Source organism: Musa acuminata, chromosome BXJ2-11 (genome assembly GCF_036884655.1).
Source record: "Musa acuminata AAA Group cultivar baxijiao chromosome BXJ2-11, Cavendish_Baxijiao_AAA, whole genome shotgun sequence".
Lineage (NCBI taxonomy): Eukaryota > Viridiplantae > Streptophyta > Magnoliopsida > Zingiberales > Musaceae > Musa > Musa acuminata.
This window is the reverse complement of record NC_088348.1, coordinates 25,154,128-25,294,200: the sequence shown is the minus strand read 5'-3', so window position 1 is coordinate 25,294,200 and position 140,073 is coordinate 25,154,128. Positions and strand designations below refer to the sequence as shown.

At 38.4% G+C, this 140,073-nt stretch overlaps 14 protein-coding genes across 37 annotated transcripts; 8 read left to right on the top strand and 6 right to left on the bottom strand.

Annotated features, from left to right (window-relative positions):
• Positions 1 to 5,739: 5,739 nt before the first annotated feature.
• LOC103971525 (probable glucan endo-1,3-beta-glucosidase A6) lies at positions 5,740 to 12,163 on the top strand. Of its 5 annotated transcripts, none has more exons than XM_065131731.1 (8): positions 5,740 to 6,494; positions 6,630 to 6,861; positions 6,973 to 7,191; positions 7,720 to 7,838; positions 7,986 to 8,877; positions 9,017 to 9,169; positions 9,343 to 10,668; positions 11,832 to 12,163. In XM_065131731.1, the coding sequence occupies exons 6-8, from the start codon at positions 9,103 to 9,105 to the stop codon at positions 11,867 to 11,869; spliced, it is 1,431 nt and encodes a 476-aa protein (XP_064987803.1). In that variant the 5' UTR covers positions 5,740 to 6,494; positions 6,630 to 6,861; positions 6,973 to 7,191; positions 7,720 to 7,838; positions 7,986 to 8,877; positions 9,017 to 9,102; the 3' UTR covers positions 11,870 to 12,163. The 5 variants fall into 5 exon arrangements, with proteins under 5 accessions (XP_064987803.1, XP_064987801.1, XP_064987802.1 ...); XM_065131729.1 differs by having other exon boundaries at positions 6,956 to 7,191; XM_065131730.1 differs by having other exon boundaries at positions 6,942 to 7,191.
• A 724-nt stretch (positions 12,164 to 12,887) lies between these two features.
• On the top strand, positions 12,888 to 25,577 carry LOC135626442 (AP-4 complex subunit epsilon-like). The gene is made up of 11 exons (XM_065131726.1): positions 12,888 to 14,120; positions 15,120 to 15,305; positions 15,384 to 15,599; positions 15,674 to 15,784; positions 17,293 to 17,490; positions 17,600 to 17,731; positions 19,233 to 19,289; positions 19,387 to 19,503; positions 22,558 to 22,635; positions 23,479 to 23,622; positions 24,168 to 25,577. Exons 1-11 carry the CDS (start codon positions 13,518 to 13,520, stop codon positions 25,233 to 25,235), a joined length of 2,910 nt encoding a protein of 969 aa, XP_064987798.1. The 5' UTR covers positions 12,888 to 13,517; the 3' UTR covers positions 25,236 to 25,577.
• Positions 25,578 to 26,180: 603 nt separating this feature from the next.
• LOC135626443 (pentatricopeptide repeat-containing protein At5g18390, mitochondrial-like) lies at positions 26,181 to 28,185 on the top strand. Its single transcript, XM_065131727.1, has one exon. It carries the CDS (start codon positions 26,293 to 26,295, stop codon positions 27,697 to 27,699), a length of 1,407 nt encoding a protein of 468 aa, XP_064987799.1. The 5' UTR covers positions 26,181 to 26,292; the 3' UTR covers positions 27,700 to 28,185.
• Positions 28,186 to 29,373: 1,188 nt separating this feature from the next.
• On the top strand, positions 29,374 to 34,231 carry LOC135626440 (RGG repeats nuclear RNA binding protein A-like). 4 transcript variants are annotated; one of them, XM_065131721.1, is made up of 8 exons: positions 29,375 to 29,784; positions 29,907 to 30,525; positions 31,578 to 31,692; positions 32,028 to 32,180; positions 32,287 to 32,349; positions 33,341 to 33,556; positions 33,732 to 33,855; positions 33,953 to 34,231. In XM_065131721.1, exons 1-7 carry the CDS (start codon positions 29,592 to 29,594, stop codon positions 33,843 to 33,845), a joined length of 1,473 nt encoding a protein of 490 aa, XP_064987793.1. In that variant the 5' UTR covers positions 29,375 to 29,591; the 3' UTR covers positions 33,846 to 33,855; positions 33,953 to 34,231. The 4 variants fall into 4 exon arrangements, with proteins under 4 accessions (XP_064987794.1, XP_064987793.1, XP_064987792.1 ...); XM_065131720.1 differs by having other exon boundaries at positions 33,732 to 34,231; XM_065131722.1 differs by lacking the exon at positions 32,287 to 32,349 and having other exon boundaries at positions 29,374 to 29,784; positions 33,732 to 34,231.
• A 1,081-nt stretch (positions 34,232 to 35,312) lies between these two features.
• On the bottom strand, positions 35,313 to 64,470 carry LOC135626439 (signal peptide peptidase-like 2). Of its 5 annotated transcripts, none has more exons than XM_065131715.1 (14): positions 63,990 to 64,458; positions 62,160 to 62,318; positions 55,256 to 55,367; positions 55,025 to 55,144; positions 54,337 to 54,494; positions 51,007 to 51,186; positions 50,849 to 50,883; positions 50,575 to 50,731; positions 45,614 to 45,667; positions 45,448 to 45,540; positions 42,122 to 42,264; positions 39,113 to 39,183; positions 35,917 to 36,000; positions 35,313 to 35,799 (listed from the first exon to the last, which is right to left on the bottom strand). In XM_065131715.1, the coding sequence occupies exons 1-14, from the start codon at positions 64,155 to 64,157 to the stop codon at positions 35,702 to 35,704; spliced, it is 1,632 nt and encodes a 543-aa protein (XP_064987787.1). In that variant the 5' UTR covers positions 64,158 to 64,458; the 3' UTR covers positions 35,313 to 35,701. The 5 variants fall into 5 exon arrangements, 4 of the variants coding, with proteins under 4 accessions (XP_064987787.1, XP_064987790.1, XP_064987788.1 ...); XM_065131717.1 differs by lacking the exon at positions 35,313 to 35,799 and adding an exon at positions 38,205 to 38,286 and having other exon boundaries at positions 63,990 to 64,470; XR_010492343.1 differs by lacking the exon at positions 35,313 to 35,799 and adding an exon at positions 41,461 to 41,596 and having other exon boundaries at positions 35,946 to 36,000; positions 63,990 to 64,467.
• A 432-nt stretch (positions 64,471 to 64,902) lies between these two features.
• LOC135626441 (small ribosomal subunit protein uS7-like) lies at positions 64,903 to 68,768 on the bottom strand. 2 transcript variants are annotated; one of them, XM_065131724.1, is made up of 4 exons: positions 68,610 to 68,768; positions 65,957 to 66,228; positions 65,302 to 65,505; positions 64,903 to 65,200 (listed from the first exon to the last, which is right to left on the bottom strand). In XM_065131724.1, exons 1-4 carry the CDS (start codon positions 68,664 to 68,666, stop codon positions 65,146 to 65,148), a joined length of 588 nt encoding a protein of 195 aa, XP_064987796.1. In that variant the 5' UTR covers positions 68,667 to 68,768; the 3' UTR covers positions 64,903 to 65,145. The 2 variants fall into 2 exon arrangements, with proteins under 2 accessions (XP_064987796.1, XP_064987797.1); XM_065131725.1 differs by having other exon boundaries at positions 66,101 to 66,228.
• A 1,706-nt stretch (positions 68,769 to 70,474) lies between these two features.
• On the bottom strand, positions 70,475 to 72,726 carry LOC135627278 (ras-related protein RABA5c-like). Its single transcript, XM_065133311.1, has 2 exons — positions 72,277 to 72,726; positions 70,475 to 71,025 (listed from the first exon to the last, which is right to left on the bottom strand). Exons 1-2 carry the CDS (start codon positions 72,593 to 72,595, stop codon positions 70,709 to 70,711), a joined length of 636 nt encoding a protein of 211 aa, XP_064989383.1. The 5' UTR covers positions 72,596 to 72,726; the 3' UTR covers positions 70,475 to 70,708.
• A 2,404-nt stretch (positions 72,727 to 75,130) lies between these two features.
• LOC135627128 (thioredoxin F, chloroplastic-like) lies at positions 75,131 to 78,414 on the top strand. The gene is made up of 3 exons (XM_065133102.1): positions 75,131 to 75,494; positions 77,922 to 78,021; positions 78,100 to 78,414. Exons 1-3 carry the CDS (start codon positions 75,208 to 75,210, stop codon positions 78,232 to 78,234), a joined length of 522 nt encoding a protein of 173 aa, XP_064989174.1. The 5' UTR covers positions 75,131 to 75,207; the 3' UTR covers positions 78,235 to 78,414.
• Positions 78,415 to 81,437: 3,023 nt separating this feature from the next.
• LOC135626437 (molybdopterin biosynthesis protein CNX1-like) lies at positions 81,438 to 102,440 on the top strand. Of its 2 annotated transcripts, XM_065131713.1 has the most exons (13): positions 81,438 to 81,704; positions 81,811 to 81,937; positions 83,483 to 83,613; positions 95,858 to 95,959; positions 96,037 to 96,120; positions 96,254 to 96,481; positions 97,108 to 97,298; positions 98,968 to 99,072; positions 99,163 to 99,480; positions 101,319 to 101,476; positions 101,558 to 101,664; positions 101,839 to 101,895; positions 102,051 to 102,440. In XM_065131713.1, exons 1-13 carry the CDS (start codon positions 81,552 to 81,554, stop codon positions 102,258 to 102,260), a joined length of 1,971 nt encoding a protein of 656 aa, XP_064987785.1. In that variant the 5' UTR covers positions 81,438 to 81,551; the 3' UTR covers positions 102,261 to 102,440. The 2 variants fall into 2 exon arrangements, with proteins under 2 accessions (XP_064987785.1, XP_064987786.1); XM_065131714.1 differs by lacking the exons at positions 81,438 to 81,704; positions 83,483 to 83,613 and having other exon boundaries at positions 81,807 to 81,937.
• On the bottom strand, positions 101,515 to 108,876 carry LOC135626436 (cyclin-dependent kinase G-2-like). Of its 10 annotated transcripts, none has more exons than XR_010492341.1 (14): positions 108,731 to 108,875; positions 106,938 to 108,636; positions 106,726 to 106,854; positions 106,393 to 106,528; positions 106,209 to 106,297; positions 105,873 to 105,984; positions 105,666 to 105,772; positions 105,440 to 105,574; positions 104,959 to 105,031; positions 103,911 to 103,974; positions 103,609 to 103,735; positions 102,607 to 102,886; positions 101,764 to 102,332; positions 101,515 to 101,679 (listed from the first exon to the last, which is right to left on the bottom strand). XR_010492341.1 is itself a non-coding variant. In XM_065131709.1 (9 exons), exons 2-8 carry the CDS (start codon positions 108,428 to 108,430, stop codon positions 105,475 to 105,477), a joined length of 2,166 nt encoding a protein of 721 aa, XP_064987781.1. In that variant the 5' UTR covers positions 108,431 to 108,636; positions 108,731 to 108,875; the 3' UTR covers positions 105,235 to 105,366; positions 105,440 to 105,474. The 10 variants fall into 10 exon arrangements, 5 of the variants coding, with proteins under 5 accessions (XP_064987780.1, XP_064987781.1, XP_064987782.1 ...); XR_010492340.1 differs by having other exon boundaries at positions 104,959 to 105,027; XR_010492339.1 differs by lacking the exon at positions 103,911 to 103,974.
• A 3,601-nt stretch (positions 108,877 to 112,477) lies between these two features.
• Positions 112,478 to 114,587, bottom strand: LOC135626225 (small ribosomal subunit protein bS21c-like). The gene is made up of 2 exons (XM_065131387.1): positions 114,087 to 114,587; positions 112,478 to 112,854 (listed from the first exon to the last, which is right to left on the bottom strand). The coding sequence occupies exons 1-2, from the start codon at positions 114,515 to 114,517 to the stop codon at positions 112,740 to 112,742; spliced, it is 546 nt and encodes a 181-aa protein (XP_064987459.1). The 5' UTR covers positions 114,518 to 114,587; the 3' UTR covers positions 112,478 to 112,739.
• A 1,524-nt stretch (positions 114,588 to 116,111) lies between these two features.
• LOC135627226 (pentatricopeptide repeat-containing protein At1g77360, mitochondrial-like) lies at positions 116,112 to 119,636 on the bottom strand. Of its 2 annotated transcripts, none has more exons than XM_065133239.1 (2): positions 117,540 to 119,636; positions 116,112 to 116,440 (listed from the first exon to the last, which is right to left on the bottom strand). In XM_065133239.1, the coding sequence occupies exon 1, from the start codon at positions 119,589 to 119,591 to the stop codon at positions 118,116 to 118,118; it is 1,476 nt and encodes a 491-aa protein (XP_064989311.1). In that variant the 5' UTR covers positions 119,592 to 119,636; the 3' UTR covers positions 116,112 to 116,440; positions 117,540 to 118,115. The 2 variants fall into 2 exon arrangements, with proteins under 2 accessions (XP_064989311.1, XP_064989312.1); XM_065133240.1 differs by having other exon boundaries at positions 116,112 to 116,368.
• Positions 119,637 to 128,594: 8,958 nt separating this feature from the next.
• On the top strand, positions 128,595 to 130,765 carry LOC135626434 (BTB/POZ and TAZ domain-containing protein 1-like). Its single transcript, XM_065131706.1, has 5 exons — positions 128,595 to 128,784; positions 128,863 to 128,996; positions 129,494 to 129,824; positions 129,906 to 130,252; positions 130,335 to 130,765. The coding sequence occupies exons 1-5, from the start codon at positions 128,686 to 128,688 to the stop codon at positions 130,513 to 130,515; spliced, it is 1,092 nt and encodes a 363-aa protein (XP_064987778.1). The 5' UTR covers positions 128,595 to 128,685; the 3' UTR covers positions 130,516 to 130,765.
• A 378-nt stretch (positions 130,766 to 131,143) lies between these two features.
• Positions 131,144 to 135,499, top strand: LOC135626435 (28 kDa ribonucleoprotein, chloroplastic-like). Its single transcript, XM_065131707.1, has 4 exons — positions 131,144 to 131,618; positions 131,757 to 131,858; positions 134,543 to 134,824; positions 135,262 to 135,499. Exons 1-4 carry the CDS (start codon positions 131,181 to 131,183, stop codon positions 135,325 to 135,327), a joined length of 888 nt encoding a protein of 295 aa, XP_064987779.1. The 5' UTR covers positions 131,144 to 131,180; the 3' UTR covers positions 135,328 to 135,499.
• The last annotated feature ends 4,574 nt before the right edge of the window (positions 135,500 to 140,073 follow it).

The window sequence follows — 140,073 nt, the reverse complement described above, 5'->3', positions numbered from 1 at the left end:
CTATCTTTTTGGATAGACTTTTGTGTTTTTCTGCTTTGGTTATTTTTAAAGATGAACTTTCAGCTATAAACTTGACTTCTTTATGTTAACCTCAGCTTGTTTAGCTGCTTGCTAAAATTTGGTGCTCTGTTCTGCTAAGCTGAAATGTTTTGTTTCACCTGCCTTGCTTTAACTCTTGCCAAAAAAAGGGTTTTCATGCCCTTCTACACAAATGCAAAAGAAGAAAGAGGAAAAATTGAATTGCACTAATGATAAACGAAAGCTTTGAGAGCCAAAAGTAATAATAATTATTATCTTAGTCAATAATAAGTATCATCTTAGGCAATGAGTATCAAATATGTATCATCTTAGGCAATAATAAATATGATTTCTAGAAAGTTCTAGGTAAAACTTTCATGGGTCATGTCAAGGCTCCAAGATCAAATTCCGAAATCAAATTACATTATCATCATTTATCCTTAAAAATATATATAATTTTTAATTAAATAAAAAATCATTACAAAAGTAACACCACTTGTAGAATATAATAAAAAATTATTTTTATAAACATAAGTTGTGATAAATTTATTTATTTATTTTTGTGATCCCAAGTCTCTCTAATAAATACCATAAAAACAAATCATAACTACGAACATGGATAATATTAAATGCATTTTCTATTTAGGTAAAGAAAATTTGTCACAACAGTAACACCACATGTCGCGTACATATATTACTTGGGCAACAAAAAATCTAATTTAATAATCAAAAGAACACCACAAGAGTAATTCCACTTGTAAATAATAATTATTATAAATTTATGAAAAAAATATATAATTTTAAATTTTTTTCAGATAACCCTCCAACCTTAAGAAATTCTTACATAGCATCTTTTTAAAATGACTATTTTACCCTTATCGACCATCATACTCTGTCTAGCCCCTAGTCACCCCTCGATCCCGATGGTTGCCTCCCTTTGCTTCTCCCTAAATAACCTCTTGTCACTATGGCACTGGCATAACTATGTATGAAAGTGACTAGCAACAAAGGTCTCACCCTTATCAAACCTTAATAGTTATCGTCCATTCTCACTACTTCATAAGATTTGTCACTCACAACTCTCATACGAGGAAGAATGTGATAATTACTCTGATACCTTTTCTTCTCTCGTATAAGGATTGTAGACGAAGGACCCTACAAAATAGACGAGGACTTAAAGACAATGATAAAAGTAATGCAAGATGATAATATAGGGAGGATGAGATGACGATGAGTTTGACAAGCATGGGTAAAACGATTTTTCACATGACTATGAGCCAAAATTTCTCGGGTGCTCGATACAAAATTATCAAAATTAAAGAATATATATATATACATACATATATATATATATATATACATACATACATATATATATATATATATATACATACATACATATATATATATGTATATGTGTATATATATACATATACATATATATATATATATATATATATACATACATATATGTATGTATATTATATACATACGTTCCATAGCCATTTGACAGCCATCTTTGTTTTCCCATGGTGGTTATGTAGAGGGGAACTGCAAGGGAAGGCAGATTGGAACAGAACCGCCAACAACATCAAACAAGGAGCAAAGATTACAGCGATCGAACAAAGCTCCAGTCTTTTCTTCTTCTATGATTCCCTTCCCTCGAGCATCTAAAAAGGGTCCCCTGAGAGCTGAGAATTATCTCGAATATCTAGAGAGGTAACCCTTCTCCCGCTTTTGCTCGCGCCAGCCGCCTCATGGCTCTGGTTTTTGTATCGAGACGGCGGAGGGTTTCGGCGCTGGGGTCGGGATAATGGTCTGTTGAGGGTTCTGGGAGTGATCGGGAGACTGGATGATGGCGCCTGCTTCTCGGGCTGGTTCCGGCTACTGGATTTTCTTGCGGGGGTTTCCTCCGTTGTTGAGGAAAGGAGGCGGCTTGTTCATCCCCGATTGTGGTTTTGGAGGCCCGAGATTGATCATGGTTTAGAAAATGGAAGAGGGCTGCACTTGGAAACCCTTCTGGAACTTGCTTTTAGTCACGTGTAGTCGCTTCAGATGTGCAACCCTAATGGATCTTGGTTCTTTCCGCTGATCACTGGCCTGTTTGCGTTCTTGAGGTGCCATAGAAATGTGAGTTTATACAAAGGAAAAAGGGGAACAAGATTTATCTGACAAGTTGAATTTGGGTACCTTGGGTTACATTTTTGTTCTATTGGAAGTTTATTTTCCTGGGATTTCATTATGATGCACCAAAAAGTGTAAATATAGTCATTCTGGAGCTTGAAATTAGCGTGTGGACAAGGCTTATGAGCAGGAGCACCGGCGGTGGTTCATTCCCTAACCGGAACTACTGAATTGGATATTGGGACTTTTTGGTCAGCAATTGGCAAGTGTGCAGTAATGTCACGCTGCTTCCCGTATCCACCACCAGGACCAGGATACGAAAAGAAGGCGAAGAATGTTGCAAGGAGTGACTACGTATACTTACTGGCAAAGGTTATTCCATAAGCTTATGGAAGCATGCTTGCTTTTATTAGCTTTGAATGGCTTTATTTAGTTGTTTTGCCAAGCACATAGAGCTTTGCCTTGGCATTTGATAGTGTAAGTCAGGCAATTGATGAATTGCTTTGAGAATGTTATTTTTGTATCAACTGATCATAGCATTTTTTGGAAGTAGATAACATGTCAACTGCATTGTGGGCCCTACGGTAGGATGAGCAACTTTGGTTAAATTTCATCATACAATGTATCTAACATTTAAATTATCCAAAATAAAATCATAGCCGATGTTTTAGGTGGAAACAGAGTTTGTTAATAAATTGTTTGAGTAGCTTTCGCTCACCAGATAGTTGTATAGATTCCTTTCCCAAGGGAGCTAAACAGAAAATGTTGCTTCAATTTAAAGTTGGTTAAATTAAATGAGCATTCTTATATACGTGTTCATATTTCGGTTCCCATCATGCCATTTTGATATTTGTATGTTTTTCAACTTGCCATTCTTGTTCAATTGCCTCTATTCGGTCAACTTTAGAGGCTTCAAGTTAAGAAACAACTGATTGTTTCAACTGATAAGGCTTCAACTTTGGCACAGAGAGATTGAGCACTCACCTGGAAGGGAGAGAGTTTTGCTGAATACTGCCAGGCCTGTGCAATAGCATGCATGGGCAGCAACTGCATATTGCATTAAGGACTCTTTGGTTTATGGTTCTCACAGCTGCATGTGTTCTTGCAATTTTGGCTGTGAAGTTCTTGTGGATATACAACATTAGCAATATTTCATCTGTTGCTTAATAATTTATTTCCCTTGATAATTGACTATTGAAAATGCCGGTGGCATTATGGACTGAAATTTCTTATACTGTGGAATGAAATAAGGGGGAAATTTTTACTAGTCTTGGAAAAGTCTGATTTTTTATCAATAACCTAGGCAGTGTGCTTTTTCTGGAGAAACAGCTATCTGCAAAATGGTTTGTGATTAATTTTGTCAACTCGTACATTTGATTAGTCATTTCACATGGGCTCTTGGATATCATTGTTTGATTTTCTTTATAATTGGGTGAAAGTTTGCCAACTAGATCATCAAAGACAATAAATGCGTAAAATGTAAAATGTTCTAAAATTTAATTCTTCCTGTTTAAGGGTTAGTGCTAACATCTCTTCTCTTGATGAAGGTTTCTTTCATAGAATACCTTTTCTTCCATCATTTCTTTCTTCTTAGTCAATCTGAAACTATTGTTGTTATGAATGGGCATCAAAGGCATTCATCTTAGTCATCATTTTTTCCCACCATTCTGAATCCCATTGCTTTGATATAAATTTTAGATGACATTTATAATTCCTGAAAATAGTTTTCATGAGTAAAATGCCTAGTTAAAAAAGGTTTATTAAAACAGTAGATTAGTTGAAGAAAACTATGAGGTGACTAGTTTAGTTTGGTATCCTTTTTTCTTTCATTTTCAGTCTGCTCGATGCATTTATCAGCTTAATCAGAATCCATTATACATTTAATTGATATTAACATGTGATTGACTTTCTTTTGTGTCTAACCACACTCTCGAGTGTTCTATTCTCATAATGGGGAAGCATATTGTGGATTACTTCTGGAAGTTCTCTTTATGATAATTTCATTATTCAGTTGTCTAGATGAAATAAGTATGATTTTTCTATGTGAGACTCGTCATTTCAGATATATTCGAGGGATATTTGCAAGGATTTCAATGGAAGATAAACTGAATTTCATTTCTAAAATTAAAAAAAAAACTTTTTCTGTATATGTTCCAATATATTTGTGTTGAGTATCAATGGGGAGCTGCTGAGTATATTAGATATAAGAAGGCATCCTGTATTGATGGAGAATATTAGAAGAACATACTGTAGAGTCATGGTCTGCAGTACCGAACTGTACCGCCTGGTACGGGCGGTATGTACCGGTCCGATAGGTTGCCGGTATGCGGACTGCTTGTTACCGGTCCGAGTGCACTGTATCACTGTAGCAGAGCTACAGTACTCGGCACACCTGAGTATACCGCTCGGTACACCCAGGTGTACCGAGCGGTATACCGTACCGTACCGGTACCGAGCCCAGATCGAAACACCGGTACGGTACGATATTGCGAACCTTGCTGTAGACTATTTCTTAATGTTATTTTATCATGGTGATTGGTTTTATCTGAGTAAAGTAAAATCTGTCCTATATGAAACTCACTGGTTACAAACAATGTGTGGCATCTGAAATGTTCTTTATTGTGATGAGACATAACTTGATATTTGAAATGTTCTTCTGTTGTACTTTATGGATATTTGTTAGCTTCCATACTCTTCTAGGTGGTATTGTGATTTCTCATTCAGGAAGAGGACAAGAGAGATTTCTAGCTTGTTATTTAGTTCTGTAGGTAAATGGTCTATGTTACATGTTCTTTTCATGCTTTGATCTTTGCTGTAGGTAAAGATTGTTTTGATCTTTGCTGCCTTGCTTTCTAAATGTTTTGTTAACCATGCGTGCAACAATTGAAAGTTGTCCATGAGAATATCAAGTTACTGACTGTAACTCCTGCAGTAAATAAACTATTAGATGTTTGTCTCTCAGAATTTGCAAAGGCACATGTTGACTGTAATTTTTATGTGACCTTTGTTTTTGTAGTGCTGTTTTCAGTTTTCAATTAATCATGTTGGCAGTTTTTCATCCTTCATTAATAGTTGGTGCAATAACTTAGAAGTGTGATTTACTTATTCTGACAACTTTATTGTAACCAAGAATTGGACTATTGTTTTCAGGCGAAGCACAATGAGAAAAAGCATAAAAAGGAGAACAGGGATACAGAAAAAAGGGAAGGTAAAAAAGGAAGGGACAAAGACCAAAGAAAAGACAAACACAAAGAACAGAAAAATCGAAGAGAAAGGCACAAGGGTGGACGTGGGACATATAATGATAGGATCGAGAAACCGATTCAATGTCACCATAAAGACAGGCTGGAGGGCAGCTGGAAAACTGAAGATATTAAGCATTACAAATTAACTGAGTTGTACTATCAGATCAAACTTGAAGAGAAGGTTGAAGCAAATGGAATGGTCGGTAACTCCACTAGTTTCATCCAAAGAAGCTTTGATGGATCCGGTGCTAAAGCTGCAAAGCTTATGGAAAGAGTTGCAAGTATTATTGTCATTTCTGCTTCTATGTATTCTTTGCCTTGGAGAAACAATGGGATGGACAGCAGATAAATTGCCTAGTTTGATTCAAAGTCATACCGAGGCTTCTGGATCTGCAAATGCTGTTAAAAAAGAATGAAATACAGCTAATTTGGTTCCAGACTTCATTTATCTGGGGCAAAGAGGAAATGGTGGTAATGAACAAAGAGGAAGTGGACTCAAGGGTTTCTCTTCAACAAAGATCTGATGGTCCATACATCACAACTGCAGTGGAAAAGGAGAACTGCAAATGAAACAAAATTGTTGTTCCTATTAGCATGGTACAAAGATCTTCTAATGGTTTGTGCCAATCAGCAGAAAGCTCTACGATTCTGGCTCATAGAAAAGTTGATGCCATTGGCCTTGCAAAGAAAACAGAGGACAGCAGAGAAATCAAGAAACTGGTTCCAAACATCTTTATAGAGCAGAGAGAACAGGGGGAATTGGCCAACCAATTGAGAAGGTTGAAGCAAAAGTATTGAGGGGAAAGAGAATAAAATGGTAGGGGACGCTTGTGGTAGAAATGACCCAAGATGCATGAGCAGTGGTCAGGATAAGAAGAACAAGGACAAGGACAAACTCAAGGAGAAAGGAAAAGAGAAGACAAAATCGAGACATGAATATGAGCAATAAAATAAAGAATATGATGAGATAAGGGATGCAGGAAAAAAAGGATTGGATAGGTATTTCAAATCTAGAACTGCTAGCTTCTCAGAGAGACAAGAAAAGGAGTAGCAATACTGATGAAAATAAGAAGAGAAAGGAACTTGAGATGAATGGCCTTCTGCATGGTGCGTAATTCTTTTTGGCTGCTCTATTTAGCTGCTTTCCTTTGATTCTGCAGGCATCATTTAGTTTTATGGTATTGTAGATGTCATTGCCTTTGGTTATAATTATGTTTCACCTTGTGTGCTTTGTCATTACAGAGAATGATATGCTGCCTGATAAATTCCAAAGGACAACTACCCACACAGAAAATGGGATGCTAGTGGACTCGTCCCATGTTTCTTGTTCTTCCATGAAGCCTGAGGCCATAAATAACATTAAGGCAGAAAAACTTTCTGTAAGTAATGAGGAACACATTCTAAATGGTGTAGAAATGCCTCCACCATCCTCAGATGAATCGAGGTATCCAGCTGTTATAGACAATTCAAAAGGGTGAGTTTCTTTGAAGCCTCACTGTGATTTCAAGTATCTCAGTGAAATATACTCCATGTGCAAAATGGATGATTTGCCAGAGTATGATGACCAGGAATGGCTATACTGCAGCTTTCGACTTCAATCAAAACCAAAGACAGAGCTTGAGGCTAATGAGACACCTCAAGTGTGGGCTGAGGCAATAAGAATTGGGTCCGAGAGTGTTCTCGCTTTGCCCTATGCCGTTCCATTTTTATATCAAACTTCCTTTATACCTGATTCATATTGAAGATATGGTAGCAGGACCGAGATACACAACCTATTTATTCTTGCTGCCTTTCATCCCTTCAGGTATGAGTTCTGATTTGCTGCAACAGTATTACATGTTACCAGTGGCACACAGGACCATTTTAAGCAAGATCTTTGCTGACTCATATAACGCTAGTGGTGAGATGTATCTGATCTTGCAAGACCTGGGTACATTAACTTGTGTAAGTTGGAGGATATGAAATGTATCAGGTGGAAATGAACTTGTAGACTGCACTGTTTTTAAGTGCATAGGTGGATTACTGGGGAGGAGAAACTGCATAAATCGACTCATAATGACTATTCTTATGATGGATGGGGTGTTCCTGCTACACTGATACACAATTTCGGTTTATGTAAATCTTTTTCAGAAGAGGAAATGTACAATAGAAGGGAAAGAGAACCAACTTAAAGAGGCATTTGTCATTCATTGATATCTGACTTACATATAGGCCTACTTTGTTTTGACATGGGGAAAGGATATTTTGTTTTGCTTTGGTAGAGGATTCATTCTTTGAGTTCTTGTTGTGCAATATATTTTGGTAGCTGATGCATGTATTTATTTGGTTGCAGAAGCTGAAATGTAGATGTCAGTCACTTGGCATCCTAAATATATCTCACATCGTGGATGCTCAAATGACTTCTTGAAGCCACAATAATGAAAATGCAGCGATGGCATACTTCTGGACAAGGTACTGAGTTGATGATTTCATTGGGCATATTCAAGTAATGCAATTGTTTCTTGTGATTAATCTTGCATCTTTTTTCCGAGCATCAAAGTGTTGCTACTCTAACGTTGTTCTTTTTCCTGTTTAACACTTGTGACTTTTCCCTCACAGAAGAAGTGAAATGACTGTACAAATAGGAGCCTCAACCCTGTCTCGAGGCAGGCATTCACTGGACAAGATCCGAGTACGTGGCTTCCACCCGCGCACTGCTGGGTAGCGCCTAGGAGAAGCGCCGTTCCCTCGCTGTCTCTTGCCGCACGTCAAACAGCGGCTGCAGATCCCGTCACAGTCAACGTTCTGCCCCGGTGGGATAGGCGCCGGCGAGGAGGCAGGAGCCTGGACCCTGGTTTGTGGCGGGTACTCACTGGAGTACGTGGCCTCCGCATGCGCACCTCGTGGGAGAAGGCTCGGTCCCCTCGCTTTCTCCTCCTGCACAGCAAACAGAGGCCGGTTGTCCCCATCACCGTCAACGGTCGACCGCAGAGGGACCGGCCCAGGGCCAAAGGAGGAGCCTGAACCCTGTCTTACGGCGCGTACTCACTCGACAATATCCGAGTACGTGCCATCCGCTCGCGGACCACTGGGCTGCGGGTGTGACTCATCCGAACCAGAAAACAGCATCTGAAGGTCCCCAGCATCATCAGCGATAGACGGCTACGGGATGGGGGCCAGTGCAACGGTAGAAACCTGAACCCTGTCTCGCGGCGCACACTCTCACTGGCCAGAGTTGTCCATGGGAGAGGCTATGTCCCCGCGCTGTCTCCTCCGGCATGGCAAACGGGTCCCCATCATCGTCAACGTTCGAACGGCTCTTTCCTCTGTTTTCTTTATTCCCGGCGCTTTCTTTCTCCAAAACTAAGAAGTAAAAGCGGCAGAGCGCACGCATCCAAAGGAAGCCGAAGCCAGGGCGAAACAAAGCGCAGTTCTTTCGCTCTGCTACCAAGAACAGACTTGAAAACACCACCACGACAATCTCACCCTCGCTCTCTCTCTCCATTGATTGGTACTGTTTAACCCTTGTCGTCTTACTTCCGGTACCTGAAGTGGTTCAACTCGCCATGAATGCCTTTTTCATTTACCCCTTGGAATTTCCTATAAAGGTCGCAACTTTCCTGACTCCCCGAGTTTATTGTGAGTTGCAGCGCTGCTAATTTCCCGTGTTGGAAGCTCGAGAAACGGAAGAGCCGAGGAATCCAGAGAAGAGAAGCAGCTTTCTTCGCGCCTGACCATGCTGCGGCACAGAGAAATGGCCCTCCTCCCTCTTCTCATTCTGCTCTGCTTCTTCTCTTCGCTGGGTAAAGCAATCGCTCGTTTGTTTCTCTGCTTTTGTTTTCTTCGCTCGATGTTCTTCGTCATATGTGCTTCGTCTTTGGCTGCGCAAATTTGGATATTTTTGGCCCTTTTTAGGTCCAAAGGTCTGGTTTTTATCTGCTTGTAGTGCTTTGTGACGCTCTGTTCTCGTCTGTAGCAGCGAAAGGTGGGAGATTTGCGAGGCTGGGCATCAACTATGGCACCCTCGGAGACGACCTCCCCTCCGCCGCCCGCTCCGTGGCCCTCCTCCGGTCCCTCGGCGCCGGCGCCGTGAAGATCTACGACGCCAACCCGGCCATCCTCCGCGCCCTCGCCGGAACCCGCCTCCGCGTCTCCATTATGGTGCCCAACGAGATAATCCCCTCCCTGGGCACCAACGCCTCCCTCGCAGACGCCTGGGTCGCCGCCTACCTCACCCCCTTCTACCCCGCCGTCCGTGTCCGCTACCTCCTCGTCGGCAACGAGATCCTTTCCTACACCTCCCTCGCTAGCTCCACCTGGCCTTTTCTCGTCCCTGCCATGGTCAACATCCACCGCTCTCTCATCGCCCGCTCCATCCGCGATGTCAAGGTCAGCACGACCTTCGCCATGGACGCCCTCGGGATCTCCTTTCCGCCCTCCGCCGGCGCCTTCCGCTCGGACATTGCCGAACCGGTGATCCGACCTCTCCTCCGGTTCCTTCACAAGACCCGCTCCTACTACTTCGTCGACGCCTACCCTTACCTTGCCTGGGCCTCGAATCCCTCCTCCATCCGCCTCGACTACGCCCTCTTCACCGCCAATTCGAGCTTCAACTACTTCGACCCCGGAAGCAAGCTGACCTACACCAACCTGTTGGACCAGATGCTCGATGCGGTGGCGGCCGCGATGGGCCGTCTAGGGTTCGGCGACGTCCGGATGGCCGTGGCCGAGACTGGTTGGCCGAACGCCGGTGACCTGGACCAGATTGGAGCGAATGTCCACAACGCGGCCACTTACAACCGGAACCTCGTGCAGCGGATGGCGGCGCGGCCTGCGGCGGGGACGCCGGCCAGACCAGGGGCGCTGATGCCGGTGTTCATCTTCTCGCTTTACAACGAGAACCAGAAGCCGGGGCCGGGGACGGAGCGCCACTGGGGCTTGCTCTACCCCCACGGGAAGATGGCCTACGATGTGGACCTGAGCGGGCGGCGGCCGTTGGCGTCATACCCGTCGCTGCCGCCCCCGGAGAACAACGAGCCGTACAAGGGGCAGATATGGTGCGTGTTCGGCGGTGGTCGGAGGGCGGCGTCGAACGCGACGGCAGTGGGGGCGGCGCTGGCGTATGCTTGCGGGCAGGGGAACGGCACATGCGACGAGATCCGGCCCGGCGGGCCTTGCCACAAGCCCAACACGATCGTGTCGCACGCCTCTTACGCCTTCAATTCGTACTGGCAGCTGTTTCGGCGGGCCGGTGCGACGTGCTTCTTTGACGGGCTCGCCTTGCAGACCAAAACAGATCCAAGTAAACGCCACATCCTTCTTCCTGTAAAATTTTATGTCAGCATTATTGTCCATAACCTGTTCGCTGAAAGGTCACACTGATGCAACTAATGCAGGTTTGAATGAATGAGCTAGGATTAGATGACAGCAACTTTTACGGCTAACAAAGCAATTACGTCGAGAGCAACTTTCTAGATTAGTAAAGATAATGTGACATGCACCTTATTATAATTAATGGCAACAGATTGGAATTTAATTAAGAAGGGTGTAAATGGTTTCGATTGAATTGTGATAAAACAACAAACACCTAGCTTCGGTTTTAAAAAATTTAACGGCTTAAGATTATGTTTTTGTTGTTATATATATATCATCTGTTCTCGACAATTACTTGCCTGAGTTTGGCAGCTACTGAGAGTGCAATCTATCTATCTTTCTGGTATTCTTGTAGTAAAATTTTGGTATATCTACATCCATATGATTGGCGTAAGTCTTTGTTTTCATGGAGTTCTTTGTCTAAAGTATTATAACAAACAGATCATAGAGATGACCTTAAATACTGATGGTAGTTACACTTGCTATTTTATGATATGATCGACTTTATTATGAATCTCTAATAGTTGATACTGAATAGCATATTGGAGCCTAATGTGTACAGAAGAATATTGAAGAAAGTAACATTATTCTACTTTTCAATGAGTAGTATTTATTTGACAGGTTAGACAAGAACAAAGTAATATTCTATCTTCACAAAATGATTTGGAAGATTAGATGCACAAGCATTCAACTTAAACATGATGTTGCCATTCAACTTGATGCTAAGAAACAATTTCATGTCTTAGTATCTAATGCTTTGAGGTTTAGAATTGCTAAAAGTTATTAAGGGCTTTGCAAAAGCTGGTTTTCTTCATGATAAATATTGTGGTCATGATATTTTCGAGGAAACTAATTCACTCTATGCTTTCTGCGATACTGTCTTATCACTGATACCATTCATATTGCTTCATTAGTATAACAGTTTACGAAATTGTAGATATTATTTTCATGGATGGACAAATGTTATATACCATCACACTATGGTTTTACAATCATGTGGTGAAATCGTAAACTGATGCTTGTATGATTTATTGCTGTATTTGCTGTCTTGATCGACATTGGACGGTTAGATTGACCTGATGATTTCTGCAGGTTATGGATCGTGCAAATACCGAAGTTTGGCAAACTAAGCAGATACTAAAATGTATTGAGGACACCATATTCAAGACTCTGTGAGTGAGATTAGTTTGCAGTGGTGTCTCAGTTTTGAGGATGGATATATCTACATAAATTCGATGATGTTTCACTTCGCCGTCCATATATTCTCTACATGTATCTCTTTTAAACTCCCTTTTTTTGGCATTTTTATCCATTATTGCACTTCATGTAGTGTGTTGATATCAAATGATCGATGTGGTAAACATGGTAGTATTTATCTGGGAATGTGATTTCTAATAGAAAAACTTTGTTGTTTTGGTAGCAAAGTGAGTCTAGACAATGCCACAAGGAAGGTTGGAGTGAGAAAGAAAAGATTAGTTTTAGCCAAAATTCTATTCTTTAGGAATGTGTGTTGAGTTTTTGACATATTTGGTATTAGAGTTGTGATGGATTATCATTTTTAGATAAAAATACTGTTATAAAATTTAAGCATTTTAATAATATTATCGATGATCCGAAGTCTCGAAATAAAATTTTACAATCATAATTCAAAACGAACTACAAACTCAACTTTTAAAATGAATATAACAGTGACAAATTCTTTTTGCAATCCTCAACAAAATTGCTCCTCTAACTTGTAAGTATTCAATGATCTCTAATAAATGAGCATATAGTTCTTCATTCCATGTAAGTATCTTAGATTACTTTATTTCGTTGCTTGCAAGGTGACACAAATTACTACCATTAGCAGTAGTAGAGACGTTGAAGAAAGACTATTGAGAAAGAGCGAGCATTTAATGAAGATCTTTTTGGGATTTCGTAGAGGCTTTTTTTCTTCCTTGGAAAAATAAGGGAAATTGGTAACTATTTATTAGGTGTAGCGTTTTGGGTTCTTCCGATGGGTTGGAGAGTGGTGTGTTAATGACCCAAACATGGGTTCGTTGAGCTACATCGAGCTCGGTCCTTATTTGTTCTCGAACCTGAACCTATAGTCCCCACGCCACATTGGGTCCTCCTCCTCCACGATGATCATTGAAGGAACCCTAATGCTGTATCCTAATATAATATAATTAATCCTCCTTTCCATCCCTCTCGAAGTTTCCGAAAACACTTGGCTTGGAAGTCGGGCGAGTCCCAACGGAAGGCATCACGACGGGTGTGGAAGAAGCCTGATTCGACGAAGGAGACGAACCACTCGACGTCGACGGGAAAGGACGATCCATCGTCTCGGTCGAGGGGATGAGAGGAGGACTTGTCCAGGGATCTCCCAGCGGATTCGGGAGGATCGAGCAAGAGACGGAGGCGATCGGAGACATCCATCGTGTTCGTATCGACCCACGAAGCACGTGACTGGCGATGCGCCTTCGCCCGCAGATCTTACCTTCCGCTTCGAGCGAAGTCCACCCACCAAATTAAACCGAAATAATTCGATGCTTTTTATTAACAAAATCGAATAAAAATCATTCGTTTTCTTCTTCCCCCATCTCTCTTTCTCTCTCTCTGGTTTTAGATCTCGATCTCGATCTGAATAGTGCTGCGCCAAGAAGACCGATCGCAGTTCGTGGGTGGGATTTATTTACTCTGGATCTTGGGCGGAGAAGACCATAGGGTTTCGGATTCGCGGTGGTTCCGGATTGGGATCGGGGGGAATCCTCCCCCTCGTAGCAACGCAAAGCGACCATGGAGCAGTTGAAGACGATCGGACGGGAGTTGGCGATTGGGTCCCATGGCGGATGGGGCCAGTCCAAGGAGTTCCTGGACCTGGTGAAGTCTATCGGGGAGGCGCGCTCCAAGGCGGAGGAGGACCGCATCATCCTCCGGGAGGTGGAGTCGCTCCGCCGCCGCATCGCCGAGCCCGACGTCCCCCGCCGCAAGATGAAGGAGTACATCATTCGCCTCGTCTACGCCGAGATGCTCGGCCATGACGCTTCCTTCGGCTACATCCACGCCGTCAAGATGACCCACGATGACGCGCTCCCCCTCAAGCGCACCGGCTACCTCGCCGTCACCCTCTTCCTCAGCGAGGACCACGACCTCATCATCCTCATCGTTAACACTATCCAGAAGGACCTCCGTTCTGACAACTACCTCGTCGTCTGCGCGGCCCTCGCTGCCGTCTGCAAGCTCATCAACGAGGAGACCATCCCGGCCGTCCTCCCCCAGGTCGTCGACCTCCTCGCGCACCCCAAGGAGGCCGTCCGCAAGAAGGCCGTCATGGCGCTCCACCGATTCTACCAGCGATCCCCGGCCTCAGTGTCCCACCTTGTCTCCAATTTCAGAAAGGTATGTTTTCTTTTTTACGCCCTTGCATTTGTTGTATTCGATTGCAATTTTTTTCCAAAGTTCTTGACATTCAATTTTCTGCACTTAGAAGGATTTCTGGTCGCTAAAAAGGTGCTTCCTTCGGCTTGTTGGTGATTTCTGGTTGTTATTTCTTTTTTGTTCCCCAGGATCTTATCCCTCCAACCAGCCTGCTTTGTTTCAGGAAAATTGTCTTGTTTGAGCCAATAAAAATACTAAACGGCTGTAACATTTCTGGCCTCGAATTGTTTATTAGCACTTGAAAAATACCTGAACAAGTGACTCTTGAAATTAGAATTTAGATGACAAACCAACTGAAGTGGATTCAATTTTTAGAAAAGGAACCTTCCCTTTAGATTTGAGAAGCAATTAAACAGATTGAATGAGACAGACCACCATTATATGAAAAAGGGGTAGAGTTGATGTAAACAGCACTAACATGTATGCAGGAATTTCTCTGTGCTTGGTTTTGCGGAAACTTACCCAGAGCTTCTTAATTTGATATTGACCTTACATACTAGCCCAAGCATTCTGCACCAGGCACAAAAGACAGAAAATTATTTGTTTGCCTTGATAGTATAGCTCGATTGTAAAGGGAAATAATTGAATATCAGTCAGAGTAGAATGGAAGTGAAGAGGGAATGAATTGGGCCAGACTCCAGGGGTTAATCTAGGCATGTTACAACCTGATGATTATATCTTGCTAAATCAAGTGAATTTCAGAACCTGGGTAAATTAAGCTTAGCTTGTTTTCTTAGATCATCACGTATGAAAGGGTTTCGATTATCTATCTGACTGTAACATTTCTCTGATCATTAGATTTTATAATACCAGGCTTTTCCTTGACAAGCTACTTTACATACTATATCAATCTTCTTACAAATTTTTTTTTTGTAAACTTTGTTGATTATTTCTTCTACTCATGTCTGGCATGGCTTTCTGTGAGCTAATATTTTTATTTATTGATTGATTATGTTGCAGAGGCTATGTGATAATGATCCTGGAGTTATGGGTGCAACACTTTGTCCTCTGTTTGATCTCATTTGTGCAGATGTAAACTCATACAAGGATTTGGTTATCAGTTTTGTTGGCATTCTTAAGCAAGTAGCCGAAAGAAGGCTTCCAAAGACTTACGACTATCATCAAATGGCTGCTCCATTTATTCAGGTATTATGGCAGCTATGATACTTGAATCTCAGTACTCGTCACAGTTCTACATTGTTAGCTTGCTATTTTTCTTTACAGATAAAACTACTAAAGATTCTTGCACTGCTCGGGAGTGGTGATAAGCAAGCAAGTGGACACATGTATAATGTCCTTGGTGACATTTTTAGGAAGTGTGAACAATCAAGCAACATTGGTAATGCTGTGCTATATGAAAGCATATGTTGTGTTTCATCGATCCATCCAAATGCTAAGTTACTGGAGGCTGCAGCAGAAGCTACTTCAAAGTTTTTGAAGGCATGTCTACCTTTTTGTTTTTGGTTGATAATGACATGCTTTGAGTTTCTTATTTCTGTCATTTTCGTGGGCAGAGTGATAGTCATAACCTCAAATACATGGGTGTCGATGCTCTTGGCAGACTGATCAGAATAAATCCAGATATTGCCGAAGAACACCAACTGGCTGTCATTGATTGCTTAGAGGTAATACTTCTCAAAAGAAACATGCTTTTTGGAGTTACACTACAACCTATGGTCACTAATCATAAGTTTGATAGAACTCATTGTATGCTCAATCCCCATGAAGAATTTAAACCCTAAACATTAAATTTGGGAAGAAAAACGTATGTTACTTTTATTTAAATTAAAAATTCATTGATCTTGCTAATCAACGTTGTTTGTCTACCTAAGCGCTAAACCCACATGTAATCCTTTGTCCTAAGTTCTCAGTTCAGTAATATGGACCAGAAAGAAAGGGCCCATTTGCTTTACTTTGTTATGGGCCAGAAATCCATAGTTCTACATGTGATCAAGCATTCTTCATTTCCCAAAGGCAAGGATTCTGATGCTGCATTTCATGCACATGCTAGCCTTGGATTGGAAGTATCTTTTGCTGCATCAATCAATTGCACATTTAATAACTACTTCACAAAACAGAGATTATTTTATGTTTTCTTGATACACAATAAATGAAATAAATGCTTTGATTATTTCTATTATATCTAGATGTGTATAAAAATATATGTTCTTACAATTTAACTTTACATGATTATGTTTCGTTTTTTGTATGATTTTATAAACACATGCCAAATCCTATATGCTATTTAACAAAATCATCTGGTAATTTGCCAATATTTTATGTTTCCAATATAACCTACTTAGGAAAACATTTTACTTGAAAAATATTTGACATATAATATAGAAGTTCACAATTTTATATCAGAGCATTACAAAATAAAACATTTAAATTAAGATTTGTGGAACAGAAAAGAAAATCAAGGATACAAGAAAAGTGTGAGACATGGAACTAAATAGTGACAGTCTTACTATCTGTTTCGTGGGGATAACTAGTCAGTTTTTTCATGCAGTGGAAAGAGATAAAAACAAGTATCTGTTTGCTACAACAGCAACAATATCGAAACAAGATATAAGGTGTCTATTTGTATAATTGATTAATTTATTACAAGATTGTCTTTTAAAACTATTGTGTACAGAAATTGCATAGTATATAACAGTGATTTGCTTTGCAAAAGGTGTAACCAAGGTATACAGTTTCGAATAATACCGCTCGTATCGGGCGGTACGTATCGGTCCGTCAGTTGACCGGTACACAGATCGCCCGTTACCAGACAGTATATATATAAAATACCGAACGATATACCGCTCGGTATACAGTATCGTACTGTACCGAACGAATGTCGAAATGTCGGTACGATACGATATTTCAAACCTTGGGTGTAACAACAGTCAAAATGGAATAATAGGTGAATTTCTAGAGCAATCAGATGACTAAACAAGTCGTCTTTGTAGTTAATTGTTATCCAGTATAGTTATTTACTCATGATCAAGCTTTCTTTGTTGTAGATCTATAGTATTTTGCTTTGAGCATGCCTATTGATGTTCTAGGTTTGCTAGTATGTGCTTGTGCACATGACTTTGTCACATATTTAAGAAATGATTGGACCAACTTGGTTTTAAATTCATTCCTACAGGATCCTGATGATACCCTAAAGCGCAAGACCTTTGAATTACTGTATAAAATGACGAAGTCTACTAATGTTGAAGTAATAGTTGGCCGTATGATTGAATACATGATAAACATCAGTGATAATCACTACAAAACAGAGATTGCCTCACGTTGTGTTGAGCTTGCTGAACAATTCGCACCAACCAATGAATGGTTTATTCAGGTAACTACTTCTAAACCCATATTGTTTAACTCTTACTGATTTACATATATTGTCTCATATTTCTGTAGCTCTCCAAATATTACCTCTGACAAGTTTATTTATTTCCCAGACCATGAATAAGGTCTTTGAGCATGCAGGTGATCTTGTAAATGTTAGAGTGGCACATAATTTAATGCGATTAATTGCTGAAGGATTTGGAGAGGATGATGAAGGTGCTGAAAGTAAGCTGAGGTCTTCAGCAGTAAGTATTTTCGTATTGTCATTATCTCTTTGTCAATGATGAAATATACTACCTCTGATATCGTGTCAGTGTTTGCTTCACTATTTGATAGGCTCTGGAAGAATATGTTCAACAAACTTTTCTAGAGTGTGATGTGTTTACCTAGTAACTGTGTTGTAGACTGCTTATACGTTGATTTCGGTGAAGTCCAACAATTCAAGCTTCAGGAATGGAGAGTATTTTCATTGATCGCAAGCAGGGTACTTGATGTTGGAAAAAGTTCTCACAAGGTTTTGAAGGTCTTAATGAATTGCGAGTAATTAGATGCAATAATGCTGAACCTATTAAACCGACATTGGATGAGAGTAGCAGAAGTCACACAACTCAATTCCCTGTTGTTATCTTGACCTTTCCCTTCCATATTTGATATGTGGTGTCGTGTGATATCATGGTTTAGTCCCATATCAGAAATGAGCTTGGCTTATAAAGGCTTGATGGTACAAGATTGTTAACTTTTTTTCAAGCAATTTGGACCAGCAGTTTTGGATCAATAAGTTAACAAGTCAGTTATTCTATTAGGTTGCATCATGACAAATGGTATCGGAGTCAACCTAGGATTCATTTAGTGAGGGCTTGAGTAGAATATGGTTACTCGTGGACAACGCTAGAGGGCACATCACAACAGGGAGTCATCATTGAGCTAGACCTCACATGCTGCATACTAGGGTTCGATTTAGTCTATATTGGTACTTAACGAGGATGTCAAATCCTTATATGAGGGAAATTGTAATACTTTGATTTAGTTCCACATTGAAAATGGACTATTTACTGGAGCCTAAGCATCTTGGGTCAGTGTTTCAGTTATTCCATCAGGCCAAGTCGTGGTAGTTTGGTTATGAAGTTCTCTTGATTGGTGTTCCAAGCTTCCAATAGCTGTTAGGCAACCCTCCAATCGCTAGTAGCATGTTGATTCATTAGCAAGCTATGTTATAGTCAGATAACTTGGAAAAGATACTTGGCATTCCAATTCGCCTTCTTTTTTTTTTTTGCCCAATTTGCAATTCTACTCTGTTTTTTCTTCTTTCACAATTTTTCTCTTCATATTTTTCATTTTGTCTCCGTCTTCCCATTTCTATCACGCATCACCTAGTTGGTTTAAATTATTACTAAAGGATATTGTATCCATTTTGAACCTTTTAAAGTTTATCTTTGAAAATTCAACATCATGCTTTGGGTATATATTCATAATAGTCTAGTCTATGGCATTAATTTGTGATGAATGAATGGGATTCAACATATGATATAACTTTCTCTAATTTTATCACTATGCTGGCTTTTTAAAAATTATGATTTCCCTTTTCACCATAAGTTCTTCAATTGAATTCAGATTACCAGTTTCACATGCTGTTCAGGTCAGTTTGGGTCAACAATGCCTGGGAATTAGTTACTAGTCTGACTAGGTTTCACCACAACCATTGGGGGCCCAACTATCAAACTTTGGTCCTAACTTCTTTCTATGCAGGTGGACTCATACTTGCGTATTCTTGGGGAACCGAAGCTTCCATCTCTGTTTTTACAAGTATTAATCTGTTTCTATTAATTTTATTTTTTATTATTTGTTTTAGCTCAGGAAATTCTCTTTCTTATAAATGTACTCATATTGTGCTTAACTATAGGTCATATGCTGGGTTCTGGGGGAATATGGGACTGCAGATGGGAAATATCCTGCTGCTTATATAATTGGAAAGTTATGTGATGTGACAGAGGCCCTTCTATGTGATGATACTGTCAAGGTATAACTTTTTATTATGTTGTTGCTTAAGTTGAACATTTTGCTTGTGTCATTACAATATTCTAGCTGGTTTGTTCTCTTCTACTGTTCTGGAACATATTAGATATAAAGAAGAAACTGAGAATAACTAATCTACAGGATTGACTCCTGATTATATCTTGTTTTGAGGTCCACATGGATTAAGTTTTCATGCTCAAAGATTTCGTTATAACAGTCCAATGATTATGCTCACATTAGATTTTCGTGATGGACAGACAAGGGTTTGTTCAGCATTATCTAATAGAAATAGGAAACACTTGATTCGTGATGATTATTTAAACAATTAAGCTAGATCACCTATTAAATGGGAAGTTTTGAACTTGAGACTAAATGGAAGCAAATTCTTCTATGAAAAATTAGTGTAGTTGAGATGAGAGTGTTGAGGTGCATTTATAAGAGTGGGATTACTAGGAAAGATAGAACAAGGAATATTTTCGTCCTGAATTATTAAGTGGTCCCAATAGAGGATAAAACAATGGATAAACATTTAAAACAATATGAACATTGTAAAAGGAGATCTATAAATGCTATGATTAGAGAAGGTAAGTTGATTAGGATTAATGGTCCAGTGAAAGGCACACTGTAGTAGAAACAACAAAAAGAGATTTGAATGCTCTTGACCTAATTAGGGATATTATGGTACATAAAGTTAAATGGTGGAATGAAAATCTAGGTAGCTAACCCATATAATTAGCAAATTACGACTTCCTGTTGTCATAGTTAAGAAACAGGTCCTTTATCTCAATTGTGAAAGACAAATCCATAATTCAACTGCACATCCTTCATACTTGAGAAGATGAAGGTGATATCAATGAACAATCATCTGATAGCTGGTTAAATGTTGACCTTAGCATTTTATTGTAAATATTTTGCTTATTTTGAATGTCTGATGTTTGAATATTTGACAGACTTGTACTGTGTACTAGCAAGGTCATGATCCTAGGAGTCTTTATGCCTAGAGTCCTATTATATGACTTAGGCAGTTTAAAAGTAGGGGTGTGATGACAATTCAATGAAATTTGTGAAACGATGACCTAAAAATACACAAGATAACTCTATTATGTACACTCATTCCGTAGTAGGGAATGTGATGATAATGCAATGGACTTTGTGAAATAATTAACTAAAATATGCAAGTCAATAACTAAATGTACCTTGTGAAACATAGCTGAACTCTTCATGTGGCTTACCTTAAACAAATGAATTTGTTCTGGCTATAGTCAAGAAGAAATTAAGGAATAAATTTACTTACAGTTTCTGCAGTCATCCTGACAAAACCATAGATAATATCATATTCATTAGGTTTTTTTCTAAGAAAATTTGTTTTATCATTAAGAGTCATTTCCAACCAAAATTTCATTGGGCTGGATTACCTGTAGAAAAAAAAAGGCTCAAAGCCTCAAAGTATCTTTTCCTATGATGTTCATTTCCCGGTTCCTCACTGGAAACTTGTATATGTTAAGAAATCAAGTACAGGATCTTATCTCTTGAGCATCACTTCTTTCTCCTTTCCTTTCGTCCTGGTTTAAGCTCTTTTGCCCCATTGTCGAAATTTGTTAAATAAAATCAAGCTGCTTGAAAATTTCTCATCTCAAGCCTTGGGATTAGACTTGAGAATGGTCATCAAAATAAGGAGTCAAACAGTCATTTGCTTTATATCAATCATGAACTTTGAAGCTTGAAGTTAATTTCTGGATCAGCTTGTTTGAATCAGCATTTGCCAGATTGGCAAGTTTAATTTATGATTGGACATAGACAACCATCTCCTTGTCAGTTTTTTTGGATAAAAAACATTGAAAACCTGCCAGAGTTCAGCTGGTGCAACCATCTTAAGCCAGTTTGGTTTGCCACTATGTAGTTTGTCAAAGGAAAAATAGTAAGAATTCTTAGAGGGAGAAAGAGGAAAATAGGAGGAGAAAGGGAAGAGGACTGAAGAAAATGGAAGCAGTGTAGAGACACGTACACACACAGAGTGCAACAAACCTTGATCCTTGGTCATGAAGAGTGCAAAGGCAGCATTTTCCATACATCTTTTGCTTGGTTTCACTTTCAGTTATGGATGGGATGCAGAAATTTTGTTAGACGTTGCAATTGCTAGGGTCTGGTTTAATAATTGATCCATTCCGATCATGGTGCACATATAACAGCGTAATTCTGTAGTAGAGCTTTGGGTTTCAAAATGTGTATGTTCTGGTGATAGAATAAATTAGATGGAGTGACTTGCAGATTTTACCATGATATGAAAAAGAAAAGAAATGCACAAATTTTTTTAGAGAAATATGCAGCATATATATAGCAAAAGTTGTAATGAACCTTGTTTAAAGGAAAACATTTTTAAGCTCCCACAGGGAGTGCCTAGTGTTGTTACTTTGTTTGGCGTTAGAGGCGTGTCTACCTGCTTACTGATTTTAGACCTATTGCTAATTATCTGATCCTCTATTTACATATTTGACAAATTCCTGCGTTGGAGAGATTGATGTGGCATCAGTGACAATTGGCGTGTTATATTTGTGTGATACCAAAGCTTGATGAAGGCTTATGTCCTATTGCCTTTTGTTTTTTTATCAACATTTTATCATCTGGAAAAGAAAAATAGTGCCATGTAAACAGCTCCATTATGCTCATAATACATTGTTGTTTGTGCAACATATTGTCTTGTTAATATTATGACCTTTCTTTTTATATTTTTTGTTGCTTATGAATGTGCTAGTTGCTTGAAGTGTGTTCATTTGCATTTTGTCGATATCTATTTCCAACAGTTAGGTAGGCTTGTGCAATATCAGCTATTGTAAAATTTTGTGCATTGAAGTTGCAGCAGGAAGGAAAGTCAATAAACTTGCTCCATTATGCTCATAGGGCATTATAGTTTGTGCAACATAGTGTCTTATTAATATTATGACCTTATTCATTTATCTTCTCGTCCCCACTTTCATTAATTTATTACTTAAGAATATGCTTAGTTGATTGAAGTGCCTGGATTTGCAATTTTGTGATGCTTTTTACAACTGTTTGATAGGCTTATGCAATATCAGCCATCCTGAAAATTTGCGCATTTGAAATTGCTGAAGGAAGGAAAGTTGAAATGTTGCCTGAGGTAACTGATCTTGTATCACTCATTTTTTATCGGTCTTTATGACCTTGTTCTATGTCTAGTCATTGAAGCTGAATTTGGTTGTTCATTGTTTCGTCAGACTGTGGGCTTATTTCCTACTTAGATCATTAAATTTTCTCTTAATATTGGAGAATGAATATTTTCTAGAATGCATGCATGTTCTCGAATACGTATATATCTATAGTTTCAAGTATCCAAGATAACTTTTTCTATGGATTCTAATGACCACATGCTTTTTTTTTTGCTGTGATCTATATGTGATTTAGGTATTATGGATGCACATCAAAAGCCTACCTTGGACAGGGATGTTAAAGTTACTATATTGAAATCTTGCTAAGATAATGATAGGATATTTATTATTTTATAGTAAAATTCTTGTGCACCACAAGCTTTATTTTTTGGACAGTTATTCATGTTTTTTTGTGCACCTCTAGATTTGCAAATTATTGCCGATGGAAGAACAACTTTTTATTTTACACCTAAATATTTGCATATTTACACTGGAAAACTTGAAAACTTGCAAAGGTTCCACTATAAAGCGTGTAAAGTTCCTCATCAGCTGGGTTGTCTCAGAGAGGCTTTTGAATGCGTACTAAATTAGTTCCTCAAACTTAGATGCGACCATTTTTTTCGTACTTCATAAGATTTTAAATATAGCTCGGCTTTGCTTTAAGGAACTCAAGAAATAAGATAGCAGAATATAAATGATCTGTTTTGATATTATCTGATATATGAAAATGTTGTTATTTGATTAAATTCTACATGGATTTCTATTTCACATATCTTTTTTTTCTAGCTTGTTTTAACTACTCATGGCCTTTGCAGTGTCAATCCCTAATTGATGAACTATCCACATCACATTCGACAGACTTACAGCAACGTGCATATGAGCTACAAGCATTGCTATGCTTAGAGAGTCAAGCTGTTGAAAGTGTCATGCCACTTGATGCTAGTTGTGAGGATATTGAGGTAATTTTATAGCAGTTTCCACATTGCCAGCCATATTTTGTTAGCGGGCATGACAGTATGGGTAATACCATTGTAAAGAATTTGTCTTATATTTTTTGGTTACTAGTGATCATGTGCTGTTCATGTTTTCAATATCTTGCATGCAATTCTTTAAGATGCCTAACAATAGGATGTAGAGGATATATGTACGGTTTGCTGAAAGAATTGCATTCTTGTTGCCCCCACTTGCTAGTGTGTTACTTCCACCTACGGCCATTGGCTAAAATATGCTGAATGCTTAGACATATTTGGCTATTTTTTACATGTCCTGTCAAATCTTTTTGCAAAAAGCTTAAGTTGCCCTGAAAGTTATATGGCCCTCTAACTTTTAGCAAACTGCTGTCTGCCATTGGACCACAAATGTTGACATAATTAATTCTAGCTTTTTGTTATATTTATTAATCATCAGATACATAGTATTTGTGTATTCTTAGGACTTCCATATCATTGTGTCTCATTGTTTCTCAGGCCATTCCAATATGCTGATAAAAATGTGGTTATTGCAGATTGACAAGAATCTCACTTTCTTGAAAGATTTTGTTCAACAATCCATTGAAAATGGTGCGACGCCTTACATTCCAGAGAGTGAACGGTCAGGCATGTCTAATGTTAGCAATTTCAAGAGCCAGTACCAGCATGAAGCTTCTAGCCATATGCTTAGGTTTGAGGCATATGAGCTTCCAAGGCCCTCACCTGCACATGTGATCCCTCACGTCTCAGTTCCAACACCAATTGCCGATCTTTTTCCAGTGCCTGAGACCACCTGCAATAGCGAAACAAGCCAGGCTTCTAAGCTACCATCAGTGGCTGGTGCATCTTCTGCAGCTCATGGAATTAAGCTTCACCTTGATGGTGTTCAGAGGAGGTGGGGTAGGCCTACGTATTCATCTTCTTCTGGACCATCTAGTACAACCTCGACAGAGAAGACAACAAATGGGGTCACTCATATTGATGGGGTTGGCTCGCAATCACGTGATAAGTTGAATGAGTCAAGGAGACAACAGCCGGAAGTTTCAGCTGAAAAGCAAAAGTTAGCAGCTTCACTCTTTGGTGGTTCAGCTGGTAAAACTGAGAAGAAAGCAACATCGACCCAAAGGGCACCTAAGGGAAACACACGGAATGCTGAGAGACCAGGTGCAGCTAGATCCGGTAGTCCTGAAACATCCAAGGAAAAGGCTGCCCCTTCTGTCCCTGATCTACTTGATCTGGGTGAACCAAACCCTACCAGCACCACGATTGTCGATCCCTTTAAGCAGTTGGAAGGGCTTGTAGGGCCAGCACCCATGCCATCACCGCTTGATAATTCTGTCAAAACTAGTGGTTTCGAAACGCCTGATCTGATGGCGGCAGCGTACACAGACCTACTTCCGAGTGGATCAAGCAGTGGTTCCCTAAGTTCCACTACTACAGACATGTATTCGGTTGATAAAACCTCAAATACAGCAACAAGTGTGCCATCAATTAAGAAGGGCCCATTTCCACAAGATTCCCTTCGAAAGGATGCAAGAGCAAGGCAGTTGGGTGTGACTCCAACAGGAAATAACCCTAACCTGTTCAAGGACTTGCTGGGCTGAAAAGATACTATTCTTGCTTTGTGGTACACATTGCATGGATCTTGATGATCGGCATTAAGGAGTTTGGTGGATTCTTTCAATCACATATATGCGGGAGCGCAATTCATCGGATCTGCTCCCTCCCAATGGTTTGGCCTAAGTGGAAGCATGTATGCTTGATGCACCTTCCTGGTGTAGAGCCGAAACTTAAATGCACATGAAAAGTGTCCCAAACATGGATGTAACGTTTGGTTTTGGGTTTATTTGACAGTTGAGCTTTTTTTTTTTCTTCTTTTGTTCTTCCCCTTTGCACCTCTTGGTTCAACCCTAGTCAAAATCAATCCTAAATCATTCATTTCCTTACTGCTTCTGCAATTGTGCCTGTTTGCATCTGGTGATCATATTGTGCTGTCTCGACTTCCAATGAGCTGTGTATGGGACAATCTCCCTTGTTATGTACAGGCATTCCAAATGATATGTTGTACATTGTCTTTTTCTTTTTGTCTTGGACAGAAACAAGATTCAAGATCTGTTCCTATTTAGCAGGAAATTTAAAGTCATCATTCACATCTTGGACAAGATCACTCTGTTAAAAAACACGTTCTGGAATCACCATTTTGTTTATGGATGACCAAGTTATTGCATGTTCCATCAGAAAATTAGGAATGGGGATCATTTTTTTATTTTATTTAATTATAATAATCTTGAATGTAATTTACCTCTTTTTGATTTATTTCAAGGGGGCCTTCTTAATCTCTCTCTAGTAGTTTTCTTCATCATTTTCTTCCTTATATTCTCTTCGTCCTCGGTTACTATTCATTTCATTGAGCCATTGCTGTAAAGTCTTTATATATATATATATATATTTATTTATTTATTTATTCTCTTACCTTCTTAGATTTTAGACATATTTCTTCGAATCAACATGTCAACATATGGATCGGCTTTCAGAAGCCATGGACCGAGTCACGGCTCGAGTACAAGAACGCGATTTGCGTCCGAGTTTGATGTCGGACCGAGTTATATTGGTCGACCTTTGGCCGCGCTCTCCGCTTCTGCCTCCTCACGCCCCCACCCGATGCTCCGGTTCGTCCCCGTCCCGCTTATATGCCGCCGATCCTCGCCGCCGCCTTTTATTCGCCATCATCTTCCTCTCCTTCTGTCCCCTCTCCGCCACCTCGACACCCTCGCTCCTCCGGCGTTGCCTCTGCCCCGCTATCCCTCGGCGAAAGACGCTTACTTCGCTGTAGTCCACCACATCGCTGGCATCGTCCGCCGCGACTTCTACCTCGAGCGCACTCTCGGCCGCCTCCGCCTCCCCCCTCCCACCCCGGACCTCGTCCTCCGCGTCCTCCGCGCGGCCGCTCCCTCCGCCCCCCTCCCCGCCCTCCGCTTCTTCGCCTGGGCCCGCAGCACCTCCCCCTCCTACCGCCCCTCCGCCGCCGAGTTCGATGCCCTCATCCTCCCCCTCGCCCGCCACCGCCACTGGTCCCAGATGTGGTCCGTCGCCGCCGACATGCGCTCCCTGTCCCTCCCTCTCCTGCCCTCCACCTTCGCCTCCGTCATCGACGCCTACGGCGAAGCCGCTCTCCCCGATCTCGCCGTCGACGTCTTCAATCGCCTCCCCAAGTTCGACTGTCCCCAGACCACCGCCATCTACAATGCCCTCCTTTCCGCCCTCTGCCGCGTCGGCAACTTCCACGGCGCGTACGCCCTCATTCGCCGCATGGCCCGCAAGCAGGTCCCCCCCGACCGTCAGACCTTCTCTACCCTCGTCGATGCCTGGTGTGCCGCCGGTAAGCTCCGAGAAGCCCAGGACTTCCTCGAGGAGATGAACCGCCGCGGCTTCAAGCCCCCCGTCCGCGGCCGCGACCTGCTCATCGACGGCCTTGTCAACGCAGGGTACCTCGAGGCAGCCAAGGAGATGGTGCGGCGGATGACCAAAGAAGGCGTCTTGCCGGACGTCACCACCTTCAATTCGCTTCTGGAGGCGGTCTGCAAATCCGGCGAGATCGATTTCTGCGTGGGATTGCTCCAGGACGCGAGCGAGTTGGGGCTCTGCCCGGATATCTCGACCTACAAGATCTTGATCCCGGCAGTGTCGAAGGTGGGGAAGATCGAGGAGGCCTTTAGGTTGTTCTACTGCGCCGTGGATGACGGAAACAAGCCGTTTCCGAGCTTGTACGCGGCAATCATCAAGGCATTGTGCCGAGCAGGGAGATTCAGTGATGCGTTCGGTCTCTTCAAAGATATGAAGGTGAAGGGGCACCCGCCTAACCGGCCTGTATACACGATGCTTGTGAAAATGTGTGTTCGAGGTGGGAGGTTCGTGGAGGCAGCAAACTATTTGGTGGAGATGACGGAGATGGGGTTGGTGCCGATGCCACAGAGCTTCGACTCGGTGGTGGATGGACTGAAGCATTGTGGGAAGCACGAGCTTGCAAAGAGGCTGGAGCAGTTGGAGGTCTCGATCAGGGGCTACTGATCAACCAATTATAGGAGGGAACACATGGAGACAGAGCGTTCGATGAAATGCTCAGCCTGTCATCATGCATATGCTCCAGTCTTGTGTGTTATTATGCATAGGGCCACCGACCGATTTTACGGGGGAAGATCGAAAGAAAGATTTCTTCCTTGTAATATGATCCAGTCTGCTGTTCGATGAAATGCTCGGTTTGTCATCAAGAATAGGCCACCGACCAATTTACGAGGGAAGATTGAATTTTTCGCAAGACCTTCTTCCTCCTTGTATGGGTCACTCTGCTGTTCGATGAAATGCTCACGGCAGAGGCTCAGGCACCAACTGTTCGCTTGAAGGAAACCCAGGTGAACGCATGTCGGGATCTGATCGGTGCTGCACGTTCTTCCCTCGTCGAGGTGAACACATCTCGGGTGAGGCGTGAACTGTCTGTCCTTGGCTGTAAGGAAATCAAGGTGAAGAATAATACATGTTAGCATCTGACCGGATCAAGATGGGTACGTATACAATTTTTGTTTTTTTCTCTTTAAAATGCATGCTAATGGTCGGTATAGAAAACAAAAGAAGAATGAATTTGATACCAAAAATCTTGCTTTTTAACTAAATATTTGGCATATATATTATAAATGTTTTTAATTTAGTAGGGATATAGTGTTAAATGCAAATTTTAATATATATCTATTTTTTAGCTCGATATATATATATATATATATATATATATATATATATATTACAACCAGTAAGTGATACTAAAATCTTTTAACTGTCAAGCTAACTGCCATTTCCTGCAAGTCCCACATTGACATTAAGATACTAAAAGTTAAATTTAAATATACGTGTAAATTTAAATGGCTAAAGTAAACTTAATGTCTAGATAGTATATGGATTGTGCTAAAACCCCATAATGTCTCCTTAACATCATTATTATAACTATCCAGGATTTATTTATTATTAATTTTGCTATCAGAATAATCATCAGAGGATATTTGTATCATTGGGCAAAATTTTACAATAATGTATAAACAAAACTTAGATTCAAAGATGTAAATATGAAAATCCTAGATAGTTGCTTACAATTTTACAATAATTATCCTTGGTGACTGCATCAACGTCGACATAGATACAAAGCGACGAAAGAGTCGCTCGGCATCGACATCAATAATGACAATGATATGAGAAAGAGCGACATCGCTATGCATTTATGTCAGCATCGATGTAGTTGTTGAGTGGCACCGATCTAGATGAAGAGCATCAACATCTCATATCTCATTATCGTTTTTTCTTTCTCATCCACAACACCGATCTAGATGAAGAGCATCAACATATGTGTTATCATCTCATATCTCATTATCGTTTTTTCTTTCTCATCCACAACAATCACTCTTGACCCGTCGTAATTTATCATCATAAAATAATGTAATTAAAATATTAAGATTATTATTTTTATACTTTCGTTGATAAAATATATGATATTAGGATAATTGAAGTTAGATATTTTATTTTTTTTTAAGTATAAAAATTTTAATATAAAATTTTAATTTTAAGAATCGAAATTTTAAGATGTCTAAGTATTGAAATAATACGTAATTAGCCCCACGATAGTCTACGCGCTACGAGCCTAAACATCGAGGTACGTATGTGTCCGTGCGTCGCTCGTGTTCAAGTCCTACAAAGTTCACACGAGCGAGGCTGTTCGGTGCTTTGGCTCCGAGAGAGAGAGAGAGAGAGAGATCATTCGGCGACGACCATGGAGGTTGAACTTGGGGCTAGGGTTACGTTCTGAAAGGAGGGAGAAAGGGAGAGAAAGAGAGGATTCCGGCGGTGGCGCCCGTGGAGCTTCCTCTTATGGCTACCGTTAGGGTTTGAAAGGAATAGGAGGGGGAAACTTCGAGGTTATCATGGCTCGACAGGACAATCCGTTCTCCCTCCTGGGTGACGACGACGATGGCGGCGATGTCGCAGCCCTCCTTCTGAAAGTCGAGGCCAAGATCTCTGCGGCGGCGGCGGCGGCGGCGGCGGGTGTAGTGGTGGAAGAGAAACCGAAGAGCAGGACCGGCACCGATGGGTTCCTTTCTAAACCTCTTCCCCCTGGTGAATTCATTCTCCACTTATCTTTCTCTTCGTTCAAATCTTCGACTTTGCTGCAAAATCATTGTTTCTTTTTAGGTTGTTAATTCCTTTTTTTCCCGAATCCCTCATTCTTTTTATTCCAGAGCGGATGGAGAGGGGTAGGGGGAGAGGCGGTCGTGGCCGTGGACTTGGGAGAACTGGATTTCGATCTGGTAGCACCGGTGGTGCTGATGATGATGCCGCCGTAAAGTTTGTGAGTGAGTACTTGAGGGGTTTCGGAAGTGATTCTGGTGGGCGTGGCCGGGGATATGCTGGTGGCAGAGGTGGAAGGGGGCGTGGAAGGGGAAGGGGCTTCCATGAGGGCCAGGGATTTGATAATGCTGACATGGAGATCCAGGGCAAGGGCGGAGATGGGCTGGATGAGAGGGCCGACGCCCTCAGCAGATACGAACTTGTGGAGAACCGTGAGCCCAGATATGAGAGTAGGAAGTTTGGCGACGAGCAGAAGAGTTCAGGATGGGAGGAAAAGAATTTTGACAGTGACAACCGTCGCTTCAGAGGTGCTGAGGGCCGTGAAAGGAGGGGGTTTGGTGGAGGCAAACATGGTTACAGAGGTGGTGTTAGCCAGAGGTATGTGGAGAGGGAGCCTGTCCTGGATGGGAAAAGTGATGGATGGAATGAGTCTCAAATTAAAGAGGATGCTCCCAAGGGGAAGGATCAAACTGAGAATAATGCGCTCACTGGTGATGATGCATCTGGATGGTATGCTTGTGCTTGTTGTATTTAACTGCTATATCATTGCAAGTGGAAGACATCCTTTCTTCTTAGCAAAGAATTATTTTACCTTCTCAAAGGATTTTCTAGCGCTAAAATGACGAAACACTGTCTGCTAATTACCAGAATGATTAATTTTTTTTGTTAATATCATCCTGGAGGCAAATAATTTGCATAATAATCTTAGGTTAGAATAATCTTAATCAAGAGGTTCAAGTATGCAGGAATTTTTTATGAAACACAAGCTAACATGAGCTGGAACATCCTGAGTGATCAACACAATTGTCACTTTTTCTTCACCTGGACTGTTTGCTTATGTTAAAATATTAATTTCCTTATTGGATATTTTAAGATTTATTTTTTCGAAAGTATTTTTTATTTTTAGGCATATTAGTCCTTTTGCTCAAATAGATTTAGTAAAGCACCATGAGGAAATGTTCTATAGATCCACTTGTCATTACTGATTTTTGCACTTTCAGGTGATTGATTATTTGTGTGTTATTGGTTACTTTAAGATTTGTTTGTTTTTTTTTACTTATTTGTTGTAGATGCTTTCATTTTTAGGCATGTAAGTGTTTATGCTTAAATAGATGTAGTAAAGCAACATGAGGAAACGATCTATAGATCCACTTGCTCGTGCATTATTGTTTTTTGCACTTTTGGGTGATAGATTCCTTGTGTGTTATCTTTCTATCACTATATGCTGATTTGTTGTTGATTGAGCTTTTAGCAATGGTGGTTTTATCACTGCAAAAGGGCTGAAAAGAAGCATGGATGCATTTAGCTCTTGCTTGAAGATAATATTTTTCAAGCAATTTTTTTTTTATTCTGTATACTTGTTTGTATTACCTCTTCTATTGTGATATTAATGATTACTATATTACAGCATGGCAGAATATCACATCAAAGGTTCTTTTGGTGCCATTACTGTCTTTTGTTTTCTGTTGATCTTAGATAACAACAAAATGGCTACTTGTGTTTTTCTCTTAACTCTCAGTGTTATATTCATATTCAAATACATTGACTAAATTCTGGATCAGGAACCTGCCTGCAACTACCAATATCCCGAAGGGGGCAGAGGCAGACAATGCAGATCAGAAGCAATTGGTTGCTCAAGAGGCTCTTGTGGAGACTAATACCAAGGAAGAGGATAATGTATAGTGATTATTCATAACAAAACTGAGTTTTAGTTGCACTTTAAAATTAAGTAGAAGATATTTCTGTCAAAATGATAAGGATGTAATGTTGCGTTTTAGGTGCAAGGGTTGATTAATGGAATAAGTCTTGTTGCGGTTAGGGGTGAGGCTGTGAATATCTAACTGGCAGGGGCCTTGTGCTCTACGCCATCTGTTTATTTTCTCTTATTCTAAGCTCATTATGTCTAATAACATGGTTACCATGTTGTTGCAGTTGTAGGATCTAAGTTGAGTTTTGTCACGGTTTGGGAGAATAATTACTATATTTCTAAAGGCTGCTTTCTTTATTTCCAGGAAATGACCCTCCATGAATATGCAAAGGTTCTTCAAGAGAAAAGAAAGGCTTTAGTTTCTCTGAAAATTGAAGAGAGAAAGGTGGTCGTTGACAAGGATTTTGAGAGTATGCAGCTCGTTGAGAGAAAGAAAGAAGATGATTTTATTAAACTGGTTAGCTCATATATATCATGATTCTATTAAACTCGTTGCGATAGCAGTTCATTGACGTCTAGTGATTCTAGTTAACTTAAAAAGCACATACTCTGCTGGGTGGCAGAAAATTGAGAAGGAAAAGCTGAAGAAGAAGGATAATACTGAAAAAGAAGAAAAAGTTCGTAAGGTATAACTAGACCTGGTTATAGCCTTAGTTTCTTCTTTTTTCCCCTTTTTTGTTTTTTTATTCAATCTGTAGTTTTCCTTCTTTGAATCTTCACAGTTTTGGATATCATAGTACAATCAGGTGATTTTTTAGCTGTATAGATTTTTTTTGTTTTTTTTTTGTTTGAAGATTTCTTATGCAATTACTTACTGTTTATTATGGTTATATAAAATTACTGAACAAGATTAAAGGTGTATTTAAATATACACGACTATATTATAATCAAATAAAAAAGTAACAAAAACCAAGTGTCCCACATTGGAGATGTAACAATATATAACTGAGTTTGTGTGCATCTCCAATTAGGAATATGAGTTTACTTTTAATACTTTTAAGCATTTGCATTTTGATTGTGTTTAGCCTATAAATGATACCATAAATGCTGTTTGATCTTTCTATATAATGTTATGCAACTTCTTACTCTGGCTGGTTTTGATTATTTCGATCTTTTCAAATTGATCTTCTGGTTTCTTCATCCAAAGTTGCTGCATGCTATTACTTGTTTTTCTTTTTGCATGGACACTCTTTTATCTGATGTCCATCTTAGACATCCAATAAAAGATGATGTTATATAGGGGAACTGACCTAAGTAATCACTGATAACTCATCGGGTGTACTGGTAATTTCTCCTTTGTTTAAAAACTCTTTTTTTACTTTTTCTTAAATGTTCTAGGTCACAGCAAAGAAACTGTTCTACAATGTATAAATCCAATTAGGTTATCTGCGATCGATTTTATAGACTTATCTGTGTGCTAATATCTATTGGTTTATATCCATCTCCTCCAATAGTATTAGTATATGTTTTTAGCAGACTTGTTTTTAGTACTGTGTACCTGCATATTATTAATATTACCTTATTTGCATCTAATTAGAAATGACAATGATCATGTCTGAATCATTCTTACCCATACTTAAAGTTTGGTGGTTGTGATGAATTTTCTCTTTGTTGCAGTCGGTGAGCATAAACGAATTTCTAAAACCTGCGGAGGGAGAGAGGTACATTGGGCCATCATCTGGTCGTGGACGTGGTTCTGGTGGGAGAGGTCGTGGTCGTGGAGATCGTGGTGGATATAGAGGTGGGTATTCAGGGCGGGGAGGCCATGATGCTGCCACCGCACTCCATTTTGAGGATCCTACCCAGTTTCCCCTTTTAGGGGCTGCAGCCAAGGCATGATCTCATCGCATCGCTGAATCTTTATACTTGTCATGAACTCGAGGATCAAGCACGGTTTCCTCTGAGGAAGTCTTTTATCTTTTGTCTGTCAATATTTTTTTTTTTGGCTTTTTTAATTTTTTTTTTTATTTTCGTTATTATCTCCTGAGCTTTGTGCTCATGCACTCAGAAAGTGGGGATGGAATCTGTGATCTGTTTTCTTGGCCAAATGTTGAAACCGTTGCTCAGCTGTGGGACCGAGGGCCAAAGGCATTATCCGTCTTCCTATTTGTTCTTCGGGTAGCCGTTTTGAGGTACACTTCAAATCCTTTCATTCCTTGTTATTTCTATCATATGGTTTCCAAAGCCCCGAAGTAATTTGCGTCTGCTGTCTTGCACCCATGCCCGAAGCCGCCTTTATCGCAACACCACCTGTTTCTTATCGCTGCCGCCTGCTGCCGTTCTTTCTTTTCCTGGTTTCCTCTTCCTCTTATTCTCTTCTTTTTTGCCATTCTGAACGGTGTGTATGTCGGCATAGATATGTCAATCCATTTATAGGTGTATCGAGAACAATGTCAATGCTCCTTGTTATTCTCCTGAGTAAGGTCGGGGTAAAAGAAGTCCGTAAGTCAGATCCATTATTAGGTATCAGTTCCATATCAATAAAAATGTCAATGCTCTTTGTTTGTTTGTTTGTTCTCCTGATGCTTATAAGCTTAATCGGTGAGCCTCCAAAAGTCTTGACATCTCCATACGCTCGTCTTGGTCTCATCTTTCCGGTCCAGTTTTGACACGCTCCAACTTTATCCTAATATTCATTTGAACCCCCTGATATAATTAATTACATTTGACGTCTCGACATAATTTTTGTTATACGCATTATATTTCATCCCTTGTCATTGCTATGCATGACAGTGGACATTTTGAGCTAAAATCTATTCCTCCAATGATTTCAAGTGAGGAAGGAGATGTGTGAATGTTATAAGAAGGGGAAAATGAGGAGAATGAAAAACATCTCTTTGAAGAAGAAGGAAAAGAAAAAGAAAAAAGAAGAGGATACTTTTTGATATTATAAAAAAATAATGATATTTTTCATCATAACACCTCTAATAAATAAACATATTCAAACAATCAAAAGGAAGCACAAAATGTGAAATGCACATGTCATTATTATTATTATTATTTAATGAAAAATAAAAAGGCATCCATCTCACCTTATGATTATAAGTGAGGAAGGAGAAAAATTAAGAAATAAGATGTTGAAAACAAGGGGAAAGATGAGGGGACTATAAAACATAAATCTCTGTGTAAAGGAGAGGATACATTTCTGATATTATGAAAAAACATCACGATATCTCTCTAACAAAACGGTCAAAAGGAAACATAGAATGAAATGTAATTGTTTAGAAAAAGTGATATATGATCAATGGAGGAGGCAGTAAAACATAATTTTGCAAGAACATAAAGAACAAAATAGAATTCTCTTGCAATATCCCATTTATTTCCAACACAAAATAAAGTGGTATCGCATGTCAAACTCTAGACCCTTAATCATCAAGGCTGACATATAGCAGCAGTTCATGATGGTTGGTGTCTTGTTTTATCTTGCGATAGAAAAACTCGTGAAAGAGTTCTAAAAGAGTTCAATCCCTAACCTATGTTCAAAACTTTTCAAAAAGAAGACAGAACTATCCTTGAGCCAAATATAGGTAAAAAGTTCACGCAGATCAGCGAGAAAATACAGAATGCAATTATCAGTGCTCATGGAAGCGGCAGAACAAAATGACAGATTTTACGGCAAAATATTGATGAATTAACTTTACAACATTACACTAAAGAAAAAGTAGAGATGATGTTGTAGAATACAGAAGATGTCAAAAGAGAATGTGGGGGGATTACATTACTTCTCAGGAGCAAAACATGTTATATTTCATTAGAGTAAATATCAAGAATAGACGAGCTTGTCGACATTGTTACCTCATATTCCATATCGGTGCTACATATTCCTGGCAAGTAGAGTAGCTGTTGGTGGTTCTCATCTCAAACCGCACCTGACAGGTTAAATCAGGCAGTGCCGTGCCTATGATTTTCCATGAGAATATGATGCAAGTTTGCCAAAGCTTTATCATCATCTTGAATGAGAGTTCATTTAAACAATTGTTAAACTTGTCCAGCAGGACTAACTTCGGATTGTTTTTCTCCGAAATTCCACAGGTTGCTAAGTTCTCCTCTAATTCCACCCAATACAACAGTAAGACCTGGAAACTCAACCTCACAGAAGGTCAGCAATTTTGACCAACATAATTTCTATACATTAGCAAAAATGATAAATAACCAATGGCTTTGTTAAAATGCTAAGAGATCCAGTTAATCACCTAAGGTACATGGAACCAAGTAGAGCAGAGCAGGTTGTCCATGTCCATTCATCAGGAAAAAGACAAGATATGTGAGAGACAAACCTGTTAAAGAGTCATTCTCTTAGCGCTGACAAGAATATCAAAGATCAGCATTGTGCATAAACTCAACCCTTGAAAATAAACAATAAGAGAAAAAGGACCAAGGCCCTAGTATCAGTATGGGGGTTTTCCCTTTAAACCTCAAGGTTTCATCCAAACACCCTCAAATTAGTTCCTTGGAAATCCCAGGATAAACACAAAACATGCATGAAATTCCCAAGCCAAGCACAAATTTCGAATTTGGAAAACTGAAGTTGGGATTTTGAAGCTAAAAATAAGAGTGGGATTTCTGTCAGAAATTGAATCCCTTCTCAAAATTTACACAGAAATCCTAGGATTTCTACACCACATACCAGCCAGGCCTTAGGTTCATATTAGGATAAAGATGATTCAGACTAGAAGAAAGGAATCAGTACTGACCATTCAGTTTATCAAAAAAGCTAGATGTAAAAAGATCTTGATAGGAAGGGGCTACCTTTATCTTAACTGTGTGGTACAATCAATCACATTTCTCGTGAGCCAAGTGTGGATATTGCTGTGACACGGAAAACTCATTTACCTTTACAATATTCATTTATGGACTGTGATGGATCTTTTAATACTACTGGCCAGTTTGCAGGCACTGGTTTTGTTTTCAGGAATCAGGAAGAGGTTTTGATAGCTGCTGGATGCACAGTTTGCTGAGGTACAGGAACATTTTGGATCAGGACTGACTCACTACTCACAGATTCTGGGTGATCAACACTTTCTTGCTCAAACTGTTAATGTTCTCAATTGGAGTTAAATCCCTAGAGAAGTAAATCTGATCGATCACAGATTCGCTAATTCTGCTAGAGTGCCAGGCATTAACAGCTTTTGGGGAGATCCTATGCTACTGGATTATAGTGATCTCAACATCATTTGATGTAATGTGCAAGATTAATGAATAATTGATTGTTTCTTTTGCCAAGAAAGAGATCTAAACAATACGAAAAAAAAATTTTCAAAATGCCAACTGTCAAGCTTGCACATTCCTCTCTATTACACTTCTATGCAGCACCACGGAAAATGGAATACTTATATATCCAGTAACAGACCTCATACAAGTGGAAAAAAGTGGACTGTTCCACTAGTGGATAGATTTCATCTGATAGCTAAATGCTTTTTCTTTCCGAAAACAGGCTTAAGACAAACAAGACTGTGCACAGGCTTCACCGGAGGATCTTAAAACAGACAACCTTTGAAACCCATCTAACTTTTCTCCAGAACCTTGTCCTCTATTGATTTTGAAGGTCCCGACATAAGCTGCTACTTCTGTTGGTCTCTTTCATTTTTAACATTGGAGTACCTTGAATACCCCACTACCATCATATAGAATTCCTTTGAAAAGTCAAAATCACCTAAACTATTATTCTTATCCCCATTGATGCAAGCTCCAACCTGACAATTAGTAGTTATACATCTGAGGATTGTCACCATCCTAACAAAAGCTACATTCATTTTCATGATGTCTTTTCCAAATGAAAAACAGTCTCATTCTATGTTTTCCCTTAAAAACAGAGCTATTAAAGAATATATCAGAAGCTCTTCTTTCTTTGACCATCATATCATGAGAAAAGATGCAAATTGCCTTAGTTAAAGCAACATCCATATCTTATTCTCTCTCTCTGCTCTTCTTTTTTCCTTCATCCTCACACATTGTCTTCATTTTTCTGCTTGGATTACTATCAACAACTGGGGAATGCATGAACCATAGCTTTCAATGCCAGCATGTATCATGCTGGTTGACATTCCTGGAAGTAGAGGCATATGTTGATCTATGTTAAATGGCATAATGCCATCACACGTGGAACACCACAATGGCATACCAACAAGGTAATTAAATGCAAGCAATAAAGAAGCATTGATATTGTGAACAATAAGTTACGTGGATCTACAACTGTGACTGCAATTTGAACAAAACCAAACAATTTAAATTTATGAAACATATCTTCATACTAGAAAATCAGTTGATAACCTCATGACTCTGCTGCTGCCAAATCAGCTTACCTAAGTGCATTTAGAGTTCTGTAGGTTTGTATTACTTTAAGGTACACAAGCTAAGACATGTAGTAAGAACAGTAAACAAGTCATGAATCTAAGGAAAATTCAGTCTGCAAACAGCAAATAAAGAAAGAAAAAAACATCAATAATAATTTAAGTTTCACAAAGGAATTGACAAAATATACATTGACAAAAAAAGTCTTCCCGATGGTCAGATCCCGGACAGCCCTCTAGTGGGAAGTCCACTTGTGAAACAGAACTTGACACCTGGAAATCCCAAACAAGATTTACCTTCAAAGAGGCATACTAATTTCTAGAAGTAACCAAGATCCATTTAACTTATAACTAGTAACTACTCTAGTGTTATCATTAAAATTTAATTGCAAGTTTTATACAAGGTTTGACAAACCAGCTGGACCGGTGAATGTATCACTCGATATATACTAGTCTGCTAGAGAACTAGGACCCAAACTGCCCTCTCTCAGGAGGTCTACTTGTGAAACAGGACTAACCACCCAGTAAGCCCTGTAAATTGCAGTTACTAGTGAGTTGACAAAAAGAGACTGATCTTTTTTAAGTATATATAGGGGCTGGAAAGCCCTGTTCAGCCCTCTTTCCCAATTCATTTCTCCCTCTCACCCTCATTCCTTCCCCTCACCCAACTCTCAGTCAAATTCTTCCAAATTGAAGCAAAAATATTGAAGGAGAGGCCCAATTTCTCAAGGAGAATATTGAAATCAAATATCTGACCAGATTCTTCTTCAATATTAGGTAATCCAAAGGCACATCACACATGGTACATCTTTGTTTTGTTAGCAAAATAAAAAAATATTATATTTTGTAAGCCCCTATAATCTATATCTTCTTTCACAGATATAGAGACTATGGAATATTAGGCAATTCAACATATGAGAACCTGGCTGATAACCCAACTCATTAAAAGAACATCCATTACCCTAGTAAATTCTTTATTATAATTTGAAACATAGAACAATACTAATCATTTAATAGCAAAAATATTTTTTCCTATACAATCAACATTGACATAAACAAATAACAGAAAAAAGACTAGATTTGAGGAACATGGACCTACCAAAAGCATAGCCAATTATTAGCCAAACAAAATAGCCATTTAAGATTCCTTTTTTAGTTGATTTATCAAACCTACACAATAAAAGAAAAGGTCAATGACAATATGACCCTTAATTCAAGCTAAATACAAAAAATATGAAACAATCACTCACTTTTAATCTACATTACATATATAAGAATATTGATGTCTGACTATGGCAGTCATATTCTGGTTCAATTTCCATCATCAAATAAATCATTTGCTTTTTGTGTAATTAACTGAAAGAAAATGAAAATTATTCATCGTAAACAATTAAGATGGAGCAAACCAAGTAGTGTTCATCAAGTCATTGAAACAATTGACAGGGAAAATGCCTCGAAAACTTGTGCCTACTTTATACAGTAATAAAAAAGATGGCCCAATGCATGAGGTTCTTATTAACATGGATTTGGAGAGGATCAATGTAGGAATACTATATCCACTCAAGATGAATTCACGCTAGTTGCATTCGGGTTCATATCACTTACCCCTTCAAGTAGAGATATTGTGTTCATGTCTTCATGACATAAACCTAGCCACCCAGGTAGGAAAAGAGCAATCTTACTGTGGTGCCAAGGCTTACTCTTAAATTGAATAATTACTGTATTAAACAAAATAATATGTAATACCTATCATCTTAAACAACTAACCATTGTTTACCTATTGAATCAAAGCAAAATTTGCATTTATCCACTATAATTTTAATAAAGAAGAATGCAAAACATACTTTGGATTATGGGTGCATATAGATCTAAGGGTTCTTAAGCAAAACGAGTAAGTACAGATTTGTGCCTTGTTATCAAATTGCATGTAACATTTTCATCAAGGATTGCCGTTTCGGGTACTGGACCCATTTCAGTGATATGTTCGGACAGGTATATACCAATCAATACCGGTGTACATGTGTTGGTACACAGATACAAACTGATGTTTTAGAGAGGAAGAAAAAGAAGGAGAAGAGGAAGGCAAGGTGGAGGAAGAGGAGAAGGAAGAAGGCAGGTGGTGGAGTGAGAGGAGGAAGAAGAATGAAGAAGAGGAAGCAGTGGAGGTGGAGGAAGAAGGAAGAAGAAAGAAGAGGAAGTAATGGAAGAAAAAGAAAAAAAGAAGGAAGAAGGAAGAAGAGGCGAAGAAGAAGAAGACGTGGGAGTGTACCGAGAAGATACATTGTGGTGAACGACAGCAGCGGCAGCATCGAACAGCAGTGGTGACGGCAGCAGTATCGCAAGAAGAGATTTTTCATTTTAGGTTTTTCTATAAATACTAAGTTGGATCAGGCCCATTTTAGGTTCTTTTCGTTTTTTCCTCTCGGTTGGATCAGACCACCGGAAACGAGGGTGATCTGCGTACGGTCCACGTTTGGACCACCCGTTTCATGTCGTTTCGGTCGGTACAACAGTCATTGATTTTAATCACTGCTGACAGTACTGGGGAATAAAAATTTATAAGGCACAATATCTTATGGTTTGTTTATCTTTTATGTTTATTGATACATTCATTATGCTATCTCTCTGTGGTTCGATTATAAATAAGATAAAACAGGATAAATTGAATCATTGTTACCTTTTTTATATTTGGATTATTTCTTCCTCTTATACTAGTTCTCAAGCACTGGTGAGCCTTAGATGGGGACTGACAACTTTCCATACTTCTGATAAAAAGATGGAAGCTAGAGTTTCCATAGGACAAAACTACTAGTTTCAATCTATTGATGGAAGCTATCTTGGTCTGGTACAGATTAAGTTTCAGTTAACACTGATACATGTAAAAATTATATAATTACATGCACATCCTTTCTCAACTCAATTCAATGCCCTTCATTTATAGTGTCACAATGACAAGGTTTCATATCTTGGTCTGGTACAATACCAATCCTTGGGTGCATCTTAGGGTTGGACATACCGTGTGCTTGCATGCCACTGTGCTGATGAACACATATCTGATCAGCAGTGGAGAAAATTAAAGATGGAGAGAGAATATATGAGAGGAGGTGGGGGTGGAGAAAAAGAGGAAAATGAGGAGAAGACAAGGCAACAGAAGAAACAGAGGAGAGAGAAGAAAATAAAGAAAAAGTTGCCAGTAGCTGTCAAAAAAAAAAATATATATATATATATATATATATATATATATGTATATATATATATGTATATGTATATATATATATGTATATGTATATATATATATGTATATGTATATATATATATGTATATGTATATATATATATGTATATGTATATATATATATATGTATATATATATATATGTATATATATATAAACACATATAAAATAGAGAAAATCCCGATGCTGATATACTAAGTAGTAGAGATGCTACCTGTTACAACTTAGTACCAGTCAACTTGCCACTCGTAACCCTGTTACAGTGAGCTTATTGAGCAATAGCTCTGTTTCATACTGGAATGGATGAATTGCCCAGACTGCAATACCGATTGCCCTTCACTTTCTAGCTTCTGTACATGTCATTTCAGTTCAAATTAGAGAATGTTTATGGAAAAACATCACTCCATCTCTCATGGTATTGATTTCACAAATCCTAAGAATTCCAAAATCCAAAGTTCCTCTCTTGACAATGTAGGGGAGAATGTTTACACCAAACCAGAAGTAAATTTGATTTAACAAAACAGATTTTACAAAGAAACCTTTTATTGTTCTATTTTGCTTCTCTTGAGAGGAACACATGCCAAATATATAGAAAATGGTCCTCATTGTAAATCTCAAAGTAGAAGAACGAATTGGTTTGTTGTCAGAGAACAGCAAAGCAGATCACATAGGATATTATGGAGAATTATCTCTAGCTGCAGTTATTTAAACTGCTGAACTTGATATTCAATCATTTCCTAGCAGGAAAGTAGACCATGATGATTTCTATCACTTTGACATCTGTGCCTAATTATGCATTTTGATACTAACAATATGCACCATATAACTACTAACTATAACACTAAAATCATGCAGTGCAACAACTAATTTGGTACCTGTGACTGAAAGCAATAAGCAAGCCAGGCAAAATAATGTCTCCAAAACCAATCATTTGATAGCCTCCCCAAGGATCAAAAAATCTAGGCATTCTCAGAAGCATAGGAATGGACTCTCCACCTGCCTTGTTGCCAGTAGCAACCTGTAAATAAAGATGTCTTTATTATGTTTGGCTAGTGTTACATATATTGCATTGGACACTTACAAAAAGTTGAATCTCTAGAGCCTATAGATATTAGTTATTTAGTTTAATCATAGCAGAAAAGACACCATTTGTGGCAATACAGATTACATAGGAAAGAGAGCCTTTTTCACATGTGATAAAATGTTAATATGATCAGTAGCATCATGTTAATTTTATCAGTGTTTTACCTACAAATCAGTTTTAACTCATTTGCTACGGGGATTTTTGCAACAAAAATGTGGCTGCCACCCCATATTGAACTTTTGATTATGACTGGACCAATTATCAGTCCATTAGAAAGAATCAGCTCTTTGGTCTCCCAATCACTGGGCTAGGGTTGCTCAGTCACCAAATGTGATACAAGGAGGAAAGGCATGGTACTTCCATATGACCAAAGTAAAGGGTAGGAAAATAATGTTGGACCAGACCAAATTTTGGGCTTCCTCATCAAGCTAAACGACAAAGGCAATTTGCAAGAAGAAAGATGAGACATTCCATGAAACTAGAGGAAGACGGAAGGTAATACACAGGATAAAGTATACACATGAATAAATACAATATTTTTTAAGAAATTTCATTTTACACCATATTTTTCTCGAAATTAAGAATTAGAAACTTGATTATTAATAAAGCTCCTGTGCCTTTTGATTTCTGTTAATTATGTTGTGTGCTTGTCATTAATGTGCATAATAGACTTACATAACTACAAGTTCAATTGACCTGAGCTATAATGGACAAAAATATTTTTGACTTCATTGATCATCGTCTCTCTTTAACCTGAGCTATAACCTAATGCAGACTCTCTTTAGCAAACAAGGACTTGCATCTGCAATCAACCATCAATTGGTCATCATCATCACAGCAGGATCTTAACAGCACATGGTAACAAACTACTTATGGAAAAATTATCATGGCAGGGTTTGAATCACAGGAACAATCTCTTCATATTTCAAGGTAAGGTTGAGTACATTGACCCCAGACTCCTTATTGATGGAAGCCTCGTGCACTAGATACATCTTTTCTTTACTAGGGTATTAGTTACACACAAGAATCATGGATCATGGATCACAAACAAAGGGCAATCTTTCAACAACATTTTTTCCTAAGTTGAGAAACTTCATAGTGAAAGAATCAAGTATTAGGGAGAAAATGGGTTAGCTTTGTCTGAATTCGTCTATATATTATGTTGAGCAAGATGCAATTACATATGTGTATCCATCATATAACTCAGATTTGCATACGATTCCAGCTAATCCAGAATCCTCCAAAAGTAAATACAGACTTGGTTCTACTGATATCTGAATATTGAGCTATATTTAAGGTGTTAAATTTAGCTATATTGAAACTAGAAAGCCTTTATTTGATTAATTAATGTGTACTCTTAGGTTTTTGTTTTACACATTTGCTTTAAATCTTTTCTATATAGTAAACATAGATTTAAATTAGTTTATTAATTATTTGTCTCATATGACCCTGGATGCATATAATAGTCACATCCAATATCGACCTATCTCAACCAAAATTTGGATCAGTCATGTATCTAGTTGGTACAAAAAATTGATTTAAACATACATGTTTAAAAAAATTAGTATCCATTTGATGTCTACAACTAAATTCATTCATACTGATTAAAAGTTGATAAAATTTGGATGCATATAATAGTCTTTTTTGAGGCATTCAATTGATGATTCTTGATTCTGGGGTTTTATTTTGGTGGTCACTGCTTCCTTTGTGGGTCAATTTCCATATTGCTTACACATATCTTTTTGGACTAACTTTTATTTCCAACTGTTATTGTTCTTTGTTTCTAACTGGACTAGAATGATTGTTATTATGTGTCCTAATTGATTGATTTAATCATTATTTGCCTTGTCTTTTGAAAGGATTTAATTATTATCGGTAAGGTTCACCGTACCATGGCGTACCGCTCGGTACGGGCTGTATGTACTGGTTGGATAGGAGACTGGTATGGGTGGTACATCGGTACACCCCCATGTACCATATGTTAGTATGCTCGGTATTGTTCAGTATAGTTCGGTGTGTACTGTACCGATAACTAGTTAAAACACCGGTATAGACCAGTAAGGCGAACCATGATAATTGGTTTGCCAATTGATTGGATTTAATTGGTATTTGTTCCCTGGCCAATTTCTGAAAACAGGCAGCTACCATCCCCAACAGAAGAAGAATAATAAATTTTGAAGCCAATCTGAAAGTAAGAAACCTTGTCTAATCCCGCTCCTGCCTCTTCAGTTCTTTCCTGTCTCTGACCTCTTCATATTTCCTTGTCTTCTAACCATTTACTGCCTTTGCTGATATATATTACTCATTCGTGACACAACTTTGGCTTTTCAAGCAAGGATTAAATCTCAGTCTATTACAGATACATGTCAATGGCCAGATCTGTGTGGTACTAGTACCATACAGTGTATTGAGTGTTGGTACAGTTTGCTACTAGTCAATAGTAATCAGACCACTACAAGCAGAAAGAGAAAGAGAGAGATACAGAGGAGGAATACCATGAGGCAGAGGGGAGGCCACAATGCAGAGACAAACCAGTAAGGAGGTGAAGGAGCAACAATAGTGGCAAGGAGGAGGCAGGAACGTGGTGCTGCGGCAAGCAGGAGATGCTACAACAGCCAAGACATACTCCCAGGCAGTAAGTTACAGCTGGTATCTGTCACCTTACCATTTGGTAAGTCCTGTGTTGAACTTACTGGGAATTAAGCTTAATTTAGGATCAAATCAGACAAAATTATCTGGTTCGTGTAGTGGTCAGTTGTCAGACACGTAAAAGTTGGACTGTTTTGACTGAGGCAATCGGTTTACAGAACCTTGGTCCTAGGTTCATTCTAAGTGAGATACATCTATCCACACCTTTTGGCCGCAAGACATCCTTGGGTTACTTAAAATAGCCATTATGCAAGAAAACTAATAACACAGCTTGAGAGTTTGGAGAGAGTGTTTTCCAAAGATGGTTACAAGATAAAGCAACTCCATAGCTTGTATTCAAGTGCATTTAGAAGTACTTGGCTTGGTACCCTCTTTATGGCAACACACAAATAAAAGTACTTTCACTGTTTCACATATAAAAAAAGGTGTTGACAAAATGAAGATCAAGAAAACAAGATAGGAACTTACTGCAATCATTACGCTTTCATGAAATATGAGGGGTGAGATGAAAACCCAGAATATGTCATAGAAAAATGCACAGCAAAGAAGAAGTGAAGCCACCTGAAAATAAGTGCAAATATCAGATGCAGAAATTTTGTTAGCTCAGCACAATAAAATTTTGCCTTCATATTACCTTTATATTTGGTAATTGGAGCACTCGCAACACTGTTATCATTAAAGATATACCCTGAATTAATTATAGAGAAAGTTTTTAATCAAAGAAAGATTATTCTGAAAAATGTGTGCGCCCCATCTTGAAGCAGATGGTAGGAAAATTTTGCATATTCATCAAATGCACAAGAATGAATGTCCTTCCTACACTTAATTGCACATTTATTATACATTTACTCAGAGAATGACAGGAGACTGAGATTCCTTTCTGTAATTAACTGCAGATTAAATAATAGCATATGAACAGTTAAATGTAGTAAGCTCAAGTGCAAAAGTTTGGGAGATCATCTAAGCCAAAGTGTCAAATATTGGTTGGTACAGGGCATAATGACTGGTATTTACTGATCTAAGGAAGGACCATATGGTCTAGCATACTATCGGTCAGTATTATTATTATTTTTTAATCTCTCAGTTGCTACTATAGGTCAGTATATCGTCTGATACACCAGTATCATAACATTATGGTAGAATATCAAAAGATTTGAAACCATTATAGGATCATGATTTTAAAACCTTGACCTATGATTAGATCCATGTGCATTAGCTATGCAGCCATAGTTATATATCATCTTGTGGTTAGATCAAGGTTGCCTTAGCTATGGGGCAATATAACTATCATTGTCAGTCATATAATGTGTCAAATTACTAGAAGAACGACCACCTATCGCCATGAAACTGTTGGTCACGAGAACAATACTGATAAAAAGACTGAATACGAAGAACTCGTATCTAACTTAATATTATATAATCTCTGTTGGGTGGATCAATGTGCACTGTTATCATCTCTGGGTGGCATAGGTGAAATATTGTTCCTCAACTGATGCTCCAGTTTCCTTTGTCTGCAAAGTGGGAAGGTAAAAACCCTGGTCCTAGCCACCATCATCAGTGGACACACTACTATCTATCTCAATGTCATCAAAGATTTTACAAAATACAAAATTTGAGGGAGAAGTCTAATCATCCAATTCTACCTGTTCTTCATCATTTATGCCCAATAAATCAACAGACGATAATAAATGACCTTTTCCTTGCTGTGATAACAGAATAATCGACTCTAATGTGCTGAACCATGGCCCATGTGCGATTGGTTGCCTATAACACAAGCACATCGTTACATTAGGTCCTGCTCCTCATATTGAGGAGCCTTGGCTTATGAATCCTATTGGTCCTCTCCCTTCCTCCAAGTCGCAAGGAGATAGATGGGATAGATCCCCAACCTCATCCAGAAAAGGATCACCCTGCCTCTCTATTGTTATGCATAATTGATCTATCATCAGATCCAAGTTATTGTGATAGAACTTCATAGTCCAAACCAAATGGGTTCTGACACTAGTTCCTCTGTTTCTTTGTCTAGCTCATGGCAGCATAGCCTTAGTCACATGTTATAATGAATATACATCATCTTCTTCAAGCATCTGTATGAAAGTTGATTGTTACCTTTTGGTATGTAACAACACAAATGTGGATCAATTATGTTTGTAGTTACTAAACGAAGTGGTCTCTAATATGACCCTCAATGCACTTTATTTGAGCGTGATATGAATCCTCTAAATTATAACCACCACTCAACTTCACAACTCTCTGCACCAGGGAGTACATTCTTAATCTCCTATTTGGCAATGTGTATTAAGTGATATATATGGTCCATGTTTAAACTCTTTTCTATATAATCCTGGTGCTTAACTACATGTGGCTACACACCAATAACAATTTTATCTACTGCATTCAGATGATTAAATGTACTTCTCAATAATTTTCCCATCCAACGAGAATAACAGGAGCTAACCCAATCACTAAAGTGAACATCACCTTGAGTCCAACCTTTCTTTATTGGATGGGCTTCAAAGAGATGAAGTGGACAATAATAAGAGTGATACAAGTTCACCTAATGATATGATCTCTGTATCACCGTGTTCACCAAACGATAACTGTAAATAAAATGGGCAATGCTCTCTGTCTTTGCCACTTTTATCTTCTACTTTGGCTTATCACTAACATCCATCATAATAATGGATTTTAAAAGATGTCTTTGTTGTCCATCAAATGTTCATTATTTTTCTTGGAGTTAACATCATTATAGGTGACACTTGTACAACGAACTTATGTCTAATCTCATTTACCATAGTCTCCATCAGACCATGAACGTATTGTGGATCCATCAGACCACGAATGTAACACAGATCGTGAATCTGATTTGATTCATCAACTGACTTGTGGAAGACTTTGTCAACACACCTGGAAATTTATTGATACTCATCCTAGTAGGGTTGGACCAGCTATCAAACATGAGAATCTAGTCCAAATCCATGCGAATCTAGATCGTTACCGTGCAGTTCTAGCCGACTTCTCCAGCTTGGAATGAGGTAGTTTTTAATTCTATACAAAATTTGCATAAATCCATTGTGGAATGAAGTAGATCTACAAAAGAAATTAAAATAGTGGAAATGCATAGATCTAGAAGCCTTTTACATTCTTAAGCATGTAACCATAAAGTTAAGATTAAAATATCTCAAAAAAGGTTCAATTAATGAAAATAACAGAAAAAAGTTTAACTTTGGTTTCATAATTATCTTGACTTTTCGAAAAATGATCCTCCTTTCTCGAGTTTGATCCATGATTTGCTAAGATTTAATAAAGATTGGGAGTTATAGAAATGAATTTGGAGGCAATTAAGATTATTAAGTGAAAGAGAGGAAATGGTGCTAGTTCAGATGGGAGAGGGATCAAATGGCTGGATCAGTAAGGAAATTGAATGATAAATTTAGTGCCTAATACATCCGTATATACTGGACAAATTTTGACCAGACTGCCTGACATGGTATGTGTACCGGATACACCTTATATTGAATAGAAGTAGACAAATTATCAAGTCCGTATATCAGTCAAGCATCAAACTAGTATATACTGGTCCATACTGACTGCTATGGTTGATATTTTGAACCATGGCTCCCTGCTTGTCAGCTACACATATTGCTTGCAATTCAAAAAGGGAAAGAGAGCAAAAAAAATGCAAACAAGTGAGAAAGATGTACCAACAAAAATTAGATTGGAGGTGCCAGATCATTTCATATTATAAAGGATGGGATCTTCATTCATTAAGGCCATGACCTCATGCATGCCTGGAGATTCACATGTGACCTCAAAAAGAGCTGTTGGGAGCCACAGAGATTCTATGGCTAATGTAGATGCATTCAAAGCATATTTAACTGATGGAGAAGAGATGATAGATGTACCAGCTGATTGAAACATAGTGCACATAGTTGAGTGCTAATTTGGAACAGTGAAAGAAAATGATGACGTGATAGCACCCTATAAAATCTTTTACATGTAAGAACCATTATTTTCAAGTAGCATATATATTCCTAAATAATCAAAAATTTTATTTATGTTCTTTTCAATTAAAAAACAGTTTTAGATACATTTTTTCCATTTTAATTTTTTTGAAATTTTCATTTTATTTAAAATCAGAATCCTTATTTACTCCTTTCCAAGAAGTGATCCATTTAGGTGATAATGAATACTCTCAGTTCTTATCTGAAACCATTGTACAAAAAGTATAGCATACAATGATCGAGAATATCTACAATCCATTTTGCATAAAATCTTAGGCAAATAGGTTCCAAGTGGACCTCTCTTAATAGATAACTGAGCCTTGGTAAGCTATTAAAGTAGATGTTGTTCAGTCTCTACAATAAATACTATACATAAAATGATAAAATACCAAGTACCAGGCTCCTAGTGGACCTGGCTTAACCCAAACTCAAAACTTCAAAATTTTGCTAAAACTAGATGTTTCAGCTCACACTGGCTTTGGTTTTGTGCTGCCAGCATAGCATTATAATGTTGCCAGCTATGAAAAAAGACAAAGAAAGAAAAAGCAAGTGAAGATCTATGCAGCATAAAATGAAAAATGTACATCAAAATTGGAATATAGTTGTTCCCAATGTCTCTCCTACCTCCAGCCTCCTCATTGGCAATGCGAAGCATTGGCATAAAGCGGAAGTAAGGTAAGAAGTACAACACAATGATGATTGAAAAGGAGATCTGATGAGGAAGCTGAGGAAAAAACAGACTGACTGATTGAAAAAATAAACCAGATGGTCAATTTCTAAGGTATTAAAATAAACTTTTTTTTTATTTCAGTTTTGTTAGCCCAAATTTTGGTTATCAGTACCTTGTCAACTCAAAAAGTTTGGCATGATACAGAATGTAACATATCAAAACCACAATCCTTTAATTTTTGAGTGAAGCTTGGTTTGTCATTAAAGTGGGTGCTGGTATTCTCACTGTCACTGTGAAAATGACAAACAAGGAAAGAAAATATCAATAATTGATCTGGCATTATGGTATAGCAGCCTGCACTGTATAATCAATACAAGATCATAAACTTTTTTAGAACTATCACCATCTCCATTGTGATAGTGATCTTGTATCCTTAGACAATCTGGTACTATCAGAAGCTAAGTAACTTTTCAAACACACTTTTATCATAACACTTGATTTTCACCCAGTACATGTCCCCAGTGAGCACCTGATTTTCACCCAAGTACATATTGCATAGCGCTTTTAATATTTCAGCCAGCTAGACACAAGTGTTTTAGTTAAGGATTTATATCTAAGCATGACATATTGAATGGTATCTCATCATTCTATGTTTGTAAAAATGTCAACCAGTAAAAGAATAGACATGTTAATTTGTGAAGTGCTGAAACATAGCTTTAAGTGTCCAAACAAATGTTTACTCTCAACTATAACTGCAAGTGTGTGGTGTTAGATACTAAAATTAAATAATGAAACTGCAAGAAGGTTTCTAAATTCATGTACATGAATAACAATAATTCTGAATCAAATGTGAAGTTCAAAATGATGACAAGTTTAGTATAGTAAAAGACACAAGAAATATATCTGTCAGAAATATCTTACAAGAATATCTTGGCCAATCCACGAGTGTGGTGAATGTCGATTTATAGCCCATGAAATGGCAAAAGCAAAGCAAAATGGTAGAAGGACGATAGAAAGAATTGTAACCTCCCCAAAAATGGGAATGTTTATCCTCATCTGCCTACAGCCTTTGAAAACTCTGGATAATAGAGTTGAATAGGAAATTAACAAAAAAGTAAAGAAAAATTTACCACTACAGCAAGTACATTAAAAAATTGTGTGCAACAAACTATAACTCAAGTTCATTCAAACATACCTTAGAATAATTGATAACAGACAGGCATGCAATCCCTGATATACAGAAACTTTGAAAGATACATCAGAAAAACGTGAAACAGCTAATAAAATCCAAGTAACCTAACTGCTATTGACAAAATAATTCTTACAGGAACAAGGTTCTGGCATATCCTATACCTGTGAACCAGCGATGCAGAATAACACGATCAGCAGCAAGACAAACGAATAAGACATAAAGAAGAAGAGCAGCACCAGGAAGGCTGATGCTACTATAACAAAAGATATAGCTCCCACTGCTTTGATTTCAACGGTTTCCTTCTCAGAATCTTCTTCATTCATCTCGGCACTAGGTTGATCCTGTGCATTAGAGTAGAGCAATATATTAACTCTACTCTGCTTTTACGAGGACTATATATTGACAAAAGAAAGAGATAAAATTATATGTAATTTGGATTTAACATATTTCCATTACATACAGCAACAATATAGCCATAATGTCCTAGCTATTTTGGGTCCCACCATTGAGTTTTATATAAAATAATATCCATGGTTAAATCAAAAGGGTCTTCAAATTTTTGTTATATCTTTCTCTAGCTTTAGTAATCCAAAAAATATCCTTTCTCATCCTTAGTGTATAGCTTATTATAAAAATTATCAGAAGCATTATATCTTTGTTATATTTATAATTTTTACCTCTTTTTTGTTGCTTTATATTTTTTAAAATTCTCCTCGTTTTTACAAATTTTCCAATATTTATAACATAATCTTTTAATTTTGCATTCAAGAATTCCTCGCACCTCCAACCACTCTCTCTTAAAGTTACACCAATATTATTAGATTCATCATGAATCTCCTCTATCATGTTAGTGGCCATAAAAAGTTTGTGCAGCAAATATATTATTCTCATCCAATTTTCAAACCTCCTCTTTTTATTATTCTATTTTTTAAGAAACTTAAATCAAGGTTCTCAATTTTGATCTGTACCATTGTATCGAGCCCTGCTTGGTACAGTAGGGGTCGGTACAGTACATATCAAGGCATACCAATAGTATGCCTAGGCGTACTAGCGGTATGCCCAAGAAGTGCTGAAAAACCTCCAAAAATGTCTGGAGGTAACTATCCAAAAATACCGAGGCGAATCGATAGGTACACCTCAGTAACGGTCGAAATCCGGGGTGTACCAATTGGTACACCTCGGTAACGATTGAAATTCAAACATACCGATCGATACGCCTCAATAACGATCGGATTTCGATTGTTACCATGCAATACAAACCTTGTATCGCCCGATACGGGGTCAAAAAACTAGTACCAACTAGTAGAGGGCGGTCCGCGTACCGATATCCTCTCAGACCGGCACGTACCCCTCGTACCGGGCAGTACACATCAAAATTGAGAACCCTGACTTACATTGTTATCTTTGAAATTTTACCATCTACTTCTAATGAAAATTTTACCATTCTTTTTCTATTTCATTTTCTAAAACATATATCTACCGCCATCAATCTATGTTAATCTATCAATCTTTGATAGGTATAACCATATCTACCTTTCCAATGAGGAAAAAAATCAATTTGATTATAATTATTTCATTCTTACAAGTAACTAAATGTTTGTTTCTTTTCTTAAGGTGAGTATTAAAAATAAAATCATATATACCAGTAAAATCTAAAATCATACCATCCTCTTCCTTCCTCTCACCTTATCCAAAATCCTCATGCCTTCTTTCAAATTCAACATGTTCTCTTGATCTCTTCCCATATGACCGTTCTATACCCTCCAATTATAATATTTTCAATTGAATATATTTATTGAATAATTTTATCTAACGTTCCCAAAATTCCAGTTTGGTTTGAGGCTTTGAGCATCTATTCCAGTCCGAGGGGCATAAGCATAATCAAGTTCATCAATTTAAATCTGAAAAATGATCATAACTATTATGGGACTCAGGTTCACCTATAGGGTTTCTTGTTTCTCATCCAGTCTCTACCTCATACCTATCCTACACTTCCCTCCTCTCTTCTCATCCTCCCTGCAGGTACCTCAACAAGATGTCAAAGGAGCATCCATCAACTTCTCCATCAGTAGCCACCTAGGTATGTAGAACATTTAATTCCCTTATTCTTCTTCCTTTTCACTATCTTTTTTTTTACTTCTTTTTTATTGTCTTTCTGGCACATCTGTTTCATCCACCAGCTAGCACAAGGCATGCCGCCCTTAGAAAAATCTTTGAGAAAATCTCCATGACTGGCCTTGGCTGCCCCAAAGACATCCCATGACCAATTTATGGTCATCATGAGTCACAACCACACATCTGAGCAACAATATCCACCAGTCAAACATGAAAATTAGCCAAATCCACTCTAAAATCACTTCAAACTACATTCAGTCAACACTTCCTCCTCAACCCACCAAAAGACCCTAACCAAAAAAAAAAAAAGAAAAAGAAAACCTTACAATCTTATCAGGCTTGTAGAGTCAAATCATAATGATAGCATCGTAATTAGCCTCATCTAACCTAATAATTGCCTCCTCATGCATATCCAGAAGTAAATCACATGCCAATCTAGCTCCTTGTAGCACCATACATGTGCATGGTGCAATATAAGTACTATTGTGCACATCATGTTGTGAGACTAAACAAATTGTAGACCAGTCCTTATGATGTGTTTCATACATATGGACAACTATGAACAACAGAAAGCAGGTCCTTGTAATGTGTTCCATACATGTGCACAACTAAGTGAAATGGACTTCTATATTTTGCTTATAGATCTTGGGGAAGCAAGTAATCCTTGTGCATAATTCATATATTTCTTTAGTTTCCATGTATTGATTATGTTAATAACATATATCATGAATGTAGGCCAGATTCCCAGATTTTTTTCATGCAATTTAAGAATCCTTTCATGTTATACATCCAGCATTATATAAGGCATTTCATGGGTGCACCTCAAATGACTAGTGTAAAGCTCAAACAGTTGTTAGTGCAGTTATGCATATGCAAACTTGCACACAGTTATAGACACATATGTACATGAAACATATGATAAATGACAATGATAGGGTATATATAACCTCAAGTCATTAGATAAATGACAATGAGAACAAAAATATGTTGAGTAAATTTCTTGCAAGTTATTATGTCTGACCAGAAACCATGAATGGTAGGGTAGTAAACTAAACTAGGTAATTCCAAGCCAAGCTATAATAAATAGATCATCAAAGATAATAATATCAAGTACAAACAGATTAGTGAACAACAGTCATCAATGCATTTGCACCTTGTAACTTCACACTCCTGATTTGACAAATCTAGCCAAAAACTTTTGGTTCATAAAAAAACTTGTTTATAATATACAAATGGTCACAACTTATGTCCTTTCAAAAGCATAAAATTACTAAGAAAGCACTGGTGATAGTCCTTTTAGACAAAATTGTTTGCTTTAATAAGGAAACTAAAAGTAACATGGCATTAGTTAAAATTTAAAGGTTGCAACTAAAAACCTTCCGTCTCAATTGATTATAGTGCTCATCAACCTGATCATGTGCACTGAAGTCATCCCAAAGCGAGGCACTGATAATGGATCCAACAGACATTAATGCCAAAAAGACCACTGAGATGTCTATAATGGGCCGAGTAGGTGCATATAGTAGGACATCCACTGTAATGTTAAAAATTGCCTTTAATAAGAGAATCTCAAATAAAATACTAAAGAAGTATCGATACAATATTACAATATAAGTATATGAAGAGAAGGCACTTAAAAAACATAAGGCATGTTCTTATATTAAAGGCAATAAATATAAATTATTTACATGGGCAAGAAAAGCACAAATTATGTTATTAAGATGACCTAATAAGTAGTTTTAGTTACTGTATATATGGATTGATGATTCTTTAATTTGGTTGGTGGTAAACTCGTAGAGATAAATAGAACAGTCAATCTCAGACACTGAGGAAAAGTTATGAGTTAGCAATTAATGCAACATGTTCTTTTTTACAATTTTCAGTTATAAAAATCCAGATTTGTTTTTAGTTCAATATGAATCCATATTCATATTAGGGCCTTATCCAGATAGTGCAGATGAGAATCTCTATTCGAGGAAAAAAAATTAAAATTTAAACTATAAAACTGGAACACTAAGGAAAAATATTAATGAGACTAAAAGCCTATATACATTGGAAACTCACCCTTGCCTCCACTAGACAAGGATGCCGTAATATTTTCCCCTGCTGACTTTGGTATCATAACAACAGGAATAGTAATATTTAGTAGAGTTTCATTTTTGCTGCACACCATTTCAGTAAGATCTGAGTTATAGCAGATAAAATGTTAGCAAACACAAAAAATGGATAGTTTCTATAATAATTTCTTATCATACATGTACTTGAAAATGGGGAAAACAAAGCAATCAAATTTACCTTCATCATCATTTATCACTAACAAACCTGCAGCACCACTAGACTCTGCAATTCTTGCCTTGGTGGCATAGGTACAATCCCCACGCTTGACAACAACAATGGAATCTGACAACTGCAACAAAAAAACCAAAATTTCCTCAACAAAATTGATGTACAAGAAAGAGAAGGAATATATAGAAAGCAAGGACATAACAAACATCTGTGTCTGCATGGCAACACAGATAAAGGGAGAAAAGTATGGCAAAAACAAACTTGATTTAAAATCCGTCTTCCACCATGCCATGCGGTTCGCCCACATTAAAGATTGCAAGGGTGATTCGCCCCTGTTATACTGATACAGCAGTTGAACAAACAAACACACTCACAAAATATAGTTGTACACATGCATATTGAAAAACAAATGCATCTCCACTTAAAATGTCAACGAGGGGGTTTCAGATGCTTTAGGCCTCTAACCAAGGAGATGTTCCACATGTTATAAAACCATCATGTTACAAGGACCAAGACATGTACTGCAGCATTAATTATGCCATGCCTTGTTATCCATGTCTACTTGCTCCTATTGCACATCAACTGCCTGATCTGGAACTAGTATTTTTCTATTTCACCACTCTCCATTATCAACAAATTTCCCTCTGAATTTCAAGGATTGGTAAGGGCTCCATGCAAATAAGAGTTGAGTTTTTTTCTGTTTTCCCCTTCCTTTTCCCTTTTCTACAACTTTTTATCTTTGTGTATTGATGCCGATGTACCTTAGCAATGCACCATACTTTGTCATAGAACCAATTCCAACATAATACTTGTGATCCATACTGGCATCAGCTAAGGTCAATCCTGTTTGGCCAATATTTAGGCCTTATTGCTAGAAATAAACGAGAATCAGCTAAAGTTAAATAAATTTGACTGGAATCAGGTGATTTTTTCCTATTCTAGACAATTTGTCAACTGTAACAGAAGAAAGAGATGAAAGGGTGCATTTGCCATTCACCATAGCCTTTGCATTTGTTTTGAGATGTTCATCAACCAATGTTGCAGTAAACAATGAAAAACTTGGCAGAGGAAGAGGAAAGAGAAATAGAGATTAGTTCTTACCTTTTAAAAGAATTCAGATGTCATTATAAAATAGGAAGATGTCATGGGCTCCGAGATTAATCTTGGTTCCTGATAAACGTGTCCATGCAAAATCTTAACTTTTGTTGCATTCCCTGACACACCTTGGTTCCTAATAAATGGCATCAGATTAATCTTGGTTCCTAATAATATTATAATATATCATTTTCGCTAACACACCTAGCTAATACTTCCTCTAAGCAATGTGGGACTGATACACCTTAGTTTTCTTTTGACCAACCCCTCCCTTGCTAGTATGGATGATCAGGGAGGCTATAGTACTAAGAAGGGGCAATATCTCTCCATCTGAGGTTGGAGGTTTTACTTTGGTCCGTTGACATGGTCAGTATCGCTGCGCTCAACCATGTCATCTACATGCACCATTTTGATAGGGTTATCCTTGTTGCCAATCATCATCGACTCATGACCTTTGTTGGACTTCTCTGGACTTCAAACTTGCTATTGCCCCTTTTGGGTTCTCCTCCTCTTTCATTATGCTGGAGGAAGACTTTGGTTCTTTGCATATCAAAGTAAGAGCCACGAGCTTTTGATAAATATTCACTATCCTCTTTGCTTGGCTGGCATCTGTCAAGTCTTTCGTTGAACCAATTTGATCTCGGGTGGTGAGGAACTTCCTTCTACCCTTCTGGAGTTGATACTTCTAGGGTCGACGAAAGGAAACAACATCTCGATCCCATAAATAGGGACTCTCAAGGATGATTCGACATATATCAAGTGGAACCATCTCACACGTCACCTCGTCGAAGAATTTCTTAGTGATGGCAAAATATATCTTGCATTACTGGTCGATCTTCGTCTTCACATCATCATGAAGCCATCCAAGATGATATGGGCACAGATACAATGTCATCTCTAGGTTGAGCCTCTTGACCAAGCTCGCTGAGATGAGGTTCTTTTGGCACCCGATGCCGAAGATCACGCCAATAACTTTTTGCTTCACTTGGATCTTTATGGTAAAGAGCTCTTCTCAAACCTTTAGATCGGAAGTTGGATTCGAGTCTATAACCTTCGATCTAGCCATTAGCGATAGACTTAGATCCAGGTATGAAATTGGAGAAAGTTTGATGTCATTGCTTGTGGCCGTGATTTATCGACTTTGATCGTTCTTCAACCACTTCTTTGGGAAAAGTTATGGGTGAAATCTTCCAACACTTTTCCCTAGAGTGACCTATAATTTTACAATGATCGCAGAAGAAATCACTTCATTTTAAGGAAGAAGTCTTTACCATCCTCGAAATTCTCTTAGGCCAGTGGCTCCCTTTGGCCTTCTCTGCGGGCTTCATGCTGTGAGTGTGATTCTTTCTCTATATTGCCATCACTATATTACTAGAAGTCGAAATATGATATACTCTAAAGAGGATCAGTTCTATATGAATCTATTCATGGAGGCCAGTGGTGTATTTCATCATCGTCGAGTGGTTGTAGAAAGAAATTCTAAGTACCACCGCTTGTCGAAACTCGATGGTGTATTCTTGCACGAATTGGTCCCTTGGCGTAGGAAATGCCACTTCCTTTATCTTTCTTTGATATGCCTTATATAGGATAGAATTTCTCTCATATAAGCCTTTTGAATCATGTCCATAATATGTCTTCATCGTTGTTGGTTCAAAGATTGGCTTTCCACCATGCAAGCACGTGTCTAGTCAACTTGAGTCACGCAAGCATTACCCTATCCTCGTTGCTATAGTCATATAGATCAAAATAAGTATCACGTTAATATATCCACGAGTCTAATACCTCAGCATTGATCAAGCCGTTGTAGGAGGATATGTCGATGCGAGCCTCGACGCGAAAGGGTTGAGTCCTTGCTGATGTTTTGTTTAGCAGCGTCTTCTTCACAACTGCACATCTCGGACGGAAACAACTCTCTCTCCTTTGCTGCGACACTCTTTACTCAGTCATCCTTCGCTGTAGGATTGTTTTGGGCTTGCATTCAGCCCATGACGATCTCCATCTATTGGGCTAAAACTGTCATCTGTGCAGTAAGGTCAGCCAACGTTGTTGGATTATTGATTGCCATCCCATTGGTGTTTCTTCCATCAAATGATCGTGGTGTGAACTCCAACTCCTATAGTTCTTCGCCCGACTCTTCGTATTCATATCTCATGGTCATCATCCACAAGAACGTTGCTCCGATACCACTTGATCTGTATGGGGTTAGGGGTCGACAATTCGTCGACTTGATACCACCATTCATCTGAAAGTTTTGGTGGAGAGAATTATCACAAAAAAACAGCAAAAAACTGAAAGAAAATAACCCCTATTGTTTGTAAAGTCAAAGTACTAACCACGAGACTTGAAACAATGGAATAAAAAACGTGATAGAAAGCTTATGGGTGCATGAGAACGCAGGTTGTCTTTAGACAGCACATCGGTGCTCTCAATAGGTTGCGGTCGCTACCGGTTTCCGGTCTCCTCTCTTCGTTGTTGGAACCTCCTCTTGTGGTTTGGATAGCAAGCAGTAGGCATTGAAGACTGCTCACAGTAACTAGATGAAGCTTTGGGGTAGAGCTTTAAGCTGCTGGAACTTGCAAAAGAAGGTTGCAGCTGGGAGGAATTGGCTGCACTGTGCAGATTTCTTCCCTTCTCTTCTCACTGTTCTTCGCTGCTCTATGACTGGAAAAACTAGGGCTGGATAGGCTCTTTGCCGCTGGCTTCTTGGTTGCTTTGGTGATACTTTGGATGGGGCTGCTCTCCTCCTTTTATTGTTGTGGAAGGGGTAGAGTCCTAACAGGTTAGGACTTGGAGAGTCCTAATACAGTAATATCTTTAGGACTTGGAGAGTCCTAATGCCTTTAGGACAAGAATCCTAATGTATTTAAGACTTAGAAAGTCCTAATATTGTTGACACTTGTTTAGGGTTGGCACATGGAAGTTCTACTCCTATTAGGAGTTGGTGCCACCCTCTTCTCGTGGCTGCCCCTATTTGGGTTAGAACTGCCCTAATTCTAGTCCAACTGGAATTGGGATTGAGGCCAGTGGGCTACTGTGATATGGGCTTTGCTTGGCTAAATAGGGCCTTGAGGCTTCAAGAGTCCCATCAATACAGCTTGGCCGATTCGGTTGAGGACTATTGAGATTGTCCCTAATCACTCTCTTCTATGGAATTCAATTTTGTACTGACCAGCATTTACCGGTTCATCCATGAACCAGGACATAGGTTGTCACATTTCAGGCAATCCAATCTGTTTTTTTATTCAAGTGATAGCATTTTGTTCTCTTTTGAAAGCCACTATGCACCTTTAGGACTCTCACAAGCATCTCCATCTCTACTCTCTATCACTTAATTGTTGCTACATGTTGCCTGCCTCATCTCTAGTATATCTTCTCCTCTTTTTAGCTTCCGCTTCCTCCACCACCTCCTCTTCCTTTACCTCCTCCCCATTCTCCTTCTTTCTTCTCTTTTCTTCCTCTTATGCTTCCATATTATTCTTTCTTCCCCCTCTCTTCTATCCTCTCTCTCCTATCAGAATGAGATTGTGGTGCATGTCATTGATACCCAGGCATGTACAAGACATATACTAGTCCGGCCATGGACCTGAATTTGTATTCCATGCTCTCTTCCCTTCTTTTTCTCTTCTTCTCCTTATCCTCATCTCCTCCTCTCCTTCCCTCCTACTCTTTAGTCTCCACCAACTGGTATGTCTACATACCATATGTTGGTACATCGATGTGTACTGAACTTTTCAGTCCACCAAAGGATCGATTCAGGTTCAATATCTAGGTTTCATATCATGGCTACAACCACGGATTGTTGTAGCACATGAAATGGCATGGTATGGACGGTATGTACTGGTCCGAGCATGCAGCGATATGTGGACCACCCCCGTTTCAGGTGGTCCGATTAAAATAATAAAAAAATAAAAAGTGGTGGGCCCTTGTCCAACTCAATGTTAAAATAGAAAAAAAAAAGGGGGCAAATTAGGGCTTGTGAATGCAAGCCCTATTCTTGTGTATGATGTTGCTACCCTCGTCGCTTCGTCGCTGCAATGTTGCCTCTTCCCTACTGTGACGCTTCCGCTTTTACTTCATCACTACTGCTACTTCCCAAGTACATTGTCTCTGTACTTTTTCTTCTTCCTTCCTTCGTCCTCCTTCCTCCTCTATTCCTCTATCGCCCTTTCCTCTTCACCCTCTTTTTCTTCCTCATCGAAACACTAATACACACCAGCATACCGTGTGTTAGTACACTGGTACAAATCGATATGTACTAGTCCGACAAATTATCCAAAAAGGCAATACTTGGCTACAACTAAATATATATCTGGTTATCATGTGGGGTTTTATGGCAATCAAATCTAGAATTTAGTTGTACAACATCATGACGAAGGCCTCCATGTCATCCATAGGTGTTGATCGGATGCTAGGACTCACTTCTAGGTCCACCGGTGTGTTGGTCGAACTTAGGCTCTTAATTTTGAACAATCTTCAAGGATGAGAAGGAATCTATAAATTTATCACAATAACAATGATAATATAATCCTTGATGTACAAGCATATCATTATTTTTTAATTCCAAAACAATGATATTGTACATTCTTCATTTATAAAATTTGTGCTATCCTTTATTTCAACGTCCTCCATTTTTACATTTCTCTAGCCTTAGAAAGCCTATACATGTTATTGTCTTCACCTTTATTTCATTACTATAAAACCTACCATATGCTTCATAATCCTCAATAATAGTTTTCTAACCTATTCTCTATATAACTTACACCAAATAACTCTTGCACTTCAAGTAATGATTTCTAATATGTCCTTTAAACAACTATTTTTTCTGAACTTCATTGCACCATTATCAATTTACTTTTTTATTGGCTATTAACTTTAAACACTTCAAAATTTTCTTTTTCTAGTCTTTTAATATGATTTTTCATTGGCACATAATTTGCAGAGTCAAATTTTCAAATACTGGTCAGACCAGTTTGTACCAATTAGCATTTACAAGTCTAACCAAGGTTCACTACTGTTTGATGATAAGCATTCATTTTCTTATTATTTTTCAGTGATATCAAGTGGTACAGGTCTAAAAGAGCTGTGTATACTAATACCATACCAGAACAACAAGGTAATGCAATCATACCAGATCAAAATTTTAAAACTTGGTATTAGCATCAATTTCTTCCAAATACAACACCTATTTATTTACCTATTTTTAATATGTACAATACTTAAAACTTTTTGATCCCATAAAATTTCTCTAGTGTTATCATTTACCTCAACACTCTTACTTTATACTTTGTTGGTGACCTTTGTTCAATATAATCTACAATTATGTTTGTCTCGTTTCTTTACTGAGTGATCTTGATGATCAGATCATCATAAGACATGGAATGATCTATAAGGCCTGTACTGATGTTCTTGAAGAATCAAAGAAGACAACAAGAAATCAGGTAAACAATTTAGAAAAATGATCTAGATTCCAATAGAGAAGCAATGAAGAATTTGTAACTGCTCACGTCAACATTTGACTAGAAACTTCTTAAGAATTACAATGATCATTAATCATCATACCAGAGTTCACAATTCAGCAAAGAAAATCTATAGCAAGCTACTGAGGGGAAAAAACACAATCTTTTAACCAGTTAAGCACCAATAGAGACAGACAGGCCTTTTTCTGAAATGCATTTAACAGAGAAAAAACTAATTGCTACTCTAAATGACATCAATTGCCTATTTAATCATCAAACAAAAACAGCTTTGAATGAGAAAAGGATCTGTCGAGCATCCATAGCACATATCATTAGTTCAGTGGATAAAATTGGATATTGACCTTTAAAGATAAATTGTTGCAGGAGTTAAATGGATTTGCAAGAACAGCAGGGAGTTTTAATGCTTTTGAGACACTGGTCGGCAATAAGGCACCAAATCTGGCACTTAATCCATCTAAGCTTGGTCTTTCATCACCATTCAACCAATTATTTACTTTAACCTGCAAAAGTAAATGAAACCTAGTTAGCTCTGCTAGACCATAATTTATATTTTGTTGCAGAGAATAACCACTAAACAACATGCTTGAAAATTCTCATATATACAGATCAAGTGACATGTTTCCATATATAAATTTCATCTGGTAGGAACAACGGCATTCAGCCGCTAAAACTTAAAAGAGCATCTAAGATTCAGTGACAAGCTTTCATTACTATGGTAAAGTATCTTGACGCATGAGATGAAGCAAGCAGCAAAATCTTCCAGATCATATGAACTAAATCAAATATATTTGGAATTCAAATGGTAAGAGAAGCAAATGTTTTGGACTATGATGCTCTTTCATAAAACCCAAAATGTATGTCATACAAGATAACTTCAGATAGAATAAAGTTTTTTTATTATGTCATACAAGATAACTTCAAATAGAATATAGGTTACAAGTTGTTTACAGCAAGCTTCCCTTCTCATTTTTGCTTTCTTGTTTTCCCCCTTTTTCCCTTTCTCATTACATCAAGTTTCCATCACAAAAATAGGTCAATTTTTCATGGCAATCAAGAGTTTATCACCTCATTCTGTTCAGTAAGTTATTGGGGCCATTAGAGCAGATTCTGCATGAAAGTGGACTATCTCCAATGCCTACCGATGCAAGTCACTGGTGAAGTACAACTCAGTATTTATACACAAAGAAAGGACACGAGGGACCCATATGGTAAAATTTCACCTGTATATTGGAGCATGAAGATGGCTAGTTCTAGGCTGCGTAGCAACCAAACATGTCAGGATTGTTCAATTAATGAAACATTGTACAGGCAACTTATAAGAAATTCAAGTTGGAAGAAGATAAGTACAAGCACATCATTAGCCAATGACAGAAAAAATTATGTCAAACATGCAACAAATTCCTGATTAAGTAACCGTTGCATGTCAAAATAGGAGATAAAATGACTGTGGACCAAAAATATCTTTGCTTGTTGATCCATAAAGGATAAAGTGTTAAACTTGTTCAAGGACATGAAGCAGCTTCTACCACACCATCTCAAGGGAAACCATCAGAAAGATATCTAAAGTACCAGTTTTCAAGGAAGATATATAAAGTGTTAAAGTTGTTAAAGTACCAGTTTTCAAGGAATTGCTCGAACCTGATATCTAAGTTGCCAATTAATTCTTCTCAAGAAAAAGAAAAATAAGAATAAAAAAAGAAACAAATGTCCAATCAGTCATGGAGTAGCAAGTATGTCTACTAACCTACTTTAAGCAGCATTACAAACACTAAGTAATGCTCTTTGCATTTCATATTTGTTCTCGCCACCTCCAACTTTTGTAAAGCTCTTGACATGACCATGAGCTGAGCTCTAATACAAGATACCAAAGCGCCATAATTGTTATGCATAAGGATGCGATGATTCTCCTCTTAGTAAGAAGATTGAAGTTGTAACGACTGCAGTCCTTAACTATCTAAAATGAACATTCCCCAGCAACAACAAAGGATTATTCAACATGCATTACTTAGCGAGACGATCGTACGATGAGCAAGACAAGCGCATACTTACACCAAGACTCGTCAACGTGGCGCTCGATTAAAATAATTCTTCGATATTACCAATCTACATCACCAAATTACAAGGAACAAGAGAAATGAACCGTCAAGAAGCTAATGGGAACGAGGATTTACATCTTGTGACGTCAGGTTGCAGCTGGGGGATGCGGAGGCGGATTCCGCACCCTGGGACGCATCACCGGCGGCCAAAACCCCGCAATAGGACGAGGCGAAGCAGAGTAAGGACAACAAGATGAGGACGACATGGAGGAGCGGAGAAGAGGACGCTCTTGGGATCGCCATGGCCGAGGATTCTTTCCTTGCTTTGTCTCTTTCTTCCGTAGTCCCCTCTTTCCTCTCCTCCTCAAGAGAGAAACGAAGCCCAAAATAACAGAAATCGCCTTCTTCGGCGATCCTAAATTAGCCGTGCCAACATATTTATATCATTATAGATAACACACGTCTTGGGGTGTATGCGGAACGTCCGCAAACAGGTGGCCACCGCATACAATAGTACCCAGGCCTTGTGTATAAGCAGAAAACATATGACTTCGTCCTGCCTTTATCTTCATCAGTTTTTAGGGAGTGGATGCTACAATTAGATACACCACTTTAACACACAAATAATAATAAAAAAAAAACAGAAAGAAAAAAATTAACCTTTAGTTGTAGATGATGATTTATTCAGAATGCTAACAATATTTATTTGAAAGACACTACCAGCTTGATGATGGAGATTATGCTAACAATAAGATTGGCCTTTGTTTCGAATCTTTTCCCTTGTAATTTATCTTAGGTTTATTTTGATCAGACTCACAAATGCACAGTAATAAAAAAACCATTTTGTTCCGTTGATCTTTAAACACATTATGAGAATAACTAGACACTTGTTAAGAATACCGGATGTCACAAACTCGAACAATATTTCCAAATATAAGAAACTAGCTACATGAAAAACCATTCAAGCATATACAAACCAACTGGAGAATCAAACCACAAAAACTTAAAAACTAGTGAATCAAACCATCACGAGAGTACCATTAAGACGTGACAAGATAAATGGGTTCCATCACTTCAAAGCTCGTCAGCAGCAAAGAAATGCTTTAGCTCCACACAGTAAACTGAAATTGTTACTGAATCCAGCAAACTGGACCTCTCTTTTGTTTAGCATAAGTGTCTCTAAGGAATACTCATTTAGACATGAATAACAATTCTCAAAGGGCATCATCTTCAGGCTGACTTTGATAACAATATAAAGCCTACAGCGAGCACGACAAAAAGACCATAATGCTCAGCGGTTTGCCTTGGCAACACGTTCGATCTCATCCTTCTTCTTGATAGCATAGCTGTCAAAAGCAAGTACCCATGGAACAGCAATGAGATGGAACTGTTAGCAAAAGAAAACTAGGAAACAGAGAAAAGAAATATAAGGTTCTGGATGGTCTACCTGTTGGAAGAACCCTTAGCTGCATTAATTAATTCATCAGCAAGGCACTCAGCAATGGTCTTAATATTCCTGAAAGCGCTTTCACGAGCACCAGTTGTGAGAAGGTAAATTGCCTGGTTCACCCGCCTCAATGGTGAGATATCAACTGCCTGACGTCGAACAACACCAGCAGAACCAATTCGAGTTGCATCTTCTCTTGGACCACTGATGTGAAAATAACAGCATAAGACCACATTCATCTTCAAAAACTGATGCATAGGAGCAGAAGTCTAGAAGAGTATGGGCTTTAAAATGCCAAAATTATTTGTAATGTGAATGCAACAATTAAAAAAACATGGTTGTGGCACTCATAAACAGAGAAATTTCAACCTCTAGGATGCTATAATTAACAGTGTGGCAATAAAAACAAAAGAACACTGCATAACCAATTTCTGAAAACCAAGCATGAAGACTTCCTATGGTGCCAACATCTGCTTTTGTTTTTATTTTTTCTTCCGTTTGATGCCTTCTGTTGGTTGCAAACTGTGTGAATCCTTCCGATTCTATGCAGAATTAAGAAACCACCACATATAGCTTGTATGAATAATGGAACTTGCTCCACCGTTGACAGTTGTTCATTTATTTGGATAAAAACTATAGCTCAGAGGCCAATTACCTATTAATGATAGCATCCACAATAACTTGGATTGGGTTTGCATCGGTTAGCAGATGAATTATCTCCATGGTATGTTTAATAATACGAACAGCCATAAGCTTCTTTCCATTGTTACGACCATGCATCATCAAGGAATTGGTCAACCTTTCAATAATTGGACACTGAGCCTTACGGAACCTCTTGGCAGAGTATCTTCCTGCCGTATGTGGAAGATATGTCGCATGCTTTGGTGGCGTGACGGCAATGTAATCTGCAAGGGAGATGTCGCTGACCTGCAGTTTTTGACAAATAGGACTAAGTCTGAGTACCCACAGCATAAGTACTAGGAGAAAAACATCCAGAATAGTATCAATTTAAAGCAGACAATAGTGAATGCTTTGGAAGTTTTGACACGATGTGAATTGCATAATAGTATCAAAAAATATCCTATATGAATTGCATGACAGTATCAAGTAAAATTTAATATGAATGCTTTGGAAGTTTTAACACAATCCTGAATGCATAATAGTATCAAGGAAGATCCAATATGAATTGCATGATAAGAGGCAAGTAGATTTCAATACCATAGGAAGTAACTAGGAACTAACATAAATCCACTAAACAAAGTTTAGATAAAAAAATCTTGGGAATAAAAACTGAAATTTTTTATGCCAAAACTAACAAGTTTAAACTTGATCATCTTATTGCAATCTAATTAACACCCTAAAGCAAATCACCCCTGAATGCATAACACTAGGATAAAAACAAAATCCTTATGATCATAAATGGCCTGCATCTATTCCATATGAGGCTGTTGCAATATGTAGTTTATCCAACATTACCATGCTCTCAAGAAGCAATACCACATTAGGCATGTTATCCTCATTATATAAGCAGATGACAGAAGCTCTACACATTAAGGTCCACATATGACTCTTTCAAGCTAATACAAAGAAAAGAAGACAAGCCTTTCATGCATAATTTTTTTTAATAAAGATCATCAAAATTTTAATGTTTATTACCAACTGAATCTTTCTAGTAAAATTTTGATAATTTGTCATGGAATAGACCTGTTTTATGGACCCTTGGAAGCCATATTTCAGTGAATAGTACTGCAATCCATTAAATATTCCACCAAGCTCACAAAGCAACTACTATCATAATATATATGTCCCCCAAAGGGCATGAACTTAAATCATTTTCCTCCACTCTGCTTATAGGGACTGCCTATTTTTCTTGATAGGCAATGAATAGCATGTTGTAAGTTGTTTCTAATCCATGGCTTACAAAACTCATACAAATTAATCAACATGTTCTGTGGTAACCCATTAACTGAGAAGAAAAAACAAAATCTGAGACCTTGTTTTCAACTTGCACGTGCAAAAAAAACCTTCAACACTCAAACCATTTCATCCTATATTGATTTATGTATGTAGATACATACACATAAATGTGAAGACCAACTCCATGCTACTACTGATTCATTAATATTAATTAAAAAACTTGGCTATTTATTAGTAACAACTGCAATTAACTTTCTAAAAGATCCTGGTTTTTTGCACAATGATCATTAACAAACATGCAACACTTGTAGCTTCAAGAACATTATCTACATAAAATGGCAAATCATAGCACAGCAATTTACCAGTAGAATTTCCACCAAAGCCTCAAAAACATTAGAAAAAAATCCGGCACAACAATGACACAAGTATGGGCTTATCTGGTGTTAAATGCCAGATTATTCAATTTTTGACAGACCTTTGAACATCACCATTCAGGACGTCTTGGGCTTTCGTCTATTGTTGACAAACTTCTCAGATAGCTAATTTCTTCTTTTTTTCTAAATTCTTAAAATATTCATCAAGAATACAAATGCTATTTCTACTGATCTTTCCGGTAACATGCAACTGATGCATGCAAATAATTGTCCAGACAAGCTTATCCTTCCATACCTGTAATAACATGAACAACCCAGAACAACAAGATTGACTATCCATAAACAAGATAATAAAAATCCAAAGACAAAGAACTATTCCAGAAAGATGTAACTCCTGTACACACAGCTGCTTCTATCAAAGCTTTCATCTTAAGTACCAGCAAACCTTATCTTCCATCCATTTTATCATACATCCAAATGTAATTTTGCTAACCTTTCCACTTAGTGAACCATTCACAAACTATTAGGACAGCTTCCTTTTCTCTAAACTCATAAAACTTCCTCGTGCATACCAATGCTGATACTTGATATGTTTGTATGGTTAAACCTACTTATCCAAGTATGTACTATTATGAGAGAAATAGGATAGCCTCTTGAGGAAGACTTTCGTCAAAATCCTATAACTGAGAGACATCTCAGAGAGAGATGAAACTCCTGTGGGGAGCACCGAGATGCAGCCTTTAACAAAACGAAAAGAAAATGCGGCTCTGATGCAAAAAACATAACGTTGACAAACACCCTTTCCTTGCCGCAAATACTTCAAACGGGATGCAGATGCTACAAAGTCTACTTCATCAAACTACAATTCATCCTATTAGATCTTACATATCACATCCAACAAAATACTCCAATCACACCGACCACATGTAGAAGGATAGGAAAAGCACCAGATTCCGCAAAAGCAAACAGATATTACGAGCACCAAAGGTGATAACGCTGGGAAGGAAGACAGCTAACCTCGACATCATCGAAGGACCACCGGTTGAAGAGCTTAACATCCTGCTGGATCGCCATTAGATCTGTATCGCCCGGAACCCGAGCTCGAAGTTGAGAGGGAGGCAAGCAAACGCGCGGCGGCGTAAACCCTAGAGGACGAGTAGGAAGAGGAGGAGGGGCAAGCGTTCGGAAGCGAGTATTTATAGAGCCCAAACGGCCAGCCCATCGAAGATCGATTATAAATGGACGGTCGATGATCGATCTTCGGTACACAGCATCACTGAGTTTCGCGTCAATATTCGTGCAAATTCATCATTCCAAAAATCCGTGTAAATTCACGAAATGGTAAATACGTCCCTCTAAAGTTACATTTTTCATGAATACCCCTATAAGCACTTTCTACGAGCCCGTCTCGTGCATATCCATCTCTAACTTGAAATATTAAAATGTATTTTACTTTCCTCTGAGTTCAATTTTTTTACTTAAAATAATAAAAAAAATATTCGAGAGAATCCAAGATTAAAATCAAGCGTTTGATGCAACTCAAATAAATTAAAATGGATTGCACACGGATTCTATCTCATGGCATAATCTGATTTCATGATAGTATTCTTGCTATATTATCATTAATTTGTAAAAGTATTGATTTAGTGTCCAATCTCATATGTTGGTCCAATTATTTAAAAATATCAAACTAATTTGAATAAAAGAAAAATTAGCTCTGATATCATGATAAATATTTTGATTATGTTACAGTTAATTTGGATATTAATATGTGTCAACTCTCATGTTTGACTATTAACAAAGGAGCGCAGCTTAATCCTTTATTGCTGATGATGGGATGGTGATCAACCTAACATTATGAATATGAAAATATAGTTCATATCTGATGATATTAATCGAAAATTTAAGATTGTATAAAAGCAGAATATCTTATATTCAAACTCATGATTTTTCTCAGACATAGGTGGATTAGGCTGGGTTGATCTGATCATTGGAATCAAAATTGGAAGATGCTGGCAAGAAGAAGTTTGCAATTTTGCAATAGTTGAGGGCCATTTGTTGTGGTGCAATCTTAAGATTGGTTGTAAAAATTTATATTTCTTTTTTGATATTTTTCATCCAAATTTACTTAATGTTCGTTTTTTTTTTTTTTTTTTTGCAAGTTAGAGGGCATAAATTTCTTAATGATTGACCCATTAATTTTGTTGAGTATGAATTATATTGAAAAGTATATTATAAGTTAATTTATCCACTTCTGATATGAAAGAAAATTATAAGGTTATAATGTTACTTAAAGTAAGACATCCTTACTAAGGTCCAATATAGTTCGAGATCAAACCTTAGTAATGATATGCATGTGAGGTTTATCCTAATTGTGACTCATCCATCCTCTAATCTCATTCACAAATAATTTTTTTATCTTTTTCGATCCTCTCACTATATCTAATATGATATCATTTGTTACATTCAGATAGGATGAAATAACTAACATGTCAATACCTAAGTCATATTAACATTATAAGTCAATCCAAATGTTTGCTGACTTTTGATTTCAGACTAACTCAGGATGCTACAACCGAATGCATTGCTATCAACTTCATGAACATACTAGATTCTACTTGCAAGCATATGCAAATGCAAAACTACCATATAAGCCATGCACAAATGCAGATGGATCAACTGAGAATTATTACTCTGAGATATCACCATTTGTGCAGGTGGAAATGAAATGGGAAACTAAAAGCAAAATGAACCGAAGAAAGAAAATGGAAATGTGCAAGTGTTTTGATGGTAATCTTTAGGCCCCTGAACTGATCATGTTGAGATTCTTATATTCCGGCACAAGAAACAAAACTCTTCAGGCAGTGGAGTGGAGAACTCTCTTAAACAAACTCCAGAACTACTGAATAGATTCTGATTCCATTTGAAATAAAATACCAGTCGAAAGTTGAGTTGTCGTCTTGCTTCTTTCTGGATATCACAAGATGCAATTTGATAAGAAGAACAAGAAGTACTGTTTTGGGGAAGGGGAACACCAATTTGGATTCTGCAATCTCTTTTAACAACCATGAGGAAGTCCTGAACAATGAGCAATCATATTGATATACAAAATGAGACTAACAGCAAGAGAACTTGCTTACTCCTTGCTTCTGTTCATCGTTTCCATTGCTTGAAAGACTAACCCTGTTCACCGACAATTCTGCTTTATATGAATCAGAATTGAGGATCTTCCTGCTGATATTATTGTATATCTCTTTAATAACAATCTCAAAGGCTGTCTTTACGTTTGTCGAATCCAGTGCTGAGGTTTCGATAAAGAAAAGCCCTTCTGCTTCGGCGAGCGCTTTACCCTCCTCGACAGAGACCTCCCTCAGAGTCTCCAAATCACATTTGTTGCCGACCAGCATCCTTGCAACAGTTGTATCCGAGTGTGCTGCACATATAGCCCCAAGAATTACAACTAGATGCTTAGCACTAAGCAAATAAATACATGCTCTGAGAAAGTTTAGCTATACATATACCTAAACATGATTGAGGAGATTGAAAAGGGCATGGAGATGATGATTAGTCACAAAGATCATAGATACTTAGATTTACAACTCAGACTGAAATCTCAGGTAGCATCATGAATCATTAAGGTTTTCATTAGATTTGTCACCTCAAACCATGTCTACCAATACATTTATCATGTTCACTGACAATAACAACTAGGCTTACAACTGCCAATACATTTATCTTTGCTTGTATTATACTGTATATGATGCTTCAAAAGGAAAAGTAAAAGAAAAAAAAACTTAGATTTGGAAAATCAGTTAATCCTTTTTCCTTTCTCTGACAACTAGTCTACGTATTAGTTAAAAGAATCCTAGCAATATATGAAATTAAGCTATTTATTGCTTGGTTGCTACAGTGGTGTAACAAGGGAAAATATCTTTGCAGATTTACTCTCTACCAATGAAAGGGAAAGTGAAGGGTCCATAAAAGACAAGTATCACAGTTGTCCTATGCATAAAAGATCAATGTACAAATGTGGGCTGGAAGGAGTGACTCATGCGCCACTCCAAAGAAACTTGGTGAACGTATGTCATATCTACTTCATTCATCAAGCCAATAATCATGGTTACATTTTGATGAGCAATTAAAAGGAAAAGTTATGGTTTTATAATCGCTTCAGCTAAATAGGAAGGTTTTTTGTCTAACAGAGGAGCTTTAAGAGTGGAAGATGTTGGTCAATCTAAAGACAATATCAAAGAAAGTGAAGCTGACTAAAGGAAAAATGGGGAGGCAGGTATGTGAAGGATAAATGTACTATTAGAGATATAACACCTCTTCATCACATTTTGTTTTGTTAATCATCTGTTTCATAATTGGACAATCCCAAGAATATTCAGAGCCATATATCAGCAAGCAAACCACCAATCTTACTGTAAATTCTTTGCATCTGACTTTGTCATTGCTCTGATTACCATCAGACCTACAACTGGTCTCAGAGGAAATAATTCAAACACGTTCAGGGTGGGATCCAACATACTCATCAGCCATTCAAAGAGTTCTTCCTCTTTCAACTGTGATTTTGCTGTATAAATTAGAGATCTAAAAAACCACTTTATTGTCATATTTAGTTTTCTTTAGGCGAAAGCTAATGACTTTCTTGTAGACAAGCAAGCATTGGAGAGCATCGTACTGTTGAGCTCGTCGAGCCAGCGGGCGATGCTGTCGAAGGTGGAGCAGCGGGAGATATCGTAGACGAGGAGGGCGCCGAGGGCGCCGCGGTAGTAGGCGGAGGTGACGGCGCGGAAGCGCTCCTGGCCGGCGGTGTCCCAGATCTGGGCCTTCACCTCCTTGCCGTCCACGTCCACGCTCTGCGTCTGGAACTCCACCCCGATGGTGGCCTTGGAGTGCAGGTTGAACTCGTTCCGCGCGTACCTCGACAGCAGGTTCGACTTCCCCACCGCCGAGTCCCCTATGATCACCACCTTGAACAAGTACTCCTCCTCCTCCATCTCTCCTCCCTTGGCTGTGGCTCACACTCTTCTTTCCTATACCACCAACGAATGCGTGAATGGGACAAAGAAAGAAAGATGATGGAGGTCGATGTTGTCTCCTTTTTGTCTAATAAGAGGTGGGAGGGTGGCAGGCAGCCAAGGAAGGATAAATTGGTGGGAGGGAGGAAAGCAGTAGAAAGAGAGTAAAAGGTGTGGTTAATGCATGGCACGTTACATAGTTGACGACACCGAATTAGTGGACGTGACTGCACGTCCTTTTCATTCGTTCTTACTTTATTTCTGTCGAGAGAGAGAGACTGCAATGGAAGCCTGTGACCGCTCAACCTTCGCTCTTCTTTCTCCATTGTATATGAAGAGCTACGTGAGCCTTAGAGAGAGAGAGATGAATGTAAATCTGTGACTGCACAACCTACTCTCCTCTTTCTCCCTTGTCTTTGATGAGCTGGGACAGATATATATATATATATATATATATATATAGAGAGAGAGAGAGAGAATAATGGAATAATACTGTGACTGCACAACCTTCTCTTTTATTTCTCCCATAAATTTGATGAGCAGGAGAGACATATAGAGAGAGAGAGAGAGGAGTTGCGGTTGAGTTGAATGGAATGGAAGAGACTGACGACTGCACAACAATCTTGTCTCTTCTTTGTCCCTTGAATATGATGAGCGTTGAGAGATCTACAGATAGAGAAGGGTGGGGATTGATGAGTGAGTTGAACTGTGACAGTATAACCTTCTCTCTTCTGTTCTTTTCCCATTGATATGCTGAGCTGGGGAGATAGAGAGAATGCGTCTGTGGTGGATGGGTTGAATTGAATGGAGTCTTGGAATCAGACAAGCTATTGTGGGGTTGGATTGAAGAGGTCAGGCATGTGACACAAGAGAGAGAGAGAGAGAGAGAGATGTCATGGGTTTTAGTCATGTAATATGTAATATGATTCTTGATCTTGAATGACTATGGGTTTGTTTTAGTGGTGGTGGTGTTCATGTCTTCTTGATGTCATTTAAATTCTATCCATTCTCACCTATCTAATAAGTATTAATACACAAATAAATTATTTTTGATATATTGAATCCCGTGGATGAGATGAAAGATATTACACTCGTGAATCACAGTGTCAATCCTCTTTTCTGATATTGATGTTCATGAGTCACGAAAATAATCACTCGTAAAATATAATTATATATATGATGAAATATATTATTTTTTTAAAAGAATATACGAGTATTGCAGCCAATATACTAAGGCCTACACACAATTGCCCTTTTAATCGACAATGATATTTTGAATTAAGTAATTGTCATTGAAGTTTATAGTTACTTATGCATACAAGCATCAATATAAAAAAAATCATTATATATATTTTATTCCTGAACATTTATTAGAAAGAAATAATATTAGTTAGTAAGAGAATTACATGCATAAACATGAGTTTCAAAAAATTTGTTCATCTTGCCATGGTTATTAGGAATAATTTTCCTTTTGAATTTTTTTGTAAAAAGAAAAATATTAAGTATAGTCCCCAAAATGTTTTGTTAGAATATTTATCTTTGAATCTGGTGATAGGTAATAGAAAGAAGTTTTAGGTGTCCTAATGCAAATGATTAATTACAGATTACCTTTAACATCTCGGGTTATACATTTTTAAAAATTATATTATGATTTATATACTTATTAAGAGTATAATATCCAGTTAAAAATATAATTTCATAAGATTAAAAATTAAAAAAAATATTAAAATAAATAAGTTTAAATGTTTCACTTTCGGGATCTCAAATATAAAGAAAGATCGAAATACTAAAGAGAGTTAATTATAAGAATAATATATAATTAATCATATATTAAAAAGTAAATTATGGTCAAAGCTTACTCACATATTGGTGATTAATATTAAGAGACATTTGTATGGAAGCTACGAATAAATATTTTTTTGTGATGGAATAATAATTAGATTTGATAGGATGATTCTGAAAACTATTTTTGGTCCAATAAAAATCGAATCAAAGCAACCCAAAAAAAATATTAAAATAATTATAAAAGAAATTGAAATATATTTCCAATGTACACCCCAAAATAAATATACTAATTTAAATTACAAAAATCCATATTGTCAGAAGAAAATTGAGATCCCCCAACCAAACATTAGAAATCACGCTAAATTCGTGCGGTCGATTGATGTGACTCGGATATTTTCCTCAGCCTCATATCCGGCTCGAACAGGACAAAGCCGGGCGATATCGAGTTTATAGCGTACTGCACACGAATGATGTATCCACCAATGATCTACAGCCACAGTGTAATACAGCCAAGACGAAACGTCGAATCTAGCCATCTGGCCTTTTGTGGCTGGTCTTTTAGGTGTTGTGTGTATGAAGCATCACACAAGGAAGCTGCTCGCCAATTTGCTCGGATCGTCCGAGCTACATGTGGTTCGAGTGGGGCGGACATGTGACATTACCATAATACCCCTTAAATTTGAGAACAATAGCCCTTCCAACGCATTCCTTACGGGATGATGATATCATTTCAAGGACGAAGTCGATCTTTTTAATCCGCGTTCTGCACGGTTTCGTTTCGGAGTCATCGGCACTTCCAGCTCGAAATGGCGCTTCGGATCGCCTTCTCGGCTCCTTCGATTCGATCGCCGTCGTCGTCTTCATCTTGCACGCCGTCGGCCTCCTCGCTGAACCGATCCTTGGGCTGTCGACCCCAGCGTCGGTCTTCGGGCGGGTCCCTCGGGGCCTCCGGCGCCGGCGGGCGGGCCGTGGCGGCGAGGTCCAGCTTGGAGACGGCCGTCGGGCAGGTGACGGAAGTCGACAGGGATACCTTCTGGCCCCTCGTCAAGGCCGCCGGAGATAGGGTTGTCGTCCTCGACATGTACACCCAATGGTAAGCCACGATCCATCCTCCCCTGCGTTCCTAATTTCTATTATAAGATTGAGTCATTTTGGATTTGTATTGCTCTAAAGCACATTGTTTGATGCTGATTACCAGTTGAAGTCGTTTCGTCAACCTGAACTGACCGATTTGATCTATTGGGTTGCTCAGATTCAAGATTCTGGTATGGTATCAAGTAGGATTTGTAATTGGATCGGTATGTAAATTGAGGTGCCTTTTGTCACTCAACCTAAGAGAATAGATGTGTCCCGACTCAGAAAACCTAGTGTTGATAGCTAGTTTTGCTTTAAGTCGTGTGGCATCGAGCGGCTTTCAAAGAGTCAGCCTCCTCATAACCTTGTGTAGTACCTTAACAATATTGACAGGGAGAAGACAGATTATTGACAAGCAAAGGTACGAGTAAACTGCCAAAACATAACTTGGGATTACACAAGAATAACTGAATAACTTGGGATTTCATTAGACAACTGAAATGGACACACTTTTTTCACCCGGGACAGTCGCGCGATAAAAGGTTCAAGATTGGATCATTGCATTGTCTTGTGGCCGGTGTCACGTAGAAACTTGTGTGTGGGAGCTTCTGAATCTGTTAGGTTGCCCAACTGATTTATAGTGGCAAATACTTGACTCTACCAAGTTTTAATAATTTCTCGATTGAATCACATTCTTGTGATCTTTAGATGCTTCTACTTTATACTTTGTTCAAATTTATAGTAAGCTATCTGATCGAGAATGTTGAATAGCTGGAAAAAAAAAACTGTTGAAAGATACACTTAGAATGATAAAAAAAAAAAACTGTTGGCAGATACTTGACTTTACCGAGCTTTAATAATTTTCTCAATTGAATCACACTCTTGTGATCTTTAGATGCTTCTACTTTACACTTTGTTCAAATTTATAGTAAGTTATCTGATCGAGAATGTTGAATAGCTGAAAAAAAAAAATTGTTGAAAGATACACTTAGAATGATAACAAAAAAAACTGTTGGCAAATACTTGACTTTACTGAGTTTTAATAATTTTTAAAATCAATTGAATCACACTCTTGTGATCTTTCGATGCTTCTACTTTATACTTTGTTCAAATTTATAGTAAGTTATCGGATTGAGAATGTTGAATAGCTGGAAAAAAAAAAACTGTTGAAAGATACACTTAGAATGATAAAAAAAAAACTGTTGGAAAATACTTGACTTTACCGAATTTTAATAATTTTCTCAATTTCTTGTGATCTTGAGATGCTTCTACTTTATACTTTGTTCAAATTTATAGTAAGTTATCTGATCGAGAATGTTGAATGGCTGAAAGAAAAAAAACTGTTGAAAGATACACTTAGAATGATAAAAAAAAAAAAAACTGTTGGCAAATACTTGACTTTACCGAGTTTTAATAGTTTTCTCAATTGAATCACATCTTGTGATCTTTAGATGCTTCTACTTTATACTTTGTTCAAATTTATAGTAAGTCATCTTATCGAGAATGTTGAATAGCTGAAAAAAAGAATTGTTGAAAGATACACTTAGAATGATAAAAAAAAAACTGTTGGCAAATAATTACCGAGTTTTAATAATTTTCTCAATTGAATCACACTCTTGTGATCTTTCGATGCTTCTACTTTATACTTTGTTCAAATTTATAATAAGTTATCTGATTGAAAATGTTGAATAGCTGGAAAAAAAAAAAAAACTGTTGAAAGATACACTTAGAATGATAAAAAAAAATGTTGGCAAATACTTGACTTTACCGAGTTCTAATAATTTTCTCAATTGAATCACATTCTTGTGATCTTTAGATTCTTCTACTTTATATTTTGTTCAAATTTATAGTAAGTTATCTGATTGAGAATGTTGAATAGCTGAAAGAAAAAAAAGAAAAACTGTTGAACGATACACTTAGAATGATAAGAATTTTATGAAAGCATGGCCAATTTTCTCAATCTCTTCCCTTCTTCCCCTCATGGCCATTATTCATGAGAACATAGAATTTTCCAAATTCATCTTGGCCTTTATTCATGTCCTTTCATACATCCACTATATTTTCCTTTTGTTCCAATCATTGTACCATAACCTTTTTTTTTTCTCTGCTCATAGGTTATCCTCCTCATCTTCAGCATGCTTTTCTCAATCTCTTTGTGATCAGTATTAATTGTCTACCACGTGGCTGCACATCTAACAAAATGTACTTAGCTGCACAAGCAATTCTGGCCATTCATAACTGTTTAATTCTAGATCGATATATATCTGATGATGTAACTATCTAGCTAGAACTCCTTTTTTCTCTTTCTCAAAACATAGATTAGTTTGCCTTTTAATTCTATGAACTATTCTCCGTCAAGAATGGATTCCTGTTTTTCACTCTTATTTAAATACGTAAAACAGGCAGAACCACCAAATGTTCACTGTTGCAAATCTTTGCAATGCAGGTGTGGCCCTTGCAAGGTGATGGCCCCCAAATTTCTCAGATTGTCCGAGGAATACCTTGATGTTACATTTATGAAGCTTAACTGCAATCAAGAAAACAAGGCATGTTGATGCTTTTCTTATGAGGATTCTCAACTTCTACCTTGATCCTTGCTCTGATCTTTGCAAATTTCCTTGCAGCACCTAGCCAAGGAGTTGGGAATAAAAGTTGTGCCAACCTTTAAGATTCTCAAGGATGGGAAGGTGGTAAAGGAAGTAAGAGGGGCCAAGTTTGATGATTTAGTACTGGCCATCGAGACAGTGAAATCAAGTTGACATTCTTCTACTTGAACAAACACCTCCAGTTTATCAAATACTATGTCTATGATTCTACAGATGAAAAAGTTAAATTATATATGTTGAATTTGACTATCTGGGGTGCTTCATTGGCTGTAAAAACATTGTAAGGATATAATGAAATTTAATGTCTTTTAATTAAGATGAACTAGTTATTGATTTCTGAATAGCCTTCATTAAGTTTGGTCTGTTCAACTAATTGTAATAAGGATTGTGTTTCTTAATGTGCACTTTTACATGGGTATTCATGGTCTCATTCTCAATACAAATTACAAATAATACCTATAAGAGTTTTAGGGCTAATTACATATTATTTTCTGTAGTTAGATCTCTTTAATATTTCGATCTCTAGATTTGAAAAATTTATATTGAAATCTTTATAGTTATGAAAATGAAACATCTAGGTCAATTTATCCTGATGCTGTTGATATTACCGACAGAAACATAAAAATAATGGGAAAAAAAGGATAATTTTAACGTTTCAGTTACATTTTTTATGACGATAAATAACGACGCTACTAGAGGCCATGGGTAACTGTAGAGGAAGAACAGCGACAAGAGGTGAAGTAAGGGAGAGGAGGAATAGAACAACACAGATATCGACGTAGATACCAACGCAGATATAGAGCGTTAGCATCTACATCATCATCTTCTTCCTCTTTCCTTGCCTTATCTTCTTCTTCTCTCCTTGCCTCATCTCTTGTCGTCGCTCTCTCTTATCATCCACAGCAGTCACTCGTAACTCTCAACGATATTGTCATTCTCAACCATAAAAAACGTAACTAGGTTGTTGAATTTCTTTTTTGCTCATCGTTTTCGTGCTTCTATCGGTAAAATCAATGATGTTAGAATAAATGAAGTTAGATGTTTCACTTTCATAACTATAGAGATTCCAATATAAATATTTTAAGTCTAGATACCGAAATGCTAAAAAGATTTAACTATAGAAACAAAATCTATAATTAGTCCAAACTTTTATGATGTTATGATTTAGATACTCACTTAATATTAATCATATTTAAATATTATTTTTTAATATAATCAAATTTTGTCTTCCGTCATTATTAATTTTTTATTGCAAAATCATACATACATTATTATCATCATTAATTAGTAATTTTCATATATAAACTTCAGAACCTACGGGTGTTCTATTATTCTATTATGATTTATTTTGATCAATTTCAATTGACACCCTTATAAAAAATATTATACATATACATTGAAGTTTAATGGATGGAGTGACATGTATGAAGGATTTAAATATTCAAAAGTATATATGTTTATCTAAAAAATTGTAGGGGCAAATATTCTACTTCCAAAATTTTCAATGGATAGAGAGATAACCCCCCCCCCCCCCCTTTTTTTGTCATCATGAACACTCTCTTCTTACTCAAAGAAAATTACATGCACTGTGACATTCTTTTTCTTTTTATGTGCAGCCCTCTCATTTATTTCTCCCACTTTAATTCATTTTCCTCATTACTTATCTTTTCATCCTCCTACTTTCATGTTTCACTCAAAGAAAGATTTTTCTCTTCATTACTAGTTAGATTATTTTTTTAATGATATTATAGAAATTTTTTTTATGAGATAACTACGGAAAGCTCTTTTCCTTGTGTCATAATAATCAAGAATGAAAAATATATCCTCTCCAAAAACAACAAACAAGAAAATCAACGTATACATATAATTGACATAATACGAGCGAAATAACTAGTAAACAATAATAAAGAGTTTTTTAGTTATTTAAAATATTAATATTTTGAATTCAACGATCATCATTAGTTGAAAATTCTAATTTATGTTTATATCCTTACGACCTTTTCTTCGAGTTCTATGATGTTCAAAATACTAAAATGTTTTTATGTATTTTATATTATATATTTAATTTAAAAATATCTACTAATAATCATGATAGTAGTATTAAAGCATAAGGTGGATGTTCCAAATGTTTCATATTTGGAGTCAACCTTTGTTCGGCTTTGACATGATATTAGCATAAGTGAAGGAATATTTTTAGGATGAACGAAAGTAATCGGACTTTAATTCAAATTTTATTTATATTCCAAAATTTGAAATAGATCATATTCATTTGGTATGAGCAGAAACAATGGGATGAATCAAAAGAGTTCTACACTACCAACTTAACGTGAAGAAATGAAATAAGTGTCAAAAAAATACGAAATAAAAAAAGAAAAGGAAATGAATTTTATTTATACTAAGTGCATTTTGTCTATTGCTATCTTTTAACTCCTCTGACTTTTAAATGTTTTTTTACCTATTTATTTTTATTTTGAATGAGAGAAAGGGCTTTGAGTTTGTTATGAATGTCAAAAAAAAAAAAAAAAAGGTTAACAAAGGATTCTTAACAAACAAATTTCACATGCTTATGTGATAGAGGATTCAAATAGTTTAAAAAACTAAATATACTTTGATAATTTTGACAATGGAGTTAGATTCATGAGAGTGATTTTCACAAGATTATTGATCATCGAGGAGTTACTTATTTTATGAATCGTCAAAGCCTTATGGTTAATAAAATTATATCGATCATGCGTCAAATTATGTATGTATCGTACTCTCTTACCTCCGATCAAGTAGTAATTATTTTATGAATAAACATTTGTAATAGAAATATATACCGAGTGTTATTTATGAAAACTTATCCTAATACTAATACTACCACTAATTAACTAGTTTTATAAATTTATTCTTTTACCTCTGAGATAATATATTTGTCCTTCCAAATCTTAGTGTTTAAAATTTACATACATATTCCTCTAAATATTTAAATAATTCATATATGCCATCCTCCTCAATCTTGGCTCAATAAAATTACAGAAAGTACTAAACATCATGATTCCTATTAAACTTAAAAAATAATTATTAAATACCTAAAACACTCTTTATAATTTTTGGATGCTTTTATTGATATCAAATTGAGTTTCAACATCACACTATGTTAAGATCAAAGTAAAGGAAATTATTTCCAATGTTGTATCCGTACATTCTTGAGTATTGTAGGGATATACTTGCATTTAGAGAGATAAATACCGAAATCATTAATTTCGATATATATATATATATATATATATATAATATGTATATTATATTACCCAACTACTACTACTATCACTACTAATAATAATAATAATAGTAAACAAAAGGGAAGATCTCCACGCAGTGACATCAAAAGGGGACGGTCCCAATCGATTTGAGGCGAGGCCTACAAGAAGCGAAGGTGCGGAGATACTCCCAACTCCCCCACGCCGTCGCCGCCCCGCCCCGCCCCGATGATACCCGTCGACGAAGCCCTCCGCATCGTCCTCAGCGTGGCGGAGCGCCTGCCGCCGGTGGCCGTGCCGCTCCACGAGGCCCTCGGGCTCATCCTCGCCGAGGACGTCCGCGCCGCCGACCCTCTCCCTCCCTATCGCGCCTCCATCAAGGCCTCTGCTTAACAGTCTCTCCTCTCTTTCTTTTTTGCGGTTGTTGTTCCTTTGCAAGTCTTTAGTTTCATGTGCTTCATCTGAGACTGGCTCGCTCGCGCTGCAGGATGGATATGCGGTGGTCGCTTCGGACGGGCCTGGAGTGTATCCAGTGATCACGGAGTCCAGAGCCGGCGATGATGGTGTGGGCGTGGTCGTTACTCCTGGAACTGTCGCTTATGTGACGACCGGAGGTGATTCTCTTCTTTTGATTCTTTTCCCTTCTATTTTTTTCTATTTCTGATTTCCATGTGCCAAAATTTGTGTCAATTTTGATTTCCGGAAAATTAGGTGTCTAAATGGATGTGGTAATAGTCAACAATGTTTTCTATTCCTGGATTTACCATCATAAGTATCAAGTGTTCAGCATCCCACTGGCCCAACGTAAAGTCTATTAGATGTTGGTAACTGTTTCTATTAGGTGTCGCTGTGGTTGGTGCTAAAAAGTTTCAAGTAGAAGTTGACCTTCTATTTTTTAGTTAGTTTTCTTGCTGAAATTTTCATCTTCTTAATTGATAAAACATTAAAATGCTGATATCTGCTATGTAAATCCCTACTGTTACATCATTGTCATAGGTTTATAAAGTATGCTTAAGTATGACTAAATTCCAAGAATATGGAACTGATAAATTCTAAGGATGATAAAGCAACGATTGCATTTGCATGATATATTTAAAGTTCATATATTTCTAAAATTAGCTGTAGGTTAAACAGAATACTCCAGAAGATGCAATCTTCAAATAAGAACTACATATGACTCGTTTAAGGAACAAGCATTATTTTCGCGGTTTATTTCAATCTGATATAAAACCTCACACTAATTAATAAAAGAGAAGAAAATCCAGATGGAAGAGAGATGTACCAGGTTTGAGTTTTTTAGAGTTGTGAAATTGACAGAGGTATACATAACTATCAATGTTAGAGTGCACAGTTGTTGGATGAGATGTTGGATCCAAGACACAATCTTCAAATAAGAACTACCTTTGACTTGTTCAAGGGAAATACATAACGTTCATGGATTAATGGGTCTGATATAAAACCTCAGACTTATTTATCAAAATGACTAAAAAATTAAAAAAAGGAATTTCCTGATGGAGAGGAAGATTTACCAACTTTTGAGATCTTTAGAGTTGTGAGATTGACAAGTGTATGTAGCCTACCAAGATTTGAGTGTGATGAGATGTTGGCAGGAGGGACATCTATGGTTGAAGGTGTAGTGATACAAACAAGAAGAATGACAAAAAATTCTGTTGTGCCAGAAGTGGTCAGAATGATCTAAATTTCATATATTTCCCATTTCATTTGTAGAGCAATTATTTAATAAATATAAAACTAATTTTCCTTAAATTATGAAAAGAAGTTTTTACCCAATTTACCAACCCAAAATATGGAAAGTGGTTGTGTAGTGAAAAAAAAAACGAAATGAATGTGTCTTTCCAAGTGGAAACCTTTTTTCTGGAATTTTTGCACGGAATGACCAAAACTAAGAGTATCTGGAACTATTTGCAATTATTTCAATTATCTACTCTGTCTCATGTTTTGAAACCTCACAAAACAATTTGCTTATGGAAATCCTCAACCAGATTTTTAATTTTATGTTTGTAAGAAACTTATCTAGGTAGCATGAGGGGCAATGTGAATACTGTAGTAGTTATTCTTCTAACTTTCATCCTTAACCAATTTACTGCAACTGCATGATACTAAATTTTTATTACATGTCTTAATTTTGTTTACTTCAGGACCAATACCTGATGGTGCTGACTCAGTTGTGCAAGTTGAGGATACTGAAGAAGTGACAGACAATGTGGATGGGTTAAAGAGGGTCAGAATATTGGTGGGAGTACCACTTGGAAATGACATTCGTAATGTGGTACATTAATTGGAGTCATTCAGTTTTGTTTTAATATTATTACTTTATAGACAAGTGAAACAGAAGGTCTGAAATATCGATTAGTTCAGTTTGCCTAAATTTTCCCTTAACAGCTTGGTGACACTTACATTGGATTCAAGTACCAAAGATACTCTGTGCATCCGACTTTGAACACCATCAATTTGTCAGCTTTCGTGTAATGACATTGTTGTTTCTCTTTTCAATGCCATTCGAATTACTACATTTTTTGTGTTTCTCTATGCCCTTGCTTTAGGCCATCCACTTCATTTTCTAATTCACATCCTTTTGTCCTACAAATCTGTAAGTTTAACTGGAAAGGGAGAAGTACCAAACCATATTGGGTTCAAATCACAAAAACAAGCTCTCTAAATAATATTCAGAGGGAAGGTAACCTAAAAACTCAATAAGTCAGCACCGTCAGCTACTATAACACCATATGAAAGAAAAAAAGCCACCATTGATATAATTACGACAGACTATCACGGACTTAGTTGGTTTTGCTTAAGTCGTGTGACACCCTTGCGTGTTCATCCGCAAAGGTCAGCCTCCCTGAAACCTCTTATGGTCCCTTAGGACCTACAAAAGAGAAAACGAGTTAGAGAAAGCACCTCACTCGGGATCCATAAGCAATCATTTCAAGAAACACTTCATAACCAATGCAAATTATAAACAAACTTTACAAGCTCTGAACGGTTGCACAACAAAGGGTCCAAAATGGTCCACTACAGATCGATATCTCCCACAAGTGTCCACATCACACAACCGTTATTTACAAGCCTAAAATGACCACCAAACCCAACTAACTTGGGGCTGCTAAGCCTTCGATCGTTCCTCTATATGCTGTGTAAAGCATGAACAAACCAAAAGACACGGACATACATGAGCATTACATTAAACACCTTGTTTACAATTTTGTCCATGACATTGTCCCCCACTTATTCCTTCGACGTCCTCGTCGAAGCCTCTGCCGACACTACAACTCCTCGCCTTTGTTGAGTCTTCAATCTTGGCTCCCAACTGCTCTCCGTCATTGTTGTTGAGTAGTTGAACTTTTGATCCGCCAGACAGCTTCAACTCGCCAATGACTATGACTCTAGTGTGAGGTTGGTTGAGTTGTGTTGATCCTTGTTGGTTCCGACGAATCCTTCAGATGAAGGAAAAGACCATCCTTAGTATGCACCAGTCTCTCAAATGCCTCATGTCGCTTGAACTGGGTGGATGCATGTTGGAGCTTTAATGAGCATCGCCTCGCAAACTTTTTGAAGTTTTTTTGGGTCCTCCCTCCACAAAATTTGTCAATCGACTCTTCTTTCACTTAGTTGTCACTTCCAAGTAAGTTCGCATCACTTCCGCTTTCTATTGATATTCTGTTGAAAAATGAAGCGGATAATCTACTCTCAGTAGTACTGATTACCATTGGTGATGATTTGACAACTATTATCTTTCATTATCTTAAGAGTAGAGATCCTTTGCTGGATAAATAAGAGGATTGGGGTACTCGGTTTCGCCCATTCTCTTAAGAGTTGAGAAGGCAAAGGTTACTTGACTTCTCTTGCCTCCTCGAGGGTTGTACTCCATGCATCGAGTTGGTTATTGGCCTTCGCTTGCTCTTTGCTCACACTTCTGAAGCACTTGAAGTGTTTGCACTCCGTGCGTTGAGTTAGCTACTGTGATTCACCTTCTCAATGCCATCGAACTTCTGGAATGCAAGAAGTATTCACCCCAACTTGGAGTAAGTCTCTAATAGTTTTAGCCGCCTCTGGGATTGTACCGTCTTCTCCATCAACCCTGCCATCTACTCCACTGAGTAGCAAAGGTACAGCACCGCATACTGCCTACTTCGTTCCTTGGTCGTGTACTCTTGCATGACCCGAAGTCCTTCACTTTCGGCTATCTTGATGAGAAGCTCGTCGACACCAGTCTTACGAAGTTCCCTGGCCTCTGCTCTTCAGCCTTGTCTTGGTACTTGGAGTTTGCCTCCGCATGCTTCACCTTCTTGGCCCCTTTCACGACCAAGCGCTCTCACTCCATGAGAGCAAGGGATCGATAACTTCACAGAAGTCTCGCTTCTGTGGTACCATGGCGCTATCATACCCATGACCCTACTATCCGTCGCCTCACATCTGCTTCCCTTTCTTCACGATCGATAGATATGTCTCTGTGGCACTCCTCCGAGTCCACCTCTATTCTAACTGATGCTTTGTTTTGGGTAGCTAAGTCCCTCTGGACTCGTCGTTACTTCCTCGCCCCTTTCGACCCCCTGCTTCAACATCTCTGTGTTCTCCAAGCAGTTATCCTTAGTCGATGGAAAGACAGACTGCAACTCCCATGTATGACCTCTGCCATCATGTTGCAGGGTTCGCATCGACTCTGTTCTCCTTAGCTTTCTTGGTAGCAACGCTCGCTTACTCGGCCTTGTCCTCTAACTTATCGGGCTCCCTTAAACGAATATGAGCTCTGGAGCAATCCAACTCTCCAATCGCTTTGATCATACCTTCGCATGATCAAGTCCCTCCCATGGGACTCACCTGTACTTGCATTCGAACTTTTCCCTCGGTGGTACACAACCCCCATATGCTGATGACCAAGTCTTTCATCCGATGTAAAATTCGATGCACGCACGGAAGACCCGCCTCTGCGGTATCATGACTTTCACTCCTTGAATCCATAGCCCTTCTTGTTGTCGTGTTGTTCACCGAAGTGGAGCTCCCAGTAGCTCCCAATCATACCTCTGTATGATATAGTCCCTCACGGGACAAGATTCGTGTGTATCACATTGGCACGAACTGTTCCACCATGATTCGTTGCACCATGTCGCCTCCTGGTGATATCTCCATTGCATTCTGATCCTTGTGGGATGAACTCTGATTGTGATCTTTCCATGTGTGGCCTCTGCTAACACATTGCAGGGCCTCTTCCACCTTTGATTGTGTTCGCTCTTTTGGAAATCGACCTTCGTCCACCCGCTCTTGGGTCACACCTAGACGAAGCACTGGTCTAGGACAGTTCGTCGCCTAGTAGCTCTCGGAGTTCACCGACTTCGCTGAAATTTGTGCACCATTGTCTGGATCTTGGGCCTCTGCCCCTACCAGCACAATCTTCGCCGCGCACCGCATTCTTTATAATAACATGAATGGCAGCACTGTGGCTTATTCTTCAAGAGTACTCGCCTCCGCGTCTTCTTGCCTCGTGCCAAGGCCTTCTGAACCCAACTTTGCTTTCGCAAGTTGAGTCGTCTTAGTTCCTCCATCAAATGCTTCTCCGAGATAAGGTGCATGTGCCCAGAAGCTCCCTTCGTCTTTGGCATTATGCAAGATGAGTCCGCTCCATTAGAATGAAGGACCTATGGAACGACATGATCCCGCTCTTGCTTCTATAAGAGTTCATGTCCTTTACCTCTGTCCAAGGAAAGCTCTGTGCCTCCGCTCCATGTTCCATCTTCTATGATGGCTCCCTTCATTCGGCTTAGGTACTTCGCCAAGTTGCTCCGCTCCTTGTTTTGCATTGAGTTGATGGTGGCCCCCGACCCACCATTCCACGGGTCAGCCCTTCGTTGAGTCCGATCTCCATATCGACTCTATGTGTACCTTCATCTTATGTTGCCTTAGGTCGCTTCCCTACAAGATTTCGCAATGCATTCCCCCAATGTATTATCTCAAGCGAGATCATGCGACAACACATCGCTCGCTCGGTCCGTTGAGCTTTATGAAGTTGTTTTGAGGTACTCCTCAACATGTGCGGTTCGTTGCACATGGTTCTCCCTTTGGAGAGTCAGGACTTATCCCTCCTGGATATCTGTTCCGTTGGAGCAACTTCTCTCTTTACTTCCTTCACTCTGAAAGTTTCGGAGACCACTATCCCCTTGAACTACTCTGCATTGCTGAATAAACTGTGCATTGTTCTGGCTCCTGCAAACACATTTGCTAGATTGTGACTCCGCGTCAATACAGCCCCCGCTGCACCCATCAAGGCCTAGCAACATGCTTAACTCACTGCACACTTCAGCCTCCTACGGACATATCCTTCTCATGCTGAAGAGAAAGTTTCAATGCTCCATGACTTCGAGTTTCGGTCACCTTGGGATGGCCACGAACACTCTATCGTTCGCATACAATCCTCTGCATGAGTATTAAATTCTTCGAGTTAGCAATTCCCCTCACCTCTGTGAGCTTTGCACAACTCTTTCAGTCGCTGAACAACCCATTGCACCTTACATGGTCTCATCCTTTACCAAGCGCCTCGCTTGCCTTGAGCACCATCAAGTATGGCTGCCAACGTTGAGCTGTAGCTCAAATTCAGCCATCCCAACCTTTGTGCGCTACGCATTCTTCCTAGCTTGTTTGTCCTCGTGGTGCCTCTTGCGCTAAGAGTTGATCATTCATCTGAATGTCAATCTTAGATGCCTGCTCCTCTAAGCGACTCTTTTTTTCTATATCTCCATGCTTGCTTTCCCCCAAACGGTAGCGCGTGCTGGTTGCCCTCAACGCAGCCCCGCTAGGTCCCCCACGTTTGCATGCCAAGTGTTTCTATGAGTGCTTGTCCCGCTTTGATACCATATTGACACGGACTTAGCTGGATTTGCCTAAGTCGTGCGGCACCCTCGCCCCTTTCGTCCGCAAAGGTCAGCCTCCCCGAAGCCTCCCATTGTCCCTTAGGACCAACCAAAGAGAGAACGGGTTAAAAAGAACGCCTCAATCGGGATCCACAAGCAGACATGTCCGAAAAATACTTTATAGACAATGCAAAATACAAACAGACTTTACAAGCTCTGAACAGTGGCACAACAAAGGGTAAAATCGTCCATTACAGACCGAAAAGCTCTCGCACGTGTCCACATGACACAACCTTTATTTACAAGCCTAAAGAGGCCACCAACCCAACTAAAATGGGACTATTAAGCCTTCGGCCGCCCCTCTACATTCTGTACAATGCAAGAACATGCCGAACGACACGGACATACATAAGCATTACATCAAACACCCTGTTTCGAAGTTTGTCCGTGACATTCTCCCCCACTTATCCCTTCGACGTCCTCGTCGAAGCCTTTGTGAACACTGCAACTCTTCGCCTTTGCTGAGTCTTCAATCTTCTGCTCCAGTTGCAATGCGCCTCCTGGCTCCCAGCTGCTCTCCGCTGCTGTTTCTGAGTAGTCGAACCTTTGATCCGCCATGCTGCTTCAACTCGCCAATGACTCTGACTCTGGTGTGGGGTTGGCTGAGTTGTGTTGATCCTCATTGATTCCTGCGGATCTCCCAGATGAAGGAAAAGACCATCCTTACTGCGCCAGTCTCTCATTAATTCCACATGCTGCTCGAACTGGGTGGATGCTTGTTGGAGCTTTAACGAGCATCGTCTCGCAAACTTCTGAAGTTTTGGGTCCTTCCTCCACAACATCTGCTCATTGACTCTTCTTTCAGTTAGTTGTCACATCCAAGTAGGTTCGCATCACTTCCGCTTTCGATTAGCATTTCGTTGGGAAATGAAGCGGACAATCTACTCTCAGTAGCACTGATCACCATTGGTGAGGATTTGACGACTGTTGTCTTCCATTCTCTTCGAAGGGTCTTTGAACTTGTGCATAGCTCCTCTGCTGGATAGATAAGAGAATTGGGGTACTCGGTTTCGCCCATTCTCTTAAGGATTGAGAAGGCAAAGGTTACTTGACTTCGCCCGCCTCCTCGAGGTTGTACTTCACGCATCGAGCTGGTTACTGGCCTTCGCCTGCTCTTTGCTCACACTTCTGAAGCACTTGAAGTGTTTGCACTCCTTGCGTTGAGTTAGCTACTGTGATTCACCTTCTCAATGCCATTGAACTTCTGGAATGCAGGAAGTTTTCACCCCAACTTGGAGTAATTCTCTGATAGATGAGGTCGCCTCTGGGATTGTACCGTCTTCTCCATCAACCCTGCCGCCTACTCCACTGAGTAGCAAAGGTACAGCACCGCGTACTGCTTGCTTCGTTCCTTGGTTGTGCACTCTTGCATGACCCGAAGTCTTTCACTTACGGCTATCTTGATGAGAAACTTGTTGACACCGGTCTTACGAAGTTTCTTGGCCTCTGCCCTTCAGCCTTGTCTCGGTACTTGGAGATTGCCTCTGCATGCTCCACCTCCTCAGCCCCTTTCACGACCAAGCGCTCTCCCTCCGTGAGAGCAAGGGATCAATGACTTTCACGGAAGTCCCGCCTCTGCGGTACCATGGCGCTGCCATGCCCATGGCGCTACTATCCGTCGCCTCGCCTCTGAATCCCTTTTCTTCACAATCAGTAGATATGTCTCCGTGGCACTCCTCTGAGGCCACCTCCATTCTAACTGATGCTTAATCTTTGGGTAGCTAAGTCCCTCTGGACTCGTCGTCGCTTCCTCGCCCCTTTCGACCCCCTGCTTCGACACCTTTGTGTTTTCCAAGCAGTCCGTTTTGTCGATGGAAAGACAGACTGCAACTCCCATGCATGGCCTCTGCCATCACGTTGTAGAGTTTGCACCGATTCTGTTCTCCTTAGCTTCCTTGGTAGCAACGTTCGCTTACTCGACCTTGTCCTCTGACTTGTCGGGCTCCCTTAAGCGAATATGAGCTCTGGAGCAGTCCAACTCTCCAGCTGCTTCGATCATACCTCTGCATGATCATGTCCCTCCCATGGAACTCACTGGTACTTGCATTCGAACTTTTCCCTTAGTGGAACACAGCCCCCATATGCTGACGACCAAGGTTTTCGTCCGATGCAAAATTCGATGCACGCACGGAAGACCCGCCTCTGCGGTACCATGGCCTTCACTCCTTGAATCCATAGCCTTTCTTGCCGTCGTGTTGTTCACCGAAGTGGAGCTCCCAGTAGCTCCCGATCATACCTCCATATGATCTCATCCCTCACGGGACTATGTCGTGTGTGTCGCATTGCCACGAACTGTTCCACCACGATCCGCTGCACCATGTCGCCTCCTGGTGACATCTCCATTGCATTCTGATCCTTGTGGAATAAACTCGAATTGTGAACCCTCCATGTGTGGCCTCTGCCAATACATCGCAGGGTCTCCTCCACCTTCGATTTTGTTCGCTCCTTTGGCAATCGACCTTCATCCACCCACTCTTGGGTCACACCTAGATGAAGCACCGCTCTAGGACAGTCCGTCGCCTAGTAGCTCCCGAAGTCCACCGACTTCGCTGTAATTTGTGCACCATTGCCTGGATCCTGGGCCTCTGCCCCTACCAGCACAATCTCCGTTGCGCACTGCTTCCTTCATGGCAACTTGAATGGCAACACTGTGGCATATTCTTCAAGAGTACCCGCCTCTGCGTCCTCTTGCCCCGTGCTAAGGCCTTCTGAACCCAACTTCGCCTCCGCAAATTGAGTCGCCTTAGTTCCTCCATCAAATGCTCCTCCGAGATAAGGTGCATGTGCCCAAAAGCTCCCTTCGTCTTTGGCACCATGCAAGATGAGTCCACTCCGTCAGAATGGAGGACCCATGGAACAACATGATCCTGCTCTTGCCTCTACAAGAGTTCATGTCCTTTACCTCTGTCTAAGGAAAGCACTGTGCCTCTGCTCTATGTTCCAACTTCTCTGCTGGCTCCCTTCATGCGGCTTGGGTACTTCGCCAAGTTACACCCAAGTTGCTCCGCTCCTCGTTTTTGCATTGAGTCGATGGTGGCCCTCGCGCCCACCATTCCACGGGTCAGCCCTCCCTTGAGTCCGATCTCCATATCGACTCTAAGTGTGCCTTCATTTAAGTTGCTTCAGGTCGCTCCCCCACTTGATCTCGCAATGCATCCACCCATGCATTCTCTCGAGCGAGATCATGTGACAACTCCTCGCTGCTTGCTCGGTCCATTGAGCTTCGTGGAGTTGTTGTTTGTGAGGTACTCCTCCTCAACATGTGAAGTCCGTCTCACATGATTCTCCCTCTGGAGAGCCGAGACTTATCCCTCCTGGATAACTGTCCCGTTGGAGCAATATCTCTCTTCGTTTCGGAGACCACCATCCCCTTGGACTACTCCGATCTGCTGAACAAACTGTGCATTGTTCTGCCTCTTGCAAACGCACTTGCTAGACTGCGCCTTCACGTCAATACAGCCACCGCTGCACCCCTCAAGGCTTAGCAACATGCTGAACTCGTTGCACACTTCAGCCTCCTTCGGACGTATCCTTCGCATGCCGAAGAGAAAGTTTCAATGCTCCATGACGCCGAGTCTCGACCGCCTTGGGATGGCCACGAACAATCCATCGTCGGCATACAAGCCCATGCATGAGTACCGAATTCTTCGAGTTAGCAATTCCCCTCACCTCTGTGAGCTTTGCACAACTCTTTCGGTCGCTGAGCAACTCATTCCACTTTGCATGGTCTCGTCCTTTTGCCAAGCGCCTCGCTTGCCTTGAGCACCATCAAGTAAAGTTGTCAACGTTGAGCCGAAGCTCAAACTCAGCCATCCCAACCTTTGTGCGCTCCACATTCTTCAAAGCTTGCCTGTTCTCGTGGTGCCTCTTGCGCGAAGGGTTGGCCATTCCTCTGAATGCCAATGTTAGATGCCCGCTCCTCTGAGCGACTCTTTTCCCTACATCTCCATGCCCGTTTTCCCTCAAACGGTCGCGCGTTGCTGACTGTCCTCAACGCAGCCCCGCTAGGTCCCCCACGTTTGCATGTCAAGTGTTTCTATGAGTGCTTGTCCCGCTCTGATACCATATGACACGGACTTAGCTGGATTTGCCTAAGTCGTGCGACACCCTCGCCCCTTTCGTCCGCAAAGGTCAGCCTCCCCGAAGCCTCCCATTGTCCCTTAGGACCAACCAAAGAGAGAACGGGTTAAAAAGAACGCCTCAATCGGGATCCACAAGCAGACATGTCCGAAAAACACTTTATAGACAATGCAAAATACAAACAGACTTTACAAGCTCTGAACAGTGGCACAACAAAGGGTAAAATCGTCCATTACAGACCGAAAAGCTCTAGCACGTGTCCACATGACACAACCTTTATTTACAAGCCTAAAGAGGCCACCAACCCAACTAAAATGGGACTATTAAGCCTTCGGCCGCCCCTCTACATTCTGTACAATGCAAGAACATGCCGAACGACACGGACATACATAAGCATTACATCAAACACCCTGTTTCGAAGTTTGTCCGTGACAATATGTCACAGATTTAGCTGGTTTTGCCTAAGTCGTGCTGTCACGGACTTAGCTGGTTTTGCCTAAGTCGTGCGGTACCCTTGCGTGTCCGTCCGCAATGGTCAGCCTCCCCGAAGCCTCTCATGTTCCTTAGGACCCACAAAAGAGAGAACGAGTTAGAGAAAACGCCTTATTCGGGATCCACCAGCAAACATTTCTGAAAAACACTTTATAGACAATGCAAATTACAAACAGATTTTTACAAGCTCTGAACAGTTACACAACAAAGGGTAAAATGGTCCATTACAGACCGAAAATCTCTCACACGTGTCCACATGACACAACCTTTATTTACAAGCCTAAAACGATCACCAACCTAACTAAAATGGGACTATTAAGCCTTCGGCCGTCCCTCTACATGCTGTACAAAGCATGAACATACCAAAAGACACGGACATACATAAGTATTACATCAAACATCCTGTTTAGAAGTTTGTCCGTGACAGTGCGGCACCTTGCGTGTCCGTCCGCAAAGGTCAGCATCCTCGAAACCTCCTATGGTCCCTTAGGACCTACAAAAGAGAAAACGAGTTAGAGAAAGCACCTCACTCGGGATCCACAAGCAATCATTTCAGGAAATACTTCATAACCAATGCAAATTACAAACAGACTTCACAAGCTCTGTACGGTTGCACAACAAAGGGTCTAAAATGGTCCACTACAAATCGATATCTCACACAAGTGTCCACATGACACAACCTTTATTTACAAGCCTAAAATGGCCACCAAACTCAACTAACTTGGGACTGTTAAGCCTTTGACCGTCTCTCTACATGCTGTGTAAAGCATGAACAAACCAAAAGACACGGACATACATGAGCATTACATGAAACACTCTGTTTACAATTTTGTCCGTGACAAGACGCTGAGGATCAATGTTCAACAAAGTTATTAGGAAGATTTCAGAATTAGATTTTTAAATGTCTTTAGTTGAGGCCCAATAACTTTATTTAAAGGTGGAGATAATGCATGATTTGATAATAAATTAACTGATAAGAGTTTTTTCTTTGGTCATCTTTTCTTCCTTTCCGGTTATTGTTTAATTTCTTCCTTCGGTTTTATTATTATTTTCCAGTGGAACAGTGAACATTCCCCTATAAAATCTGTAAAATAGTCCTGTAGTGGTTGAACTTTGTAAACCAACATCACATTTATATTGGAGCTTTTAGTTCCTGTTCTTCCACTTTCTTATTAAGTTCTTTCTTTTACAATATATGGTCCTTGGATCTTGAAAAAAATCAAGCATGGATCTCTAGACTTAATCTTCTATGTTGATACCAAAAACTTCACATGTACTAATTAAAATACAACATAGATGTATTTACGTAGATTATGAAATACAGGACAAGTATTTGATCAAATATCATGAAACTGTTTTTGGATATTCAAGTAATAGGTACATTTACATGGAGACATTTAGTGTTATATAGTGTCCTATACTTCAAGTAAAATTTAGAGCAAATTGCTTATATCAAGGTGAGAATCAGAATTCTTTATTGAACAGTTTAAAAAGAATACTTTCTGGTTGGTTATTGACTTACTGTTGATTTAGTGCTATTTCATGATAGACAGTTAGATTTAAGAGATATCCCAGTGTGTGGTGACCTAAATTTTAGCTAGGGAAATAACTATTACAAAAGGCTGAATTGTTGTTATTTTAAATCAAAAGAAATGTGAAGCCATTGAAAAGTATGTCTGTGTTGAACTGATTAGACTGACAATAGTCTGATGTAGTGATGTTCAGTATATTATTATATATTGGATTTTCTAAATTTATTTAGTTGTAGGCTATTGATTCATGTAATATAAACATAATTCATGTAATATTAGCATCGGGCGCTTCGGGAGCGCCTGGGTTAAACCAGGTGACCGAACTAGATTTTTAGGTCTGGTTGGTCTCCGGTGCTTTAGTTGGTTCAATCGAACCAATTAAATCACCGATATCAGGCTCCCTCTTGCGATTTCCCTGACTTCCCCAACCCTAACACTCGCGATTTTGTCGCCGAGATTTCTTCTCCGCTGTCGTTGCTCTCTGCTGTCGCTGCCACTGTCGTTGCTCACTGTTACTATCGCTACTCGCCGCTGCCACAATCGCTACTCGCCGACTGCTCGCTGCTGCTGTCACCGCTCCCGTTGTCGCTCGTCGTTCTCGTCGTCGCTCGCAACTCCCGCTCCCACTCCCACTCCCACTCCCGCTGTCGCTCGCCGCTCCCACTCCAGCTACGGCTGTCGCCTGCTACCGTTGTCGTTGCCTCAGCAGCCTCGGTCTTTTCACACTCTTCTCACTATACTGTTAACGGTATATTAACAGTATACTGCTAACTGTATACTAATAATAGTATTTTTATTTATTAGATTAATAACATATTATTTTGATTTTAATACTATTAATTTATATTTATTTAAAATTATTATTAGGTTTCAGAATAAATGACAAGTGTACAGAGCAACTCAATAGATTTGATGTAAAATTTTATTGTTTTGATTTTTAAGACTTTTTATTAATATGACATTATGATTTTGTACCTGATTTTCTTAATTTAATAACATATTTTTTTATTTAAATAATCATATTTATTAATTATATTATATATTTTTATATTTTAGCACATCGCTTTTCTCGAGCGAGCGCCTAGCGCCTCGGGCGTTTTTGGATCTTGGCGCCCACTGGTTATATGCCAATTCTTTCTTTATGGAAATTGTGAAAAGGAATAATTTTTCTTATGTGATATGCTTTGATTAATATATTATTATTATTTCTTATGTTGAAATGATTGAAATCATTGCCCATACTTGTAAAACTAGAAGCATGCAGTAAGCCTACTCTTCTAGTGTAAAACTATGGCTATTTAGATGAATAAGTGTGTTTCCATTCATTTGGAAGATGTGTTGCAAATTTTCTTAGTACATAGGATAGGATTATGTAGAGAACAACATAATTATGTTTGTGTAATTTTAGTTTATTTTTTATATCCAGGGCTAAAAGGCATGATATATCTTGTCAGACTATTTGAGCCAAACATCTGTCCGTAATCTGTTCTTTTACTGAACTTGACAGGGTTGCGACATTGAGAAAGATATCATGGTATTGAAGGCAGGTGAACAATTGGGCAGTCCAGAGATTGGTCTGCTTGCCACTGTAGGAGTCGCAATTGTGAAGGTAGCTAGTGCTGTAAAGTTTTGACTATATACAATGAACTAAAAGAGCCTTAGCCTGGGCTTGTCATCTGACTGCAGGTGTACCCTAGACCAACTGTAGGAGTGCTTTCTACTGGAGATGAGCTAGTAGAACCAGAAACTAAATATCTAAGTCGTGGTCAGGTATCATTTTAGTTATAACATGCCTTTCAATGTAACATTCTTTTCAATCATAGGCTCCATTGGTTGATAATGACTAGTTTTACCATGATACTGGGCCTACACAGTTTTTATGATTGTCTGTTCCATTTTGCAGATACGAGATTCTAACCGTGCAATGCTAATGGCAGCTGCTACTCAGCAGCATTGTAAAGCTGTTGATCTTGGGATTGCTAGTGACAAGGAAGACAGTCTTACCGAGATTTTTGATGCAGCTATTGCTTCTGACATTGATATGCTTTTTACTTCTGGTGGTGTTTCTATGGGAGATAGAGATTTTGTCAAACCCTGCTTAGCAAGAATAGGGAACATTCACTTTGAAAAGGTAGGCTGTGACTTGTTTATGATTTTTTTTTCCACCTGCTGACTTAGTCCTTGATATTTAAGTCCCTTTTCGTGTTTTGGTTATATGTTTTAGGTGTCAACTGTTTAGGCTTAAGACAGAACCGTGGTTAAGTTATATTACATTTTTTTGTGTAATGCCAAAACACGAGAATGAATCTACAGAGGTGCTTGCTTTATAATATTTGGTATAGTATAACCTAGTATATGATTCCCACATTTTCTCTTGAATGTAGTACAGGAACTAAGAAAATAATCAGTGAGAGTATTAGCATCAAGAGCCTTAGGTACATTAATCCAAAAACCTGATATAGTCTTTGGTGATTACATCAATGTAGACCATCTAACTCTGTTGCAAGCGACAACCATTTTACACAACTTTTTGATACACCAATTTCTAGAAGGTTCTGCTCTCATACCAACTACTTTGCATGCAAACTTGTTATTTCACCTATTCTGGTGGATCCTCCTATCATCGTGAGTTACTCATTTTTCATGTCCTTGTATTATATGAATTTAGGACCTCTTCATCAGGCATTTTCAAAAAGCTTGTTGTCATATAGTCCTTGTCTGTGTTTCACTATTCGATTTATATGTGTACTCATGCAGGTTTTCATGAAGCCTGGGAAGCCGTTAACATTTGCTCAGATCACTACTAATTCAAAAAATATTAAACTGTCAAAACCTGTCCTTGCTTTTGGTTTTCCTGGAAACCCTGTGAGTTGTCTTGTTTGCTTCAATCTTTTTGCGGTGCCAGCAGTACGACATCTTTCTGGTTGGGCAAATCCTCAGCTTCAGAGGTCATTATTCATCCATTCTTTGCAATATAATTTAATCTCATGGTGTGTGAAACTTTCTTCACAATGAAACTAAAGATTCTCTGAGATTTGTTTGATTCTCATCATGAAGCTATTTGTATATAAGCCAGCATGTGCTGTACATGTTAAAAATGCTTTTATTGTCTAAAAGCCACTTAGGTCTTGAGCTACTACATGCTTTTTAAAAAAATTAGGAAGAAATTTTCGTTACGTGTATAGGAGACTTATCACTTGTCAAAAATGCATTAATTATTGGATGTTTCTGATGTCTCAATAGAAATAGCTCCTACATGTTTAGCCAAGCACGTGCATGCCACATCAAAATTACTGTTAACTCCTGTCTATTTCAGAATCTTAGATTATAGTCTTCATGTAGGCCATGTGCTTTATGTTCACTAAACTTGTAAAGTAAGGTGTTTTCTTCATGGTGTCATTATGCTAATAGTCCCTGTCAACAGGGTGTCTGGAGATTTTTAGCTTCATTTAGTCTATTGATCATTTAAATGGAATTGAACAGCGAAATATACTACTTGAGGTATTTGTACTTTGTCATATGATAAGTTGGTGATACCTTTGTTTATAGAACATATATTTTCATCATGCTGTTCAGTTGCTGTTTATAGAGCATATATTTCTTCCTCTTCCTCTTCCTCATCCCCATCCTCACCTCCAACTAAACATTGGAAGAAATCCACACCTTTCCCCCTTGCTGATGATGGTAATAATAATGGATACAACAATGGTGTGTGGTGTCAATAATGTTGATGGTTGCAGCGACAAAAGTGCTGGTGGTTAAAGTAGTGGAGCAATGGTGGTAATGACAGTAGCTTTGGCAATAATTATGATGGTTTGGTTGGGGCGATGGTCGTAGTGATGTTGATAGCTGTGGAAGTGGTGGGGTTGGTTTTGGCAATAGAGAAGGTGGTGATAGCAGTGATGGTAGGAATGGTGAATATGATGACAATGGTTGCAGCCAATGATGGCAATAGCAGTGGTGTCTGTAGAAATGGATGTAGTGGTCACACTAGAGGCATATTAGAGACTCAGATAACTAAAGCAGGTGAGTTAGCAGCACCTAGAACCTTGTGCAGAGGGTAAGTGGTGGGTGCAGCACCTAAACCTTGATTTAGATCATCCTTTTCTTTTGTTGGTTTGTTAGGGTTAAAATCATTCTATCACTAGCATGAGTAAAAAAGAATTCATACTTCAGCTTGATCTTGCAAGGAAGCTTCTTTACACAAAGTCCTATTTGGCAGTTTCTTCTAATTTCTTTTTTGAATTATTACTCATTATCATTTTGTTTTTTAGTCTTTGTTTGAGTTCTTAAAGAAAATAATGGAAAAGAAATATTATGATGAGATTCTTGTTATGTTTGGCTTTTTTATTTTGCTTAGTGTTTGGATTTTTTTTTTTTGTATTGTTCATGGGTTATAATATTCTAGAATTATTGTACAGAAGTAATCCTGATCAGACCCTTAAAACTTTAAGGTTTGTGTTTGGACCACAAAGGATGTGTGGGATTCATACTAGAGGTACATGAGATATAAGAATAGAAAAATTTCCATTCAACAAGTGAAATTCGAGATGATTCTTGTTCATTGTTTCAGATGCCTCTTCTCCCAGCAACTGATATATAAGCTGAAATATGCAGAGTGCACACCCGGATTGCACAGCCTATAAGATCAGACGCCCATCGCCCAGAGTATCATTGTGCAATAATAAGATGGGAGCTTGATGATGGATCTGGCAGGCCTGGGTAAGAACTGATAATGGTTTATGTTATTGCAAGTACAAAAGCAAATTCAGATTGCCCTCGGAGATCAAGATGATATTTTCTCCCATATAGGTTCATTGCTGAAAGCACTGGAAAACAAATGAGTAGCCGCCTTTTAAGTTTGAAGTCTGCAAATGCATTATTAGAGTTGCCAGCAACAGGCCAGATATTTGAAGATGGAAATTCTGTTCAAGCCATACTAATCTCTGACATTAGCAGCTTGTTGATGAGTAAGCTGACTGATAGTATGGCTTCCTTGTCAGTGCAGCATGGACCTGCTACGCAATGCTCTGCCAGACAACCCACAGCTGCATCTCAAGAATCAATGGTCAAAGTAGCCATTCTTACTGTGAGTGACACTGTTTCATCTGGCAGTGGCCCTGATAGGAGGTACGCTGTCGCCTTTGTTGAACTAAAGGCTATATTTTACTCTCATGGTGATATATAAATCATTGTTACTGCATTCTTGGTTGTCTTCATAATTGTGTAGCCTAATACATTGTGGATAGGTTCTAATTACATATAAGGCAAAAAGCTCTAATTACATATAAGGAAATGTTGGTTAATATTTGGTTTGATTTTTTTTATCTATTTAAACAATAATGAAATTGCGGAATGGTTTTATTTGTGTTCATTATTAAAAGGAAATGTTTGGATTATCAGGACTGTTGAAAAAAGACCACAGGGTTGTTCATTCTGTCACCAGTGTATAATGTGACAAATATAGTTCATCAATTTTTGTTTTGTTGGTTTATATATATGCTTGTTTGCAGACCAGTAGAATTCCTTCTGTACTTTTACTGTCTAATACACTGGCTATCGTTTTACTGGAATTTCTTCTCTTGGATGAACAGGTTGTGTGAAATACTAATTTATGAATTCAGTTATAAGCAATGGACAACGTCATTCAATGAATATTTTGGTTAAGAAACTGATGGAACGGTTCATTGATGGTATAATGAAAACATAGAGATATTTTGGTTAGTTGAATTGTTAGATGATGTTTCATGAGAGTTGAAACACTTATTTGCTAAATTTAGTTCAATAGATGGTCATCTTGTGCCAACTCATCTTGGTTTCTTTTCTGCATACAACAACAGTGAAGCAGAGGTCAGATAATTGATTCTTCTGAAGAATTAAAACCATACTTTCTACTTCATATATGATATGAAGATAACCTACCTATTCATTCTTAAATATAATCAGCTAAAACATGGAAACCTGGAAGCGAAGGTCAAACTGGGATCAATTAACCATCCAAAAAAGGTAGATATACTTGTGGCACACAAGGCATTCTGATACAAAGAATGCCAAATTCTCACATATATCTCTCTCCATGAAGTTTATAGCTACATTTGTGCTCCTTAACATATATTTGAGGGTTTACCCGTGCAGTCTCTAATGTGGTCTTGAAATCGAGTCAGCATTCCATAGACTTTATAATATGTGACTGACCATTTCTAAGTCTGGATGATTGCCAAAATTAAAAATATACCAAGTAACTTTATGATGAGGCTTTTATGAGGAAAAATTTTGTAGAGGCCTCTACAGAATCTAGTTTGGGTTGTGAAATTAGAGTTCTCGACACACTGATGACACAAGTGTTTTGTTTGGATTCATGCTGAGCATGTTTTGTGGTTGTTTTTTTTCCATGCTGCACAAAAATGGCCAAAAATATTGATTTGCTAAATAGGATTTTTTTTTTTTTTGTTAGTTAGTGTTTGTTTGTTTAGTTGGTTTTGTTCACATATTTACGGTTGTTAAAGCTTCTGTATAAGTCTTCCAAGAACCTTTTTAAACATTGGCTTTAGCTGCTTTAAATGTTCCATTTGCAGAACATGCATCTTGATACACCTCATTGAATCAGTTGCTCAATGTGGTCACAAATTTGATGCTAAATGAAATATGGAGAAATCACCATTGCTCTTTGCAAGAGAAGCCAACTGAGCAAATGTGAATGCTCCATATATTCAGTTGTGTGTTGTGTGTATTGTTGTGCAAGTTAGTTCTTTTAAATCCCATGCTTTATTAGTTATGAGGCTATTATGAATCGTTATGAAATAAGAGTTTCCTATTAGGAAAGAGAGAGAGTCTCATGTTTAATATAATACCCTAGATTACTCCTTGAGCGATAATGTTGACCACCATATCTCCAATCGAGAGGACTTAGTGTTAGACTCTTACTTTGTACGGCAGTGATGACAATCCGTTAACTTCAATGGCTGCAGTGGTCCAAGGGCAGTTTCCGTGGTGAACTCTTTATCCGAAAAGCTGGGAGGAGCCCATGTGGTAGCAACAGCTGTGGTTCCTGATGAAGTTGACAAAATCAAGAACACCCTACTTAAATGGAGTGATATCGATAAAGTTGACCTCATTCTTACTTTAGGTGACAATCTTTTTTTCGAGCGTCAAGAAGCCTTCATGTTCATGCATCATTTCTCGTCATCTTTATTTTGTTCTGTGATAGGTGGCACTGGCTGTACTCCAAGGGATGTGACACCTGAGGCTACAAAGGCGGTGATCCAGAAAGAAACACCTGGTCTTTCATTCGTGATGCTTCAAGAGAGTCTCAAGGTAAGGTATCCGATGCTATCAGGGATCTTTTTTTTCATCAGTGTTCAGATCTAACTATTTTTTTCATACAGAAAGTCTGATACAGTTCAGATCTCTTACACTTGATTTATTTTGGATATTGTCCTGAAGTCGTCTGTCTAACTATGGTGTTCTTCACTGGGCTGGGGCAAACAGGTGACACCATTCGCGATGCTTTCACGGGCTGCAGCTGGGATCAGAGGATCAACATTAGTAATGCTCCTCCTAATCTTACTCTACTAATAGTAGTTAATATATTTAGGAACCATTGTTTCTAAATTCCCTTTCACATGTTCTCCATGCGTCAGCAAGCAGAAACCAATTTTTTGATTTGACTTATATTGATGAGATTCTGTTGGCATCTTTAGATCATCAACATGCCCGGGAACCCAAACGCTGTTGCCGAGTGCATGGAGGCGTTGGTGCCGGCGCTGAAACATGGCCTGAAGCAGATCAAGGGGGACAAGAGAGAGAAGCACCCTCGCCACGCTCCGCATGCTGAGGCCCCGCCGACGGACCAATGGGAACGTAGCTACAAGGCTGCGTCTGCCACCGACCAATGCTCCTGCTCACACTGACACGTCTCCTTCGTTGAACAAGAATCTCTCTCTCTCTCTCTCTCTCCTTTTTGCCAAGCGATCATCTCCTTTCTGTTGTTGCCGATGGGCAGAGAAATCAGACAGAAACTCTCGAATCTATATCTTCTATGGGCAGACTGTAGAAAAGGAAACCTATAGGTTCATTTGCCTTTCCATTAATTTTTGATCCTTTTTCTTAAGCGCCTTCTAAAGGGAAGGGAAGGGAAGGGAAAAGGGGGAAGAACAAAAGAGCTTAAGAATAGAAAAAGGCATGTAGCCGCATAAGGTAATAATTCAAGCGACATAAGAGAGAGAAAGTATTGTGAAGTTGGATAACGCTACATACCTAAAACAAATGTATGCCCCTATCGAGATAAATTGCCTTTCTGATCCGTGAAGTCACTTTTCTCCAGCAAAATACGTTGTCGAAGTTCTCCAGCAACGTTGCCAAAACAAAATATAATAAACTGAATTCAAAACTGTTGCTACTGGCCGTGATAATTAAAAAAAAATGATCAGCTTCACCTTTAAGATGCGCAGACGTCTTGCACTTTTATATTTCAGATTACCAGCTTTACCGAACAGTGTATCGTTGCACCGCACTTCCTTGCATAAGAGATAGTTCACTACAAGAATATAAAGAATATAAACAAACAATCATCATAAAACTATTTTTCCCTTTTATTCTTTACAAGAATAAAGGACCATACGACCAACCGAGCAACCCTATATAACCTATCAGCTTTTCGACAAGCTACAAGACCACTATCAAATAACCATAGACCTCAGACTTCCACAATAGCATTCTAGACCAAAGCACTTTGGCATTTAATTTGTCGTTGGACCATTCGAAGAAATTAAACAGCATATTACGGAGACCACTTTAAAACGTCCTCGACAACAAACAACTCGTAAAAGAACACAGTCGGTACCACATCTCCCCCTCCCCTCTCTAACATGTTTCGCATAGATGTCATAGGCGCATAATCTAAGGGGCACAAAGCAGTAAGAAAAAGAATTAAATGCGACCACCATCCAAGTAGCTAAATGATTTGCATCCAGAAGGGTTTTTACCACATGCCAAGCACACAATCCCCCATAAAGCATACGGCACTCAATGTCTCGCCTGTATGCATCATATCCTTAATCCTTCACAACTACGACTCTTTGGTCATTGCCTATCTTATCTTGTTGTGTAAGTGCATCAAGAAATTGATTGGAAATTAAATTGACTGGGAACCACCCGAAAAAATGGAAATAAATCAAATACAAGAATGATGATATTTCAACAAACAATCAGATTGCCAACGAAAAAAAAAAAAAGTTTTCAAAGAAAATAAAGTTATACCAGGGGAAAGCCAAATATAAAATCGTGCCCAGGACGATGAGTTATGCTTTAATAGGAATACCCACTATAACAAAGCCCACCACTCTCGATCCCCACACTCAAAAGAGTCATCACAACACCACCACACCTGACAAATCAAATCAAATCATACAGAATATTAGCTTATATCTGCAAGAAAGCACCGCTTCATTTGAGTGGAGTCAGTAACCAAAATAATCATGTCAATTGCCAAGTAATATAACAACTAAATCGACCACATATACACACAGACACATTCATATATATGTGTGTAATGAACATACCGAGATTGAAGTAATCTGTAACGAATTTGTGTAAACCAATGTTATCCAAAAAGTAGCTGAATTTCTGGCAGAATTCAAATAAAGACCATAAAGGCCATATGTGAAATATGTTTACCAGAGTAACAGGCGGATAGTTGAAACCTCTACAATATATGTTAGCACCTGAGCAGAGCTGAAGGCACATAATATAATATATGATATTATACAACAGATCTATATTCCATCGTATGTGTGAAGAGACTCACTTATGCAGCTGCAAATGCCACAACATGCGAATAGCAGCATGCTGCCACCGGGTATGGTATATACGGTGCAGTCTATTGACTAAACTAGCATTTTAAAACTATGGCAGATATATTCACATGAATATAACATCCATAACAATAACAATATTTGCACAGAGCATTGTTCTTAACAGGGTCCGGTACTCTAGCTGTCATGTTTCACGAAGTCATTGCTTTTAAAAATGCCCCAATTTTTTTTTTTTTACCACTTTCCAACTTTTAACTTGTTGAATCCTCTATTGCAACTTCATTAATTTCAACCACTAAAGTGGAAACACATTCCTCATATTCTGTTTGGTAACCAAACCATGTTGGTTTCTCATACACCACATCATATGCAATTAGTCAAATTCATAAATTACCAACTATGTACTCAATTATGAACCATAAGCTCCACAGAAATACAAGTCCTCATGTAAAACTTACATGTTATATTTCTCTGTTTTAGTGTTGACAATGTCAACCCATAAAAGATCATATCAGCTCTGAGAAAGCATGCATGTTCCTTCTGACGAATAATTTACAGGTTTGGTTTAGTAGTTACAATAAAAATTTTCAACTGATATAGGTCATTATTGATTGGAAAGCAGCAGGATTGGACAAAAAAATTTTACAATCATAAAGCTGAACAAGCCTTCAAGTATCAGATCATAAGCATATGCATACAAAAGGATTATCTTGCTTACAATCATGAGTCAAAACTATACCAATAAAGATGGAAAACCCATTCTTCTCCTATCTTAAAACATCAGGCAGAGGATTACCTTTTGAGTACGAAGTTTTGACCTTTTCCTTGGTTACTAAAAGCAACAATCTCCAACCGCATCAACCAGCTAACTCTTGCAAACACAGCACGACCGATCAAAAATAGTTTCACGAAAGCATAGTCAACATTCAATTAATAATTGGTATTAATCCAGTCATCATAAGCAACATTTACAATGTGCCAATAACAAATTTGTTACATGTACAAATCTCCTATGGAACTAGTCATACCGAGATAAAATATCCACAACTTAAAGGGTGAGCTTTATCGTTACTGCTGCTTAAGTGAAAATTTCCTTGATATAGGTATTGTTTTGATGGAAAAAGGAAAATAGTATCCTTTATCACCATCCACACCAAAGTGATGCCTGCTAAACATTGTCAACCACTGCCTGACGCTAACAAAGCTGCACAATGTCACCTAAGTAATTCTTGAACAAGGATCCTTGACTAAATATGCAGGGGTTACTCGGTACTCACAGCAAAGACCACCAGAAATGTCTTGTACTTATCCTCTAACCAAAGAGACTAGAAACACCTAGTTCAGCCTGTTGCAATTCCTTCTTCCGTTGTTCTGAAAGTGGATCAGGGCTCTTCATTATTCTTCGCAGACGCCTGATATCAAATGAAACAAAGATCCAAATGAGTCACAGATGACTGGATACAAGGAAGCCCTAAAATTTGTTTATTGAGCAGCTTTGGACACCTGTCTTGAGCATGTTGAGCTGGAAAAGTAGGCATAAAATCCTTTGACTTTGGCAAAGGAACCTCATAGAACCACTGATGATTAAGAGCAGCCTCCGCTGTTATTCGCTGCATCCAAAAATAAGCCACCAAACATTTGTCAGCTGAAAAATTAGCAAGATGAGATCTTTCTTCAGCAAGAAACCTGATTCAAGATCTTAATATTTACCTTCTCTGGGTCATATGTCAGAAGTTTGTTTAACAAGTCAATTCCAGCTTCAGACAGGGTTGGATGTCCAGAAAAAGAAATGGGAGGAAACTTTTCTCGTAGTTTATTATACCTGCAAGATGGAGAAACAATTTGCTAAATGAATTAAAATTATCAAAGACACTTCACCTAAGTGCTAGTGCCACCAAAGCAAGCCATAAAGCTTAGGCATGATCATCCATAGCTCGAGGCCTGGAAAAGCATGGTGTTAATGATGAGAATGAAGGTGAATAACGAGACTAGAAATTAATGATATATGCAATAACCAAACAAGGAAATGCAGGACTTAAGACTTACGGTTGCTTGACAAAATTAACTTTAGCACCAGGTAATTTAGAAAATCCAGGCCAAATATTTTCGCTGGGTGTACCAAGCATCCTGAATATCTGCAAGAAAACATTTTACATTAGAGTAGATAAACAACTACATATTCAAAGTTTGCACAAATGAGAAATAGCTGTTTTAGGAGGTGAAGGAAAACCTTGTCAAGTTGATCAAACTCGGTTTTTCCACTGAATAAGGGTTCCTTTGCTAGAAGTTCGGCCATTATGCACCCTAAGGACCACATGTCAATAGCAGTTGAATACTCCTTAGCTCCTAATAGAAGTTCAGGTGACCTATCATAAAAAAGAAAGTGGAGTATGAGAGCTAAGATGAAGACCGATGCAACTTGGAAGCAATTGCAGTTGATTGCTCTAACAACTAAGATAATAACAGATATTACAAAATCACTCACCACCATCCCCATAAAACAAGAAACAGATGAGTAAAAACAACCTTAAGAAGTAAGAACACAGATTAAAGTGTCACATACCTGTACCATAATGTCACCACTAAGTGAGTGTATGGCTTCAATGGGCTGCCATATTGGCGAGACAAACCAAAATCACATATCTTCAACTCTCCACGATTATTTAACAGAATATTTGATGTCTTCAAATCCCTAGATGAAGGAGAAGTCATTTAACAAACAAAAATAGAGGCAAAAGCACGGCAATAAATGCTAAAACTGGAATCTGAGAGTACCTATGGAGTACCCAGTTGTCATGAAGGTACTTGACACCTGAAAACAGCTGCAACATTAAGCATTTTACCTCACTCTGATTAAATGGCTGCTTCATGGTCTCCATCAGCCCCTTTAAATCATGTTCCATGTATTCCATAACCATAAAAATACTATCAAGACTGCTACCAACTACAACTTCCTTAACATCCACAATCGAAGGATGATGAAAAGAAAGCAAAATATTTATCTCCCTAAGTGAGGTCAGTGGAAATCCCTCCCTCTCCTTCTCCATTTTCACTTTTTTCAGTGCCACTATCTCCCCAGTCTTTTTATCCTTTGCTCTGTACACAACACCATACGTGCCTTCATTTATTTTGTTCAGCCTCTCAAACTCATCAACGCTTCTACAACCTTGGAGCATGTTTATACATCTTTGGGGTGGCTGTCTGGGCTCTGACATCTTGGCCCTAATGTCCTCAGATTCAGAGTCGGTTTCAGACAATTGATCATTTGTGTCTGCATTAGACTCATTGCCATTGGCCACCATATAATCATTCCTATCTACCTCAAACCCCTGGTCATCATCTCCATCCTCTCCTTCTGAATCAGACAACTTAGACAAAGCCACTACAGAATCTTCTCTCATGATAATCTCACCTAGCTCAGGAGTAGGTGTCTCCTGCGATTTTTGGCCTTCAGAATCAGATAAGACAGTCTTTCTTCTTTTGGGCACAGCATCCTCAAAATATTCATCTTCAGCATCGTGGAATGTATAGTTTCCGTCTGCCCATCTGGAAATAGAAATACTCCGAGCAGGTGAAAGTTCCTTTTCATAGTCATCTAGCAACGTGGTCTCCTGACTATTATTCAGCAGATGTTCCCGAGCTGACTCTACATGGACATCTACATCTAAAGGCAGTGTATCCCCAACAGACGGTTGAACAATGGTAATAGACCGTGGTGGTATGAAATTTGGAGGCAATGGAGGCGGTGGAGGCAAGGTAACGTTTTCGAGATTGCTGCTCTTAACTCTGGACATTACAACCGTGGATTGTTTATTTTCATCCTTATCCCAAACAATCGGAGAAAATTTCCGTTTCCCAGTAGACATGGAAGGATCACCAGTCTCATAATTCTGAGTCCCATTCTCCCTGACCTCTGAAAGAGGTGCTTCAGCATCATCCGATCCACTCCCACTAGACAACTCCCCAGCTTCACGTTCGACATCTCTCGCAGATAAGCGAATCCTTTTCTGACTTTTCCCGCTTCCGCCACTGGAATTGCTCGACAAGGGGGAGCGACAGGAGCCATTCACCGCTTCCATCTTCCGGATGCCTCTTTGCCAGGTACTAGCCCTATCACGCATATCCCGGCCACCGTGATCACGGTCCCTATCGCGAGCCCCATCACGGAGCCGATCCCGATAATAATTCTTCCTCCTGGAGACCTCTACATCTGCTTCCCGGTCCCTGAACTCATGATCCCGGTACCCACCATGTCGACCAGCAGCCATAACGTGAGGAAACCCCAAAAAAATCCGACTACTGACCAAAAGAAACCCTAGAAATCGAAAAGGGGGCGAAAGCAAGAAACAAACCCAGGAGCGACGAAACCCTAGAATTCACCAAGCGATGAAGAGATGTGGAACCACTTACAAATCTCACAAAATTAGCGCCCAATCGATGGGCACAAAGCGAACTCCACCACGAATCAAGAAATCTGAAGGGTAAAAGGCACGGAGAAAAGCCCGATTGAGATGGAATCGAGGAGAAGGGAGGGAGAGAGAGAGAGAGAGAGACGCGGAGACACCGACCTGCTGAAGGATTCCGCGAGTCGCCGATGGAGAGGAGGACTCGAGGTTTCGACCGAGAGAGAGGAAAAAGCGAGAAGGGTTTCCTTTCTGGATACGACTACGGGAGCGACGTGAACACGCCGACTTAAGCTATCTTTGGACCGCAATGGTTCGATTGTATATGATCTATTAACGTACCCGTACCGTACCGTACTGGAGAAGTGGTTGGCTAGCTGCGGAGCCCACTTGGCTTGAGGCGCGTATGGTTCGACGCGTTTCTTGACAGGGTGTAAATTATATTTAGGTTACAAGAACACATATTTGGCTGGCATTTTTCTCAGGTTGGTAAGTGACTTATCAAGCAATTTTATATCAATTAGTAAAGATATAAATATATTTTATTTTAATTAAAAATATTACTTTGTTTAAACTCAAGGAATTTTGCCAAAAAAATCTCCACTATTTTTTTATATCCTCATAATTAGTTTTATTTAGATTTTTTATTTATTTTATTTGGATGAATTATCATTCTTTTAACAATGTTAAACAACATCAAGACAATTTATAGTCACATTCTTTTCTATTGAATTGGTTTGATCTAGATCAACCCTTAATCTAATTCAATATAATATAATATATTGATCATGGGTATATTGAATTACCTCTTATCTAACTCATCATCATAATTGTTAAATCCTGAATTTTGATAACGAAATCGATTGATGAGTTTATACACTAATAAGTATTTGAGATAAGTAACGTAGGAGAAACTTCGATCATGGACTTTAACTATTGAAAAACAAATCGTTAAAATAGGAGAACCAAACATTGGCCGGAGAGCTTCATGTTAGAGATTGGACGTCAAGCTAGAGGATTGGTAGATATATCGGATGATGGACTTTGTGCCATAAGTTCGAGCATCGTGCCAGAAAGATCGGGTATTGCGCTAAGAAGATCGGATGTTGTGGGAGGTCAACATGCCGATAAATCGGGCAATACGTTGAAGGAAAGGATGATATACCGGAGGTTCGAACGAAGTGTCGGATGAACATATAATATGTCAAACAATGAAGGCTTCATGATTGTAATTAGAATTGTTAAGTCTTAATTGATATCGTTTATAGTCTAATTAAATTGATTTTGGGGCATAACAATACCAACTTGATTAAGAATCTATTGGGCTTAAACTAGGATCGAATTGGGTCTATTGGAAAGCTAATTTAATGACCTGGGGTTGGGTTGGGTTTAGCGGTGGTACCGTCAGGCCCAAGTGGTGGTATCGCTTGTGAGTTGAAAAACATGAATTGTACTTTTTCAAAAATCCCGACGATAGTACCATCCAAGCAAGCAGGGGTATCACTAAAGTCAAGATTCCCAAGCTCTGTCAAGCGATAACATCGCTCAAACAAGCGGTGGTACCACTAGAGCCTAGGTTCCCAAGCTCTACCACATTGTAGTACTACCCAAGTAAGCGGTGGTGTTGCTAGAGCCTAAGTTCCCAGGCTCTGTATGGCGGTAGTTCTACTCGACGCAAGCGATAGTACCGCCATTATCCCGAAAACCCAAGGATTTAAAATTTTTATTTTATTTTTAAAATCATTTAGGGTCTATAAATATCACACTCATGTTTGCTTGGTAAAAGCATGAAAAATTTATAATTTGAAGTGTGTAAACCCTTTTAAAAAGTGTTGAGTCTCTTCCCCCTTAAGTTTAAAGGTCATTCTAAGGGAGATATGATGTTTTCTTGTAAAAGAGATATACGAAGGTTATCTCCTAAACCTGTCAAAAGGAGAAAGAATCATAATAATGATAGTTTATCTTTGTCCATTAAAAGGAAGATTAGTAGTGAAAGTTGATGGTTTCGAGGAAAGAGAAATCGAGAGTGGATATAGGTTGGGACGATCGAACCACTATAAATCTAATTTATATTTCTCTTTATACTTTTTCTTTTATTAATTGATTTAGTTACTCACTACTGTTACTCATATTCTTAAGTGCATTTCTAATATATATTTTTCAATCAAAAAATTTTAAATTATAATTTTATTCCGAAAGCACTAATTCAAATTATTCAAGTCAAATAACGTTATCATTTCAAATTATTCAACCTCCTCGATTCACTTTCCTTTCGTTTCTCCTCTCCTCGTTTACCTTGTCCTACCTATCCATCTTTGCTTTCTACTCTTTTCCTTTCTCTCTCCATCCTTCTACTATTTGTTTCCATCTTCTCCTCCAATATATTTTAAGTTTTAATAAATAATATTTTTTAAATACTTCAAAAAAAAAAAATCATGAATGAGTACTACAATCATATGTGGGTGTGGAGATACCAGCTTAAAGTATTTTAGATAAAAGTCCAACGTAAGTACACTTAATTTTAACCTGATAAATACTTGATTGGAAAATCCTCAATTGGATAAGTGCTATGAATGATTGTATTTGAGCTCATTTTCAACTGTAGCAAATCAACTTTAAGCAAATGACCTCAAACTTTTAAAATTCTTTCAGAACATAGTTCTAATAATGATTTAAGTAATTTTTTATGATTTTAGGATAATTAATTATCAAAGTTGACATGTTTTTGGATAAATTTTATGGATGAGTATAATTTAATTTATTTTGAAGTGTAAAGGAGTCAGCTTCCATCAAACTATCTCAAACTCTTATAATTTTATTATAAAATAATTCTAATAAGGATGTACTATTTTTTAAAATTTTACTGTGAATTTAGGATGATTAAATAAAATTGATATATTTTTGGGTAAATTATATGAATGGGTAAGTTAGTTCATTTTCAAGTGTAATAGGTCAAATTCGACCGATTCGATCTCAAACTTTTACAATTTTACTACAACATGATTCTAACAAGGATTTTACTAATTTTTATTTTCTGATAAATTTATAATAAATAAACAATTAATTTAGTATTTTTTTGATAGATTTTGTATAAAAATAATTAATATTTGCACTCGAGTGAAATTTTTTTGATGAGTTAAAGATAATTAATTATCAAATTTGACACATTTTTAGGTATGTTATGTGTAATTTGATTCATTAACAAATATTATAGGGTCCACTTTGACCAAATTATCATAAAATTTTATGATTCTACTAGAATATTTAATGAGGACGATATCAGTTTTTATGTCTTATGATGAGTTTAAGATAATTAATTATTAAATTTGATGTATTTAAAAAAAAAGATTATGTGATACGAGTGCATTCTAATTCATTTTTTAGTGTAACATGTTAAATTCCATCAAACGATATCAAGCTTTCATAATTTTTGTAATTCTATTTAGAACATGATTCTATCGAGGATTTTAGTAGATTTTATTTTTTGATGACTCAAGATAATTAATTATCAAATTTGATGTGTTTTTTTTTTAATATACATGAATGAGCATAATTCGATTCATTTTTATTTTTTAGTGTAACAATATCAACTTCAACTAAACTATTTTAAACTTTCGTAACACTCGGTCAACTTGGACAATACAATTTCAAACTTTCACAATTCTATCAAAATATTTTGTCTAAAATGATAGTAATGAATGTTTGATTTTATAATGAATTAAAAATATTGTCACAATTCTTTCATAATTTGAAGCTAACAGACAATGCAGCAGAGTTATAACATGTCCTAACCAATTGTTAGGACCAGAGGATGCAGACAAAATTTCTGTGAGTGCCCCCAAGAAATAATACAACTTCCCTTATCTGATAAAAGTAAAATCATAAAGAATAGGCAACCAAGTGGACATCACATTGTTAACCTGGAAAGTTAACTTGAAGGAGGCACCATCAATAGATATTGTATCATAATATACAGGCACCAAATGTTCAAGACCTTTGTCATTTTCATACCATTGCTTTATTCGAAAAGAGAAGAAAAAAACCAACAGAAAGGAGAAAGAAAGGACAAAACACATCGGCATCAGTTAGTAATAGCTAACTCTAACTTAAATGGCTTTCAAAAACAAAACCATGAAAATACTGCAGGTTCTTCCACTAAGGCATCCTAGGTGCACTAAGGAAGTTCTCCTTCAGGAATTTCCCAATTGTCTTTCTCCTCCTCCTCCTCCTGTATCTTTGCCTTTGGTTCTTCCTGGTTATCTTGCTTACGGACTTTTGGTTGATAACGCCTGAAATTAGTGGAGGAAAAGAATAGGAGCAAGTAGTTAATGTCTGGAGACAAACAAAGTTGAAATATTTTAGAAGAATTTCCAAAGCAAAATAAGTTGCACACTGCTATTGAATATTTATCATTCAGAAGCAACCAAGTAGCAGTTTTATGAACTAAGGTTGTAAGCAAAGCACAAGTCAAGGCTCACCAAGAGCTAACAGCCATGGTGTCAATCATGACTTGTCTAAACAGAGTGTTCACTGAAAACAAGAATATAATAGACTAATTTCCAAAACCATTTTCTACAAATTGTGACGTCCAAAACAAAACCAAGTACCTTCATTGAAAATATTTGTTTTCAGCTAAAATATAAGTCGTAACCCCAGAAACAATAGCAGAATAATGAACCACCTTTCCATTTTCATCTTGAGCGATATCAAGCTGATGATACGTTATAGCTTCACAATTATGTCAAAGTAATGAGACTAACTATCAAGCCAAAAAGGATTGAGTAACCTAAACCTCTAAAAGTATGAGTTAGCAAGAAAGCACTACTTTTTAAATCCCTGTCATTGCATTTTAACGTGACTAAAACATCTGATGATTAACTTGCTTCTTGAAGGTGGATTCTGTAACACCAACAAACTCACATGCAAAGGATTTTAGGAGGAACAAGAAGAGAAAACAAACACACTTGATTAGCTGCCCAGCATTATGATCTAAGCTAGGTGTAGGTCAAGGCTAATAGACAGGCAGAAGTATGAATCGATTCAATGGATTAGCTGTCCAAAGGCAAGCGGATAATACGTGATTGTTCAGACTTCAGGCAACAACCAATACATGCTATTTAACACGACCATTGTGTCCACAAACTGATGATATCCATTTCAAACCCCATTGCTTCCGCTTATTACCGAAACCTACAACCAAACCTGACCATGGAATCGATGCCCAAGTAATGAAAGTAGATCAACACCTACTAAATTGTGGATGCTAAAAGGAATCTCTCTCTAATTGTTTATGCTGAGAAATATAGTCATGTTGGCATATCTATTTGCACAGAGTATAATTCAATCGTAAGTATTCAACAACCTAAATCTCTAAAAGCACGAGTAACCAAGATGAGATCAAACATTAATCACTGTCTTTCCATTATAAGAAGAGATATGGAGATTAAATAAAAGAGCTTTACAAATCATAAAAATCAGGGTTTTGGGAAAAACAAGAAGATGAGATGAACCAAGAGCAGACCTCTTCCGATTCCTCCGGGCCGCATCACGGGCCTTGCGCTTCTTCTTCTCCTGCTCGTTCTCGAACCAACGTCTCCTCTTGCACTCCTGGATGACCCCGGCCTTCATGACCTCCCTCTTGAACCTCCGCAGCAGCACCTCCTCCGGCTCGTCCTCCCCGACCACCACCTGCGCGTTGTAATACCCTCCCCGGGCGTAGAACAGGTTAGCCAATGCCAAGGATGGATAGCAGCTGCAGACGAGCCCTTCCTTCTCCGCCGGCATTGTCACCTCCGAGGGGGGCCGAACAGGGGCCGAGCTGCGGATGGAGGCGGGAGGGAGCCCATCGGTTTTAGGCTTCGGGAAAGGGACGGGGGGAGGAGGCGGGGGCTTCTCCGTGGGGGGGACGAGGAAGGGCAGGGAAGAGAGGAAGCTGCCGAGGGAAGCAAGCATGGCGATCGATGCTCGCTCGATCGGGCTATGTTTTGCGTCCTCGACTTGAAGCTGTTTCCTTAAACCCTAATCACAGAGAATCTCGTGACTAATTTATAGATTCCTCTCGGGAACGATTCGGATACTTGCCGGGCCGAGTTCGGGAATCGGAACGATTCATCTGACGGGTGGATTAGTTTTCGAATCGGATTAGATTGGGGTTAGTGTTCGGCTGGAATTGGAATTGGAATTGGAATTGGAATTGGAATTTGTTTTGACTCGATTAAATTATCGTAGCTATTAATTAGTCGTTTTAATCGTTTCTTTTATTTAATAATTATATGATCATTTTAATTGTTTTTTTCTTCTCTATGATTGATTTTAGTCCTATTTTGGAGTGGGACCCATCCTTATGACAATAATTACTTCTGCATCCTTTTTCATTTAAATTCTTTTTGATATTTTGATTAGATATATTTAATTTATGCTAACTTGTGCGTATGTTCTAAGATATATTAGTTGGAACCATGACAGAATTAAACTTGACAAGGATGAATGGTCTTTTCTTAAAGACCATTAGAGACATAATGCAATTCTCTCAATAATCCTCCTTTATCTTAAACAAAATGAGATGACATCATGGCATAAGCCACTTAGAACACAAAGTAGCCAGCAACAGAAATGATCATGAGGGTTGCCTTGGAGGTTACACCGATGAGGGAGGCGTCACTCTTGGCGGTGGACTCACTCTCTGGCTCGGTGGGGTGGGTGCCGAGAGGAGCTCCGACGCCGCCAGCATCGCTATCCTCGATGCCATGGTCCCCAGAAGGAGCCTCGGCACTGTCCGGGAGCGGCGATGTGGCAATCGGGGTCAAGACGCTTGGTACGGAGTCGACACCTACGGATGGCGATGAGGCAGAGGGTGTTGAGTCATCGGCACCGACGAAGACTGTGACAGCCAGGAGAGTGAGAATGGCGATGAGGAGGAGCTGTTGCCGTGCCATGAAGCGATTGGGAAGGATGAGATCGATGAAGATGGAATCGATGGAGGATGAAGGGAAAGAAAGCAGAAGAGAAATATATATAAGGAAGGGAAGAATGGAGAAAGAGAGGCTTCGGCAGTTAGTTCCGTTAAAAGTGGTTTGACTTCTACTCAGAGAGGAGAGGGGGGAGCGGGTCCCACGGGTTGACTATTCTTTTTTTTTTTTGGTTTTTTGGGGATTGATTGGTATAGAAGCTCACTTTTTTTTTTAAATTAATTTTTGGTTATTATTATTTTTTTGAAGGAGCTCAAAAATCGTGCCATGAGTTGTGAGAGCTAAAGTTGGGTTAAATTGGCATTAAGATCATTAATAAATTTACTATTTTTAATAATTGCAAGAAAAAGATGTGGGAGTTAAAATGTAACCAAGGATTGGATGTTTGTTTTCTTTTGCATTAGGACATGGAAAGCATTTGCTAATAAAACCTTTTCCCAAGCCAGAATATTTCCTGAATACAAGACTATATATATATATATATATATATATATATATATATATATATATATAGACACACACATACACATAAAATATCTCAATTAGGCTTCGAGCACAACCTCTTTATCTTGTGTATATTGATGGAAATATTGTGCATTGAGTTTTTTTTTTTCTTTTATATCTGAATCAAATGGATGAGACAAAAGCTTATTGTTTGAAGACAAAATAGCCATATTTTTGCCACTGTATTAAACTCACAAGGTTGTAACAACAGCTGCAAAAGATGGAGTGGTTCTTGATTTTTGCAAGTTCCATACAAGCAATCTAAATATGTTGACATGAACAGAAGTTATATATATTTGACTGTCTCCACAGCTATCATCTCTTTGGGGATCTGCAAACATGGGCTTCTCAGATATATAACATCAGTAGGATCAATTGGAGAATCGGTTCAAAAATTAGCTCACTGACAAAAAAACATAATTGAATCTGGTGAGACTCCAACCTTAGTATAAATCAATTCTCTAGCAACAAAAAAGTTCATACAATGGACTTGAGCTTTGGAGCGATTTCTGGATGATCGATAATATGCAGCAAAATTATAGAGTCCATCATAGTTCATAAGTTCCAAGTATTCTTCTTAGTAGGCTTCCACAAGCCTTAAGAAAGGCCATAGCCCTTATCATCTAGATGGAATCCATCTCCTAAAAGCAACATCCTCCAAGATGTAAAGAAGGAAGTTTTTCATTTTCTTAAGGTCCATTTGGTTGCAAAGAAAACAGATGAAAAAGAATTTTTCCACTGAGAATTCTTTTCCATAATAGCAAACTTGTTTTGATTGGAGAAAAGGAAAACAAAATACTTCACAAAATAAAAAATATTTATACAACAACATATCCTCTTGGTGGTTTGAGATAAATCTCATATGTATATAATAAATCTCATATGTATATACTTGTACCTTCTTAGCCTTTTGAATTGAATAGCTTTGGCAATATGTATTGTATTTTAGGTACTATTGAATCATTGTCAAATATTTACTGTCACTATTATTTGAGTCAAAGGTATATTGAAATGTTGATTCTCTAATAAAAGTATGAAACTGTTACATCTTTATGAACTAATCCGAAAAAGGGAGAAGCAACCTTATTAAAATTTTATTATTTATGCTACCACTTCAGTGACTGGTTTATTGCCTCGGCTATGATCCCCTGGCCTACTTGTTAACCATGGGATGACACAATCAATTTCAACATTTTGTGATGTGTAATTATTACAAATGCATATTTGTTAACCGGTGGACATGATAGCATACATAAATGTGCTAAATCAAGCATCAAATATGTGTGTAGGCCCAACAAAATCACATGATGTAAGCCTTAAAGCTATCTATAGCCAAAAAGAAGTTGCACTAGTTATTAAGATTAGAAATTAACTATATATATTTAACATAATCAATAGATTCCAGAACAAGGTCTAGATGAATTTACCAGCCTATGGACTTAGTCTTCCGTACCTAAATGTTGGTAACAAGCACAGAAAACTGAGTAACATGAAACACTGACCTGAAAATTTAGTGATTTGTTAGGGTCTTGAGCAAATCATACATGTAGCTCCAACCTCATGTCACCATCATGAAGCTAAATAACTTAATATTCACTTCTTTGTCGGGTAGCCGGTTGCCTTGATATTTTTCTGCTAGACAAGAATTCACATGAATGGGTTATATGATCAACGCCATGTGCTCTCAATCACATAAAGGTTCTTGAATCAGAACATTCATCTTGTCCACAAGAAATTCAAGCACATCTTCCCTCCCCTCTTTCCGCAACAACTGTCTCAATTTTCCAAATGTTGTACCTGGTGGTCTGATACCCTTTTCAATCATATCTTCTAACATGACACAAGCCCGGTTCAGTTCACCCTTCTCGCAGAGCCCAACCTCATGAAACACTGACCTGAAAATTTAGTGATTTGTTAGGGTCTTGAGCAAATCATACATGTAGCTCCAACCTCATGTTACCATCATGAAGCTAAATAACTCAATATTCACTTCTTTGTCAGGTAGCTGGTTGCCTTGATATTTTTCTGCTAGACAAGAATTCACACGATTGGGTTATATGATCCAACACCATGTGCTCTCAATCACATAAAGGTTCTTGAATCAGAACATTCATCTTGTCCACAAGAAATTTAAGCACATCTTCCCTCCTCTCTTTCAGCAACAACTGTCTCAATTTTCCAAATGTTGTACCTGGTGGTCTGATACCCTTTTCAATCATATCTTCTAACATTACACAAGCCCGGTTCAGTTCGCCCTTCTCGCAGAGCCCATTGATTAGGACAGAAAAAGTGTGCATGCTTGGGAGGAATTGCTTCTTGCCCATGTACTTCCATACCTTCAAAGCCATCTCCAACTTGTCGGTTTCACAGAACATCTTTATCATCATGGTGTAGGTATCTGAGTCAGGTTCACAGCATTTTATCATGCGGCGAAAAACCCTATATGCCTCCTCGTATCTCTGAGCAGTTATCAAGCTGTTCAATATGATATTAAAAGTCCTTGCGACCGGGGTGATGCCTTTATCCTCCATATCTCCCACCACACTAAATGCATTTTCAAACTTGTTTGCCTTACAAAATGCACCAACCAGTGCATTGTACACGACGACATCGGGCTTAACTCCATTTCTCTCCATCTCCAAGAATGTATCTACGGCATCCTCTATCCTCTTCTCGACCCCATACGTGTGCACCAACACACTATAGATGAAGGGTGTCGGCGGGCAAACCCTGTGGCTCATGTCCCTAACTACATCGACAGCTTCCTCCATCCGTCCTGCCTTACACAGTGCATCGACTATAATTCCATAGGTGACTATATCTGGTTCGCAACCCCTGTCCAGCATTTCTTGGTAGACTTCCCGCATCTTGGGCAGATTGGGCGCCCTTCCCCACCCTTCGAGCAGGATACTGTAGGTCTTCGCGTCGGGCTCGAACCGGTTGCGCATTTTGTCGAACACCTCCTGGGCCTTCCTGACGTTCTTCGACTTGCAGAGCGCACCGAGCAGGCCGCCGAACGCCGCCAGGTTGGGCGCTACACCGTACTTATCCATGACGTCGAAGGTGTACAGGGTCTCCTCCACCTTGTGGGCGCGGGCGTACTTGCGCATGATGACGCAGAAGGTCTCGACGTTGAGGGCGCCCTGGGTGCGCATGGCGGCAACGAGGTCCCACATGAGCTTGTACTGGCGGATCTTGGCGAGTGCGGCGATCATGGCGTGGTAGGCGCGGACGGTGTGGGCATAGCCGCGCTGCTGCCGGCGGGCCCAGTCGAAGAAGCGGTAGGCGAGCATGCCGGCGTTCTCGAAGCGGAGGAGGACCTGCTCGGCCACGTCGGGGAAGGCGCGCACGCCGCTCGCGTCAAGGGCCTGCTCCAGCCCGGCATTGGGACAGGACAACATGATCTTGCAGAGCTTATTGCAGGGGTCCACGCCCACGAGGAGCCGCTGTTGCTCGCCGCTGCCGGAGCTGGACATGCTTCTTGCTGTTGGTGGTGTCGTCTTCGTCGTCGCCCTCCAAAACTTGGTGCAGGAGGAGGTTCGAGGTCTCATCATGTTGCTGCCGCCGAGCGTGAGAAGTCGATCGAGTCTTGCACCGAAAGAAAGAAAGAGAAGGGGCTAATTACATATTACAAGTTAAACTTTTTTAGCTAACTCGATTTTTTAAATTAAAAAAATTTATAGTAAAATTTTTATAATTATAAAAATATAATATTTAAGTTTATTTATCCTATCGTTATCGACTTTATGGGTGGAAGATAAGCGCATCATAACATATGTATGAATGACAAAAAAATGATAAATAAAAAAATAATTTAAATGATGATGATAAATAATAGAGTCATGGGTAGCTGTTATAGTGGTGGTCAATGAGAATGATGTTGTGGTTAGCCTTATCGATATCGATTAAAAAATATTAGTTTGAAAATATTTCGTAAGTCGAAAACTGATCGGAAAGATATTAACATGGAAGTGGAAGTGTAAGAGAGCGTAGTGAAAGCAATAAAAAGGTAGTTTGTAGTTAAAGTAAATTGCTTAAAAAAAATACAAACTAAATTTTATAGTGGTTCGATCGTCGTGACCTACATCCACTCCCGATTCCTCTTCCGTCGAGGCCACCAGCATCCACTAACGATCTTCCTTCGATGAGCGAAGACCAACTACCCTTTTACAACCCTGTTCTCCTTTTTACAAGTTTAGGAGATAACATTTTATAACCCTCTTTTATAAGATATCCCTCACACACCTTCCTTAGAACTCTCTCTAAGCTTTAGGAGGAAAGAACTCAACTTTCTAAGGTTTACAACAGAGTTTTGCTCAATCTTTCTTACTACTCCATGCAGAAATAGCTGGGGTATTTATAGACCTCAAATGACTTCAAAATTTGGAGCCAAAATTTAAATCCTTGAGATTTCGGGGTACGGGTGGTATCATCGCTTGTAGCCTGACACTAGGCAGTACCACCGCCCAATCTGACGGTACCATTTCCCAACACACTATCACTGGGTGGTACCACCGCTCAATCTGGCAGTACCACCTCCTGACAGTCTCGGAGATCGGATTTTTCGAGTTTTTCAACTCGCAAGTGGTTCCATCGCCTGTTCTAGCGGTGCTACTGCTTGACCAAACTTTTAGGTCACTGAATGAGCCTCTCAATGAGCCCAAATCAGTCCCAATTAAAGCCCAATTAGCCCCTAATTGAATTAGCATGATTACATAAAAAGCTAACTCAATTAGCCCCCTAAACTACTTTGATCTTAGACAAATGATTATAAAGGATGAATCCTTTATCCGGCATGTCATTAGTTTATCCGACGCTCCTCCGATCCTTTGGAGCATCATCCTCTCCTTCGGCATATTGTTCAATCGGCATGTTGACTCCTACAACTTTTAATTTCCTTGGCGTAATGTCCAATCCTTTGGCCCGATGCTTGAATTCACGGCACGAGCCTTTTATCGACACGTCAACCGATCCTCTGGCCCAACGTCCAATCTTCTAACATGTTCACTCCTACCCAATATTATTCTTCCCGCTTTAATCAATTTGCATCTCCTTGATCGAAACTAGTCGTACGTCACTCAAAATACAGATTAAATCATAAACTAATCAATTGATTTCATCATCAAAATTTGAGATTCAATAATCTCTCTCTTTTTAATGATGATAACCAATTGATGACAGAGTTAACCTTAACTCCCCCTATCAATATGCCATATTGATAGAACATTTAAATTCAGAAAATCATATAATGTTTTAAAACATATAAGTACTTCAATATTGCATGCATCATGAATATTGACATAACTAATTTATCATATCATTGCATGCAACATAAACTCATGCATAATCATATCCAAGTATATCATCTCATGCATGATTGTCATTATGACTTCTCCCCCTTTGTCATCAACAAAAAGGAGAAGTGTTTTATATATGTAAGTTTTATAACATGCAAGCTTGTTTGCAATTTTTAGAGATATGTAAGTTTAGCATGTTTACTTTTCTTGAGATAGCAACTTTTTGCTTCTCTTTAGATTACAAGTTAGCGATTTTAGCTAGTTTTACATCATGCAAGCTAGCAATTTTTAAGATATGCAAGTTAACAAGTTTACTTTTCTTTGCGATGTGAAAAGCTAACAATTTTACTTCTACTTGGGATGTGCAAGTTAGTAATTTTTGCTCTCTTTTGAGTTTGGCAAGCTAGCAAGTTTTAGATACGCAAGCTAGTAAGATAGCAAGTTTTACATCAAGTAAGTTAACCAATTTTATACCATGCAAGTTAGCAAATTTTATATTATTTAAGAACATACAAGCTAGTTCTTTCTCCCCCTTTGTCATTATCAAAAAGAAGAAAAAATAATAATTTTATAATTTTTTTTCCTTTATAATAATTTTTAAATCATGATAAAAGTAAAGTATCAATATTATTTCAACATATTTATGCATCATTATAGTTTCAAATTAAAACATGTACAATTTCAAAACCTTACATTTCATCATTACTTAATGCATGATATCAAAAATAAATCATCACTATGGGCATATCATATATGATACTCAAATATTTATGATACATCATTTTAGCAACAAATTATAGTATTGCATGCATCATTCTAAATCATAAATAATGCAAATTATAATGGTATCAAAATGTCAAATTACATTCAATCCTACCATGCATGATCATGACTTCTCATTTGTATGTATAAACATAAATTTATGAGTATTTCATGTATAATTTAATATCATCATATGAAGAATATCAAGAGAATTTTGGTGATGAGATATACTTCATGAATATAAGAAATTATAAAAATCATATCATGAAAGATAAGATTATGTGAATACCAAAAGACATGATTCATATAGAAAATTTTCTCAAAATGCAAGAATTATATGAAAAATAAAGAGTAAGAAATCTTGATTCATAAAAGAAAGTCTCAAGTTAAGAAATCAAGAGAAGGTTCATGATTCGATTGGAAAATTCTCATTTAGATTCAAATTATCAAAGTCATAAGAGATTCAAAATGACATTAATTGATAAATCAATCTTTTGATATGCTATCGATTTTCTTTCTCCCTTTTGTCATCGTAAACAAGAATGAAGAAGGAAAGAAATGCATAACAAAACTAAGTTATAAATTTTCAAGATATCAAGTAGCATATCATGGTTTGTTAGGATAAGTCTCCTTTTTTGGTGAATAGTAAAAAGAAACAAGGAGAAAATGATCTTAATTCATAGAAAGATTTAAAGTATCAAATATCAAGAAATCAAGATCATGAATTGGATTGTTTTTCTCTTTAGTAAATGGCAAAGAGAAACATAAGAGATCTTGATTCATAAAAGATTTCATGTTATAAATCTTGAGAAATTATGATTTGGATAAAACTCATTCAAATTCATTTTCATAGTCTACGAGATTCACAAAAGCATAATATTCATGGATTCATTAATCTTTTATCGAAAAAATCAATAAGATAGAGATGAAAAATGTATTCCCTTTTTACGTGTTTTATTTTATGTAATTGATTTTATATAAATATGCTCAAGTTTTTCATATGAAAATCATTCATCTTATTTAAAACCGAAAAAGCAACTTTCATTGCGACAAAGATCAATAAGTCATAAGTCATAAAAATCATCATGTATAACTTCAAAATCTCATTTATAGTATAAAATCATCAAGCATGGTATCATTGAACATAAGACATCTTCAATCAAAATCGAAAAGCAATATGGAAATCAACATGATTGCACATTATTATTTTTTAAAAACATACATAAGATTAATCTATTAGATGTACAAGCATTAGATTTATATCTAATAATTTGATATATTTTCATAAAACATGCAATTGTCATTATAATTTTTAAAATTACTAGCATGATCCCAATTTTTTAACATTTTCATTACATCATTAAACATATAATTTTTAAGAAAAAATTATATATAATTTTTTAAACTAAAAATATAACTCATGAAAAGTATCATGTAATTTCAAAATAAATTAAAGGGGTTTTAGTTACCTCGTCAAAAGTCGTTAAGGCATAGTTTGCCACCTCGCTTTTGTTGGTTTGTTCTTAATCTTCGGATGAACTCGTTTCGTCCCAAGTCACTTTGAGTGCTCTCTTCTTTTTTGGAAACTTTTTTTAAGTTTATTTTTATTTTTTAATTCTTGTTTAATGAACTTTTTAAGTTTTATAGTGAGAAGTTCAATTTCATCATTACTTGAGCTTTCGCTCGAGTGGTCTTCATGTATTCGAAGTGTCAAATCCTTCTTGTTCTTTAGAAAGTTGTTCTCATATTTGTTTTGTGTCATACAACTAATTTCATAGGTCATTAAAGACCCGATAAATTCTTCGAGGGGGAAAGTATTTAAATCTTTGACCTCTTGAATGACTGTTACTTTATGATCCCAAGTTTTAGAAAGAAATCATAAAACTTTATTAACAAGTTTAAGATTTGAAAAACATTTGCCAAGAGCTTTTAAGTCATTGATGATATCCGTAAAATGGGTGTACATGTCAATAATGGTTTCGCACGGCTTCATTCGAAATAGTTCAAAATTATGCATCAAAATATTTATCTTAGAATCCTTTACTCTACTAGTGCCCTCGTGTGTGATTTCAAGTGTATGTCAAATATTGAAAGCTGTTTCACAAATAGAAACACGATTAAACTCATTTTTTGCTCAAAACACAAAATAGAGCATTCATAGTTCTAACATTTAAAGAAAAAGTTTTCTTGTCCAAATCATTACATTCGCTTATTAGAATAGAAAACTTTTGAAATCTATTTTCAATGATATTCCATAAGTTTAAATCCATAGAAAGCAAGAAAACTCTCGAGTTTTCCAATAAGTATAGTCTGTTCCATTGAACATAGGAGGATGAACGATAGAAAAACCCTCTTAAAATCGAAAAAGAGCTATTTCTCTTGGGTGTTAAACCAAATGAGAAATAACGAGGCTCTGATACTAACTATTAGGAATGAGTCGACACTAAGAGGGGGGGTGAATTAATGTAGCAGTAAAAAACGTCGATTTGAAAATATTTCATACATTGAAAACTGGTCGGAAAGATATTAACTTAGAAGCGTAAGGGAGCATGGTGAAAGCAATAAGAAGGCAATTTGTAGTTAAAATGAATTGCTAAAAAGAAATGCAAACCAGATTTTATAGTGGTTCGATCGTTGTGACCTACATCCACTCCCGATTCCTCTTCCATGGAGGCCACCGGCATCCACTAACGGTCTTTCTTCAAGGGGCAAAAACCAACTACCCTTTTACACCCCTCTTCTCCTTTTTACAAGTTTAGGAGATAACCTTTTGCAACCCTCTTTTACAAGGTATCCCTCACAAAGCTTCCTTAGAACTCTCTATAAGCTTTAGGAGGAGGGAACTCAACTTTCTAATAGAGTTTACAACAGAGTTTTGCTTAATCTTTCTTACTACTCCATGCAGGAATAGCTAGGGTATTTATATACCCCAAATGGCTTCAAAACTTGGAGCCAAAATTCAAATCCCCGAGATTTCGAGGTACGGGCGGTACCACCGCTTGCACTGGGTGGTACCACTGCCCACAGCCTGACACTGGGTGGTAGCACTGCCCAGTTTAGCGGTACCATCGCTTGACACACTGTCACTAGGTGGTACCATTGCCTGATAGCCTCGGAGATTGGGTTTTTTGAGTTTTTCAACTCACAAGCGGTTCCACCGCTTGACCCAACTTTTAGGTCACTAAATAGGCCTCATAATGAGCCCAAATTAGTGTTTATTAAGACCTAATTAGCCCCTAATTGAGTTAACATGATTATATCAAAAACTAACTCAATTAGCCCCATAAACTACTTTAATCTTAGATAAATGATTATAAAGGATGAATCCTTTATCCGGTATATCATTGGTTCATCCGGCGCTCGTTCGATCCTTTGGAATATCGTCCTCTCCTTCAGTGTATTGCCCAATCAGCATGTTGACTCCCGCAACTTCCGATCTCCTTAGCGCAATGTCCGATCCTTCAGTCCGATGCCCGAATTCACGGCATGAGCCTTCTGCCGACACGTCGACCAATCCTCTGGCCCGATGTCCAATCTTTTGATATGTTTACCCTGACCCAATATGATTTTTCCTTCTTTAATCAATTTGCCTCTCCTTGATCGAAGCTAGTCCTATGTCACTCAAAACATAGATTAAATCACAAACTCATCAATTGATTTCGTTATCAAAATCCGAGATTCAACAACATTTGCATTGACGTCAGAAGAGAAAGAGGAGAGAAGTGAGACATTTACGTTGGTGTCGCATCGCTTTGCCTCCTCTTTCTCTTCTGATAATGCGACGATCGATGAGAACAAAGAGGAGGCAGCGCGGTGTGATGCCGATGCAGATGCCTCACTTTCATTGTCCTCCTTCGACATCACACTACTTTATCTCACTTATCTCCTCTTCCTCAGTGACGTAGATGTCTTACCTGCCTCCTCTTCTTCCTCCGACATTATCGTAGATGTAGAGTGACGTTGAAGGTGGAAGAAGAGGTAGAGTAGTACAATATCAATGTAGAGGCCTCATTGCTTTGCCTCATCTTCCTCCTCATCGTCAATGTTTGAATCGATATTAGTAAGATCGACTAACGCATCTAAATTGAATGTGTCAATGTAAATAAGGTTAAATATTTTAATTCTTAATTATATAGATTTTAATATAAATTTTTTAAGTATAAATAGGTGAAAGTGTATCCTGTCTATGCAAATCTTAAAGTAGGAATGACACCATTATTACATAAACCATTATTACATCAACGACAATGTTTTGAGTAGTCTAATTACTGGGATTAATAAGCATAGGATCAGAAAAATACACATAATAGTAAGTACAATGATACGTCCGGTTATGATCTGTTATAATGTCTTGTAGTTGGGTAAAAAAGCTTTATATATATCCTTCCAAATTTTGAAAATAGTATATTTTAATATTATATATATATATATATATCCCTAATGTTATTGTCATTAATATCAATCTAAATATATAAATTAATCATTTGATAAATATTGATTAATTTGGATCAAAAGTAATATATATATATATATATATATATATATATATATATATATATATATATATATATATATATATATATATATATATATATATATATATATATATATATATATATATAAAACATAAGATACGACTCTGTACACTTCAATGGTCACCTCGAAAGGACGCAAACCAATTAATGTAGACGAACCAAACAATAATGTTAGATTGGATCATGGGATGACTTAACCTTTTAGCAATAATGGACACATAATTCAAATTTTATCGTGGTCTTTGGTCATATAATATGTTAGATTTTGGATTCGTCATCTTATCCTTTTTAATATTTAGTTAATATTTATACCATATTCATTCCCAGCTTAGACTTGTATCATACATTTGAGTTCAGATTTACATGTCAAGCTAATCAAGCTATCTTTTTAGGGGATAATGTGAGGGTGGAACATATATAATAATAATAATAGTGATACTATTATTATTAATATAGACAAATTTATGGTTCAATCAAAATGTGGCATCTCAAAAGATATCTTCTCCTAACAACAATCATGCAGAAGAACTTCTTATCTCCTTCATGGGAAGCACAAATGAACATTGCAACTTGTCACCTCACCCACGGTTGATTGATCCCAACTGTGTTTTTTAGTGTTCGGTGTATTCCTCTTTCTCTCTCTCTCTCTCTCTCTCTCGCTCTCTCATCCACATCGAGCACATCGATATGAGGTTTACTCTAGTGTGAGCCATGCAAAAATGTCCACTTCATCGTGACATTAACGGGCATTAAATTGATTGTATGTTTGCCAACTGTTAGGCAATATCATCGTCTTCTCATATATTAATTAAATGATTGGATATATGAACAAAAATTGCACAGCAATAATTGCACTATTGTAGATTATTCTACGAATTATTCGTTTTCTAATTCCTACTTATCATGCATTGAGCTTTTTGTTTAATAATCGGTGATACTCCAATAATGATCAAAATGATTATACATAAATTCCAAACAAAAGGCACCGTCACACACATAATTTCTATCCAAAACAAGTTGTTTTCATATTTATTGATTTAGCATATAAATAATTAATCTCTATCAATTAATGACCACTTCTTTTATTATAATTATGTTAGATGTATTTTAATTATTGATATCTTTCTAATTTGATGTAGTTAATGTTACTTACAGACAGTCATAATCCACACGATATTTTTTTGATGGATGTTAACGAGATACGTATGCGTATGTCATATCATGCATGGATTGCGATCATGAGGCAGGAGAAGATCCCAATATCGCAACTTGCTTGACTTATGTTCATTCAATCAATCTTGTGGAGCCACATTAGTATGTTTTGGCCACACATTTGGATGCTTAAGCTGAAGTGAAGTCCCAATCGCAAGCCACAGCCACATGATCATCGTAAATATCTCCCACTTGATGGACGCTCTTACAGATCTGATGGGATCCAACGGCCGGTAGCGTTTCGGTTCCACACCATGGGACCCGCCATGCCGCTGTTCAATTGCGTACGTGGTAAAAAGCTAATGGTAGATCGGATCTTCCACACCATTTTAAATATCTTCGAGATGATGGATGGGAAGCAGTGGGTCCACCACTTCGTCGTCTAATAGCGATCGTAAATGTGCCGATCTCGTCGTGCATCTGGAAGCACGATGAAGGAGTTAGATCACGCCATCGGATGGGATGGGAGCCATGGGTCTATCAAGTGGTTGCGCGACTCTCGATGCGAGTCAGGTGTTTGGTCGGCCGTTGATTTCCTGCATTAGCGGTGGAGGATTCCACCTCGCAGCCGTCCATGTATAATGCCTTCCTCGAGCAGAAGCCCAGTGGGAGCCGTGTCGTCCTCACCTCCGTCACGAGTCCCATTTTGTGGCTCTCTTGGTGTTCTACGTCATGGATGAAATCATCCTCGTATCCCTCCAAGCGTCCATCACTACCTCCTCCTCCGTCCTCCCTTCGCCTATATAAACCTGACCCGTTCGAGTTGATTAGGCTGCTTCTCTTTCCAGTTATCTACTTAGTCCCGTGCTCTGTCTCAGAGAGAGAGAGAGAGAGAGAGAGAGATGGGCAATTCGAGGACGGATCCCAGCGGGGGAGATGACGCAGATGTCCAGATCTTGACCGCCGGGAAGAGGAGAATTCCTGTTCATTCCAAAGTTCTGGTGAGCTGCATCTTCTTTTCTTCTCTCTGCGCTCGTAAGAACGGGGTGTGTATGATTGGTTGTGTTTCTTGTGTGAAGGCGGCAGCGTCGCCGGTGTTAGAGAGCATGTTGGATCGGCCGCAGAAACGTGGGGGAGAAGGAAGAGTGATTCCGATACTTGGAGTTCCTCACGACGCAGTGTGTGCCTTCGTTCGCCTGCTCTACTCCGCCAGGTTCGTCGGTCATCTCCTTGATTCCTTAACTCCGAAGCAAGTCTGTACGATTCAAATCGGAAAAGCCTCCACCAACCAATACAACCTTGGTTTCTAGTGCGGCGGCGGTGGTGCTAAAGGTCTCCGTGTGATGATGTAGATGGGACAGGGTTGGCACCACCACGACCACCACCACAGGAGAGAGTTCAAAGAGAGGGTAGAAAAAGAGCTCTGTTTTGATTGCGATGTTAGTCCTGTTATTGATCCAAACCACGCAATTCTCGTGCTCCACAGATTTCAACCTCCACTTTGAATCATCATCATCATGCCTGTTCACCTGTTATTTTCTCGAGAACCCCATTGCAAGGACAATGGACCATCCCACCTCTGCCATGTAGGTCCACACCATGAGAGCTAACCGCCAAGATCTGAAACCTGCCTCTCCAACGCTGCATTAGGACTCCACAGTTCAATCTCTGTCGGTGTTGGATTTCTCATGATAAGATTCATCACTACAGGAGTTGTGTGACGCCTGCGGTGGAGGGGGAGGAGGCGCCGGAGGTGGGCGAGCACGGGGTGCACTTGCTGGTCCTGTCGCATGTGTACCAGGTGGGGTGGCTGAAGCGGGCGTGCGAGCGGGCGCTGGCATCGCGGCTGACGGCGGAGGGGGTGGTGGACGTGCTGGTGCTGGCACGGCGGTGCGACGCGCCCTGGCTGCACCTCCGCTGCCTGAGGCTCATCGCCAGGGACTACGCCGCCGTGGAGAGCACCGAGGCGTGGCGCTTCCTCCAGGAGAACGACCCCTGGCTCGAGCTCGACATCCTCCAATCCCTCCAAGACGCCCATCTGGTACCGACATCGCACCACTCCGATCTTTATCCTTCCGGCATTAGTTGATATTGACGGCGCGTACTATACGAATGATCTCAGAGGCAGAAGCGGCGGCGGCGGAAGAGGGAGGAGGAGAAAGTATATACGGAGCTGAGCGAGGCCATGGAGTGCTTGCAGCACATCTGCGCGGAGGGCTGCACCGAGGTCGGGCCATCCGGCCGCGGACCGCCGCCGCGTGACCCCACCCATTGCCCGAACCCCGCCACCTGCCGTGGCCTCCAGCAGCTCATCCACCACCTCGCCGCCTGCGACCGCAAGAAGAAGCCGCCGCAACAGCAGCAGCAGCAGCAGCACGGCTGCCCTCGCTGCAAGCGTCTGTGGCAGCTCCTCCGTCTCCACTCCGCCATCTGCGTCCACCCCGACCCCTGCAAAGTCCCCCTCTGCTCGTAAGCATCCTACAGCCTTCGCCACCTGCTACTTCCTCCTGGTCACTGACCAACTTGTCCTTGTTCCTCTATTGCTCTGCAGCCAATTCAAGCAGAAGATGGAGCAAACCAAAAGGAAAGCAGAGGAGGAGAAGGACGAGAAGTGGAAACTACTGGTGAAGAAGGTGGCCTCTGCAAGAGTCATGTCCCACTTGGCCAAGAGGAAAAGGCAAGAAGGGATACAAAACCAGGAAGCTTGGCTGAAGCAGAAGCTCATTGACTGAGTGATCAATCCTTCGGTTGACTTTGTTCTCCCAAGTCAAATTTATACCAAATCCAGGGGGATGAATCATTTGCTCTATCTAGAAATCATCTTTATGTAGGTGAATTATGTGATATGGCGACCTCTATCTTCTACATTTCATCTGAAGAAAGAAGTCATGGAGGAAATGCTTAAGCTCTGTACACAATTATCTCCGGTACTCTGTATGCATGTCAATAAAAAAAATACATGTAGCACGTACATCCCTCCAATATTAAGACTCTTTCCATAATTATACTCCAAAAAATATTCATTTTAATTACATAACATTAACATCATTTAGTGTTTCAATTAATAACCAAATAATAGTTTTTAACATATGAGAGATTACTCACCTATGCAAGTTTTTAGGTTTCACTATAATATAAGCTAAGCTTAAAATTTAGAGGATAAATATCAAAATCATACATATTAGAGGGATATATGTTTATTTTTATTTAAGGCATAATATGTTCTTTTTTGGAAGGAAACTAAATATGAAAATATTGAGATAATTTGACACTTTTAAGGAGGTTATTCGTAATAGCATGATTATAGAGGGCGTATTTGCAAAAGTACTATCGTATATAAAACCGGCGACGCCCCTCACCCCCCGGTTCCCCCTTATCTCTTCTCTGTCTCCAATCCATGGCGGCAGGCACGGCCGTCAACCCCATGCCCATGGCGGAAGGCCTTCCCCTGTCTCTGACAGCCGCTCTCTTCTCTTCTGTTCCCCCTCCCTCTCTCCTCCCGTTTCCCCGCTCCTCCAGGCCGCTCCGCTTTCCCCGCCTCTCTCTCTCCTCTTCGTTGCTGCCCTTTAGAAAGATCCTTCCTTTGCCACCCTTCGTGGCACAGACCTCCGGCTGGACCCTCCAGGCGGAGGAGGAGGAGGAAGTGGAGGAGAATGAGCTCGAAGATGGAGGTTTTGGCTTGGAAGGGCTCGAGGGGGAAACGGAGGACGGGGTGGAGCCTTATGGCGAGCCGGCCGAGGAGGCGAAGCTCTTCGTCGGGAACCTCCCCTACGATATGGACAGCGAGAAGCTGGCTCAGCTCTTCGATAAGGCTGGAGTCGTCGAGGTCGCCGAGGTAACGTAGATTCGATGGGGTCTTGCAATTGAAATAGAAATTGGAGGATTCCGATTCTTCTATTCTTGTGTTGTTGTTGGGATATGATAATGGCGTTGAGATCTGTGCGATTCTTGGGTCATGGTTGTGGATATGCAGGTGATATACAATCGGGGGACTGATCAGAGTCGTGGATTTGGATTTGTGTCCATGAGCACGATTGAAGAAGCAGACAAAGCTGTGGAGATGTTTCATCGTTCTGTAAGTCTTCTTCGAGTCTGAGCTTTTCTTCCTGGATCCAATAATTTCTCCATATACACGCTCAAAATGCTTCCCCTTAGAACTGTTGAGAAAAAAAATGAAAATATGTGTTATGGTTGCTCTGACGCTAATTAGGTCTTTCTTTATCTTGACTGCATCCACTTGATCATGAACATTGACTTATGAGGCTTGTTGATGATTGATCCATAGTGCTGTCCTGCAGTAAATGATGAACTAAGCACAACCAATCTCTTCAAAAGATAATGCTTGGGATCTCCATTCTCATGGCCATTTTCAGAGATTCTCTTGCAGCAATTACTTCTGCTTTGTCTGCCTAATAAATTGCATCTGTAAATTGGGAAACTGCATAATGACCATCCTGAATTACAGAGCCATTGCAGTCCTCCAGTGACATCATTTGCTGTGTCAAAATTGACATTGAAAAAATTAGTGAGAGGTTGCAATATAGCATTGTGTGACGCCTTTTGGAGAATTAGTGATTTGTTTAGGTTTAAGGCTGGTAGTAATGTAAATATTACATTTTATCTTTACACACTTCTCTGGTTACTGCTTGCTGTTCTGGAAATAGACCTGATTCCTAAATTATAATGCTCCGCACTATGGTGAATAAGATCTCTTGTTGATCTGCATTTGAGTGCGTGAGAAGTTTTCTGCCCTTTTGTTAACGTATGAGCCTGCAGAGCATCAGATCTTAACGTTAGTGGACATAGAAACCAAGGACACTGAACTCTGCAACATTGGAAGAAGACATGAGGTTGACCGTCTGATTGAGAACCAAATCTATAAGAACTTTTATCTGATAGAACTCTGTTTGCTAGTCCTTTTTGTGACTACGCGGTCCATTATAAATGGCTCACCAAACAAAATTTTTTATTTTAGGAGGGAGCCTTAATAGGGCATGCGAGTGTTCTTTGTAGTACAAGCACTCAGAAAACATATTCTTCAGAGAAACCAAGTACAACTTACATATCAGACAAGTGTCATATTAAGATCTCTAACAGCTGACACTTTGAACATTGGTAGAGAAGTTATAGTGTCACTTCTAGTCATATTCATAGAAATGTAAACATATTGGTGCATGCTGTAGCAAAACTTTGTACCCTGAATGCATCTGCTCACAACCGTAGAGCAGATTTCAGAAGGTTCTTGTATCTGAACCAAATTACTAGCCCTCAATTGGGCATTTAAAGAAGGGTAGTTTTTTCTTCAAATTAAAAAAAGAATAGTAGATTACTTAAAACTGTGATAATAGATATACAAAGTGTGATATAACAATAACACCAAATTGCAAGATGCTATTTTCAGAATCCAAAATACTATCAATAAAACTAACACTAGATGGCGCCTAGAATCTTTTGATTAGCAATAAGGTCAAATCATTAAACACCTGAAGATGAGAAGCACTGCATTGCTGATTCTTTTTTTCTCTTTATTTACTTATGGAGGTGAATCCAATAGAATGAGAAATAGACCCTATAAAAAATCATGAGCTGACGAAGATAGTTAAATCTGACCTAAATAACATAAACCCATAGAGTAGGTAGAAAAATTGGATTTTACTAAAAAATAGGGCTACTATGTCTACTGTTTGATGTACTGTGACTGCGACAAAGTGAGCTTTGGCACTTTCCATACAATTGTAGTCGCTGTGGTGTCTGTCATGGAGCCTAAACAGTCTATACGAGTTCTACGATACAGCATGTCGTCTATGCCTTAAGACCCATCGTACTCTGGCAGCCTTGCCATGGATTTTCTTTATAGTTATTTTAACTTATTAACTTCTTCCGATTCTTAATTCTTGTACGACTTAAGACATAAAATAGCTAACAAGAGTCATGAAATTTACCTAGTAAACAGTTTTGATAACTATTTGATCTTAACTTTGTTAACTACAAGTCTTCTTTCAGTGTTCTCTTTATTGTTCATACAACTAGTATTCAGAATAGACTAAGTATATTTGGTTAGAGAGTATGACTATGTTCGGTTTGAGAATACTTGCTCTAGCTTAACAGTGTAGCCAGCTTAGGAAAAAGAAGTACTCGTTTAAAACTCTTTTTGGTGACTTTAATTAGATTATCAATATCTACTTAATCTCTGATGTTTTCCAGCTTTCCTGATTGTTATATTAGACCTAAATCTTAGGTGCCGGGTGGATGATTCTTTGATGATCAAACTCTTTTATCAGATATCTGTTCATATTTTTGCATTCAACTTGTAATATGCTTCTGGATGTTTTGTTAAAATCAATGTGGCTTCATTCTACTACTGTTGGTCATGCGTTTTCTTGTTCGATGTCTGGCATGGTGTAATCTCTAAACATATGATTTGCTTTATGAATTTTTTTCTTATTGCTGCTCCTGTTCTTTTTGATGTTTTACCATGGGCTAGTTTCTTGACATACAATTTGCGTTGTAACTATTTTCTTTGTGTATGTATATGCATATGCATATATACATGTATATTTGTATATTATGAACTAAAAGTTTCTGCCTGCCTTCTTTGCTCTATATGTTGTTTTGATCTCGACTGATACACTATATTCCTAATTGTTTGCAAACTTTGACTGGCATGAAGTGGTTCTTGTTTTTGTGAAAGCAGCAAAATTCAATTTCTCGTTATGGTTAAGCTTTTGACTCTTAACACATTTTCTGCTCTGGAAACAGGAAATTAGTGGCAGGCTTTTGACTGTAAACAAATCAGCTCCCAGAGGGAGACGTGTGGAAAGAACACCTCGACAATTTCAACCATCTTTAAGGATCTATGTTGGCAATTTGCCTTGGCAAGTGGATGATGGCCGCCTAGGGCAAATTTTTAGTGAACATGGTAAAGTGCTGGAAGCAAGGGTGGTGTATGATAGAGAGACTGGACGGTCACGTGGTTTTGGCTTTGTTAAAATGGCAGCACAGTCTGAAATGGATGATGCAATTGCTGCTCTTGATGGACAGGTGAGTCCACTTAATTTGGCCAATTGTGTATACTGATGTTAATATCTTCCCAAGTAGATGCCAAGTATGCAAAGCATAATTCTTGGTCCAAAATTGAGACTTTGTGCCTAAACTAGTTGATTCAATGTTAATGATGAAGGAACCTGCTTTACCCGACAAAAGTTGTATGGCACAATTTAATAAGGTCCATTATTGGAAGCGTTCCTGTATGCGATTGCATTAAATAAAATTGATCATGAGTTTGATTAATCAAATATTTTTTTGCTATCCAACACCTTCTCACTTATCCCAATCGATTATGATTAGTGTATAACTCATGTTATGGTAGGAAATAATTTTAAAAAACCAGCTATGAACTCCATTCCTTTGATTTTGTCATTCTTGCTTTCTTGATCAATTTTTTCATCCAGTAACTACTGCTTTGTTATTATTCATAGAGTTTCGATGGTCGGGCACTAAGAGTTAATGTTGCTGAGGAGAGGCCACGGCGTGCTGCCTTTTGATGTGGAAAAGCCAAGAATTTCTTTATCTTAAAGATGTTGTTGACTGGAACAAATTACTGTCACAAAACATTTTTTGTTTGCTTTTATAGCTTGTGCTGAGGTACCTCCTCTTCCTGTTTTTTCTTCTGTTTTTTGCTTAGGACTTCTAATGGTAAAGGTGTGTTTGCATTTAGTCTTTGTAAGTTTTATTGGTTGTGAAACACAGAGGTGAATGCTGTGAGTTCCTCAAAGTGCTGGGAAAAATACTTTTGCCATATTCCCCAAGTATCATTTATGCATATTAGTGATGATGTCGAGGAACAGTTCCACTATATTGGGTTTCAGCTTTCAACCTCACGAGTGACATGAGGGAAGCTCTTCTTCTTTACCGATGATTGTATGATGAGTTAAGAGTTATTGTCCTACCTGAATTCCAAAAATATTGTTTTAGATATAAAAAATGCAAATTCAATTGGAGGTTCACTCAGGTTGATTTAGATGCATAATTATGTGTTCTTGGGGCCATTTGAATAGATCTGATGTGGGATTTGATTGGATTTTTTCCTTTGGATTGTTGAAATTTCTATCGCATATCATCTAAGCATTAATCTGTTTATCGCAGTTGGATCTTCAGGGATTTATCCATCAAATCCATCGATTGGGTCTTGGAATCGAGCGAAGTCGAGCTATAGTGTGGTGAACTCCACGGTTGAGGAGCGGGGCGCTCCTTCGATTGTTCCATGAGCCTTGGACAATCTTAAGATGTTGGCATCACATTGGTTGAGGGTATTCTGACAAGTGCCAATGCTTGTGGCGATTGAAGTGTTGATCATGGTTGAGATGGTGATGTCGTTTGTTTGGCTAGTTGAGGCAAGAGTGAGGTGATAGCTTGCATCCTCCCTGAGTATCTACACATGATGGGTGAGGTGGCGATTGAAGGGTTGATCATGGTTGAGATGGTGACGTCGTTTGTTTGGCTAGTTGAGGCAAGAGTGAGGTGATAGCTTGCATCCTCCCTGAGTATCTACACATGATGGGTGAGGTTTAGAAACACCTCAACGGTGATGAGCAGATGACTCAAATTCATCCCCAAGGTGAGAGACTTAGGTCGTTAAACATATGCCAGTACCTTATTGGCGTCTATGTCGAAGTGGACACATCCACATGTGGGTAAAAGGATGGTTCCCCCAAGTAAAAGTGTTGCAGGTTGGAGATAGAGCCTCCTCATTGAAGCTTTTATTGAGAGGATTAACAGGTGGACGTTCCTGTGACTTCAAGCCCTTTTTCTATCACCAAAATATTAGATGAAATTATCGTCGACATATGAGTTAATTTAACTTGGGTCAAACCTGAATGCATAGGAGTGTTAAGTGGCTCCAAAGTGGTACTAGAGTGGCATTGAGGATGGTCCAAGGTAGGGGGCTGAGTTTCCGAGGCATCACCTGCACTAAGACGATGTTGAGAGAAGTTTCCGTACTCGATCCCTCCATCAATCAAGTTAGTTCGATATCTTTTCTAAGGTACGAGTTTTTTTCTTGAAAAGAGAGTGCCTCGGTATGGCCTCCCTTGGATTAGTCTTTATACTTGGTGAATGAAGGGAACAACCTACAATTAGTCTTTATACTTGGTCTATGAAGGGAACAACCTACAATTGTCCCAATGTCCCACTTTAACATTTTGTTTATGCATGTGACAAGGGAAAGACATGCTCAAATGGCCTCTATTGGATTGTTGTCCACGGGGTAGATAGATGAAAGGTGATTGTAACCTTTTCTTTTTACACCAGTCTCCCCATGGCAATAAATGTCGGATGGTGATTGGTCACCAACATGTTCCCTATCAGAAATTAAGGCGATTCCATGTGATTTCGATTTGAATTAAATTATTTTTTAAAATCTAATTTAATTAATTTATTGTTATTAATATTTAATTTTAATTTTAAAATTTTCATCAAATGTTACATATTTATATACTCATAATGACATAAATTAAATAATTCTTCACTTCAATAATCGTTAATCTCTTGATTGTTTTTTTGATTTATGTATCAAATAAATCTTCAAGACCTTCTCGCTATTAGTCAAATTATTAATATATATTTGGACCTTCATTGACTCTAAAGTTATACTCGTCTAATCCAAGATACATCCCTTAGTACCAAATTTGCTTCATAGCAACTATTGGCATTATAATTACTAAAATTTAGTTTACAATGATTGATAAAATTAAAAAAAAAGGTAATTGAATGACACGCCCACATTGAAGATTTGAAAAATATAAAACGGTAATATTATTACCAAAATGAAAAGAACTGATAAATAAGTATCAAACTTGAAGTTGGAGCATGATGATCTCCTACATTTCTTTCCTCTAGTCATGTTGGGGTAATTTGCTTATTATAAATGGTATTATAATAGTCATATAATTCAATGACCCTTTTTTTTAATTTTTCTTATTTTTCTCACTAATATCAGTATCTAAATGTAGACATCATAATAAGTACCCAAATAATCATACAAATCATCTAATGGACGACGAGCATTGAAAACAAAAGCAATAAGACAAATAGATGAAATATTATTAAAATAATTAAATCAATTTTCATTGCCCTAATGACTTCAACTTATTAGCATTTTCAATTTTTTCTAATGATCAATAGCATTAATACATTTAATTAAAAATAAATGAGGTGCAGGATAATAAACACAAGTAGCATCGTTAAAACTTTTAAAACACATAATTTTTAACAAATATTCTAATGATAAGAATCTAAATTGACTTGCCTTACTTTATTTACAACAAAAGTACATAATAATTTGGAAGAAATTCATATGTTAAATTATATAAAGTTGGAATATCCATTACAAATCTTTTAGGTATTCTACCATTTAATATATAAATCTTATCAACTCATTACTTTTCGATTAATCCACAAAATTGAAATTGATTGATTAAAACATTGCATGTACATATAGTATGTAAAAATATACCATAAAAAATTGGTTGGTAAACGGTTGAATCTTGGATTTTAATAATGAAATCAATTGATGAGTTTATGATCTAATGAGTGATGCAGGACTAGCTGCGATCAAGGAGAGACAAATTGATTGAAGTAGGAGGAATTAAACATAGGGCCGGAGTTGAACATATCATGATATTGGACATCGAGTTGGAAGATCGATCAACATACCAGTAGAAGGACTTCGTGCCATAAGTTTAGGCATCAGGTCGAATGATCGAACATTGCACCAAAGAGATTGAAAGTTGCGAGAGTTAACATGCCGATTGAGTAATATACCAAAGGATCGGACGAAGCGCTGGAAGAACCAATGACATGTCGAATAACATATGATTCATGCTTTCTAATAATTTGTCTAGATCGAGTTAGTTTAGGTCTAATTAAGTCGGTATTGGGGTAAAATAATGACATCTCAATTAGGGGCCAATTGAGCTTTAATTAGGGCTGAATTGGGTATATTGTTTGGCCCATTCAATGTCGGTCTGGTGGTGGTATCACCTAGACACAATCTTCAAGACTGTGTCAGGTGGTGGTACCACCCAGTGTCAGAACTGATAGGTGGTGGTATTGCCCGGTACTAGCGGTGGTACCGCTAGTACCCTGAAATTCCGATGATTCAAATCTTTGGCTCCAAATTTGAATCTATTTGGGGCCTATAAAAACCTCACTCATCCCTACTCAGTTAATACAAGAAATGAGAGCAAAAAAGAAAGAAAACGCTATTGTAATATTATGAGAACTCATCTCAAGCTCAAAGTGTTGGGTGAAGTTTAAGAAAGAGATGAGTGATTGTAAAGGTTATCTCCTAAACCTGTGAAAAAGAGAAAAATGGGTGTAAAATGGTAGTTGATCTTCACTTGTTGAAAGAAGATCATTAATAGATGTTGGTGGCTTCAAGGAGGAATCGAGAGTGGATGTAGGTCATGACGACCGAACCACTATAAAACTCGGTTTACATTTCTATTCTACTTTTTATTCTCATATTACAAACTGATTTACTTGCTTACTACTCTCACTTCGTTAACGAATGCACTTTCGAGTTAAGCTCTTTTCCAATATCATTTTTCATCGAATAAAAATTTTCAAACCGTCGTTTTCACGAAAGCACTAATTCACTCCCCCTTTCAGTGGTAATAGTTAGTATCAGAGCCATGTTTTTCTCAATTTGGTTTAATACCCAAGAGAGATGGCTTTTCCCAGCTTTTAAAAGGGTTACTCTATCATTCATCCTCCTATGTTTAATGAGACGGATTACACGTATTAGACAACTTGAATGAGAGTTTTCTTGCTTTTTTTAGATTTCAATTTATGGAATATCATCGAAAATGATTTTCAAAAGACTTATAATCCAATAAATGAATGAAATGATTTGGAGAAGAAAATTTTTCTTTGAATGTTAGAGCTATGAATGCTCTCTTTTGTTCTTTGAATAAAAATAAGTTTAATAGTATTTCTTTTTACGAAACTACATATGAGATTTGATATACACTAAAAGTAACTCATAAAAGCACGAATAGAGTAAAAAAGTCTAAAATAAATCTTTTGATGCATGATTTTGAGGTATTTTGAATGAAGTCAAGTGAAACTATTGTTGACATATACACCCATTTTATGGATGTCGTCAATAATTTAAAAGCTCTTGACAAATATTTTTTGAATCTTAAACTTGTTAATAAAGTTTTACAATCTTTTTTCTAAAAATTCAGATTCGAATGTAATTGTAATACAAGAGGCAAGTAACCTAAATA

Excerpts from the sequence above, each read along its gene's own strand:
- LOC135626437 (XM_065131713.1), top strand. The coding sequence starts at position 81,552 with ATGATACCCGTCGACGAAGCCCTCCGCATCGTCCTCAGCGTGGCGGAG. Across the intron at positions 83,614-95,857 it reads GAAATGACATTCGTAATGTG|GGTTGCGACATTGAGAAAGA; the intron begins GTACATTAATTG and ends TGAACTTGACAG. Across the intron at positions 101,477-101,557 it reads TGACCTCATTCTTACTTTAG|GTGGCACTGGCTGTACTCCA; the intron begins GTGACAATCTTT and ends GTTCTGTGATAG.
- LOC135626440 (XM_065131721.1), top strand. The coding sequence starts at position 29,592 with ATGGCTCGACAGGACAATCCGTTCTCCCTCCTGGGTGACGACGACGAT. Across the intron at positions 29,785-29,906 it reads TTCTAAACCTCTTCCCCCTG|AGCGGATGGAGAGGGGTAGG; the intron begins GTGAATTCATTC and ends TTTTTATTCCAG. Across the intron at positions 33,557-33,731 it reads TTTTAGGGGCTGCAGCCAAG|AAAGTGGGGATGGAATCTGT; the intron begins GCATGATCTCAT and ends TCATGCACTCAG.
- LOC135626442 (XM_065131726.1), top strand. The coding sequence starts at position 13,518 with ATGGAGCAGTTGAAGACGATCGGACGGGAGTTGGCGATTGGGTCCCAT. Across the intron at positions 15,600-15,673 it reads CTACTTCAAAGTTTTTGAAG|AGTGATAGTCATAACCTCAA; the intron begins GCATGTCTACCT and ends TTTCGTGGGCAG. Across the intron at positions 17,491-17,599 it reads CCAATGAATGGTTTATTCAG|ACCATGAATAAGGTCTTTGA; the intron begins GTAACTACTTCT and ends TTTATTTCCCAG.
- LOC135626443 (XM_065131727.1), top strand. The coding sequence starts at position 26,293 with ATGCTCCGGTTCGTCCCCGTCCCGCTTATATGCCGCCGATCCTCGCCG.
- LOC135626225 (XM_065131387.1), bottom strand. The coding sequence starts at position 114,517 with ATGCTTGCTTCCCTCGGCAGCTTCCTCTCTTCCCTGCCCTTCCTCGTC. Across the intron at positions 112,855-114,086 it reads GCCCGGAGGAATCGGAAGAG|GCGTTATCAACCAAAAGTCC; the intron begins GTCTGCTCTTGG and ends CACTAATTTCAG.
- LOC135626439 (XM_065131715.1), bottom strand. The coding sequence starts at position 64,157 with ATGGCGATCCCAAGAGCGTCCTCTTCTCCGCTCCTCCATGTCGTCCTC. Across the intron at positions 50,732-50,848 it reads CTGTTATCAATTATTCTAAG|AGTTTTCAAAGGCTGTAGGC; the intron begins GTATGTTTGAAT and ends TCTATTATCCAG. Across the intron at positions 39,184-42,121 it reads CTTATTGCTTTCAGTCACAG|GTTTGATAAATCAACTAAAA; the intron begins GTACCAAATTAG and ends TTTATTGTGTAG.
- LOC135626434 (XM_065131706.1), top strand. The coding sequence starts at position 128,686 with ATGGGCAATTCGAGGACGGATCCCAGCGGGGGAGATGACGCAGATGTC. Across the intron at positions 128,785-128,862 it reads CTGTTCATTCCAAAGTTCTG|GCGGCAGCGTCGCCGGTGTT; the intron begins GTGAGCTGCATC and ends TCTTGTGTGAAG. Across the intron at positions 129,825-129,905 it reads CCCTCCAAGACGCCCATCTG|AGGCAGAAGCGGCGGCGGCG; the intron begins GTACCGACATCG and ends GAATGATCTCAG.
- LOC135627226 (XM_065133239.1), bottom strand. The coding sequence starts at position 119,591 with ATGATGAGACCTCGAACCTCCTCCTGCACCAAGTTTTGGAGGGCGACG.
- LOC135626441 (XM_065131724.1), bottom strand. The coding sequence starts at position 68,666 with ATGGCGATCCAGCAGGATGTTAAGCTCTTCAACCGGTGGTCCTTCGAT. Across the intron at positions 66,229-68,609 it reads GGTCCTTCGATGATGTCGAG|GTCAGCGACATCTCCCTTGC; the intron begins GTTAGCTGTCTT and ends CAAAAACTGCAG. Across the intron at positions 65,201-65,301 it reads GCTAAGGGTTCTTCCAACAG|CTATGCTATCAAGAAGAAGG; the intron begins GTAGACCATCCA and ends TGCTTTTGACAG.
- LOC135626436 (XM_065131708.1), bottom strand. The coding sequence starts at position 108,430 with ATGGCTGCTGGTCGACATGGTGGGTACCGGGATCATGAGTTCAGGGAC. Across the intron at positions 106,855-106,937 it reads GACAACTGGGTACTCCATAG|GGATTTGAAGACATCAAATA; the intron begins GTACTCTCAGAT and ends TCCTTCATCTAG. Across the intron at positions 105,773-105,872 it reads TGACATATGACCCAGAGAAG|CGAATAACAGCGGAGGCTGC; the intron begins GTAAATATTAAG and ends TTTTGGATGCAG.
- LOC103971525 (XM_065131731.1), top strand. The coding sequence starts at position 9,103 with ATGCTGCGGCACAGAGAAATGGCCCTCCTCCCTCTTCTCATTCTGCTC. Across the intron at positions 9,170-9,342 it reads CTGCTTCTTCTCTTCGCTGG|CAGCGAAAGGTGGGAGATTT; the intron begins GTAAAGCAATCG and ends TCTCGTCTGTAG. Across the intron at positions 10,669-11,831 it reads GCAGACCAAAACAGATCCAA|GTTATGGATCGTGCAAATAC; the intron begins GTAAACGCCACA and ends TGATTTCTGCAG.
- LOC135626435 (XM_065131707.1), top strand. The coding sequence starts at position 131,181 with ATGGCGGCAGGCACGGCCGTCAACCCCATGCCCATGGCGGAAGGCCTT. Across the intron at positions 131,619-131,756 it reads GAGTCGTCGAGGTCGCCGAG|GTGATATACAATCGGGGGAC; the intron begins GTAACGTAGATT and ends GTGGATATGCAG. Across the intron at positions 131,859-134,542 it reads TGGAGATGTTTCATCGTTCT|GAAATTAGTGGCAGGCTTTT; the intron begins GTAAGTCTTCTT and ends CTCTGGAAACAG.
- LOC135627278 (XM_065133311.1), bottom strand. The coding sequence starts at position 72,595 with ATGGAGGAGGAGGAGTACTTGTTCAAGGTGGTGATCATAGGGGACTCG. Across the intron at positions 71,026-72,276 it reads CTGGCTCGACGAGCTCAACA|CACACTCGGATACAACTGTT; the intron begins GTACGATGCTCT and ends CTATATGTGCAG.
- LOC135627128 (XM_065133102.1), top strand. The coding sequence starts at position 75,208 with ATGGCGCTTCGGATCGCCTTCTCGGCTCCTTCGATTCGATCGCCGTCG. Across the intron at positions 75,495-77,921 it reads CTCGACATGTACACCCAATG|GTGTGGCCCTTGCAAGGTGA; the intron begins GTAAGCCACGAT and ends TTTGCAATGCAG. Across the intron at positions 78,022-78,099 it reads ACTGCAATCAAGAAAACAAG|CACCTAGCCAAGGAGTTGGG; the intron begins GCATGTTGATGC and ends ATTTCCTTGCAG.